Source organism: Solanum dulcamara, chromosome 9 (assembly GCF_947179165.1).
Source record: "Solanum dulcamara chromosome 9, daSolDulc1.2, whole genome shotgun sequence".
Taxonomy (NCBI): domain Eukaryota; kingdom Viridiplantae; phylum Streptophyta; class Magnoliopsida; order Solanales; family Solanaceae; genus Solanum; species Solanum dulcamara.
This window is the reverse complement of record NC_077245.1, coordinates 72,823,631-72,967,809: the sequence shown is the minus strand read 5'-3', so window position 1 is coordinate 72,967,809 and position 144,179 is coordinate 72,823,631. Positions and strand designations below refer to the sequence as shown.

Sequence of the window (144,179 nt, the reverse complement as noted above, 5' to 3'; positions counted from 1 at the left end):
CTAAAATAAATATCTATTCATTTTAACTATATAGTTAAATGTTTTGAATTTGAGTCATTAAATGAAATAAGCTTTGATAGAAAACACATTATCTTGAGGTGCAATTTTCAAATACGAATATTTTTGAATATCCGATGAAAAAAAAAAGAGGAGGGAGAATGGATTTGTTAATGAGCACGTGGTGGCGCATTTAAGAGAGCAAAACGCACATGGTTTTGACCAAACTCACCTCGTTATACACAAATTTCATAAAAGCAGCACCATATAATAATAATAATAATAATAATAATTTGAGTAACAGTTTATTAGTCAACTATCTCAGAGGTTTAAAAAAGATAAACTATATGTAGAACAGGGGCGGAGTCATTTTAGGCTAAGGGTGATTCAGTAGCCTCCCTTTTTGCTGATAAATTATATGGTGTCCGGAAGCTAAATGCAAGATATTATGAGCGTATATTTAATTGGAAAGATTACATAAATTTTATAATGTTAAGAGCTAATTATATTTTATTTTTATTTTTTTCCATATTACAAAAATTTCTTAAATTTGATGGAATTCGGATACATCCCAAAACGTTCTGATACATCGCGTAAAATGATGTATTCGAGTGATACATTGCGTAAAGTGATGCATTCGACGTTTCGATACATCACGTAAAGTGATGTATCCGAATGATATATCGCGTAAAGTGATGTATCCGAAAATATGAGAGAGTAGAAATTTTTGTATTTTTTTCAAATGGTAGATAATTTTATAAAATATAGTAAAATAAGTTATTTATTTAAGTAATTTTTTCTATTTAATTTTGTACACTCTTCACCAAAATTCTGGGCTTCATCGCTGACACAGATCATATTACTACCTTATAAAAATAGAAAAATGATTTTCAATTCAAAAGATATGTTTAAAATAGGCTTAAATTATCGACTGTTTCTTAAAGTTATCCGTATATTTCACTTAGACACCTTTAGTAGGACTATTACCTATTTAACACTTTTAATAATTGAAATTTGTTCCTATGAGACATTTTTCAATAATCAACAAAAAAAATTAAAGAGTGTAAGGCAAGTGATATGACAAAATGACAAATTAAAAGATGATATGTGGCACTGGGCTCCAAAAATTATTAAAATGATGAATTTTATATTTTAAAAAATAAAAATTATTTCAAATATATTTTCTATCTAATTTTTTAATTAAAAATATACAAAAATGACACTACACTCTGCCTGGCCCCACCCTACCCAACCTCCTCTCTTCTTCATCTTCTACAGAAACATTTTCTTTCCCAAGACCTCAAAATCCAACTTTCTTCTCAAATTGCTTGCGTATGAAATATTTTTAAAGATTTATTTTTCATACCTAATATTTGAGAGTGAAAGATATAATAAAGAGAAATTGGTACAAGAGTGATGAAGAACGGAGTTTGATTAATCATCTCAAAATCGTAACAAAGAAAAATTAAGAAGACCCAAATTAATTTTTTCGAATTCTCTGATATCATTTTTGATGAGTTTAGTGGGTTACATTTTAATTTGAGTGGTAGTATATTTGTTCGAAGGTGCTCGAAAATGGAGATGGATGAACGTACTTTTTTCACATGTCCAAAAAGTTCTTTCTTTTTGCAAATTTCATTAATTGATTCAGGTTTTTGTTTTTTAATAAAGATTGAAAAGAAGTAGAATTTTTAAAAACAAAAAACAAAAAAATGGAGACAAGATGGTGAAGAAGACGTCTGAAAGGGGTGGGTGGGGTGTTTTTTCATTTTTAGATTAAGAATTATTAATTTAAAAATATTAGAAAATTTTCAAGTTATTTACAATTTCAAGTGTCAAAGAAAGAAGAAAAAGTGTAAGCATTTTAAAAAAAAAAACAACCTTATTTCAGATTATTTCACGCGCACAAGGAAAGTGAAAAACATTTTTTTTGCCAAGCGTTTTGTATTTAATAGGTACTCATTTTGAACAGTTTAGGTATTTAATAAATAATAATTCTAGTTAAGATATCTAAGTGAAATATACGAATAATTTTAAGGGGTCGACGATGACTTAAGCCTTTAAAATAATTATTAAGAAATGTCAGTTCATAATGTATATTTTGAAAGTTTTTTTTTTTGCATGCCCTTATATAATAATTGCATGAAGTTGTGCAAAATTTATTTATCATTTTATATGAATATAACAAAGAATAATAATGTGTGTGTTAGTGAAATATAAATTGAACTATTTAGAGATAAAAATATTCTCTTGAATATGGAGTATATTTTTATTTGATGTTCGTTAGTAACTTTGTGATCCGACCAATTAATTTAAATTCAAATTAAGAAGTCCTACTTAAAAAAATAAAATGCTCTTAAAGCTCAAACTCAGAATCCTTTTCAAATTAAGTCATTTATGAACAAATAATTTTTTAATTACTAATTATCATATAACAATTTTTTCATTATTAGTCCCTGGATAAAAATTTATAAGTTGCAAAAATAAACCTTCTTTTTCCTAATCTTTCCCATTTTGACACAAATAATTTAACTGTGCGTAGGGGTGAGAAAAAAAAAACTAATTGGAAGTTGTATTGGCTTAGTTGCAACTAAACCTACCACCCTAACCATGATTTAACTGATAAACTATATCTTTCAAAAACTTTAATTAACACTTCGAACATTTTAATTTTTAGTGTACGTTGCACGTGTGTACCGCGTTAATTAATAAAAATATATATAAAATAAATAAATTATTATATATGTAATTTATATCATTGAGTACACAATTTTGAAAATCATGTAAATATTACTAAGTAATATGTTTGAGTTACAAAATAAATATATAAAAAAAGTAGGACATAAATTGAGAACTTGCTATTTTAACTTCCCTATAACTTCTTACCCTTTTTAATTAATAGGTTTTAAAGTTCAAGATTGATATCCTAAATAATATGTAATTTTTATCATAGAAAATAGTTGATGAATTTTATTATTTAGATGAGGTTTATATGTATAATAATTAATTAATAATTTTAAAAAATAGTAAAAGACAATTTTATATATTGCGAAGTATATTTTTATAAAAGGTAAAGTTAATTGATTTAGAAGTATCCTATAAACTTAGGAGTTTTGTTAGTAGAAATTTTTTGTCTGTATTTTTGGACTTAATTATATAAAGTAATATTTAAATGGATTTAAAAGTATAAAATATTAGGACTTCTTTAAATAGAATTGTAGACTTTTTTTTTATAAAAGACAAAGATAATTGATTTAGAACTTTGATAAAATTAAAATAATTGGGTACTTGGGTCCGTATTTAAACACGGGCAAGAGTAATCTAGTGTACATATGTTTTTCTAAAGTAATTACACTCCTAATATTAAAATTAGATATATATTTTAGATTTAAAAGTTTTTATTTTATCAAGGTTCTTCCCATATATTTAGGAGAGCTTAATTTTTTAAAGTATTTTCCTGCACTTACCTAAAACCTTAGATTGAAGATGCCATTGATTAATGATTAGTACTTAAATTATAAATGTAATTTAAATGTTATACCTCTAATACGTGATTGCAATATATATATAGCCGATATATGTTGGACTAAATACTATAAGCAATTAAGGAGCAATTAATGGTTGAAGGAGAAGAATTATAAAATCCTATTATAGAGAGAAAAAGGTGTCTATATAGCAGATTTTGTATAGCAAAAAATATGACTCCTATGGCAGTGTTAGATTGTTGTTAGGAGTCCAACAACGTTGAGTTTGCCAAAAATAAGGACAATTTTTTTTTACTAAAATCTCACATTTCGAATTTAACAAATAAGTTTAATTCGAGAGTCAATTATAACACTAACGAATAATATATCAAAATGTAGTTAAATAATATAATCAAAACTAAGTCATGATTAAACAAAGAAAGACACATACATACCTTTGATTTTTTTCTACTGTACTTGATGGCAACATGCTTGTTTCGTCCAATTTCTTGTTGAGAAATTTTCAATTGAAAGAGAAAACACAACAAAAATTATCAAAAAAGGAGAATCTATTGTCAATTATTAATTATGTATGATTCATATATAATATTTAAAGCTATCAACTAAAAAGGTTAAAAGAAAGATTGAAAAAATGATAATGAATACAAAAAGACGATTTAAATCAAAATCAAAGTAAGAAGAAAATTTAGAAGTAAAAGAAGAAGCATTAAATAAGGTAAAAGTAGGTTAAATTAAAAGTTAGAAACTTGTTAAATAAGGTAATATTTTAATTGATTTAGAAGTGTAAAATATTAGGACTTTTTTGCTATTTTTTTAGTCTCTATTTTTTTTGGACGTGTCATTTTACAATGTCGTATTATATTATACTGTATTGTTTTGATTAATATTCTATTTAGATAGATTGTATCAAATCTCATACATTCATAATGTTAGGCATAAAAAATTTCAAGAATAATCTTACAATATTATTAAGAAAAAAAAGATACAAGATAAGTTTTTAGAAGTGTAAAATATTTGGACTCTTTTTCTAACTAAAATAGATTTGATAAAAAAAAATCAAAAAACTTTCAAAAAACTTATATTGTATCTTTTTTTTCTTAATAATATTGTAAGATTATTCTTGAAATTTTTGATGCCTAACATTATGAATTTATGAGATTTGATACAATCTATCTAAATAGAATATTAATTAAAACAATACAGTATAATATAATACAACATTGTAAAATGACACGGGTTTTAATAACCATCTTATAAAATAAAAAATTTAAAATTAAATTATTTTTAAATATAAAAAAGAAATTATTATTCTTTCCGGTATAAACTAAAAAAGGAATATAGTGAATCACATATTATTGGAGTTGCCTGAGTATTAATTATTAATTAAAAACTAATTTATAGATGCTCCTCCACTCCATATATGCATTCATCAGAGCTGAGAACTGTGACAACTGTTTGTTAAGATCAACCCCTTTTTCTTGAATAATAAAGAAGCAAAATACTATACTATAGTCTATAATAATAATAATAATAATAATAATAATATTATTATGTTTTTTTTTCTTTTTAAAAGGAGGAGCAATACATCACACACTCTAATGAAGATCCACCCTTTTTCTTTTTTCAACTAAAAGTGTTCTTCTACATTTGATTTCTCAAATACCCAAAAGCTTATTTTGAGTCCAATTTCACCATTCTTGAATAAAAATGCCATCTTTATGTATTTTGTGTTAATGGGTATCAAAGTCTTGAATAAAAAAGCAATCTTTATGTGTTTTGTGTTTATGGGTATCAAATTTTTCTTGTTTTCTTTGGGATTGATCTGTAAAGATTGATTTTTTAGTTGTTTTGACTGATGAAGAAAATGGTGTGACTGATTTGTTAGAATTCTTGGCATATTTATTTTTTGGATTTCTTATAAGTGTTTAAGTTTAGGATTTTAGTAATGGAGTCAAGAATGGATCATTATGAGATCATGGAACAGATTGGGCGTGGAGCATTTGGTGCTGCTATTCTAGTTAATCACAAGCAAGAAAGAAAGAAGTAATGAAAAAAGTTCTTTTTTTCTTGAATGCTTATGAGATTTGAATTTGATGTATTATTGATTTTGTTTCTTTAAACTTATTTTTGGGGTTTGTTGAATTAATAGGTATGTGCTCAAGAAGATTCGATTAGCTCGACAAACAGAACGTTGCAGGAGATCTGCTCATCAAGAGGTAGTACATTGTGTTGTTTCTTCATTTTATTTGGTTATGGTTTTTGCAATTTGTGTATTTCTTTCTTTGTGGAGTTACTAATAGCCTGTTTCGCCAAGATTTTGAGGAAGTCAAAAAGTGTTTGTTTTATAGAGTTGAGCTGTTTGGCCAAGCTTATTGAAATAAAAGTAAGTGTTTTTGAGTAGTAGCAAGAGTTTTTTTTTTTTTAATGACAAGAGAAACCCACAGCCGCTACTCTTTGGGTGCGCACAGGGTAAAATCCCCGTTCTTATGCAATAACTCGCAAACTATACAGTAGAGGTAACCCGCAATAGGTAAGCCCAGTGCGCCAAGCTCGACCCAGAAGGCAAACCCCTTGCTTTCGCTGGCAAGGGGTTTCGAACTTGAGACCTCCAACATGGAAGTCCCAAGCCCAAATTATTGCTCTAATATTAGTAGCAGTGGCTTATGGATTGATTAGCCAAATACGAACTGCGATTCTCCAAAGTAATTTTACGAAAAGCACCTCCGACAAAAACACATTTGAAAATAAGCAGATTTTGGAACCAAACAGGCCATTAAATAAGGACACAGAAATTTTGGTGCTGGAAGAAGAGAATATTTTCTTTAGCTTAAATTGTTGAATATGATGGGTTTTTTTCCTGAATGGTATATATTCAGGCAGAGTGTACTGGAAATAGAAAAGGTTTTCTTTAGCTTAATAGTTTGAATATGATGCCTTTTTTGTCCTGAATCTATTGAGTTTGAAGCAGTGTTATCAAAAGCAAAATGCGCAAAAGAGCTCTGAAGCCCGTTTGGGACTTTAAGCGCATAGTGCAAATAAAGCCTGAGCTTTAATGAAAAAATACAAACATATGTATGTTTAGTCCAAGATTAATAATTATAAGTATGAATGACAAATATATGAACAAAGAAATTGAAACAAAATTACGATAAAGTGACGTATCAATTGTTTAGTGTCGCCTCTTCAGAATAGGCTCATTGGCAAGGAAAAATATGCTTAGAACCTTGATGACTACATTGAAGTGCACATTAAGCTCAACATGTTTTGAGCCTCGCTTAGGGCTTAAGCGTGCCTTTGACTCTATTTGGCACCAGGGATGCTCTTGGTATCCATTTATCTAGTTTCTTTTGGCTTCAGAGCTTAAGTTCCTCCTTTTGCCGATTCTGATTTTACCCGATTTCTTGTCTAGCTCTTCCTGTCCATTGAGAGCATTTTCATATCACTTGATAAAGATTATACATCTGTAATCAACTCTATGTCGGGAACTTAAGTAAAATTTCAAGCAGTAAATGTGGCTAAATTCTTATGTTTTCTAGATGTGCTCCATTTTGTCTCTATCATATACATTTTTCATTTCAATATGTTCTCATCTTGGCTCTTCTTGTTTATTTGGCTCATGGGACTCTCTTCTCTATGTAAATTTACGTAAATGCAAAGCTATTCAAAATTCTTGACGTGGATTTTCTTGCAACTTGGATGTGCAGATGGCACTAATCGCTCGTCTTCAACACCCATATATTGTTGAGTTCAAGGAAGCATGGGTAGAGAAGGTGAGAGACATGATTTTGTTTTCAAATGCTGAGTTGACTATAATTTCCTTAAAATTGATTGTAATTATTTTACTTCCATGTCAATCATTCTGTAGGGATGCTATGTCTGCATTGTTACTGGCTATTGCGAAGGTGGTGATATGTAAGTCTCTGAATAACTTTTCATTTTTTCATTAATTTAACTGCTAAACTTAAATTTAACGATGCCTGTTTTGATAGGGCTGAACTGATGAAAAAAGCAAATGGGCAGTATTTTCCAGAAGAGGTATGTGGATTATATATAACTGGGACATGTTAATTATATATCTAGATTGTAGACTACAGACATGGGATAACAAGTTTATAGCTAATATACGAGTTGACTTGTTCATTTGGTTGGGGTAATGCATTATTGTTCTAGTATAAACTTCAGTTTGTTTCGATTTCAAGTGTCTCATCCTTACGAAAATGTCTACTATGCAGAAACTGCTGAAGTGGTTCACTCAAATTTTGTTGGCAGTGGAATATCTTCATTCGAATTTTGTACTGCACCGTGACCTTAAAGTGCGTATTTTATTATCAGTTGATATCGTTTTTTTAATTTTTTCTCTCCAATTCCATTTTCTGAGGTGATTTCTGCACCTTTCTGTGGCAGTGCTCAAACATCTTTTTGACCAAGGATCACAACGTTCGCCTTGGTAACTACCGATGCTTTTGTTCTTTTATTGAAGTGAAGATGAACACAGTCAATTTTTCTGATGTAGACCTGCATATATATTTTTCCCCTTATACTTTTTTCTCCAGGGGATTTTGGCCTTGCAAAAACGTTGAAGGCTGATGACTTGGCTTCTTCAGTATGTATCTGATACTCGATGCTTTTCTTTGTCATTTTCACCTAAGCTTTGTAACTCAAATTAGTTCTACATTCATAAAATGAAATGTAGGATCCAGCATCGAACGGGTGAATCAAGTTGGTGTTTCAATTCATTTGGTCAATCATTTACATTGTAAAAGTTAATCTAACAGAAAGCAGACGTAGAGAAATGCATCGGTTTATATGTCTTATATTGTTTATTACTGGCATAGACTCATTTCAGAAATCATAGTTCATTATCTTATTTCTACCTCTTTTGAATTTTCCTTAACCCCGATCCATTTTTAGAATCTTAAACTCCCAATTTGGCCATCCATTCTATAAAAGGAGAAAAAATATCTCGAAACATGCCCATTATGGAACATTCAAGATACATTCAGGATATGTGAAATCCCGATGAAACGATGAGATACTATTAGGAGATGCTCCTTGGTATTGATGTCCTCTGTGTCCAACATGTGTCACTTTGGATCAGATATGGGCAACAGTCCGAACTTGCATAATGATTTAGCACAGTCGTGCTTCATTGTGCCTAAATAAAACCTGGCATTCTGTTTCTAAATATTTTCCGATTTAGCAAAGGCATAGAGAAAATGGGAACCAAGGATGCGAACACTCGGGAGCATTACATTATGGATGGATCTAGCCTACATCTTCTCCCCCCATCCCCACCCCCTAGGCCAAAGAAAAAAATAAATAGAAATAATGGAAGATATCACTTGATGGAATCATGGAACTAATTGAGCTAAAACTTCCAGTGGAAGAGATTTTCAGTAAGCTGATGGTGTTCTATATTCCAGGTAGTTGGAACTCCCAATTACATGTGCCCGGAACTTCTTACGGATATTCCGTACGGTTTTAAATCAGATATTTGGTCCTTAGGTATGTAACTCCGTTGCTTCATTCTGGTTCAAGTGCATTTATATCTTACTTTGAATGTGGTGCCAAATTCTACTGGAGTTCTGTGTAGACATTCATTTCCAATAATTTTGGGAAGAAACGAACCTCTCACATCTGTATGTCATTTGTTACCAAACCTTTCAATTCATAAGGTTATCTTCTTTCCCAACGTTAAGGACAGTGGTTTGTTGTAGCAATAATCTCATGTTTATTTGATATAAACATGTCATTGTGGCTTCTTCTATGTCTTAAATCCGTTCATTTCTTGACCAGGCTGCTGTATGTATGAAATGGCTGCTCACCGCCCTGCATTTAAAGCATTTGTAAGACTTCTCGAGTATGTTTTTTTTATCTCCATTTCAATTCCTCGGATGCATAATAAAATGGAAACTGACCTTATATTTTATCTTTATTGATTAATTTACAAATAGAAGCTTAAATAACTGAATCTGCATATATAGAGACCTTATGATGGGTGGTGGTGGTGGTGGTGGTGGGGGAGGGGGTTCCTTTGTAAGTTAGTGAATTCAAGTGACAAATCAAATTCCAACTATATTGTTGAAGATGATGTGCTTTTTTTTTTAGTCCATCCCAAAAAGAATGTCGTCTTTCTATAATTAGAAATAACCTAACTTTAAAATCCCCCCTTTACCCTTAATGAAATGAAATGATTTATAGCTACAGAAATGTCTAAGGTTTATTTTAGACCACAAATGTCAAAAGTCTTGCTTTCTTTCTTAAACTTTGTGTCAAGTCAAATAGTGCCACATAAATTGGGATAGAGGGAGTGGATATTAAATCAAAGTACAAACTGTCCTACTTATATTGAGAACTCAGTTTAGACTCCTAATAAGTTAAACCCTTATATCTAACTAAAACATTAAGATAAAATCAAACTGAAGTGATAACAATAAAAGAATAATTCATGATGATAAATGATAAAATATTGGAGGTTTTAGCTACTTAAAGCGAGAGTGCATCCAAAAATTGGGAAGAGTGCCACTAATGTTGTGGCGAAGGAGGCCTACTATATGCATATTAATTAGTAACCGGTGGAATACCGAACTAGACAAAATTTCAGTGAACTATTGGAGCTATCAGTGTGATTGATCAATGATTTACTGTAGCATAATCTTGAAAACAGTTGGTGCTGAATGATGCGGTGAGTCTTGGTTGTGGGAGCAAATAAATGCAATTTCATCTCTCATATTCACCTTATTGTATGTTGTTTCCTCAAAATGATAAATATTTGCTACTTATACTGAATTTGACAATTTATAATACAACTTTATACTGATTCAGGACATGGCAGGACTGATAAGCAAAATAAACAGATCATGCATTGGCCCATTGCCATCTTGTTATTCTCCATCCTTGTAAGTCAGGCCTTTTTTTTGCGATCATAATTGTCTTTGTGCTAAAGCTACTGCTCATAGTGTTTAATTGATAATTTGTATGTGAATATTTAGTCATGTTTTAGGAGATAATTTTTTGTTTTTCTTTCCTTTCTTGTGACTGTTAATGTTCTGCAATGGTCCCATTATCCACCAAGTTCTGAACCGTGCTAGCCTCGTGGATTTCTTGATTATCAAAAAAAAAAGTTATTCTGCAATGGTCTATCTTCTCCTTCCTCGTGACACGCGACAATTTCTTTACATTTGAAGCAAATATAAACACTTCGAAATACTAGAATTTGAAAATATGTGTACTCATAATCCTTACGGAAGATGTTGCCTGTTCAAGTTATCTAACTTTCAACAGACAACAAATCCTAGCCTCAATCTTTACATGTGAATGCTCTTTTCTTCTGTTACATGCGTTATTTGAGATGTAACATTTGTTTGTCATTATATTTTATTTGGATATTGTTTTCACAGAAAAACAGTTATTAGAGGAATGCTTAGGAAGAGCCCCGAGCATCGGCCTACTGTAAGCTTACCAATCTTGCAATGAAATTTGTGGCAGAATGTCATTTCCATTGTCTGACCTCAATATTTTCAGGCATCGGAACTCCTGAAGCACCCATATTTGCAGCCTTATGTGGATCAGTATCGACCATCCTTTAGTCCTCCTCCATTAAGTTCTCCTGGAAAACCTCTCACTGCTGGTCGTGATTCTGGAAAGAACATGGCAGAAAGCCAAAGTAGTACCAGTTCATGCAGTGATAAAGATAGTTTGAAGTCGAGCGAGAAGAACTTGCAGGAAATGACTTGCAATGATGACCATAAAGGCACTAACACAGATGTTGTCTTTGTTGATCACGAAGACTTTGAGCAACATTATTCTAGTGAGGAACATCATAGAGCTGATGCAGAGGACTACAACTCTAGGAACATTTTACATGACGAGAAAAAATGTGATGCAGAAGCTAAGAAACCCACAACTATAAAAACTATTATGTTGGCTTTAAAAGAGGGAAAAACGAGGGAACATAGTTCTCCAATGAGAGGCGGCAAGACAAAGGTCAGTAGTACTGGTGCAAGCAAAGCTAACATTGAAGCATCACCGAAAGTCCTAAAACCGAGTTCACCTACTCCTACCTCTAAATCTAATGCACATACATTACCTTCTTTGAAGAATCAGGTATCAGGTCCCTAATCCTCTTATCTCGACTTGCGCTCAACTGTTCTTTTGATAATTGTATGTTTTAATTACCTCTTTCCTTGCAGTTGCCTACCGCTGAGTCCACCCCGAAGACTAAACCAAGAAACGGGGGAATCTCTCCCTCTGGCACTATAAGACAAGTCGCCCATGATAGGTCACCTACAAGGCCAAGACAGAGAACACCTCCTAAACTGACTAAGCAACCGTCGTTTTCTGGAAGGCTACAGCCAGTGTATCATGATGCCTTGAATACTGCGAACGATGATGTAGAGTGTGGTCCAAATGACAAGTCGCATGACCCTGAAATGATTCCTAATTCTTTTTCTGATGGTAGTCATATACATGCCACAAAGAAATGCCCCGAAAGAATCCCTAATTCTTCTCTTGATGGTTGTCACATACATGCCACAAAGAACAGCATGCTACATTCTCGAAACGTTTCATCAGGAGCTTCAAAAGGAATGCAAACAGAGAGCAGCAATTCTGCTTCTTCTTCAGTGTCGATCCAAGGATTTGAACTTTGTGATGATGCAACAAATCATTTTATGAACTTGACCGCACAAACGGTTGGAAGTCATGAACAAGCTAGTGAAACTGAAACTGTAGGGTCAAGACCTTGTTCAATTACTACATCATCACACTCAGATAATGCTTATAGTTCAAGAGGTAACCGCGAAGATAACCAGAAATCTGAAGCAGGCTCCATTAAAATTTTTGAGGAGAATCATCAAAGTTTGGACGTTGGTGCTTGCGGAAAGAGATCAAATTCATATATAGCTATGGATACTGCCTCTCAGCACTTGATAGAGATTGGTCTTTGTGAGGGCGATTCCTCAACAAGCAATCCTGATACTACAACTGATATTTTGCATCTGACAAGACCCAGTTTAACATCCTGTGTTGACGACAAGTCTTTGTCAAGGTTGTCATCCTCCACAACAAAAAGTGTCTCTCCGGCTACTCCACTCGTTTCCTCAAGCCAAAGCAATTTCCTCCACTCTAACCTTATTTCAAAAGCCAATGACGATGACAAGTTCTTGACCAGGGAACTCTTTCCCTCGACAACTGAAAGTGCCTCCCCTTTCACCCCTCCTATTTCAGCCAGCCAAAACAATTTGTTGGCAGACAAGGTAAGTGTTCCACAGAATGTGATTCTTGAAAAAGCAGCTTCTTCTCAGCTCAAACCAGCTTTTGATGATATCATACATGTCATAAGGCACAGTAGTTTCCGAGTGGGTATTGAGCAACCAGTGATTGACACTGGAGAGAGAAATGTTGATGTTGGAAAATTTATGAATGTGGTAAGAGATGAGCTTGATAGAAATCTAGCTTCTCCTATTGCTCCCAAATCGTCTACTTCTGGATCGGTGAGTGTTAAATCTAATATATCCGATAGTGTCCATAATAAGGAAATGGATGTAAGAAACCAGAGCAGTCCCACCTCTTCATGTCCAAGATTAGATTCTTCGGAACCAGCAAAGACCAACGCAACACTTGTGGAGGACGAACGACCAGTAAAGGAAATATTAGATGTCAAATCTTTTAGGCAGAGAGCAGAGGCACTTGAAGGGCTGTTGGAATTATCGGCTGACTTGCTGGAGAATAACAGATTAGAAGAGCTCTCTGTTGTTCTTAAACCATTCGGGAAGGACAAGGTGTCACCAAGGGAGACAGCTATCTGGTTGGCTAAGAGTCTGAAAGGAATGATGCTCGACGATTCTGCACGAAATTCATGATCCATTATGCAGATGGCATGTCCATTACTTTCACTAGTGTTTCTCTACACTTCAACTTCCAATTGAGTTCTCCAAGGGTAACAGTTAAAGAGGTTCTTTGACTATCCTTTTGGCTTTTAGTATTTTAGCAATTATTTCTTTCTATTAATTGTAAATAGAGAGCACACAAATTTGAATGTTTTTTTATTCCACGAAATGTAACACAATGTCTCCTAACATTACCTTTTACTTACTGTTATCGCGATTTTGATATGTTGTACTCTGCTGTTTTTTCAATGCATAAACTCTTTAAGTCACTCAATTCTAATGTATTACATATATGTACTCGTACCCTGCTCCAGCTACAATCGTTCATAATTGAGAACGATAAATAGATGACTATGCACGTTGATCAATAGTTTCACGATGCCAAACGAATTGTTGATTTTCTGCTCAGGATCTGATTGATAATGTTCTTGATTTGGTAAGAAATAGGAATATATGGTTGGCAACATTACACATTTTCCATGTCAACTTACCTTGAAGAAACTTTTGCTTCATGAAGAATTGGTTACATTGTTTCAAGGCAATGTTGTTCGGATTTTTTAAAAATACTGTTGCACCCGTGTTGGATACTCCAAAAATGCCCTACTTTTGATGAGTCCAAGCGACATAGTTTCAAGGAGATTGACAAGTTAATGACACAAGCTTTTGCTACTTGGTCTTTCTGTTTTACAATACACCAATTATTTCAATCATGTAGTTGTTGCTAATGGTGTTTTAAAGTATTTTTGCAACATTATATGTTGATGAATTAAATGATGATACTTTGGTATTTTGAATTTGTTGCATTTTAAATATGAAATTGAAAATCATGCCAAAACACTTGAGACAAACAACTCGGGGTTGTTGGGACCATTGTTATAAGTTGCACTCTCATTAAATTCATTTAGCACAACAATTTTCACATTGATGGATGAACAGTATTAGGAAGGCCAGACTTGTAACGTGACACATAAACACCTAACAAAAAGACTTCTATGTACACTATTGTGCTTGATACGACACTATTGTCAATAATGTGTGACAAAAAATATAAAGTACATTGTCCAATTGAATCATATTTAAATATCATAGACATACTACCTAAAAATATATAGATTAATTGAATCTTCAAATACATCTTGATTGATCAATACTAATGAGCTGGAGATATACTCTCCATCTCAGTAGCCAATGTATGCTATTCCACAAACCAAACCTCTGGTGAATGAGTTTTGAAGTACCTTCAAATTACAAAAGAAATAAAAATTCAATCAATTAAAAAAGTATAAATTGAGCGGAGGGCAAAAATGGATATTAGAGAGTTATAAAGTAAAAAGATAAATATATTTCCTCTATTGCACATAAATTTTGCAGGGAAAAAATTTACGGATAGACCCTTGTATAGTTAATGACAAATTGATAGCATCTTCCTCACAAAAAAGAAGAAGAAGAAGAAAGAAGACGACAAGCAGTAAAGAATTTGATGTAGTTCAAAAACGTGTTTGTAAATGGCTATTTTTACAATGACTTTTTCAAACCATACAAGCCTATAAAGGTGTGGCCCTGTGGACATAGGAAAAGCTGAAAAATAGGATAAACATTTTGATCTAATTTTCAAAATGCCTTTTTTTGGTGTTCCATCTTAATACCAATGTATTCAACTTCAGCTACTAAACTTGAATACAATCGGTAAGATAATAAATGAAGACATATAGTAGTTGGTTAATATATCAACATCAAGAGGGATCCGTACAGAAATAAAAATATAATGCATCTAATTTTCCATGCAACACTATGTGAATGGTAAACAAATTCACTTATTTGCTACCATGTTAGCCTTTCTAAGACAGTAACCTATAACAAAATATCATGAGTTAGCCTGTTCTTCTTCACTCGTGGATTACATTGAGTATGTCATCGTTGTACTCGATCTCCAATTGCCATATAAGTTTCTATATTAACACAGAGTTACATTCTACGTTAACATAGCTGTAGTGATTCTAAATGCACCGACATAAGCCTAATAATATGCCTTCATGAGGTAATTGACTTGGTGAAAACATTCTATAGCAGACATATTACTTCTTTCAAATTTAGCATTACATTTCGTCTTCAATGTTTTCCGACATATCGCAAAGGGAATGCATTCATCACCTCTTGTACAATGCTCTTAGGTATCATAAGCCATCGTTTTATAAGTCGATGTCTTACAGTAATTTCGGGTCATGTTGCTTGGAATTTCTCAAAATATTGCCGCGTTCATGCTGGATTCTCCCTATCCTACTCCTCGCTTCTCTGATGAAATGCCAGATTTTCTTGCCTCTTCTCCACAATGGGCCTGCTAAGGGATTAGTCCAAGTTAGACCGAGAAGTAAGAGTTTGTAATTGAAATGGGGGGGGGGGGGCTGAATAGAGAAATTCTCTTCCCACGTAGCCCTCCAACAAAGGACTGGGAAAGAAAAAGTCACATTCCCAAATAGTCCATAGGGACCTCGTCTCCCGCTAGATAGCCGAAATAGGTCCACCTAAATTTGAAATTTTCGTTTCAAAATTCAGCTCTACTGTTGAAAATTCTGAATCTTGATCTTGTATTGAAAATAACTGGGTATCTTTTGAGTTATCAAAAAAAAAAATTATTATACTCAACATAATTCTAGAAGTCTCTTCCACAGATGAACTCCGTTTTTTTTTTTTTTGCTTTCAAATTTAATTTCTTGTCACTTTCAAGTACAATTTTGTTTTCTTCTTCTCTTCTTCTCAGCAAGTTGTTCCAATTTCAGGTAAGCTTCTCTCTTAATTTTGCTTTAATCTTCCCCCATTTTTTTTTCGAATTTCTTAATATAGATAAAGGGATAGAGTTTCAAATTTTTTGTTATGTGTGAATGTTGCTCATCAAAAGCTATTAGAGATTTCAAGTTTAGCTTCCAAGAAAGGTATTTCTGTTGATTCAATATCTAAACAAAAAGTTGAAAAAGTAATCTTTGAAGGAGAATTCTTCTGGCAAGAAGTAATCAAACAATTTGGCATTCGGCTGCAAAGGGAGCAGAAAGGTCTGTAATTTTCTGTCCTACAGAAATGAAAGGTAAGACTGCGTACAATAGACTCTTGTAATCAAGTTTTTCTTCGGATCCTGCGCATAGCAAAAGGCCTTAATGCACCGGAGTGCCCTTGTCAATATCAATATAATATATGTGCTTCCTAAGTTTCTATTTAATATCAATCAAGCAATTTGGCATTCAACACTCTTCAAGTTCATTGTTTGAGATATTGTTGTAACTTGTGATCTTTCAACATATATGAGAGCCTGTCGAAAATCAACAATCTACCTCACAAGTAAGAATAAGGCTGCCCACACATCATCCATCTATTTCTAACTAGATATGATAAGGCTCGTAGTCTTAATTTATATTTATACGTGATCAATTATATTTTTAAAAAATAAATTAATTTTTAATATTCAATATTTTATTTAACACGCATAACAAATATTCTGCTTAGTGATTCATACAAATTTAGTTAACAAAAAAGAAGTGATGAAAAACTAAAATAAACGGTTGAATTGAAAATTGGGAAGAATTGTAGAATATATTTTAAAATGGCGGTACTCCACTGAAAATATGAAAATAGTAGTTAAAGGTCACAATATGATGTTGTTTTTTTTTTTAGGAAGAGGATGATTCTAGATCTTTTTGTTTTCTTCTAAATTTATTAATAATTACTTCTATGAAGAGAGTCTGAAATTATAATTTGATCCTTGATTATCCCTTTCTATACTAATATATAGATATGAAAAGACCTGTTTATTTTATAATTGCTTGATTATTATTTTTGAAAAATAAACTATTCATTAATATTTATATCTAAACACGACTGAGAATAATAACGAAGATCACACTTTACGATTAATTATCTTTTTTATTTTTAAATTGTATCAACATAAACTTATTTTCTCTAAGTTATATATGAGCTAATAGTTTTAAAAGGAAAAAGGGTAAAAAATGTCCTTAAATTATTTGAAAAGAATAAAAATATCTTTCATTTATAATTTAATTCAAAAATATATTTACTGTCAATACATTAGTTCGAAAATACCCTTATTGTTATTTAATGACTTGAAAATATATTAAGTTCCATTGACCATTGTCAAGTAATGTCAAATTATTTGTCTGTATTATTAGGTGTATATATGAATGAAGGTACAATTATTGATTGTTTCCAATTTATACACATTTCAAGAATGTACTTTTATATCATCACTTCAAATTTCGGTGGATAGAATTATTCGAAATTGAAGATCTATCTAAAACAATTTTTTTAACTCCAAGCAGGGGTGGATCTACGTTGGGTCTAGAGGGTTCGGCGTTCGTTAAAAAATTACACTATATATATAAGATAATTATTTTAATTTGTATATATATATTTAACATTGAACCCCCTAAGCATAAAATAATGGACTTAGCTCAGTGGTAAAAAGGTTCAATATTTTGCCTAGTTGTGTCAATTCGCGGATTCGAACCTCGTTAATCACACTTTTTTTCTTTCTAATTTTAGGCGCATTTGTAGGCTTAGTTTTAGGTGTGCTTGATTTTTTTTGAACCCTCTTGATAAAATTTCTGCCTCTGCCACTGCCTCCAAGGTAGAGTTAGATCTGATACATTTTATCTTTTTTAATTTTATTTGTGGGATTGTACTGAATATCTTGTTTTTGTTGTAGAATTATTCGACAACAAAAAATAACAAAAACTCTATAAAATTAATAGGGAAGAATACAAATTGATCAGAATATCGCGCTATTATTAATTTTTTTTTTTTAATGCGTCAAGATTTAAGGCAATTCCCTTGTAGCTGTTATTTTAGTTTTAGTGCTATAGTAGTTTGGTACTGACAGAGAATTTGCAAAGAGACGTACATTTTATTAATTAATAATTGATAAATAAGCAAAGGTGTGATCGAATCTGAAAAAAAAATAATCAAAACCGTATCAAATTAAGAAAAGGCTTATTCTTAATCCAAAATTACAATTTTAGGTTTTTCTTTTTGAGAATTTCAAATTTTACATCAAATATTATATTTAATATAAAATTACTCCGATCCACACCAAATTTGGTGTATGAATAGTGCTACACCAAATTTGGTGTTACACTATTCATCACACCAATTATATTTTTTAAAATATTTTATATTATTTTATTATACAATACTTTTAATTAAACATTATATAAATTATATGTTTTAATTAAAAAAAAATATTATTTTTACATCATATTTTTATAATATTAATTTTAGATTAAAAATTTATTTTTTTAATAAATTATTTTCCTTTACTTGAATTTCTTAAAATTAAATTTGTGTTAATTCTACTATAAATTTAAATTGGATATAAGTACAATTAGCCTTTACAAAATTAACTATGCAAAATAAAAATAAAAAATGGAAGTAGATGAAGATTGTTGATTTCAATAATTTCTTGGTCGATATAAAAATAATAAAGGACAAAAAAGCTCATTTTGAATTACGTAATGTATAAACAGAGCATTTATGAAAATACCATAGTAATCTTAAAAATTAAATATTCATGTAGAATTTAAAAATAAAATTTTTAATTATATAATATTTATTTAGTTATATTTCATTAACGATTTCACTTTTGTTTATACCGGATATAGAAAAGAAAAGAAAATTTTCCAGAAGGAATTGGATAAAATAAAAATATCAAACTCCATGTCTGAAAACACTCTCTTTGTTGTCAAAGAATCCTCCATGTCTGAAAATCCATTGCAGCTTCTGTTCAAGACATACGAGAAAGTATCAAACTCTATCCAAATCCAACTTGCTCAATTCATAGGTGTAATCCCAAAAGTTCCATCATCTCATAATAATGATCACCATTCCTTCAATGCGATCTCTTCTTCACCTTCTTCCAAGAATCAAACTGCTTCAACTATGCCTCTTCAACATATTGAATCAACCAAGAAGGTATTTTTAAGGGTCTTCAGTTTTTTAGTGTTATTGTAGAGGTATGCAGATATTGCACAACAATTGTTTGATGAAAGTTCTCATAGAGAATCTTAGTGTCTTTTTAATTGTACTGTAAAATTATGGTTGATTGCTGAAATGGGTTTTGAGTTAATTTAACCGAATTGACAATGGTGCCTTGATCTAGTATGTGTTTTATGTCTTATGGGAAGTGGCGGAGTTGGGATTTTCATTTAGGTGGCTTAAAATATGAAGAAGTGAACACACTACGTGTAATTTTGTATAAACAGCTTAATTTTGCGTTTAAGGGATGAACCCCTCAGCCCTACCTGGATCCGCCCTTATGGGTCGGTGTTGTCTCTAGTAGTATATGCTAGAGGAGGCTAAGTTTTTACCAGATAGTACTAAAGAAAAAAAATGTTTCTTTTGAATCAAAAGTAGGGGTAAGGTCTTCATACACCCTATCCCACTTGTGGGATTACACTGAGTATGTTGTTTTGAATCAAATTCATGAAGGGTTTTGAACTCTGCCTATATGGAGAGCATAGCCAGTTCCAAGGCCGGATAAAAAAGCCGTGTCGCAGTATGTAGACTGCAAGCATAAAAATAGCTAACTATGATTTATCCTCTGCTCTGGATAGTATTTGTTGTGACATGCTACTTGGATGCGTGCTACATTGTCGAAGTGGAATTGGCTTGAATATAGCGAATGGATATAGAGAATTTATATAGTTGGTCTGAACTATGTTTGGGAATTGAGGCGTAGTTGATGATATAAATGCAGGAGGATTTTGCAATTACCACCAACAAAGAAAAGACTACATAGTGATTAAATTGCTGCCTTAAGGAGTCTTGGTATAAGAGGGGGAGTGAATATATTGTCTTATTAGGTTATTTGAGCTATTAGTTCTGTGATTTGTAACAACTTCAGTGGTGCTGTAGGTGAAGTATTGCATTTAATGTTTAGCAGCGATTGTTCTTTTGTTGAGAGGTGTTGTTTTAGTCTTGGAATATATGGGTGTTGATGCATGAACTAATATTAGTCTTAGGTATTTGCTCTAGACCTTGTATACATCAAGCTCTTTGGTATGTAACTGTTCTGGAAATTGAAAATGTTAGGTGCTCTTTATTCACCAGGAGAATGTGACCCAGCATATCTTGGTTTTCAATTGTTAACCATTTGTTTCACACCACATGTTTTTTTTTTAATGCAGTAAGCTATAATACTTGTGTCACTCCTTTTAGTAAAAACGGAATATCTCAGCATATAGTTTGTGAACATAATTTTTAATCAACCAACTTTCTTTCGCAGGAGAAAAGCTCTGGCCCAGTGACTAAAGAAGAGCTTGGAAGAGCTACTTGGACTTTTCTTCACACACTTGGAGCTCAGGTCAAGTATCCATCTTTTCTATAGCAGCAGTTCTCTTTCTACTCAGATTTAAAAACCTTGAAATGAGAAATTTTAGCCCAAGTTGTTTAGGCATTCAGTTGGACAGTATTTAGATATAAGGCATGTTCATTAATTTTATTGATACCATCGTTAAGAGAGGTGAGACCACTTATTACCCCTCAAATTGTTTGATCATGATCATTAATTCTTCTATTTTGACAATTAACGGTCTGATTTATTTTATTCTACAGTGTTGTTACATGTTTAGTCTACCCGATGCATTTGGTTGTTAATAAAAGTGTCTTTTAAACTCGGACACCACGGTTATAGGAAATGTAATTAATTATACAATAATGGTCCACAGGGTAATCCTTATCTGCATGGTTCTCTTTTTCTTTTTGTCCTCGAAAGTAATACTTTTTTCTCATTGAATATTCTTACCTGTTGACCTTAATGATCATGAGCTCACTTGTTCCTTTTTCCCAGTATCCAGACAAGCCAACCAGACAACAAAGGAAGGATGTGAAAGAACTGGTATGGTGCTCAGTCACCTTAAATGACTGTTCTTTCTTTATCTCAGAATTTTGTGTTTGAAAGATGATATTACTTTAGGTCAACAGAGCTACTTAGAAGGTTGAGGTCATCTGCTAATAGTGATTATCTAGGGGTAGAATAGTTTCCCCTTATCCCTAGTTCATAATGAACAAAATTACAATTCTTTTCTGGTGCTTTTCATAACCAATGAGACAAAATTAAGGTGACTGTCAGTAGGGGAAGTGTTACGCATCGATGCGTCCATTTTATGGCAAGTTCTTCCATTATATTCTTTATGACCTTGATGTCCGTATCACATAACGACTCTGCTCGTAGGTTTGGAGAAAATTTGAGGCTTTTTAGAAACTAAAGGATTGCTTTTGTTGTTTGGCCGCAGATGGCAATATTATCTCGCATGTACCCTTGCAATGAATGTGCAGATCACTTCAAAGAAGTTCTAAGGTACCTAGTTTATGAGCTTTCTTGAGAGCGATAGCAATAGGTATATTTTCTTTTTACAGAATTATGCAGTTCATTTTCCAATTCTAAACTGTTAAACCTATATGGTATGGGATTGGCTTAACATCCACACGTGGTAGACTTTGCTAGGTGCATTTTTTTTAAAATGAAGCTGGGACGCGCCTCAAGGCGTGCTTTGGGGCGAGGTGAGGCAAAGCACCTTCGGGCACACTACAAAGTTTACTGCTTGCAAACACCGATGCACACACGTGGGTGTCTTGCGCTAACACCGAGGCGCATGCCAGTCGAACTTTATATATCTAAGTCTGTGATGGGACAATTTGCCACTTAGTTATAAAAGGTTTTTTATTTTATGATGGACCACTTGTTGATTGACTTCCATTGTATTCTTTATTGTTGTCTTCTCAAAAATCATACTATTGAACTGTCCTTTTACTCCCAAAACGCAGTTCTTTCTGACAAGTGAGAAATTTCTTTTCCGTCATTTTCTTTACCTTTCGCTATTCTACAGGTTAGGCTTGGGGTAGTTTGGCGCCCTGCACCTGTTTCTCCCTTAGCACCAGCAGTATTAGCAGTTTTCACGTAGTTCCCTATCCTGTGATTTATGTGGCTACTGATTGTATCGTGTGTTTTGGTTATTGTTACTGTTTCCTTTTTCTACGTGATATGTGATGCTTCCCCTAGTACTTGTTATATTTCTTTTCTTATGTATGTTAATTCGTATGCATTACCTGAGCCAGAGGTCTTAGGGAAACAGCCTCTCTACCTCCGTGAGGTAGGGGTCAGGTCTGCATACATTATACCCACTTCATAACCCATGTTGTGGGACTATGTGTGTGCTGATGGTGGTGGTCGTGTACGTAAATCGAAAGTGTCATGAAAAAAGAGATGAGTTGCAAGTAACCGAGTCAATGGTGGACATTAAACGGCAGAAACCAATTAGTCTGCTGCTATAAAATTCTCAAAAAGTTTAATGAGTTTCTTTGTTTCTCATGTTTTTTACAGAGCAAATCCTGTACAAGCTGGATCTCAAGCTGAATTTTCACAATGGTTATGTCACGTGCACAATGTTGTCAATAGAAGGTACTGCGGCTTAATGGTTTTTCTGTTTCCTCCTGTGCATCTTTCATGACAAGAAAGAGGACAAAAAACTCTTTTAAGTATGATATTAATGCATTGGCTCCAAACTCTTTATTTTGAATCTTGTTAGTACAATCTTATTTGAAACTCCTCCTGTTTTAATCCGACCAATCATAACCTCTACTTCTCTCTGCTGATAATGAACTTGTCAAGTCCCCTTGATGTTCAGTGTAGAATGATTTTCTGGAGTTGAGTATTCATCCAGTGACAGAACTACTTTAGTTAATTGCTTCTGTTAAATGGACCTTGCCTAACTCAACCCTAAAAGTTAGCTCAAAAGGAAGAGAATTTGGCCAAGCCATATAAGGAGTCCTGTGGGATCTTTGTCCCGGTCTGATGTGGGACATTCTCATCACCCCCCCTCACGCCAGACACTGACCGGACTGGAGTGTGCACAATCATGAACTGGGTTTATATTAGGCCTGACTCTGATACCATATTAAATGGACCTTGGGTCCAATTCAACCCCAAAAGGTAACTCGAAGGTAGGAGGATTGCCCAAGCCATAGAGGAGTCCCAAGATCTTTTCCCGGTCCGATGTGGGACCTTCTCATCAGCTTTACAATTTTTTCTTTAATGAGTCTTTAAGTTGACATTTTATCTTTATCAGATTAGTTCTTCTGTCTCTTTTAAAAACCGATACATAATCTTATTACTGTATTTCTGAAGCAAATCCCTATAATTTTATACAGTTTGAGCAAGGTTAAATTTCCATGTGACCGGGTTGATGCTCGGTGGGGCAAGCTTGACTGTGAGCAGCGTGCATGTGATTTACAAGGGACTAATAAGTTTTGGTTTTGGTCTTGACACATATTGAAGCTTATATTAGGAACATGACATACAAGAAAAGATGATCCCAGATTTTGTTGTATCATTCAAACCTCCAATCCAAGGAAACAAGATGCATATTTTGACTTTGAGAGCATTCAGTATGTATAATAATTTATAGTACCTGGTGAAGCCTCTGTTCCCAGAGAAATGTAAATTTATTTCTACAATGCAAAGTGGCATCTGTATCTGTATTGTTGAGTGCTGGTTATAAACCTTTGAAAGCCTGGAGGAGACTCAAGTAGTGTTGATGTTTTAATTTTTGCCTTTCACCACTTTAAGTGACAAAAAAGTGGCAGAAAATACCACCGACATCGAGGGGGGGAATCACGAGGCAAAAAATTATATTTTTGTATTATAATATAACACAATTTATGCCACGTAATTCTTACATAAGTTATGTTGTTAGAGGCATAAATTCAGTTCAGTTCATGACCCACAAGTTATGTCTTACAAGGCATAATCTAGTTTATACCGAATTTATGCCGATAGAGGCAGAAATTTAGTTTCAAAAAATTTTGGGTTAAGAAGTTCATAACCTACAAGTTATGCCTTACAAGTTTTAAGGCATAACTTAGCATAAGTTTAGTTTTAGAATCCACAAAGTTATGTCTTACGTTCTCGATAGAACTTTTGCTCGACGAGGCAAAAGTTGAGGGTACTTTGACTCACAAAATTTTCATTAAATGAGAAGCAAAGCAAAAATTTAAGGGCAATTGATTTAAGGGACATAAATTAAAGACCACCCCAAAATAGACAATCCTTGAAGAACATTATAAAATATTCTAAAAATCCCTTTACCATCGATCTCAATTATCTAATTATCTGTGTTTCAAATTTGAAAGTATCGCTAATTGCTGCATATCGAGGCAATTAAGGAGATCATGTCTATTTCTATATGACAAGATAAAACATATCCAAGATGTATTCTTGCAAAAGTAGTGTCAAAGAAAATTTATTTTGGTTATTCTAAAGTCAGCAACCTTTAGAATGGACAAACTCCCATTACCACAAAGTGATATCTCAAAAAGATAGAGTATACACAAACCTTATCCTTTTTAAAGAGAAAGTTTCATACTATAGAGTATGACGTGGCACATTATAGAAACTTACTCGCAAATCGTATTATTTATCATGATTAGTGCTAAATTGAGATTAAAATACATAATAAATACCATTAACACGTTGAAGAATGAACTATTAGCTTAATTAACAAGTGTCATTTGGTCTTCTATAGTGTTGATGAACCACTATAAAATCATTCAAGAAATTTTAGGAACAGTAATAGATCAAACTTCATCACCAATCCATGCCATGATCATGAATCATTCAAGAAAAGTAAAATACACATGTGACTTTTTTATCCCATCTGATAAAAGCTATAAAGACGAGAAGCGTGAACCAGCGTCTATGACACGACCACCTAGTCCAAGCAAACTAAACAATACCATTCTAAGCAGTTATTCAATAATAGCGTGGACCAGTGTCATAGACGCGACCACCTGGGTATTGAACTCTAGGTTCATACCCGTGATCCCTTCCACTGTTGCCAAGATATCGAGCATTCTCCCTATAAGAGTCATAACTATCAGCATTATAGGCTGCTTGTCGTTCTCCTGCAGGAGAGTTATAGGCAACTTGTCGTTCTCCTGCTGGAGAGTTTGCTACATATCCACGAGCATTGCTAGCGCTCATGTTGCTGTGTCGATAGTTGTCCATAGCAACTTGCTCATACTGTTGTTTTCTGGCATGAGACTCCCTTCGAAGGACTTCATCTCTGTGATTAGCTTGCCGGGCGCGAAGGGCAAGTAGCTGTTCTTGATATTGTGTGTTGATTGCATTTATCCGCTGAAATATAAGCCAAAAAATGTTAACTCTCATAGAAACAAGATTTCTATACCAATAAAAGCTTAACACACAATGTCACATACAGAAACATGGAGAACCTCTACTCTCAATAGTTAAACCATAACTGATCCAACAGCAATACTAAGATGAAAATCCTGCAAGATTTTGCACTGTATTGTCCATATATTTGTGCGACTGCCTTAATTATATTACTTATTATTTCAATATCAAGATTCTTTACAATAATTGTAACATAGTTACATAACATGAATACAAAGTAAAGAAGAAAAGCACGCGGGGTAACATCATAAACTGGAAATCTTAGCATTCTTATATAAGCCATAGATGTTGTGACTTGTGAGTGCCATGCTGATTTTAAGTTTCATGTCTGGAAGGCTTTCTGTACTTCTTCTATCTATCTACTTTTCGTAATGTTTTGGTTCTCTATTTGAGTTTTCTTTTCACAAGAAAAAATATCCTCTCATTCAGAATGTGGCTCTAGGGGAAAAAAGCATTATTAGACTACAAAAATGACTTTCGCATGCAGTTATTCCCACATCCAAGTTTGCTATCAGTTTGGAATTAATTGAATATAACACACACTTATCTCCATCCCAAGTAGAACAACGTCGCAAAACTGACAATCCATAAAGGAGTCAAATGTATGGGTAGGGTTTAGAAGGAATGACATCCATGATGGTGATGAGGAAACCTAATTTATTTATTTTTTTGAAAATGGTAATGTTGTATTCTTCAGCATTAAGGGTATGCTGTTGACCTTCAGAAAACAGGGGGGGGGGGGAGCACAAGAAAAGAAAAAAAAGCTTACAAGGATCCTAATAATTCCACAATCTGCTCTGTTTCCTCTAAACCTTTCTCTTTACACCAAAAATAAAAAGATACAATACCCATTTAACCTTTTGAATGGAATTGGACATATCTTCCAAGTTTCTACTATTTCTTTCTTTCCACACTGTCCACCAAATGCAACGTGGAATTATCCTCCACCATGCCTTCTGGCTCTAGCTCCCCCCTCTTCATATCCAACAACTCAACAAATCTGCAGTATGCTCGGGCATGGTCCATTCGGTCTTTGTGAGACTAAAGAAGATGGCCCAAATTTGTGTTGTAAAGTTGCAATGTAAGAATAGATGCTTGTTGGTCTCCTCTGCCTTCCCGCATAATGAACACCAAGATACTATAATCTTTCCTTTTCTCTTCAACACTTTCATGTGTCAGGCAAGCCCTTCTAGTAACCAACCATGTAAAGCATTTTATCTTAGTTGGTGTTAAGGTTCTCCATACCGTTCTCCTCAAACTTTGCTGAGAGTTGCCTTGCCGGGGGCTTTCCATTTTGTATGCCCTGCTAACAGTGAAAGCCCCATCTTTGCTATGTTTCCATCTCAAAGCATCAGGAGTATTGGTGGTGCCAGAGAATTTTTCTAATAGCTTTAACAATTTGGTCACTCTCTCCACTTCCCAGTCATTCAGAAACCTTCTGAAGTTCAGATTCCACCCTTGTGCTGTCCTACATTCATTGATATTTGCATCTGGATTACTACATAGTAAGAACAGATCTGGAAAGGATTCTTTTAGAGGGACCTGTTTGTACCACTCATCTGCCCAAAACTTAGTTCTCCTCCCATCTCCCACTTCAATATATATATTAGCTTCAAGTTTTTGCCATAAGTTTCTAGTAGTTCTCCAGACCCCCACCCCATAGGCATCAACACTAACATTACTGCACCAAGGATTGTACTCACTATACTTGGATCTGATGACATCCTTCCATAAGGCTTGCCCCTCTTCATTATATCTCCATAACCACTTCATCAAAAGGCTATTGTTTTGTTTCCTCAAATCTCTAATGCCCATACCCCCTTTGTCTCTGTTGTTCAAGGTTATCTCCCATTTGACTAGGTTATAACCTTTAATTTCTTTGCATCCACGCCAAAGGAAGTCCCTCCTTAATCTATTCAGTTTCTTCAAAACTTTGGGGGGTAATGGAAATAATGACATGACATAAGTATGAAGGGAGTCTAGCACTGAATTGATGAGGGTGAGTCTGCCTCCCAGAGACAAATACTGAGCCTTCAATCTGGCTAATCTCCTTTCTGTTTTCTCCACAAAGTCATCCCAAATTTCCATATCCATGTGTTTATTGTCTAAGGGCATGCCTAAGTAAACTGTTGGTATGTTCTCCACTTTGCATCCCAAAATTTTTGCTAGATTCAAAATGTTGGTCACCTCCTTGATTGGAAATAAGTTGTTTTTCCCCCAATTCACTTTCAGACCCGAGGAGGTCTCAAAAAACAACAAGATTATCTTGATGAATCTTATCTGGTCCTCCCGAGGTTCACAAAAAATGATAGTGTCATCTGCATATACCAAATGACAATTTTCTTTAACTTGTCCACTGCTACCCCCTATTTGAAAACCTTTGATCCATCTGTTTTGTATTGCTATTCTCATCAAGCTATCAAAACCTTCCATTGCCAAGATAAATAGAAAGGGGGATAAGGGATCACCCTGTCTAAGTCCCCTTTCTGAAGGGAAGAAGCCCACTGGTTCACCATTCACCAGAATAGAAAATCGGATAGTGTTGATACAAAAATTAATCCAACCCAACCATTTTTCTCCAAAGCCCATTTGTTTGAGAGTGTTCAGCAAGAACTTCCAATTTACATGATCATATGCCTTTTCAATGTCCAGTTTGCACATTACACCGGGTTCAACACCTTTCAATCTTGAGACCACACATTCACTAGCTATAAGTGCAGCATCCATTATCTGTCTCCCTTTAATGAAGGCCATCTAATGCTTGTTGACCAACTTATCCATCACATTTTTCAGTCTCTCAGCTAGTATCTTTGCTAACACTTTGTATATGCCTATGATCAGACTTATAGGTCTAAAGTCCTTCAATTCAAAAGCACCTATTTTCTTGGGGATGAAAGCCACAAAAGTTGCATTGAAACTTCTCTATGTCCTCTGATTATTACAAAACTCCTATATCACACCTTTGATATCTTCTTTCATTACTACCCAGAATATAAGATAAAAGGACATGAGAAAACCATCAGGCCCAGGAGCTTTCTCCATCGTGCAAAGCTTAATGCATTCTAGAATCTCCTCTTCGATTTGTTTCTGTAACTCTTCCTTTTCATCCTCATTAATACAAGTAACCCCCTGCAATTGTAATTCTAGCCTCCAAACTTCTATCTCCTTGAACATAAAAATTTTGATCTCGTGTATGCATTTTCATCTTTGATTCCACCCTGTTTTGGGACATACTTTTCTTTGCTTCCTTCCGACTACTAAGTTGCTTTATAGGCTAAAGCCTCCTATATACGGTAGCTGACGCAGCAAGATCCGATGAATCGGATACGGTTTTAGTCTCTTTCACTGGGGCAAAGCAAAAAGGAAGGCCTCGTCCGCTGCGTTTGCTGAGCAGACCGCTCAGGCATTTTAGAAAAGGGAAGGGAACTTCTCACCCAGAGGGAGGCGGGAAGCTACCGCTTCTAGAATGGAAGCTTCTCCTTTACTATTTTAGAGCGTGTCGCTATTTTGAAATTAAAAAAAAGTTGCCCCTCTGAAATCTGACTTTCAATTGGGAGTTTTCACGCCGATGTTGCAATTCTTCCCATCCCGATAAAGCATAAAGTACCTTGCACCTATGAATGACTGCACTCGAGTAGGACCCCTTAATTAAATGAAAGTAGTTGGCAGAATTCTAAAACTATGGAACCAACTGGTTTCACACCGGGAGAACAAGATCCGGAGCAACGACCCCAACTGTTTGGAAGATATCTTGAGAAAAGGTTTTAGCAAAGGATGGAGGGGGTATACAGCGAAAAAAGCGTTGAAGGGGTCGGATCACCCTGGGTTACTGAAGAGTCCTTCCTCCGCCTTCTCTTTCGACGTTCGCCAATCGGAGAGGACAGTCGATTGCCTGACCTCTTCCTTTCTATTTAGAAAGTGAAAGTCCTTGCCGGTGTGATAGTATGAGTAGACGGTGGACATTCTTAGCCATCCTCCAAGGGTTAACACCCCATAGATCAGATCGTGAATTCTTTCAGACCCTTAGTTTCACTTGGCTGGGGTAGAGTTTCAGCCTGCCTTCCACCGAGGTCGAGAAGGGTTGCGAGTTCAAACGAATAGAATACAAGCCGAAAGTCTTTCAAAATAGAAGTTTTCATAGAAACTCTTGATGGCCTCCTTGATGTCAGTAGGATCAGTGAGATTGCTTCTCTCCACCTTTAAGGATTCTATGGTGTTGCACCTTTTATGAGATGTTGCTATTCTATGAAAAAACTTGGTGTTCTTATCCCCATGTTTCAACCATTGTATTCTGGATCTTTGTCTCCACCTTATCTCTTCATTTTTGGCAGCTTCTTCAAAAGACATTGCCAAATTTGTTTTTTGCATTAATTCATCATTTGTGAGTAGTCTTTGCTCTTGAAGGATCTCCCATTTGGACAATTGGTCAAGGATCTCCTCCTTTTGTTGTTTCCAGTTGCTCCTATTATTCTTGCTCCATTCCTTCAATTTCCTTTTCAGGAGTTTCAGCTTTTCAGCTAAAACAATCCCTGCTGTACCAGTAACTACAAATGATGACCACCAGAAACTCACTTTCTCCTTGAAGCCTTCAACCCCCATCCACCAGTTTTCAAATTTGAAGTAAGATTTCTTTAAGTTACTGTCTCCACAAGTCAGTAGAACTGGGTTGTGATCAGATACCAACTTTGGAAGAGTTGATTGTTTAATGAGGGTTTCGCCCACTGAGAAGAATACATTACTCTGTCAATCCTTGATTATGCAGTTGTATGGTTCTCTCCTCTTCTCCAAGTGAAAGACCCTCCAAATAAAGGAGGGTCTATGAGCTCCACCTCCTTAATACAATCAGAGAATTCTAACATAGCCCCATTGATTGATGAACAGTTTGTTCTTTCTGATGGATATCTAATGACACTAAAGACACCACACACTACCCAAGGCCGTCACAAAGACTTCTCATGGCTCCCAATTCATACCAAAGATCCCTTCTTTCCATTCTTTTGCACTTTGTATAGACAGCCGTCAGGTACCATGTTAAATTCTGGTTCTGACCTGTTAATTTGCAAGTAATGCATTGCTCACCACTCTCTACTAACTCCCCTTCCCAGACCCTTTTGTCCCATAGTATTAGGATCCCTCCACTGCCTCCAAATGCAATTCCCCCACCCATCTATTATTCCAAATAGTATGCAGCAAATTACTGACGTTGCCCTCCAGTTTAGTTTCCACTAAAACATAAATATCTGCCCCCCATTGACTAACGAGATTTCTAACTAATCCCTTTTTTTCGATCGTTTAGACCCCTTACATTCCACGACACTAATTTCACCCGCATTGTTCCACAATAGATAGGCTTCTCACTCTGATTCTTGGCTCACCATCCTTGAATTTCATGTTGAAAATTAAATTCCTCAACTCCTTTAGGGTAGTGTTGTTGTTACCGCTTGATGAGCTATCATTTGATTTCTGATTCTCCCTTGACTTGTTTTGCTTTAATCTCATGATTAAAGAATAGAATTCTTTTTCGTACCCCTGTGTAGAGACTCCAAACTAACATCTAAGTTTGATTAGGTCGAGGTGAAATCTTAGCGTTGCTTGTGATTCGATACAGTCCTCTACTACGCTGTCATCCATTGCTAATGGTTTAGGGTTCTCATACTCCACCAGTTGTTCTCCGAAGAGCTCTATAACGCCTTCTTCCCCCTCATTGTCGACTCCCTCAATGCTATCCAGTTCGCTTGAAACTATATCGCTTCTTTCTATACTTCCTTTGATCTGCATATTGTCTACGGGAAGGCTCTGAATGTTCTTGGGTGTTGTTGTCATTCGCATGCAGAATTCTGTGTCCTTATCAATACTGGAATGTTCAAAGATTTTTTTAGATCTGTCCAACTCCCTTAGAATGGGTTCTGTGAAAGGTTTTGTGAATCCATTGAATTTCTTAATTAAAAAGCCCATCTCATCTTTTAATTTATGAAAAAGGAACCGGGCCTCCTCTTGATAAAACTCTTCTGACCCAATAAGCTCAATAAATGGTTCTGATATGGGCTTTGGCCGGGGAGTTAAGTGAATAGGCCCAAAAGGAATTTCTGGATGGTCCATGTCTGGTAGCAAAGTGGAATTTAAAAGACTTGGGTGAGGCTCCACATATTCTTTTAAATTCAAACATTCAGCATAGTAACAAGCAAACTGCTCTAAACCTGACACCACATGTTGCATGTCAGACCCCACAAAGTTTGTTGGGTAAAGACCTACAACCTCTTTACCTTTTTCATGAAAAAGTCTTGTCATACTTTCCACAACCCAGATCTGCTTTTGTCTCTCCTTTACAGCTATGGTCACTTGTCTACGGTTAGTAACTATCTCCTTTTTCTTGTACATCACCGGCGACTCTACCCATATCAGCATAGAGAAGATCAGATTTCCATCATCAACATCAATGGACAACGGTATTGTCTCCCTCGGACCCTTAACCCGAATGCGAGCCCATCGCAAGTGGTTCTTAGTTCTGTTGCTTCATCATTTTCCAGCCAACCTCCACATTTATCACCTATCTCTTTCATGACTTTTGTGGACCAGAGGTGTAGAGGAAGACCGTGTACTCTAATCCAAAACCAATCAAACTTGGTTTGGATTGGAAAGGAACCTTTCGTCGGAGACCACCAATCAAGCGTTAAGATGACCCCTTGTCTTCTCCAGTCGCCCATAAGAGTGTGTTCAACTGCTTTCCTTGATTGGAACTCGAAGAGAAACTGAAAACCATTCATGTCATACACTTGGATGTTCAGAGTCCCTTTCCAAGTCTGCTGAGCTCATCTTCTCACCTCATTGCGAGTCGGAACTTCATCAGCACCATTGAATCAACCAACTAGACATCTGCGCAGAAGATCTTTATCACCCTCATAAGGTTTCACGGAGAACTGGTTCTTCACAACATCAACCTCGGCTTCCTTTAAAGTCCACTTGCTCTTATTAAGAGCATCTTTGAAGCTACCCTTCTCATTGAATAGTTGTTCTGTTGTACCTCCATTCGTAATAAATGCACCAAGAGTGCTAGTTTTCTCTGTAATAAATTCCTCAATCTTTGTAGCCACCAACTTCCATCCCTCATTATAAGAACTTTCTGGAATGATGATCACAACTATGTTATGTCCCTTAACTGTAATAACGGAAAGGAACCTCCCAGACTTATTGAACTTTTGAAAACAATAAATATAAGTAGACAGATCTCTGCATCTCCGCGATTTAAAGTTCTTCCCCCTATTTTCTGATGCATCACTCATTCTTCTGCATAACCAGAGTAAGGCACCTTTACTCAGAGTTAACCTTCTAACAGAATTCCTGCCATTCTCCACCCAATCGAACCAAAGAACTGAATCTGATGAATACATGGAAATATCATAAGATTTTCCCCCAGATCTAAAATAAAGTATGTTATCCATTGAAAGAGGGTAACTGGAGTGGTGCAAAAGGGTTAAAGAAGGTGGAAAAAGTGGACTCCGATGATCGAATATCACCGGAAAAGGGTAATAGAGGCCAGAAAGGACCTTTAAGAAAGAAGCCTAGGGATATGTGCCTGAGAGAATTTTTGAATGCACAAACTCTTACTTTTTCCCGTGTGGGATTTCGTTCCCTCAGACAGAATCCTAATTCTTTTTGTTTTTCATATTATCCAAGTCAGATAGATAGTGCATACGTCGACTAATTCCATGGAATACCTGCTACCTCCCACTAGCACAGGTATACACCAATGCTTGAACAGATGGGATGAAATCAGTGTTGTTGCATCCGCTAGAATTTGAACCTGAGACCTTGTGGTTCTCAACCCACTTCACTGACCACTAGACTACACCTTTAGGTGCTCTATAACTCACCTAAATCACAACCATTTAATCTCTACTTAAGGGAAAATAAGATAAAGATCCATATTTTGTTTCTTCTTTTAAGTATTTGCTAAGTTAATGTTTCTACATCAGCTAAATCCTGTTTAACAAACTTGAAGAGAATGAAGACAACCTCAGTTGAGGTCAGATACCATCTAGTGAGGTGACTGCTTGCTCTTCAATGTGTATACGCACTAGAAAAGCAGCCAAAGAATACAGATAAAAGTTTCAGTACCTACCGTATATGCAGGAACGGGAAACATATTATAGAAGGAACATCAAAACAGTGTAACCTACCTAAATTAGACGTTCAACATATACATCTTTTTAAAACTAGGAAGTACAAGCTTAACCTTTGATCCTCTCATGTATTACAGACTACGTGGTACATTTAAATATTTGATTTGGCTTAATGAAGTCAATCCAAATTTGGAAGAGGACACAGAGACATTGTTCAAACTCATTGAGGGCAGACAACTGCAGGAACGGTGTCATAGAAAAAGTTCACTCATTTACAGGAAGAACATTTTATTGTTCACTCATCTGAAAATCTAATCACTGCATTAACGAGCTGTCTTTAAGAGTAAATAGCAACATCAAACAGTCCTAATGTAGTCTTTTGTATGCAGTTACTAGGACCAGCCTTTGCTCTGAACTGTTTACCCAGTAATATACAAAACATTTGACATTCTACATGATATATAAATCATACGAATCACAACACATGATACGATGAGATCATTAATCAAACACGACCAAAAGTTATGATATATAGTCAACACTATCAAGCAAACTTCATACAAGCTCCAACGCATATTTGTGACACTGTCAAGTTACGATGCTCCTTATTGATAAGAACTAAAATGTTAAGGGAATTTTTGTGTCTCTCAGTTGGAATCATGCAGTTGCATGGAGTTGACAGCTGTGGATATTTGTGGAAATCGAAAGCTAGGCAGAAGAACTTGGAAGGGAAGGGGGTTTCTTCCTGTATGTAAGCATTAGTATATCCAAAAAACAGATGTAGATAATGCATATTGTGGCATTACCCTTTTGATGCACCTCTTTAGAACTTGACTCATTAATGAAGAATTTATTATGTTATTGGAGCACTTAAGTAAGCTGAACTAACCTCCCTATGCCTAGAATTTTCTGCATCCTCTGCATCATTTTGCTCCTTGGTCAGTTTCATTATATCATCAAGGAATTTCTGTTCAAGACCTTCCAAAGTCTGCTGCACAGCCTTATCTTCATAACCAATATCCATGTCTTCTTCACGAGGCTGTGCTCTGGCATCCTTGCCACCTTGATTCTCTAACGCCATCCTTGGATCAGTCCTCTGGCCCTGGTAGTAGGATCTCGATGCTTCACTCCCCTGGCCTATAGGGAAGCCACTGTTGGATGAGTTGAAACATAAAACACAAACACTATTTTCAAAAAAAAAAAGGCTGAGCTCACCACCTTATAAAATTACCTATGTATCACTCAGGCAGTAGAATGCCTATAATCAGAATGAGCAAATTCAATACTTCCAAACACATTCTAACATTCATAATCACATTATTAACAAAATAGGAAGGTAAAAAAGAAGAAACCCATATATGAAAGGCAGCAAATTCTGAAACAACTATGAATATATCCGTGCCATGACTTCAATAGTAGTTACTGGGAGCGATCAAGAAGGCTGTGGACTTCATAGTACCCACATATGACAGCTCTGTGGAGCTTTTTTGCATTTAAAACTTAACCAATAATCAAGTGGGAGCTGTAGCTACGGATGCAACAGATTGTGTAATAAGAGGAATGCAAGGGTTACCTTCAGTTATAATTCAATTTGTACACTTCGACTTTTAGGCAGTAGGAGCACTTCAAATGCGTGCTCAGATTTTGTCTAATCTAATTCCTTAGAGATAAAGCTCAACTAGCACCCAAGGGTATGGCCTAGTGGTCAAAGTGGGTGCAAACCTTACAGACAGAAATTTAAATCTCAGTAGAGATAATAAACACTAGGTGGTTTCTTCCCACCTGCCTAAGCTTTTGTGGACAAAGTTACATCGGTATCGCTGATGGGAGGTAGCAGGTACCCGACTGAATAGTGGAGATTGTGCAAGATGGCCCAGACACCACCATTATTTAACATTAAAAATTATCAGCTAGTTTGAAGTAATCTTCATTTTCTAGTTGAAGATAAGAGTTTCCTTTATTTTACATGTTCTTACTGTCTTAGTGTCCCTCTATAAATTAGACCCTAGGTACTTTGTTGCAACTGTATGAATTAAAATGCTTGATGCAACTACTTCATCAAAAAAATGTTGATGCAACTGGAAAATACAGGTACCTCTGTCAAAAGGTTTTTTTTTAAGGTTTTTTTTTTGATAAGCTTACCTCTGTCAACTGTTAAACTCTTATATTCATGTTATTGGCTTGTAGTCAAATCATCTCATACGTCTGCCTAGAGTGGTCGTTACATAAGCTTTATTAGAGCTGAGCTGCCAGAAGTAATGGGTTTAAACCCCCTGCAGTCCTGTCCAACTCTTTTAATTTACAATATTAAAAGAAACTTCATTTAAGAACGAAAAAGTTCAAACTGGAAGAGGACAAATCGCTCTAAGAAATCAATCAATAAATCACCTATGCCCCTACCCTTACAAAGTTGGAGTTGGTTATATGAATCCTCTGAAACCATTATATTCTATTCAAATCCATATCATTCCAACACTACCTAAATTTGTTTTTGATAAGGTAAAGAATTTTATTGATCCACAAGTACACTGCTACAGTTACAACATTAAAAACATCAGAAACTCCTAAAACTATATGGATATTTGTCTTTTTAAGGCAAATTAGGACCTTCAAAACGAGATATTTCCAAAATCTCACACTTATGTGCAAACTAGCACATAAATCTTTAACCAAATTTAAAAAAGCTCCTACAGATTACCGACCCTAATATAAGTGTTAAAACAATAATTAAACCTTAATCTCGAATAGGTGCCACACTTTTGTGGATCTTTTGCCAAGAGGAAGCAAGGTTTCCACAAAAATGGAAGTTATAATTAAATTTATCTGCAAAACAGTCCTATGGGTGTGGCCTATCTGTCAATTAAGTGGATTGAAAACTATGAGCTCTCAGGTTCAAATTCCAAAGGATGCAAAGACACTAGTGATATCTTCCCATTTGTACGAGCCTTAGAGGACAGATTTAACAGATATTTCTGTTGATGAGAAATATACCATGTGGAATTAATTGAGGTGTGTGCAAGTTGGTCCAGACACCACGGTGGGGGGGAAGTAGCATATGTGGTCATGATTACTCTTCCTAGTTGGATACAACCAGCAGAGAATTTAGAGTGTTGGGAGGGTGTTCACCCGAACCCCCTTGGCAAAAAAATTAAACTATATATATATGGTAATTTCTTTTTTTTATTATACATAGAGAGAGATTTTTGAGTCCCGTGAACACAAGACAAGAGGTTGACTCAATAGTTTAGGAGGTTCCACATTTATCTTGAGGCTCCAAGTTTAAATCTTAGGCACTATTTTTTCATTTTTCGAACCCCTAAGTGAAAATCCTAGATCACTTGATGCAACTAATATTTCCAGAAAATTGCCTAGCAAAGAATCAGAAGGAAACTACTACCACACCACCATCAACAACAGCAACTACTATTGCTATTCTTCAATCCCAAAACATGTTTGGGACTCATCATGAATGGACAAGTTTTTTATGGCTGTCAGCCTACCACAACCCTCATCCTTCAATTGAGAAATTTTATTCAATCTTACCATTCAATAAATCATAATCAGATCTTAGTAAGTAACTATTATCCTGGCTTGGGACAGGCCATGTAAGCAAGCTCAATCAAAAGGAAACTAAAAAAAAAGAAAAGAAACTATTTTTCAGGGAACATTTGTAAAGGTTATCTGAAAAATGAAAATTGTAATTAATTTATCTACAAAACAGCTAGTAATAATTAGCAAAAACACTAGAAGATTCAACAAAAAAAGCGAAAAGGTAAAGATTTAGAGAGAAATTTACCTTCAGGAAACATGTTGGGAGACATGGAATTTGTAGGTATTTTCGGGCTCTCTCGTTCCCATCTCCATTGTTGATGATGTTCGGACTTCATCTGCTGCTGCTGTTGATGTTGTTGTTGCATCGTTTGATGGACGGAGTTATACGTAGGGTCGGCGCCGGAATCAGCACCACCGTAATGTCCACCGCCGGGACGTCTCATTTTTTTTTCTTTCAGAATTTTGTCGATAATTCTGGTGTCACCAAAGTGTAGGAGGAAAGGGTTTGAAAGATGCCAATAATAAGTGCAAATCAATGGTACCCTTGGTTGTAGTGATTGTACATCTTTTAGCAAATACAATTAATTTCCCCCCTTATTGATTTTTTTTTGGACTGCAAGTATTAGTAGCATAACAAAAAAGATTTACTCATCGTTAATATATTTATTTATGATAATAATGACCTCACGGGAGAATTGATGACTATTCTAGTATATTTGAGGTTTCTTAATTAGCTAGTTGTAAATAGTTTAGGGTTAGGGAACAAAGAATTATCTTGAATTTAGATTGATGTATTGATGATGATTTTCTAACTTCGCATAACCTAATGTGAGATAATAAGATAAAATTTAATAGAAACAAAGATAGAAAATAAGTTTAAAGTAGAACAAAGTGAGACGCTTATACTGAATTTGAATTAAAGAATTAGATAAATTTGAGTTTTTCTTTCTTTTCTTTTCCCAATAGATATTTTCAAAACATTCTTTGGTTATAACTTATATATTAGAATATTTTTTTGGCTAGTTTCTTTGTGATGAGTTTTTCAAGTGAATTTTCTTTCCCCATTCACATAAATTTAATTTTAAAAAAAAAATAAAATTGGAACACAACTTGAAAGGTTTTCTTCCTTAAACACTAATCGGGTTTCAATTGATTTGGTTACTTTCAGCTATGCAAAATTAGGTAATTTATCCAGTCGATATTTATTTTGATTACGGCCTTTATTTTCTTTTATTAAAATGATTGACTCGATCAACTTGAAATTTGATTTAATTATCTAAGGAATTAAAAATTAATTTAATTTTTTTCAAACGAAGACTCTTTTTTTAGAAAGACAACTCTCAGTCGTTTGAAGCTGATTTGAAAACAAAATATTCGTTCCAAGACGTAAGATTTCAGTGTAAAACTTTGAAACTATATCAAATCATACTCGGCAACTGAATCATGAAGGAGTGGAGGAGAAGAGCCAAAAAGGGCGAAAGCCCTTCACTTAAAAAAAAATGTCATTTTTCATCTTCAAATACCTATTTTGTATCACTTAATTCATGTGTATATGCCCACCTGATGGATTTATTTGACCATAAAGGACTTATAATTAGTCTGAAGTATAATGATTAATGAATGGTTTGGTAAATATATACACTCTGTTTTTCTAGTTTATATGGCATTATTTTATTAGAACAAAATTTATGAAAAAATAATGAACATTAAAATTTATTATTTAAAACAAGTCTTAAATATTGTTATGGTTATAAATCATCTAATTAAGAGTAAAATAGAAATTTTCAAGTCAAATTATTTTTGAAATATATAAATATAGTATTCTTTTTTTAGAAAAGGACATAAGTATCCCAACTTGTGATCGAAGTTTCAAGAACACAATTTCGGGAATTTCATTATCCCCTAGACCTTTTTTCTAAAACACTACTATTTTATGCTTGAGTCTGAGTGATGAAATCACACGCTTGACGTGTATTTTTAAATTTTTTTCTCATTTTTTCTTCAATATTTCTCAATGAAATTATTATGACATGTTGATATTTTATAAGAAAAATGTTATGTCTATTAAGCACATGTATGCTTGTTATCAACTATTTTTCAAGGGTTGAGTGCTAATTAATGTGGGTAAGAGTTATATATATCGTGGATGGGTACAACTAGTTATACAAGATTAGATTTTGCAAGAACTTGAGTTTATTAAAGGTGTTTGAGAGTACCCTTGAGTTCTTGTCTTGTAAATTTTGTATTGTATTTTTTTTTTCATTATGCTATATATATTATTTTTTTCTCGTACTTGGAATTGTGACTTTTAAGCCGAGATCTTTTGAAAATAGTCTTTTTACCTCCGTGAGATAGTGGTAAGGGAGCTGAATATGTTATTGTGGTTGAAAGTACCCTTAAATACAACATTAGAGTCATCCTAATCGAAACATCTCATAATATATTTAATTAGAAAATAAATTATACTCATGCAGAAGTATTTATTCGTTACGAATCAATAGAGTTGTGGGGAGTCTTTCGCCATGTTCATTATGCAAACAAGGTGATGAAGATATTGATTACTTATTCTTTGAATGCCTCTATGTTGCACCAAATTTGAGCCAAATTATTATCATATCAGGACTCCCAAATTGGTCATTTTTTGAAATAATAATAATAATAATAATAATAGTTGTTATTACTATTATTATTATTATTATTATTATTATTATTATTATTATTTTATTATTAGATATATCATTTATTTGTAATTCTTCCTCCAAAAAGATGGTAAGAAAAATAGATAATGTTTTAAAGGCAGAAATTTTAAAAAGCATTGATTACACAAAAAAACAAAGAAGCTAATGTCACGACCTCGATCCGATGTGACTGGCACCCACACTAACGTGGGAGAACCATTCTTATTGCCCAAGTTAACGACATTTACGAGATATATACAATTTAAATATACGGAAGTAGGTTTAAACCAAAGCAAATACTGAGTTCCCATAAACTCAGAAAATAATCTAGAAATCAAACTTAACATGCGAAAACATCCTAGGAACAGAAAGTCATCGTATCAAAACTCTAAAACTAAACAAGTCTAAAAAAGGGAATGCAATTCCCACAAGAAAGTCATTAACGAATAAAATAGTGTTTGAACATCTAAGTCCCGGACAAAGGACTAAGATAAATAAGGAAAAGTCCATGACAGCATGACAGAATAGCTCACCTTGGACTCGAACAAAATCACTACTCCTCTAGGCAAGGTCTCTCCGTAGAGGGCTGACTATGACATGTACTCAACAAATACAGAGTAAGTGTAGTATTAGTACAGAAAGTCAACAGTGTACTGGTAGGATCACACGATTAGTCAATAAGCGGATCATAGGCAATTAAACCCAATACAATAAGCATATATATACAGAATAAGCTAACCATTTCCACTCAATTCAATACTCAGCAAGATCACAATTCAACAACCTCAACTCATATAACTTCGCATAAGGATCCTCTCATGGGACCTGCAAATACTTAACTTGAGTCGGAACGTAACACTAGATCCAAGGTTTGTGTCGAAACGTGACACCCGATCCAATTTATGTGTCGAAACGTGACATCCGATCCCAACATACAAAAACAACCACAAGTACATTCATTATTCAACATTATATAACCAAGAACAGGTTCATCACAAAACAGGTCAGCAAGTGATCATTTCTCGTATAATCTAGTATGTTTCCCTATTCATATACATATATGCATATCATGAAGCAATTTAATAAGTATATGAAATACATACCGGAAACAAAACCATCATCTACCTCGAATTTGAACTTCAACCACTCTAAGATACATGAGCTTTCCCTTTTCGGATTCTTTCTGCTAGTTCTTGGTCTAAAAAGAAGTCACATATATACAAGGATCAATAAAATAGCTTAATTCACAAGAATTATAACATAATTCCATCCTAGGCCAAAATCCATGATTCTAACCCCATTTTAGGGCTATTTTCCACCATTAGTTTCAGTTCAAACTCTCTCCAATGATTACAAACCATAGTTTCTAGGTTCTAGGAATCAAATGATGAGTTTAGAGAGTAAAATCCTTACCTTAAGTGTGGAAATTCGTGAGAAATTGATGAAAATTGTCCTAGGTCGCCTCTTGTCGATCTAGAAATTATTTTTGCAAAAAAAAACCGTTTTTAGGGGTTTTCCCGACTTAAGTCGCGACCATCCCGCTCTGACGGAATCCATCCCGTTCTGGCGGGTTGCACGAAAACAGAGAGCTCGGAGTTTGAGCTTCAAGCCTCCATTTCGCAACACATTCTCTTCCAAAGACGTATTAAAATATACCCTTCACGCCAAGTTCAATTCTAGGAGTGTTACTCGTCTGAATGCGATTCTGCGAAGTTGTAAATGCTCCTATCGTCTGGGCTATCAGTTTACCCACTCAAATTAGAGATTCGATCCCCCACCATTCGCATGATCACCCTAGATCTCAACTGACTCAGAATTCGTTCAAATCTGGCCTAGGCTAAATTTTTCCGAAATTACTACCTGAAGTTTTCTGGCTCAAAATCCTCCCCATTATCATATTCATAACAACGGAGATAGATCGTTACAACTAATCGTGGTGACTTACTTCTCGAATAGTCATTGTGAAATAGGCAAAGCATAAAAGGGCAATGTTTCAAATAACAATTAGTTGTTGAAGATTAAATAAAGAATTAAACATGAAATTAGTAATCATTTGATTATATATATATCGCACACACACGCATATGAGAGAGGAGCTATATAGTCCGAAGGTTTCAAATTAAATTTTGTTCAGCAAAAAATTATTAAGGACAAAAGATGATTTTTCTTTTGTGTCTATATAACACACATTTATATAGTTGAATTCCTTTGAAAGCTAGCTCAAAAATTGCTTTAGATTGTCCACGTACATCTCAAATATGATATTATTTTTTTTTATTTTTTTTAGAATTTTTATTTTATTCTTGATGAGACAATTGACAGTATTTTTTTTAAAAAAAAGACATAAACCAAATATCGTCCAATAGCCTATTAAGGTTACCTATATAAAATTTCGTGCGTTTAATTATATTTATTTCAAATAATATTTGAAATCCAACTGAAATTTTAAAAATATTTAAACACTTAAGTTTATTGAAGCTTCCCAAAGGGAAACCTGAATTCCTATTGTCTACCTATAAAGCACTACTCTACTTGTTCATCTGTATCGATTTGGGGTACAATTAGTTAAAAGTTTTTGCCCGAAAGTAATTCAACTTTGTAAAATAATAAATTAAAAAGAGAAAAAGTCAAAATGAATAAAAATTTAGAAGAATCAAATTGATGCTGGGACAGACATGACACCATGTCAAAGTTGGCTAATATGATTTTGTCTGGCTAACTATACACTAGCTTTTCAAACGTCATCATCAACTCAAAAAGAAGAAAAGATACTTCTCATTTTATTTTATATATTTTAGTTTGTAATTTGATTGAGTACAAAATTTTAAAAATAAATAAAATTAATTATTATAATTTTAAATTAAAGGTGTGTATATTTAAAAAGAAAAAAGAGGCTAATTTCTAGCAGAAATCTCTGAGGAAACCTTGAGAAATAGGCTTGTTGGTAGTATTTCCGATGAACTTTTCATTGGAAATCTAATATTTAATTCCGATGACGTTCCAACGGGAAAGTTGGTGGAAAATTTTCATTTTTAGCAGTAGTATAATGTACTAATATGCTTTTTGAATTTTGTTTGGGTTAAACATGTCATGTGAAATGTTGAATTTAAAAAGTTACTAAATATAAAAAGGTGAGTGATATTTTCTTTTAAAATGTACTAAAAAGAAATAAAAACACATATGAAATACAAAATAGAACAGTTATTAAAGGCTCATATATAAGATGAAATGGTTGTCTTGACCTCCATTAAATCTTTGTTTTGATCTCTCTCTTCTTTTTATTTGGCTATACAAAACTCTTTCTTGACGAAAGAGTAAAAAACTAAGAGAGGAAAATCATATTTGTAATGACTAATGAGATACATACATATAGAATATATATCATATCATATAATACTATATAATCAAATAATTTGATTAATTCTTTGGATTAATAGTGATCACCATTAGGAGGTGGCGATGCAATAAGGCTCCCAAATTACTAGAGATCTCCTTGGCTCTTTGCAACTTCTCAAAAAAGGCACCAAATTGTTGTTCATAGTTGATGCCTTCTTCTCTCTAATTAGCACCAATTCTTGTGTACATGTTGCTATCTTTGTTATACTTGTGGCTTTGGTATGAGTACCATTAGCTAATGGTGCTAGACCAACTTGCTTATTATTGTAGTAGTACTTGGTAATAGTGGAATTATTCACAATATTTCCCACGGTTGGTTTCTTCCTCCAAAAGTATTCATAAGCATTTAATGAGGTTTTCGCCATCAGTGGTGGTGCGAGGATTACCTCAGCCACGTCTCGTGGTGGAGGTAGTGGTTGAGAAACCGATGAAGGATAAGTGTAACATTCTCTGATGTTACTAGTATTTTTCTCTTCTTCTGTCATCAAGTTTATTGAGTTGATGTACGTGCTGTTAAAATATAAATAATCAGATGTCATGCTGAAACTAATAGTACATTTAGACCATGTTAGTTGATTCTTTTGCTCTATGATCATCATGGAAGCTTTGTTCACATTTGTCATCTTACTTGACAATCTTGTACTTTGTTCCATCATAGTGCTCTCATCCTCCTCTTCTTGAATATCATCGAATAGTTGCTCAAACTCTTCAACTTCATCCTCACATGATTTCTCCATTTCTAGATTCGAATCGTTTTGATTGATAAAGGTGAGAAGAAGGTGACCATCAATGCGTTGAGCATGAAGACTATTCTTAGGTGGAACAAAAGCCGCTTCAAGAATCAATCTACCATTTTGTCTGCGTGATTGCATGTGAATAGAAGGAAGAGATGGAGGAAAAGATCTACAAGAAGATATCGATATCTTGCTATGATTATAAACATGAAAATCCTCTGAGGATTTTGAGACAACAGAATATTGTTGCTGGTGATGGTGATGGTGATGATTGTCTTTGTCAGCGTCTGAGTCTTCATACATAGAAGTAGGTGAAGAGGGAAAACAATCAGAGCCAGAGCCAGTCTCTGATCCAAGGCTCTCAGTGCAAATTTCAAGACTTTTTTCACTCAAAGAACTTATTGATCTTTTGTCAAGCGGATGAACATAAGGACTAGTTGGAATTAGCATATTAGATGAATCTTCATTCTTTGAAGAAGATAAAATTGAACTCCAATCAAATGTTTTGGTTGGTTGATCTTTGATCAATTGCTCATGATGATCTTCTTCTCCATTTGAAGAAGTGGAATCAACATTATCAAGAATTGACACAATTGCCTCTTCTTCTTCTTCTTTTATCTTTAAAGACAAGTTGGAGTTCTTGATCATTTTTACACAATGTGTTGACATCTTGAGAAATATCAAAGGCAAAATATTGGTTTTCTGCAAATTAAGAATAATAATAAGAAAAATCAGCCACATGTACAACAAATTTTCCAAACAATAAAATTTCAAGAAAATGAAATTAAATATTGCCTTAAGCAAAATCCACAATATCCAAAAGTGGACAGAGTTGCAAGCTAAGAACTGAAAATTAAATAAAAGGAAATATATGGAGGAAATTATGAAGATTTGATGGTATTGGTATCAAGTGTTTTGTTTTGTTTGGGATGATACTTAGATGGCAATTACAAGGAAGGTGTCAAAGGGTATTTATAGGAGCTCAAAAAAACCTTTTGGAATCTTTGTGCAAGGGCCCAAAACAATGAAGAATTTTTTGTTAAAAGAAAACATAAACGGAACCAAGCAAGACAAAGTGTTATGACCCGCCACTTGATCTTTTAGTTGAAGTCTAAGTCCGTGACAAAAGACTTGGCAAGGCGGAAAAGGTCAAAATCTTAGTATGTCAAGGATTGTCCCATTCCGCCCCGCCCTATATTTACATCCCTAAATGAAGAAATAGTACATTCATTTTATTATAAATATGAGTTTTAGAATGTTTGATTAATTGGTTCATGAATATTTAATTATGTATGAATTCTACTATCCAGTTTTGATGTATAATAAGAAGAAGTGGATAAATTATTCGTTGTAATCATTTCAAGTACATATTTACGTACCACCTCAAGATCCAAGAGAAAAATGGTAAAACAAATTAATAAATCACTATAATAACTAGTAGTATCATTCTTTTTAATTATATTGATACTCAATAATTACATTTTGTTTATTATCTATATATACATATCTAGTAACAAAAAATCGATAAAGTGGTGTGTCAAGACATGCCGCTTGCCTCTAACAGTTGTGGTGTTATTATGATAAGTACCTTTCCATCCGTAATAAAAGATATTGAATTCGAAACTTGACATGTAATCATTTTTAGTGTGAAACGCTTTACCCCCAAAATAAATTTTTCGATGTGAAACTTTATTAGTCAAGTTCAAATTTGAGTACCACTAAGCTGGAAACAAAAAAGTTCTAATCTTAACAATGTATGACAAGTCATTTTACGCCACCACCAATGGTCAACCATAGTGAGATAGGAAGTACCCTTCTATTATTAATAAGATGTTTCGAATTTGAGTCCTAAGAATAAAGTCATTTTTTGTCAAAAACGTTTAATTTGTATCGGACATTGAATGTGAATAAAACAAACTAATCCTAGTAAATCAATCCTTTTATTCCTTGTCCTCTTAGGACCAATCTTTGTACCATTTGCAAAGCTTCTTATTGGCACTAATATGGAATCAAATGTTTTGTTGGTCTCATTACATTTTCAATTACCTTCATCAAATGTCCATTTTTTCTTTGGAATAAGCACCACATTACCACTTTTTTTGTGTGTGTGTATAGGATAGGATTAAAAACTAGAGTTACTTTCATCCTCTATTTGAATGAACCTTTTGTTCCAATCTTGTTTTGGTTTAGTTTGATCCACTCCTTTTTATATATGAATACAGCTAGGTAGAAAAAGATTGTTTTGGAATGAAGGTATCATTTCTTATAAGCTTGTTAAGGTTTATCCAAACTACTAGAAGCATGCGTATGCTTCACGAAATTTCCCATGAAATCTGAAGAAAATATGCTCGTCAGAAATCTCAGATTATCAATAATATTTTGATAGGAATGTCTGAGGGAAATTAGAAGATTTCTAATTATTAATTAATCAAAATGTAAAACTCCATTTGTGGGAGCTTGATTATATTACATTATATCTCCTTTTGTGACAACTATTTTAAGTCGCCATAGAAACCCTACTTTCACTAGGTTTGTCGCCACAAAACCTTGTCATTGAAAATCATTTTTCTTGTAGTGAGGGTTATGGTAGGCTGGAAGCCAGCATAAAACTCATTAATTAATCCATGATAAATCATCATAATACAACATCGAGTATGATAATGACACGACTTGAGCTTCAATAAAGCAATGAGAATTCATATAGTCGATCTAACTTATTTGGATTAAGGTGTAATTATTGTTTTCAATCAAAATGTTAAGTGGTTTTATGATTGAAATTAGTGTAAGACATCAAACTTATTAAAAAGAAGTTTTGGCTAAGAGGACCTAAGTGATATGCTTTGGATTTCTAGTAACATTCTTAGTGTTTGGAAATTGGAATAAGGTACGTTCTTGATTATTTTTTTTCCATATCTCTTCAAATGTGTTTGGTTTTTCTTTTTAGTTTCTGTATGTCATTTCAATCAGGGGCGGATCATATCACCGGAGTATAGCACAAGATCGCCTTTTCTTGTTGTCATGGAGGCAAGCCTTCAAGACACGACTTCAAGCTGTTAGTACGACTACCAGTTTCCTGGTGGCTCGGTCGAGGTCAAAGAATCTTGTTCCTAGTGGGTGTCACGCCACCCCCCGGTCTCGATTGAAAATCTATATATACATGTATATTCGTATATATATTTATAAGGAAAGTATAAATATTAAATGTGACACTCTTAGAAATAATGAGTTGTGTGGTGCCAATGGTTAAAGATTAGGTTTACTATCGTAGGAATGCAAGTTCAAGCCCTACTTTGGGGTGTATTTTTTAAAAACCTTTTATATCATGCAAGACATAGGTAGCGATTTTATTGAAAAGAGAATTGTTAGTAAGTAGATTAGAACTCTAGACCTATTGTAAGTAAAAATCTTAACTAGACCAATAGAACAAGTCTAAATTTTGTATGCAAATTTACTAATAAATATTAAGTATTATCTTGTTTACGCTAGAGTTTTTGCCATAAGTTATTGTTCAAAGCAGTGTGGCACCCAGAGATTCAAAATTCTGGATTCGTCTCTGATTCCAATAAATATCAGCCAGATATTAATTAATTTGGCGAGACGTATCACTCAAGTAATACTATATTTAATAAAATTTTTAATACAATACAAGATCTAAACAAAAGGTATTGAATTCGTCTAAATCCATACCGTGTCGCCTCAAGCACGGGTATGAGAGCTCTATTCTAATATTGTAGCTTGAAATAACATTGATTAAATGGTTTATCATCTTAATCGTAAAGTTTTAGCTTTTGCATGAGCGTAGATGTGAAGGTGGATTTAAACTATAATGTATGTGTTTACGAGAATTTAGTAATTTTTATTTAAATATTATATATATTAAAATATTTATTAATTATTTATAAGTATAGATCCTATTATGAACTTAATTACTATTATATATCAACTTATCATTATTGAGATAACTCATAAACTTCATATTCTGAATAAACGTCATCATAATTCGAAAGAAGACTTCTTCATTAAGAAATATTTCTCCTTTTGTGATTTGTGTTTGGGCAAAATTGGGGTGGGAAAAGGGAAGGAAAAGAGAGGTGGGAAGAAAAAAAGAGAAGGCAATTATTGGATTGATTGGAAGGTCTGATAGGATATATAAAAAGTGTATTAGTATTATTATCTCCTCTAAAAATTAATTATCAAGGAAATTAAAACACAAACACATTCACATGATTTTTTTATGGGTTCTTATGTACGTGTGGGTGTAGTTCTATTTTCCATAAGTTAAATAATATGTAATTTTTTTAACAAAGAAAGACAATGACAATTGTAAAATTCAAATTCAGGTCCTCTGTCTAATCCGATATAATATTAAAATATATAATTTATTTAATTATGTCTCCAACCAAAAAAAAAGATAGTGAATCAAGAGAATGCTTGAATACGTCGATGAAGTTTTTCTTTTGCCCCTTTTATTTGTATCCTTTACTACTACGATTGAGAACAAGAGGAAAGACATGGAAATAGAGTTATCTCTGATAAAAAAATATTTTATTTTTAATGTGAAATTTCTCTTCGCATTCAAAATTAATTGAGCCCCTTTACGAGTATAAGAAACTTTATCTACACCGAACCTGAACAGAAAATCAAAAAAATAAATACGTAGGAAATCATCAATATTTTAAATAATATAAAAGTGTATATATATATATATATATATATATTAATAATCAAAAGTGTATATTTTTTGGTTTTATTTTAATGAACGGTTATAAAATATAATTATTCCTTTTTATATCATGAGATTTGAAAGTGACTATTCTCCGTTCCTACACCTCCAACATCACTCTCTAGTCCCTATATTGGTAGCCAGCCTTGCAAGAATCTTTGTATATTATCGGGTCGCAGTGGAATAATAAATAGCTTTCATTCGTAATTATAATTTTTGAATTTGTTATCCTGAAAAGTGAACCGCCTTTGATATAGAGAGTGGTTTATATATTCTCGAAGTGGGATATTCTGACCAGAGGTAGAACTAGAATTTTGTTGCGAATTTGAAAAATTTAGTAACTTCGATCAAAATTATATATTTGTGTTAAAAATCCGCTTAATATGTATAAATAATTTATTTAGAATTTAAAAAATTATATTTTTTAGAATTCAGAACGTAACCTACTATAAATTCAAAATTTTGAATTTCACCTATATATTGGACATCGAGCGAAAAAAGAAATAAAGAATCTTGTATATTCCTACAAACCTCACTAAGCACAAGTAAACTTAGCTTAGAGGCATTTTGAGTCATGAAACTTGCCATAGTCTCAACATGTGTGCATATAATATTTGCTCTCAATCATTGCCTTTTTCCAAACTTTTTCAGAATTTCATGAAAATTCCATTTTGATAGGAAGTCTAGTACCTAATGATTTTGCTATATTCATAGTGTGGTCATCAACCGTTACTTTTTTTGAAAAATTAACAATCACGTGATATTGAAAATTTGTTGGCTCGATTAATTTAGATTCGTGTCGCATATAGAGTCATTTATTTAAAGTAGAAGTGTTCTTTAGAAAAAATTCCCAATTTTCAAAACTCAAACTCGAAACCTCTGATCTCATAAATAAAACTGATTTTTCTTATCAGACCACACTATTATTGACGATAAAAGTGATGGTTCGAGGTGGACATATATATCAAGCCACATAGAGTCATTTATTTAAGTTAGAAGTGCTCTACAAAAGAATTTTTCAATTCTCAAAACTTGAATCCAGATCTCTAATTAAGAGTAGCGGAAGAATTCCACAGATAATAGAAGTGACTTTTCTTGATCAAAATGCACAAATCAACTAGTAGTAAATGTGTTGGGAGAAAAAACATTAAAATGACAGCATATAGTGTGATTGTCTCAGCAGAATAATTTCTTGTCGATTATGTGGGTGAATATAATTAAATATTTAGAATTTTATCATATGCTATATATTGATTATTTGCAATCCATGAAATTGACACTCTGTTTTATACTTAAAAGGGCCACTATAATGTGAATACCATTTGTGTACCAAGTGAAAAGCATATAACAAAAGTTATAAGGCATTTTTTTAATTGTGCGATGCCTTAATTCCCACCTATGACGAGACACATGAAACAAAAGGATAAGGGTGAAATTAGGGCTACTCATTCTTTTATCTAAGACCTAAAGAGAAGACAATAAGTTGCTTGAATACGGGTGCAGATATTTGATACATGTATTGATTTAGAAGTTGGATTTTTTTTTTTATGATTTAACTTTTAAGATTCGGAAGTACGGTTATAAATGCAAGGATATAGCTAAAAATAATTTAAATATCTAAAACTATTATATGTCTAAATTATGAGACATTATGTGAAAACTTACAAGGTATTCTAAAAAGAAAATATTGATCGAAAGGTGAATTCGGGAAGAAGAAAGAAAGGAAAAAGGCTAACACAACTTCATATATATCTAAAAGCTATTCCATTTTCTTCAATTTCACCTTAGATTTTGTTTTGATTATAGATATTATCGTATCTATCACGATTTTCTTCATTGATTTCGGTCAAAGTACTCAAAATTTTGGTTGACCAAATTCGGTATGGATCCCACACCCACACCCATCTCATGTTGACATGGGTGCAATACTGAAAGTTAAGAGTCTGAATAACTTATATTACTACTGTCAACAAGGTTAAACTGTTACAGTAAATGTGAGATTCGACAATTTATTTTTTCATTCATTTTTGCTGATATAAAATTTACTTAGGGTGTTACACACACTTTTCGAAAGAGACTCACCATAATCACCAAGATTCGCCCCACCATCATGTCAAAGATGTGGTATTCACCTAAACTCACTTGAACGGTGTGATTTAGTCCATTATCGCTTAAGGTTGAACTTACAACATTAATTCAATCCGCTTATAATATTCTTCGGTTTGTGTCCAAATTCATACTGCTTTAAAATGTGTCACTAAAATCCATTATATTTTTAATTGGATTATGTTCTCTTTTTAATTTATATTTCATTTGTGGGTATCAGAATATGTGAATCTTGCTCAATTATATTCTTGACACAATAATGAAGTCACTACCAATAAAAACAGGAGTGTCTTATATATAACAACTTTTCAAGCATAACTAGTATGTGGAAGATGATTGATATGATGATAAATGTGAAGACACTACCGCCCATGATTTGATCTATCATATGTATTCTTTTTCTGTTTCCTTTTTTGAAAGAACACAAATCTTTAAAACTTGAAAGATGCTTCATGATGCACCAAGGTGTGTGGTTTAATTTAATGGTCATGAATAAAGTGGATATAATTATAGAATTTGGAGATAAATTTTTGAATTTCAATTGAGAGAATAAAATTTTTTTAAGTGAACTAGCGTTATAAGTTATTAAGCGGTTGAAAGGATATTGCGAGTAAGTTTGGGGAACGAAGGAAGTGCTTTGTGTACTAGACAAGTAATTAACAAAATTAGTTGCGACACAGATGAGAAAACTCATGCTACAAATTTTAAATAGGGTATAATGCTCTAATACATCAATTGTCAACCCATTATAATAGAATATATGCGTCCACCACACGAGTCAGGGGACCAGGTCCCTTGACACAGTCAGTTAACAGAATGCTCAAGTTAAGTGCAGAAGGTAAAATGCACACAATATTTACGTGGAAAACCTCTTTGCTCAAGGGAGAAAAAATCACGATCTGACCCTCAAGATTTAGTTGTCAATCTTCACTAGGGTGCAAGAGAAAAGTAAACTATTACAACCTATTTTACCTAGTTACTAACCTTCTTCACCCATTTTCTTGCAACACCACTATTACAAGCCTCAAGCCTAAGCAATGTCACTATTGTTCACTATACCACTGCCTCTCAATGAAGTAGACTTTTCAAACACACTTCAAAACTAACTCTAGCAATGAAGTCACAATAAAAAATACATCTGGAAATAATCAAGATTCATTTATACACTAGGAACTAATTTTACAATATAACACATAAGACTCAAAACTACAAACAACTATAAAGAAGAATATCTTGAGCAGCTTTATCAGGTCCCGTATAGCTTTTGTGTAAGTTTTGTCTTTTTTAGAGAGAACAAAAAGAATGTTTTTAATTGTCAATTCTAGAAAAGAAAAGCCAAAGAACTTTGTTGTCCAAGGTTTGAATATTAACGTTGGAGATCCACAACCTAGGATTCATTTGATTGGCTTCAGGTCTGCTGCCTCTGCTGGTTCTACCAACCATAACAGAGGATGGCAGCTTTACAACTGGCTAGTCTGCAACTTGACTTGCTCATGGGACCAGGTCCGTGTATCAGGTCCTATAGTTTGTTGATCATCAAAACTAAAAAATATTTTCCCCCTTTTTGATGATGACAAACTATGCAAGCCAATAAATGTTCCCCCTATCAACAATTTCCCTTATCAATAATATCTTCCAATGCATTGTTTCCTTCTATTCCAACAGGTCGACCTAGCAAAAACTTCAGAAACTTCCCATCCTAAGATGATTCACATACTATCCCCTTTTAGAATCATAAAAATGGAGCATAGTAAACCAAACGAGTACAGTATACTAGCAAGCAAATTCATGGCCACTAGGGCAACACTGAACATGAGTAGGATCATTAGAAAGACAAGAAGCAGGCAGTAGAACAAACCATCAACATGTTCATATTAAAACAAACCATCATTACATTATACTGAAGAGGAACTATATAAGATTAACACATAAAATGCCAACAGGGGAGACAATAACAAGGGAATAGACTGAGGAATTAGGAGGAGGATTCGGGAGCAATGGACTGAAGAAGGAGAGTCATTTTAGTATTACTGTCAGCATGAGCCTGAAGTAACTGCTGAGTGAGAGTTTTAACTTCAGCAGTAAGAGCGGCATTTTGAGATTTAACTCAACAATTTCACTTGGACCAGGTCCCTTTGTCTGAGCTACCAATAAATGGGCATTGAGACTTGAAATCTCGGCATCTCGGGTTACTAGGGTCACTGTCATTTCTTCCAATTCCTGCTTCAATTTTTCCTGTTGCTCTAAGAGATCAGACACCTGATACTTGGCCTTGTTGCCAGTTCGACCTTCAACACACTCACACTCTAGAAAGGTGTTTAGAATATTTGCTTAATAGTACCCTTAACATCATTGCCTACAACAACTCCAAAATGCTTAAAGACCAGGTTGAGCAAATACCCATAGCCTAACCCATGCTTTCCATCTCTTGCCTCATTGTTTTATGAATATGCTCTAGCATATTGGCGGAAAGGTTGATGGGTTCCAGTTTGCTAAGTGTTTCCATCAGAAACAAGTCAATTAAAGATGCAACCGTCCTCCTTTCTGATCTGGGCAGAAGAACCTTGTTCACAAACTCAAAGTAGAGTTGATATTGGTCTTTCAAAAGCTTTTTAGGAAGACTTGCACCACTCAAACCTGGTAACTTACCAGCTTCAAGGATAAAAGCAGGTGAGGGAACTACTTTATCCACATATGCAGCTCCCTCCCTTGGAACTCCAAGAATGTTCCCCAAAATTTCTTCAGAAAGGTGGAACATGATGCTGCCCATTAGTGTTGAGACTACCATTATCAAAAAAATCTAGATTGTAGTAAAACTCTCGTACCTCTTTTTCATGGAGAGTGGGAATAGACCACTCAAATAAGGATGTACACCCTTGAATTTCAACTGCATCAATAGGTCCCTCATTCTTGGGCGATCATAGACTTTTGGATAAAAAATTCTACCGCTCAACACCTTCTGAGAGCGTAGAATTTTGACCCTCTCAGCCATGCTCAAAATATTTTCCATTTTTTTCTTTTGTTGGGCAGACCTGATTCCTTTTCAAGAGCAAATGCCTCCATACTGACAGGCTTCTTTCCTTTAACGGTTCTTGTATATTTCGTTTGCACCCCTTTAGACACAGCAACTAACACTTTACCCCTCTTCTTCTTTGTAGTAGCAACCACATCATCGGAAATGGTATCACTATCCTCGGAAATTGTAGACACATTAATTACCTGATCATCTGGAGTAGTGTCCTTGGCAGTCCCTATTTGATGTCGTAGTTCCCTTCACTGCAAATTCTTTGATTTGCTTGCCTCAATGGCATCACTAAGTAACCTTTTTCGAGTTCCCCTAGTAGCTTTTTGAGAAAGCTCAAAAATGAATTCCTTTCTTTTCTTAGATGTCTCCTTAGATTGTTTGGGGACTACAGTCTTTTTTGGAACCATGATTTTTTCGCCCAATGGATCACTCACAACAATCGCTTGATGAGTTAGGCTTTCTTTGTCCGCTAATTTTTCTTTTTGATGAGTTTTCCGTGCAAACCTGGTCAGAAGAGGCATATAGTCTTCATCTTCTACGTCAATTGGTACCCTAGGTAACTCTTGCACTTGGGTCTAATCGAAGACAGGCTCTCACCCTACAACTGTAACATCAGGTGACTTTTCTTTCTCATTAAAGAAGAGAGGTTTGATTCCATCTCATCGCATCTCAGCTAGACATATTTGAGGACACTAGACCAAGTTGAGATGAAGAAGTATAATTAACTGAAGGTTCATTCTCAAGGGAGGGAAGATTAGGTTTAACCACAGAATGAACAGAATCCATAAGCGATGACTCTTGAGATTTAGAGATTATGAGAATTGGAGAACAAATTGGAGTGATTTCATGTATAGAAGAGGATGGGGGAGATGTGTATATGCAAGAGGTGACCGAAATTTGACTAGAGGAATGAGCGTTTTCAGTTTCCGGCAGGGGTTCACTCATTGGAGTTTGATGGTGGGATTCAGGTTCAAATATTTGGGGCTTTTATGAGGGAAATGGGTCACTAGACATGCTTTGAGAGAAGAAACAAAAGTTGGAAGAGGGATTATTTATTTTGAGAAGACTAGATGAGTTTTGATCTGAGGAAGAGAAAGAGAGATATTTGAAGAAGAGTGAGCAAAAGGCAGCTGCAACATACTCAGCCTCAGCCTCTGCAGTGGATAGAGCAACTGAGTTTTGTTTCTTAGTTCCCCAAGAGATCAGTGAGGATACTAGAAATTGAGCCATTCCTAAGGTACTTTTCCTATCAACCAGGTACCCTGCATAATCAGCATTAGCATATCCCACCAGGTTAAAGGGGTCTCCAATCGGATAGTATAGGACCAGGTCCTCAGTTTCCTTTAAGTACCTTAGAATCCTTTTTGCAGCCTTCAAATGAGATTCTTTTGGACACGCCTGAAATCTTGCACATATTTCTATGCTAAGCATAATATCAGGTCTACTCGCCGTCAAATATAACAGAAATCCAATAATTCCTCTGTACATGGTTTCATTTACTCCTGGACCAGGTTCATCAACATCAAGTTTTGAGTTTGTTCCTATAGGGGTATCAATTGGCCTTGAGTCTGCCATGTGAAACTTTTTTAGGAGATCCTTGATGTACTTCTCTTGATATATGAAGGTACCATGTGATGATTTTCTTATTTGCAATCCCAAAAAGAATGTTAATTCCCCCATCATGCTCAACTAAAATTCACTTGAAATAAGGGTAGCAAAGTCCTTGCACAATGGGCTTGAAGTGGCTCCGAAAATGATATCATCCAAGTAAATTTGAATAATCAGCAAGTCTCTTTCTCTTGCCTTCAAGAAAAGTGTGTTATCAATCTTCCCTCTCTTATATCCGTTGTCAAGTAGAAATTTTGACAACCTCTCATACCAGGCCTTGGGGGCCTGTTTTAGACTATAGAGTGCTTTGTCGAGTTTGAGCACGTGATCTGGTCAATCAACATCTTCGAAACTAAGAGGTTGTTTGACATATACTTCTAATTTCAAGTATCCATTCAAAAATGCATTCTTGACATCAATTTGAAATAATTTGAATTTCATAAATGTAGCAAATACAATCAGAATTCTAATTACTTTCATTTGGGCGACTAGAGAAAATGTCTCATCGTAATCAATTCCTTCTTCTTGATTGTATCCCTGAACTACCAGCCTCGATTTGTTCTTGGTTATTACACCATTTTCATCTATTTTATTATGGTACACCCACCTGGTTCCTATAATGGTTCTATCAGAGGGGCGAGGAACCAGGTGCCATATCTTGCTTCTCTCAAATTGATAAAGTTCTTCTTGCATAGAGTTTACCTAATCAGTATTCTTCAGAGCTTCATTCACATTTTTATGCTCAATAGAGGACAAAAATACTGAAAACGCCACTAGATTTCTAGTTTTGGGCCTAGTATGTATTCCAGAATCTAACGGTGAAACAAGTTATCCAAGGGATGAGAAGATTGATGCTTCCACCCTGGGTGATCTCGTGGCTGTTGATTAGTGGAAGTATTCATCCCTTCGTCATCTGACAAAGTCTCTTCAAGTTTAACTTGACTGTTAACCATGTTGTCTGTAGGCTGAACTGGTTCTTCTTCTACTTGAGTTGAACCAGGTCTCTTTTTTGGTTACTTATCATCATTTGTTTCATCATTATTTCCATCCTCATCGGCTTGAGCTTCATCACTTGCAACAACGTTGTTTCTTTGAACCTACAGAAGCTCTTCAATCTCAAAATTATCTTTATCATTGAGATTATCTATTTTGCTAGATTTATCAAAGCTAACATGGACACTTTCTTTAATACACATCGTCCTCTTGTTGTACACTCAGTAAGCTTTAATGGAAAAGAAGTACCCAACAAATATCCCTTCATCACTCTTAGGATCAAATTTACCCAGATCATCCTTCCAATTATTCAACACAAAGCACTTACACCCAAAGGCTCTAAGATAACTCAGCTTGGGCCTTTAGTTATTCAGCAATTCATATGGAGTCTTATTTAGTATTGACCTGATCATGCCACGATTAGTTACATAGTAGGCCATATTTACTGCCTCAGGCCAGAAATTCTTTTGCAGCTCAGAGTCAATCAGCACAGTTCTTGCAATGTCAATCAGGGTTCTGTTCTTTCTTTCAACTACTTCATTTTGTTGTGGAGTCCTTGGAGCTGAGAACTTAGGATGTATTACAAATTTTGCACAAAAGCTTTCTACCCTAGCATTCTCAAACTCTGTTCTATGATCTGACCTGATCCCAACTATCTTGCACTCTAGCTTGGTTTGAATCATTTTTGCAAAGTTTATCAATACATCAGCCGTCTTATTCTTGCTTTTTAAGAACATTGTCTAGGTGAACCTTAAGAAATCATCAACAATAACAAAAATGTACTTCTTTCCTCCTCGACTTTGTATCTTGATCGGTCTGCACAAATCCATATGAATGAGTCCAAGTGGTCTGATGGTGCTTACCTCTTTCTTTATTTTGAAAGAAGTTCTAGTTTGCTTTCCTTTAACACAAACATCACAAACTTCGTTGTTAGTAAAGTTCACCTTTGGAAGTCCTCGAACCAGGTCCCTGGTTGCAAGTTTGTTCAACAAGGATGAACTAATATGTCCTAGCCTCCTATGCCACAGTTTTGCACTTTCATCTTGGACTTTGAGACATATTAAATTATTTCCTTGAACAGAGTTCAAATCCACTACTTATATATTTTTACATTATTTTGCAGCCAAGAGTATCTCCTGCGATGACAAATTTGTGACAATGCATTTCTCAAACAAGAATCTAACCTTATTTCCTTTATCACAAATTTGAGATACACTGAGTAGGTTGTACTTCAACCACTTACATAGTACATATCTTCAATTGAATGCTCTAATGACTTCTTAATTTTTCCAATGTCAAGGATATATTCTTTTTTCCATTTCCAAATGAAATACTTCCACCTTAAATAGCCTTGAAAGAGAGAGAGAAAATTTTCAGTCCTTCCAGTCATGTGCTTCGAGCAACCACTATCCATAAACCAACACTGACTACTTCCTCCGGACCTTTCTTGCATAAAAGTTATTGATTAGATTTGGGAACCCATTTAAATTTGAGCTTCCAGTATACAGAAAGTGGTGTGATCAAAGCTTTCCTAGTCCAGTAGGGCAGCATCACCTTCCTCATCAGCTTATTTGGACCAAGTGCTTTCTTCTGACTATTTTTATGTAGGAAATATTCTAAAACACCCTTTTTAGATTTTTTCCATGCGTCACAATTCCCTTTTAGATGAGCATTTCTACCACAATGAATGCATAGCAAGCTGTCAGATATAGACACATACTTACTATATGGATTAAAAGGAGGCTCTATCATTTTGCATTCTAGACCATTTACACCAGTATAACCTTATGTCATATTTTCATGTATTTTGGACGAGGTAGTCCACTTGAGAGATTTGCTTAGCTCTTTCTTGACCCGGACCAGGTCCTTCTCTAGTTGGAGATTTTTTTCTAGGGCCATGGCTAATTTTAATTCAGAGTTTTAAGACTTTCTTCAAGTTCCAGCTCAACTCTATTAGCCTTACCCTTCAGCTTTACGTCTACTTCAGGAATGCATTCTAGCATTTCCTTGACACTACTATTCTCTGCTTCCAACGACACAATTTTTTCTTCTAATTCAGACATTTAATCACCAAGGCATTTTTTTTTATCTTGAAAAGTGTCAATGCTAATATTTAGGAAATCCTTTTTAGAGGTTAATTCACATAATGAATCAATCAAGACATAAGCCAGTTTTTTGAGTTTCCTAAAGGAGTAGGCATTGATGTTTTCCTTAAGGTTAAGTAAGGTTACCTTTTCTCTACTTCATCATCAGATTTTGCCATAAAGGAAAACATGGAGTTGAACATCTCATCATCATCCTTCACACCTAGCATAGAGGCATCTTCAGGATGATCTGATTCCTCTAAGTCACTTGAAGAGTTTCCCCATATAACAAGAGCTCTCTTCACTACATAGTCAGTTGCAACTCTTCTCTGGTCCCTTCATTTATCTCTGTCACCTCCAGTCTTGCCGTAATTTCTATATTCTCCTTTCTGCATGGGATAGTCTCTGATAAAATGTCTTGGTTTTCCACATCCATGACACAGGTCGGTGCCATTGGCAGCTCTGCTTGTGTTACCCCTTTTCATGAACCCTCCATGCTTCCTCATAATTTTGTGAGACATTTTGGTCAAATATATCATATCCTGATCTTCTTCATAGTCTTCACCTTGAGGTACATTAAGAGCTAAGTATTTTTCCTTCTTTGTGTCTTTCCTGGAGTAATCTTGTTGCTTATTCAACTCATGGGTCTGAAGGTTTCCAATTAACTTATCCATGGTAAGAATCTTCAGATTCTTTGCTTATGTGATGACATCTACTTTGCTTTCCCAAGACTTAGTGAGAATCTTAAGAATTTTCCTGACCTTTTTACTGGGATGGATAGGTTCACTTAGACACCAAAGTTCATTGGTGATAGAGGTGAACCTGGTATGCATCTCCTGAATGGTCTCTCCTTCCTTCATAATGAAGTTCTCATATTGAGTAGTTAACATATCAACTTTTGACTCCTTCACTTGAGTAGTTTCTTCGTGAGCAATCCTTAAGTAGTCCCAAATTTCCTTGCCAGATTCACATACCGAAATTCAGTTGTATTCATCAGGTCCTATTCTACAGACCAACAACTTTTTTGCTTTGTAGTGTTTTTCTATCTTCTTTCTGTCAGCTTCGTCATACTCCTTTTGAGTTTTTGATATAACTCGAGTAACTTCCCCTTCTTTAATCTCTTTTACAAGAACATAGGGTCTATCCAGAACAACGTCCCATAATTCACTATCTTTTGCCATGAGAAAATCGTGCATACGAGTTTTCCACCACCCAGAGAACTGACCATTAAATCTAGTCGGACTGGTAGTAGAATGTCCCTTTTTAAGATTAGGTGGAGCAGCCATCTTTCAGTCCATAAGATCTTCTCTCGGTGTTAACCATATAGAGAACACTTGCTCTGATACCAATTGATAAAATATATGCGTCCACCACACGAGTCAGGGGACCAGGTCCCTTGACACAGCCATTTAACAGAATACTCAAGTTAAGTGCAGAAGGTAAAATGCACACAATATTTACGTGGAAAACCTCTTTGCTCAAGGGAGAAAAAATCACGATCTGACCCTCAAGATTTAGTTGTCAATCTTCACTAGGGTGCAAGAGAAAAGTAAACTATTACAACCTATTATACCTAGTTACTAATCTTCTTCACCCATTTTCTTGCAACACCACTATTACAAGCCTCAAGCCTAAGCAATGTCACTATTGTTCACTATACCACTACCTCTCAATGAAGTAGACTTTTCAAACACACTTCAAAACTAACTCTAGCAATGAAGTCACAATAAAAAATACATTTGGAAATAATCAAGATTCATTTATACACTAGGAACTAATTTTACAATATAACACATAAGACTCAAAACTACAAACAACTATAAAGAAGAATATCTTGAGCAGCTTTATCAGGTCCTGTATAGCTTTTGTGTAAGTTTTGTCTTTTTTTTAGAGAGAACAAAAGGAACATTTTTGATTGTCAATTCTAGAAGAGAAAAACCAAAGAACTTTGTTGTCCAAGGTTTGAATATTAACGTCGGAGATCCACAACCTAGGATTCATTTGATTGGCTTCAGGTCTGCTGCCTCTACTGGTTCTACCAACCATAACAGAGGATGATAGCTTTACAACTGGCTAGTCTGCAACTTGACTTGCTCATGGGACCAGGTCCGTGTATCAGGTCCTATAGTTTGTTGATCATCAAAACTAAATAACACAATGTCATTATACGAGTCTATAATAACTACTTGTATACAAGATGAACCTTGGTTTAGTAATTGAAAATGACCTTAGGTATAATAGTACTTCCCCAATTTCAGTTACTAGGCATGTTCATTCACTGAAATCTATCTTGGTTTCTTCTTTTTCCTTTTTGTATTTTCAATCACGTGTCGCTTGAATCTCGAAAGAATTAAAAAAATATTGAAGTGATGTCTAATCTTGTGATTACAAGGTGTCAGAGTTAATTGATACTTGTGCTAAAAGAAAAAGGGTTTTGTTCTAATACATAATATCTTTCACAGTAGTGTTGATAGGAATATAAAATTATAGAGAAAATGGGGAACTCGACGTATATTAATCCAAGAGAAACGGTGCATATAATTGAAAAAGGTACCACGAATGATTATGGTGGAGTGGAAAATACTTCTTCATACTTGATAAAAGGTTTCAAGTTCAAGCCCTAGGTATACAATCATCTTTGCTAGAAACAGTTTTACCTGCAAAATGTGAGACTTCCCTATGGGAATTCAAATTAATCAGGCTTCAGATCAGATATTGAACACTTAACGGAAAACCAACAAAATAAAAAGATTTGAATTTCACTTTGAAATACAAAAAGCCTTACTAATGGATGCACTGTCCATTAGTAAATTTTGTGTATTACCCCTGCGAACTTGAAAATGAATGATCTTAAATTTTTAACCTCTCGTTATCTCATAGGAAAAATTTCAAGGTACAAAAAGTTATAAGTGTTGCCGCTGGTTGTCTACTTCTCAAGGCTTCATTGTCCTGTCCTGTAATTTTCCTTCTTTCGTCCATCCACGAGGCTGAAAAAAAGAGACACCCGGCTATATAGTAGGGGTCCAAAGGGAAAAACTTATTAAACTTGAAATTTTGCGCATCAAGTAGGGAGATCAAAAGTTCAATACTATCACTTTCAATGGCCATTCTTGTAAATCACCCGTTAAAGTGGCTGCTAATGCACTTAACCCGTTAAGATTCACACAATCGGCCCAATGGACCAGTCCATAATTATCGAGCCCAATTCTGAATGCGTCAAACCGTAAAACATTTTGGGATCGGAGCGTCAAACTCAAAAGGCTCCGTTTTCAATGGGAGACAACAGCGATACAGCCACCGCACCGTCGCCGGCGAAAATTGCCGCACAGGAAGATGCGCTTCTCAAGCAATTCTTCGCTGAGGTCAGTGAAGTTGAGCGCGATAACGAAGTTAACAGGTTTCACCTCTTTATCTCTATCTCGCTCTTTACATATGGAAACTTTTATTAGGTTAATCAATTGTAATTCTAGTTCTTCATCGTTTGGTATATAGTCCGTTTTTTTGCATGTTCATATCTCCATGAAATTGTGATGAGCTAGGCTTAGTTTTGTGCTAATTTGGACGAGTAATCTTAACATGAGCTTTGGAAAAAAAGGAAGCTTTAAGGATGGTAAGACACTTATAATAAGTCTAGTAAATTAGTTATGAAACCATAATTTCATTGGCAGAGGAATCTCTGTGTCTGTGATGATTTGATATGTTAAATTAAGCAGTATGGAGGAGATATTTGACGTATTAAAAGGAGGAAGAAAATAAAGATGCATGTGTTGGCTGTAATGATTTCCATTAGAATATTTAAGCCAGCTCGCCATCGTGGTCGATGAGGCGAAGAACTCCGTAAGCCTGAATTGGGTTAGATGTATAAGTGGGGTCTGTAGGGAGTGGTGTGAATGCACCCTTAACACTGCCTTGTGAAGGTAGAGAGATTGTTTCTGATAGACCTTTGACTTAAGTAAAGCAAATAAAATTAGGCATGAAAAAGAAATACAATAGTGAGGAAGCTGTTAGACCCTCAACTTGACGGTTCGAGTAGCTCGAACTTGGCTAATGATTTACATGATGAACCTAGCCAATGCCCAATGAAATCAGTCAAGAGAAAGTTCAATTGAGGAAGACCTTGGCATTGCCGTGGCTAAGGCATGCGAGGGAAGGCGTGGCTAAGGCATGACAAAGGCTGGGCAAAGCTAAAGCAAGGCGAGGGTGTGATCGTGGCAAGGTCGTGGCTAAACAAGTTCGAGGGCTTAGTGTTGGGTAAGGACAAATGGCTCAAGAGATTGGACCACAATGGTTAGCTATTTGGGGTTGCACCTGGGCACAACACAGGCACATGCGCACGCGCTAAGCTGGGCGGCCAGATTTGAAGGCTGCCCGAGTGTGTCTCGCACATGCGTGGGTAGTTGGGCGGTTGGACAGTTTTTAGCTGTTTGTGGCTTGTCAACATTTTAGATAAGACTTGTAATTTTGAATTTGAATTTGACCTATCAGTTGGGGATGTCAATTGACTTAGTGGGCATGTGACTGGGTGCTGTGGCCTATTTATTGGCACAAGCAGACCAGTCTCAGGCAAATTGGCTTAGGTCGAATTTTCTAAGGCTAAACATTTGTATGCTTCTTTGTGGCACGAGTTTAATACAAAGTTAGGAATTGTTCCTATATGTGCTAGTGTTGTTCTGATCTCATAGCTTTGGCTAAGTGTTGAACTAGATCGGAAAGGAAAAAGAAAGGGTTGAGTCTAAGTTGCTATACTGCCTAAGTGAGTTAGATCACCTTGGGTTGACCCCCTTGTTAAAGCCATGTTGAAAATAATGGATAAAAGAATAGTAGCAATGACAAGTAGTACGACAACCCAAGCAAATGAAACAACAAGTAATAATAAAATTGAAAAATAAGATAGTAAAAGAGTAATGTAATAATACTGATTATGATAAGAGAATTAGACGATGCTCCACTACCTACTAACCTGCTACCCTAATACTAGACCTCCATATCCTCTATCTAGGGTCATGTCCTCGGTAAGCTGTAGGTGTGCCATGTCCTGTCTAATCACCTCTCTCCAATACTTTTTCGGTCATCAACCGTGAACCTATACTTATAAATTGAAGTTTGGTGGGCTATTTTCAACTTAAAAGGATTTAAATCTAAAGGGTACTCATCTCTTGTTCAGTTCCTGTGGGTTATGGAAGCACTTGATGGTAAGTGATGCAAACAAACAAAGAATGGATAAGGTGCTTTGACACTGAATAGATTTGAAAACGGCGTAAGACATCACTGCCTCCTGAACTTTGCACTGTTTGTTCCGTGCATATCTGAATTATTTTTTATCATAGCTAGCCCTGCAATTGGCTATTTGATAGCCTCAACAGTTCTAAGTGTCACTTGGCTTAGAAAAGGGATTCAAATGACATTGGACAAGTGAGTCTACCATTTCAACGGACAAATACAAACCTGAGAAGGAGAGTCTTCGGTTGCAGGGGCTTTTGAGGATTGAAAAAGTTGGAATATATATGTCTTAAAACTTGAATTTTGGTCTAAATTAGTTTTTTTTTGTCTAATTAAGTATCGGATTTAACACAGGCTAGGGTCAAGTTGCTTGTGGATATTTTCAATGGTATGACTGAGTTCTCGGATCAATCAAATGTTGGGAATTTGGGATACTTAAAGAAGTCAAAAGAATAAGCAAAAGATTTGAAGTATTGAAGAAAAATGAAGTTTTATTGTGTTTAATGCAATGTATGAATCCGTGAAGGGTTCAGGGGCAGATCCATCATCCACTGAGGTTTGAACCGTGTGGTAGCTAATTGTACTTACAAGGGGACTATTTTTCATGGTCCATAGGTGCATAGCCCAAATCGAACAAGGCATTTGTAAAGTTTCATTGCCAAATTTGTTTATATTTTTCATCAGGGAAAACATGCCTTTCTTTTTACGCATCATTTACACAAAAATACTATGAGGCTACATAACAAACTTAAACACAATGAAAGCTTCAATTTTCTTCTCTCCTCTTCTACTCTTTCACTTGTTCATTTGACTTCTTCAACAATTTCAAAATCACAATTTTTGATTGCCTTGAAACTCAGGGTCATATCACTAAAAATATCCACAGGCAACTTGACCCCCAACTCATGTTAAATAAAAAACAATTAAAGACGAAGAAAAAACCTAAATTAGATGTAAGAACAAGAAAATCCTAAATTAGACGAAGATTGAAATTTTTGGACAAATAATCTGACTGAAGAATCTGTGTCAAGCTTTGTATTTGTCCATGAAGTTTTGAAAGAAGTCGGATATCCATATGTACAAAGTATATTTATCTTCAAGGTTATGAAGAGGGGAGAAAGTAAATGTTACCTTCTCAAAAAAAAATAAGTGGGGAGGAAGAAATGTCATATAATAAAGATGGGGACCAAGAAAATTGATAGGATTTTAACATATGAGAAAAGAAGGAATAACATGAGAGAAATAGGGAGAAGAAAGACTTCTTCTGTATGGGGCGGAGTGTTGGCCAGTTAAGACTTCTCACATTCAAAAGATGAAAGTTGCTGAGATGAGAATGCTGAGATGGATGTGTGGGCACACCAGGAGCGACAGGATTAGAAATGAGGCTATTCGGGACAAGGTAGGAGTGGCCTCGGTGGAAGACAAGATGCGGGAAATACGACTGAGATGGTATGGACATGTGAAGAGGAGAGACACAGATGCCCCAGTGCGGAGGTGTGAGAGGCTGGCCATAGATGGTTACAGAAGAGGTAGGGGTAGGCCGAAGAAGTATTGGGGAGAGGTGATTAGACAGGACATGACGCAGTTACAGCTTACGGAGGACATGACCTTAGATAGGAGGGTGTGGAGGACCCACATTAGGGTAGAAGGCTAGTTCATAGTCTCGTTATTCTTCTCTATTCATAGGTGTAGTAGTGCATTACGATCTCTTGCGCTTTGACTTCTGATTTCTGTTATTTCTGTTATTATTTATTACTTTCTATGCTTTGATTACTCAATTTTACCTGTGACGCTTTCATTATTTATTTAATCGTTATTTGTTATTAGTCTTTATTTATTTGTATTTATTTGTCATCTATTCGTTATTTGTTTGTTGTTTTTCTCATAAAGCTTTTAATATTCTATTCTTATCTAACATTTTTTATGCATTTATGCTTTTACTGAGCCGAGGGTCTCCAGGAAACAGCCGTCCTACCTTGGTAGGAGTAAGGTCTGCGTACATTCTACCCTCTCCAGACCCCATGTTGTGGGATTTCACTGGGTTGTTGTTGTTGTTGTAAATAGGGAGAAGAAGGGAAATAACTGTTGGATATGGAAATAAATTCTGGGAAATAATAATTTTGATCTTTTTACTGTTGGGATGGTCTGATATGGGCCTTATGGCATTTGAATTACATTCTCGCCTACCTAGTATCATCTGAAACCACTTTTTGCGTTGGGTGGCACTTCGGGGGAGGGGCAAGGGGAGGGAGGTCTCAAGGCTATCAAGTACTCAAGTCTCGGGGGTAATAAGGACTAATATTTTTGGGTATGCACAAACTAAACAGTGGCTCAAGGAATAGTGATAAATTACGCCTAAAAAGTACTCAGGGGAGGGGTTCTCAAGGCTATCAAGTAATCAAGTCTAGGGGGTAATAAGTCCTAAAATTATTTTTGGTATGCATGAAATAAACAGTGTCAAGTTCAAGGGGGTAATGATATATTATGCCTAGAAAGTAAGGCAAAAAATATCACTACAAGTTTGGCTCTCATAATAAGAATGATAATAAAGTAAGATTAGGCAAGATTTTGGTGCCTAATTGATGCAATTCACATATGTAGGCTCAACAAGAGGACTGTATGATAACATAACTAAAATAAGCTTGGCTGAAATAGAAGAATTTTACGGGAGTGCTATGTGAAGATACATAACAAAGTAGCAAGCACCACATAAGAATTCGATAGAACAGCCGTGACTTGTGAGACAATCAAAATGGAATTTTCTTCGAAAATAGTGATGTAGTTTGAGTGGAACTTTTTCGTCAGATGATCCTCATCTTTGTCATATTCTTTAATCTTTCAAGTCAAAATTATTCTACTTAATCCATTCTTGAACATTTCATATTGGTAAATGTCGTTCTTGTTGATGGATTAAAAAGGTCAGTTATTCTATTGCCGCTGATTGTTGTTAACACCCTCGTTACTACTTGTTTGGTTGTCTCTTTATTATGATTGATGCTTAAGCTATCCTTTTTTTTAATAATATTGTGTTTGAGTGTGTATCTTGGAGTGTTTGCTTTTTGATATGGGTTGCTCGTTTGGTCAGAACAATTTAGTATTCTATATCTATTTCTTATTTCTATCATTCTAAGTTGTCGTCATCTGGTTTCAAATTTTAAAACTATGCAGGATCCTTTCATGCTTCAAGTTGAACCCGTTTGACTATCTTAACTTGCCATTTGATTCATCCATCGATGAAGTGAAAAGGCAGTATCGTAAGGTGTGAATTTGTCAATTACATTTTCCATTTGACTCAAACGATTCCCTTATTCTGCCAAATTATCTAATATGCTCACTTGAATTACCTGCAGTTATCTTTGCTTGTTCACCCTGACAAGTGCAAGCATCCACAAGCAAAGGAGGCATTTGGCGGTGAGGAAGATGCTCTTTCTGTGTGCCACTTTTGTTTTTAATTCCATTCATTTTAGGTAGTTTCTGGAGTGAAGGATTATTCTATTTGTCTGAACTCTTTTGGTTAGGATAAATCTGGCGAAGTGACAGGATTTTGCACTTCCTATAGCATTTTAACTGCAAGATATACAACTATGCATTATGAATTCTGAGTGTAGTTTCTGGAGTGAAGGATTATTCTATTTGTCTGAACTCTTTTGGTTAGAATAAATCTGGCGAAGTGACAGGATTTTGCACTTCCTATAGCATTTTAACTGCAAGATATACAACTATGCATTATGAATTCTGAGTGTAGGATAACTGAATTTGTTAACTACCTTCAAGAAACCCCCTAGTCACATGAATTGCTTACTGCTGATGAATAATATTAATTATAATGGAAGGTTTGTCTTTTTGAACTAATCCAAGAAATGTGGCTGAAGGACAACTCTCCAATCGGTTCAATGAACGTGCAGTTCATTTGTTTTCAATATTGAATGACTCATGGTTGCTTATGAAATGCAAAATTTGACAGTTTTCGTCACTTGACAACAAATGTCGGAATAGTTTTTTCTTTTCAAGAGAATTTTAAGTACTATCAAAAGAATCCACTTTCAAAGACACTGCAATACCCCACAGTTATATATACAATCTTTGTCCTGTTGGTGTTTCTTGTCGCATTAGTGCGACATCAGTCTAAGTAGCTGTTTGGAGTGAGAATTCCCTCATTTGTTGGGAGAAACATCGTGCTAGACATGTTGCGTGCAGAATCAGAAGCAGCAATGGAGTGAATCATAAAGGAGTTCAACCCTTTCCTGATTGTCAAAATTAGTCTTTTAAAGCTTAATTGTAGTTTTGCAGAGTGAAATTTTGATAAATTGACTGTGTTACTGCTTTAGTAGGTTAACACTATTCCAAAATTTGGGCAAATTTTGACCAAATTGTTGTCATTTTATATGCAGCTTTAGCAAAAGCCCAGCAGTTATTACTCGATCCACAGGAGAGGGATTATATTCTGAACCAGGTTAATGCAGCGAAAGGTCAGCTGTCCTTTTTCTTTATTTTGTCCTCTTGTTTTCCTTTTATCCTGCTTGTTACATTTTCACTGCATATAAAGGAGGTAGAAACTATGTTACCTGATTCAAAACAATAAAGGAGGTAGAAACTGGAGTCCGGAGCCTAAAGAGCCACAATTTGAAGCTAAAATTCCAAATTGAACAATGAATTATGGGATGAACCAAAAGGGACGAAGCATCCCATCCCCAGGGTCAAGTAAAAAAGCTTGACGGCCCACACCAAACCGGTTGGTGTGGGGCACTTTTTTATCAATTAGTCGTGCATCTGTACATGACTCATTTAATAGTCTTTTTAATTAAGTGTTGGCCAGCCAACGACTAGCCAATATTTTTTTAATTAGAAGTCGCTGGCAACCACATGACTAGCTAATGATTTTATTTTGGAATGGTATTCAGAATCCTGAAAAATTTCCTTATCATTTTTTTAGGATTTAGGGCCGAAAAAGTATTGGGGAGAGGTGATTACTGATTAGAGAGGACATGGAGCAGCTTCATATTACCGAGGACATGACTTTAGATAGAAAATAGTGGAGGTCACATATTAGGGTAGAAGGCTAGTAGGTGTAGAGTGTTGTCTTGCCTTGTGACGGTTTAGGGCCTGTCATAGGACTAGTTGTGCCACTATAGTTGTGTTGTTATTACTTTTCAATTATCACACTAATTTGCTGTTGTTATTGCTTTTTTATTGTAGACTTTACATTGCTTTTCTTTTTAGACGCTATGCTTATTTATTGTTTTCTTCTTCTTTTACTTGAGTTTGATATTCTTGAGGTGAGGGTCTTTCGGAAACAGTCTCTCTACCTCCATGAGGTAGTGGTAAGGTCTGCGTATACTCTACCCTCCCCAGACCCCACTTTGTGGGATTTCACTGGGTATGTTGTATTTTTTTGAGGATTTGTTTCTTGTTGATTCTTTAACATTTTTTTGACTAGTCGTTTTGAACGTACGACTAGTGATTGAATGATTCAGATTCCTGAATGTTATTTACTTTTGTTTTGGAATGGAATATATTGACAATTCTGAAATCCCGATTCATGACACAAACACCAAAAAGAAGTGACGTCCACCTTTTGAAAACAATGAGCCATTTAATTGTTCCTCACTAATGGACCCACAAAATTTGAGGTCAAACAAGGTCAATCACACATATCTTGAAAATTTCATGGACTATTACACATGGAAAATTGAGATAATTCCAAAAAAAATGACGTCCCCTTTCAAAAAATATGAGCATCATTTAATAGGTCGTCACCAATGGACCTACAAAATTTGAGCTCAAATAGAGTCGGTCACACATATTCCGGAAAATTTATGTACCAATACACAAAATATCAAGGTAATCCTGAATTCCTCTATAGCGACGCATAAACTCCAAAAAAGCGACATTTGTCTTTCGAAAACAATTAGTGTCATTTAATAGGTTGTCACCAATGGATCCATAAACTTTGAGCTCAAACAAAGTCGGTCGCACACGATGTTGTGAAAGGTGCTCACCTTAGCGCCTTTGGCGAGAGGCGAGAGGCGAGGCAAGGCAATCTCGCAAAGGCAAGAGGCCACGCTGCGAGAAAAGGCGACAAAGGCGTCGACTTTTTATTTTAATAATAAAACTAACATCAATTTAAAATAAAAGAAAATATTAGGGTCTATTTGCACAAAGCCAAACCGCGACTCTCTTCTTCAAAGTTCAGACTACAGCAAAAGGTACGTATTCTCTCTTCTTCTTTCTTCGTCTTTCTCCTCTACTTCGCGGCACCTTCTTCTTCTTTCGCGGCTCTTAACCAGTAGGCAGTGTGCACTGTGCACAACTTCGCATTCCTATGGTTTCTAGTTTCTTCTTCTTTAAATTTAGTATCTTCTATCTACTTTTAGTTCTTGAATTGAAATATTTGCTAACATGTTATTGCTATTGCTATTGCTATTGCTATTTTTGTTTTTTATATATGCAATTAAATATTTTAAGTTTTTGGTATTAATCAGCGCCCGTCGCCTTTTGCCGTCCAAAACAAACACTAGTTGCACATATTTTGAAAACCTCGTGGATTAATACACACGACAAACCAAGATAATCCTAAATTCCTATTTTGTGACACATAAACTCCAAAAAAGCGACATCGTCCTTTTGAAAGCAATGAGTATCATTTAACAGGTCGTCATGAATGGACCCACAAAATTTGAGCTCAAACGGAGTCGGTCACACATTCCGGAAAAATTCATGGACTAATACACATGAAAAATTGAGATAATCTTTAATTCCTGTTTCTTAAACAATCTATTAATGAAAATATTTCCATCATGTAACATTTTATATTTATTTTAAACATCTACCACTACATTCAGCTAATGAATTTATTAACTTATCCAAATTCATCTTAGTTATTAGGTCTACAACATACTATGCTAAGAGGCCAATAGCGTTATAGAGTGATAAAGATTGATCTTCCTGGAGAGCTCGAAGCTATAGGAAAAAATGGCAAGTAAATCAATCATTGGTCTTTATGGATGTGAGATTAATCCTCTCATACCTACTAATTAGTTGAAAGAGAATTAAGTAGGAGATAAAAGCCCAACCTCCTTTAAAGTAACAAAGAACAACAATACATAAAGTTTACCTATTATTTTTTCTTGAATTCCTGAAAGTAATCTATTATTTTGACAATAAACAAATTCATTACCTAGTCGTGTGGTTGCCAACGACTTCTAATTTTTTTTAAAAGGCTAGTCATTGGCTTGCCAACACTTAATTAAAAAATATTAGTAAATGAGTCATGTAAAGCTACACAACTAATTTATTTTAAAAAATGGCCCACATGCCAAACGGCCGTTTGGTTTGGGCCGTCAAACTTTTTGCTTGTTGCTGGGATGGGGCGCTTTGTCCCTTTTGGTTCATCCCACAATTCGTTGTTCATTTTGGAATTTAGCTTCAAATTGTGGCCCTTTAGACTCCGGACACATAGAAACTGTTTCTGTTATTATTTGGTTGTGGACATCACCATAACTTTTATTTCTTATATATTTGGCCGTACTTATGGTCAGAATAACATGGCAAATGCTTCTTTTGTTTGGTGATGCAAGTCTTGTTTTGTCACTAAATTAGTGGAAGCCATAATGTTCTTCGTTGATCTGTATCTTTTTGTGTGGCTTGTGTCTGACACTGAAATGTCTCTTTATGTTTTTTCCGATTGGGTATGATCACAGAAGAGCTGAGAGCAAAGTGGAAGAAGCAGCTTAAGAAAGATACTGCTTGTAAATTGAAATCATTAGTAACTGAGGTAATTATCTTTGATAGGCTCTTCTGCATTGTCTTCTCATCAGAATTTTCCCAACTTGAATGTGATTAGCTGGAATTGTTTTCTTCCTGATGTTATCTGTAGCTTTGGGTGGCCTCTTTTTTCTTACATTGAGAACCGTGTTAAATCATTCCGCAACCCACAACCACCTTGAACTGTGCTTGTATGGCACCTTGATTTACTCTAAGCAACTAGCTGTGTTTTGGGCTTTCTCTCACTTATCTGCTAGTTAAACTTTGTTGATTTCCTCATGTTTTCTACCCCATAAGGTTGAGATCAGGGGATGTTTGTTAGTAGTTAATTGAACATTTAGGAAAATCTATGTAACCATGAAAATTAGTTTCTTAATTTGGGATGGTTGATTTCTTGACTAAAAGGGAAAATTCGACCAAGAGCATGAGCAATCAGAAGAATTCCAGCATAAGCTGAAGTTGAAGGTTAAAGAAATCTTGACAGACCAAGAATGGAGGAGGAGAAAAATGGCAATGAGGGTACTTATACCAGTTTCTTCTCTTATCCGTCATGTTTCTTAGATCTTTATTGAGAATTTGTATCTTGATGTTGTGTAGATATCGGAAGAGGAAGGCCGCTTGAAGAAAGATGAGGAAGAAACAAAAGAGATGTGGAAAAGGAAGCGTGAGCATGAGGAGCAGTGGGAAGGAACTAGAGAAAAGAGGGTTAGTTTTCAATGCATTATACCTTTCTGTTTCGCGATACACAAACGTTGCAGACTTATATTACGAACTTCTATATATATAGTCAATTGTCCAGTGTTGGTTCACATCTTGTTTTGTCCTAGAAAAGGTTCCAATGTTATATTTTGGCATGTTTGTTTTATTCTCAGAGGTGATGCTTTTTCCCATGTGGCTTGTATATGATCTATCTGGTTTTCCATTTCAACCAGCTGACTTGAATTCTATTGTATGTTCATTTCAAGTGTGTTTTTCTTTCAAATAATTCAGCATGGTAAAAGTTTATACCAACTACTTAATAGTCTTGCTTCATGATTGCTGTTAGGATTATATGTTCAATTTTATGTACATTTTCTGGTAGAAGTATAACCTTTCGTATGTCCTCTGGTTGTATTTGATGTGGATTTAAAATGAGCAGAATTCCTTCTTGTTTTAAAACGGGGGGCGGGGTATTCTGTCTCTGTGCTGGGTCATAGGATATCTTATCTCTTAGCTAAGAGCCGAAGACACGACGCTACAGGAGCCGAGCAAATGACTAATCTGGATTCGTTTTGGGGCACCGACTAATCTGGATTTGTGCCAATTGCCATGTAAGACTCATTAAACGGGGATGCACTCTCTACCAGAATTTTTTCCATTTTCGGGGTTCAAAGTAGAGACTTCTGGTTAAGGGTGGAGGAATTCTATCCATCCTACCACAATCCCTGGTGATGAACATGATAATTGTATTTCACCCAAGGTCTTTGGAACATGATAATTGTGTTGAACCTAATATTCATGATGATATGAAATTGTACAGTGTAAGACAGCTGATGTGTTCTAAAATCTAGACTTACTGAATTGAGTTTATTTTTCTGACCCTTCTCTTCTATTTGTCATCAGGTGTCCAGTTGGAGAGATTTCATGAAGGGAGGAAAGAAGGTAAGGCTGTGATTACCTTATATATATTGCAAACACTATACTTTTGTCATCCCATGTGAAGGTTATGAGGGATTGTTTATAGGTTGAAGAAATGCGAGTGAACGAGTTTTCTCTACTTTTGCAGGTTAAGAAAGGAGAAATTCGGCCTCCAAAGTTGAAAACAGAAGATCCAAATAAATCTTACGTTCAAAGACCTGTGAAACGAGGTTAAACACATGTAACTCAATTAGTTTTGTTTCAGTGATGTTAAAAGCTTTAATTTGCTATGAAGTGTAAGCTTCACGCCTGTATCAATTTGTATCCATAGCACAATTAATTATTCTGCAGCAAAATATGCTAAGCACCCTGTGATAGTTCTTTTAACGCCATTTTGACATATACCATAGAGGTGAAATAGGAGTCACTAGTATGGAGTTTCAGTTCTGTAAGTGGAACTCTATGATATTGTCTTGAAGTTTCATCTATGGAACTTGAATCTCCATTATAGTACTGCTATTTTTCTATTACAGGAGTTGAAAAACGACTAGTTGTGATATGTTATATGCATTAGAAGTGAGTGTAGAGATGTTGAACATATGTGATTGGAAGCTTTTGTTGGTCAACCTATGTTTTTTCAAAAAGAAAACTGTACTACATTTTAATGAAGATTTTTCTTAAACAATCTGTTCCATGAAAATATTTCTATGATGTAGCATTTTATATTTATTCTAAACATCTGTAACTACATTCACCTGATGAATTTTATCAACTTTTCTAAGTTCATCTTAATTATTAGGTCTACAACATACTATGCTAAGAGGCCAATAGCATTATACAGTAATAAAGACTGATCTTCCTCAGGAATTGAAATCATGTAGGAGATACAAACCCGACCTCCGTACAGTAACAAAGAACAAAAAGATGAAAGGTATTAAACTCACGCATTCTATATGGCAATTTGTGTAAAATACACTCAAACTAATTTGTATTATGCCATATAGACACATGTGTCTACTAAAGCACACACAAAGTTGGAGGAGATAAGATGTCAGCTGAGGCAAAATGAAAGGGCATGTTTATGTATTATGCTATAAATAAACATCTATCATCTTTTCTTGAATACCTAAAGTTCTAATATGAACGAATTGCTTTGAAGGATTCACAATTTTCTGCTTCTTTCCCCATAGAATGCTACCAAACATTGGAAGATAAAGAAGCTAACAAATAGTAATTAGCCACTCCTTTATAACCACATTTCTTGTGTTACTAAAGCTTTCATATTTTCACACACAAGTCACATTCTACATGACACCAACACCACAAATTACACCAAGCAACACCCTCTATGATACATGAGAAATTTCAGCATTATGCATCTCACCAAATTTTTACCATTGACAAAAATAATACGCCTAAAACAAGGGGGAAAATTATATATAGGATTAGACGGGAGAATTATAAAATGAAAACCTAGCACTATCCATAGCATGAGAACGTAACAACACGTGTTGATCCTTCTATCTGTGTCTGTGTCTGTTGCTCAATGTACAAGGGGAAACTTCGAAGAGCCCGAACTGCTTCCACACAGATGAATAGACAATGTGCCTGCAACCTTTGAGATCTGAATCTGTCCGAAGGCCTGTTGTCCATTGTGCTGGAAGACATCGACTACCTCAAAGCCTTAGATCTTCAAGAGGATATATTTGTACGCGACACTCTCCAAATAGCATCATGCTATGTACATATCACTGGAAATCCCAGATGTTAGAGCATGAGGCTCGAAGTATATGAAAATAATCTTCACTATAAATCTAAGTCCAAGCAAGAGAACCTCGATCGTTGGCAACTTGAGGACGGCCTCTGGTTGGTGTAGGTGGTCTGTTAGCATTTAGCTCCTATAACAGACGAGTGTTGACATGATCAACATAAGATCAAAGCACAAAAGATGTGTGGGAAAAAAAGACATGAAAATAATGGAACCTGCATCCAAGTGTCTTCTATATGCCGCTCAGGTGAATTTTCAGGCGATGAAACTGGCGGAATTGGGTGGATAAGTTTCGGAACCACAACAAGATCTCTACCCAATACCAAAATGGCACCAGCATTGTTAGCAGTACCTGCAGCAGTAGATTTAACTTTTAAAAAGGAGTCCCTATGTAGATAAAACTGCTATCTAAATAGTTGAAAAACCCCCGAGCATCCAAAATCAGTACGAACATACCACAGTAATTGGTGGCTGAAAAAAGCGTGATCAAATGTCCCTGAGCAAATCTTTCAAACCCGTCCATCACGCATTCGTGGGCTCGGACGATTAGTTGAAGATCATTGTTGTTGCAAAATTCCATCACACGATCGGGCTGCATGTAAACGAAAGGTTTTACATAAGTGCAATACAGGAATTCTATAGAAAGTACATACAACCGACAGCCTGGCAACAAAAAAGAGGAATGACCTGTGATTTTCATGGACCAAAGAAACATCCAACACCAAAAGCTAGAAAAATGATATCCTAATTATCAGAACTTTTAGTATATAATAACCCAGAAAACTCAATCAGCTAAATAGTTTCAACGATTATGAATTTAGCACACTTCTTAAAGAAAAGAGCTTGGACAGACATATTAAGATTGTCCAACCATAGAAGTAAACAAAGACACAAATTATTGCAGATGAGGAGCTACAATAGCCCAACAGTAGTAAGAAAAAAACACTTAAGAAATGACAGCCTGGGCAGCAATGAAATACAAGAGATAGCGATGGGTGGACGGAGGCCGCTGATTTTTTTGGTCAAATGTCATTCCTTTATGAGTCTTTGAACTAACTTCAGTTATCCCAAATGGACAAGAATATAGCAGCTTCTTAATATTAAAAAAAAAATATCTACAAGTTGTGAAATGAAGAAATAATTGAATCAGTAATATCAAAGAAAGTAAAAGAAATTACTCACCCCAAAAGTTACCAAGCCAGGGCCTCTTGCATTTGGTCTTAGTCCTTCAACACTATCATTTTCTGTTGGGTCAGACCTAGAAGCATAAATTGATTTTAGAAAATAGGACAATGTTAAAATGAAAGAAGGAAAAGAGAAGACACGGACTAACCACAACAAATCCATCAGAACAATTGAGCCAGCTTCCATAGTGATAGGACGCTGGATACTCTCTATTTGCTCAATGTGATTAATAGACCTTCCAATCCCACCATGCATACAGATGATTTTTTTCTCAATCAGGGCAGCCAGAGGAAGCCAGTTGAACAATCTATTAATCCGATGCCATGTCCAGATTCCATCTCTCTCACCCTGCTCCCTAAAGAAGATCAGTAACCAACTAGAAGGGGGGAGGAGGACTTTCATTTGGTAAAGTAGCATACATACCAGGCGTTCGATGCACTCAATTCGAAAGCCAAAAAGCGCATTTATATCTGCAGCTTCATGGTTCCCACGTATTAAATGTATATTGTGAGGATACTCGACCTAACACAACCAGTGATGTGCCATTAAAATCAACAAGCAATTCCAACAGTGGAAGCGTACCATAAGTATACAGCAAACAGGTACCTTTAAAGCAAGGAGAAGAGTAATGGTCTCCAAGCTGTGCTGGCCCCTATCAACATAATCTCCCAAGAAGAGGTAATCAATATACCTGAAGAGTCGATTACACAAAATTACCAAATTAGCATATACTGAAAAAAGAAATAGTACCAAAAAAATAGCATTAGAATTGCACATTGACATTGGAAAAAGATCTTTTTAACTATCAACTACAAAAATCGGTAGAAGTCTAAGAAGAAGCCAGGGATAGAGAGAAACAGAAAAAGACAGATAAATTGCAACAGCCCTGCAAAGAGGTGTTATAATGGACAACGCCTGAACAGAGATATTTACTTGTCATGGTAACATGTAAATCTGAATTTGATTTACAACATTCACCAAACTCTTTTTCATTTACAATCACTATATATTATATTATTCCAACAATACAAATTAACAGCAAAGTCCTGTCTTAATCTTCTTCAAAGACTTTTTTTTCTTATCAGGATCCTCCACGAGCTTTTCAATTCCTGAAATATTCTTCAATCCTTGCACCTCAAATCATCAAAATATGCAGAGTCGTGCAACAACCTATTCCTTCTCTTCAAGTTGTCGCTCCTCCAACTTTTCAGGACTTCACTGATTTAGGGGTTACACAAGCAAAACTGAACAATGAAGCTCCACAAATATGAACCATATTCACATTGCAAAAGCAACCGATTTTTGTCTCTTCACACCCATCCAAGAAACAAAATGCATGCAAGCATACCTTGTCCCTCTTCCTTAAGTTGACTGCCATGAGAATAGCATCCCAGCATGCACCTAAATTTGAAAAAGATCTCCCCTTGCCCTTTTATTTTATTTTATTTTATTATTATTTTTTTGAGGGGGGGGGGGGGGGGGGTCAATACCATCATTGCACTCCTCATCTCACAATCCTAAAAGATCTTTTAAAAACTGTCCCATCTTATCTTGCATGAGTTTCTTTTGATAAACTTTCCACTATCCAATACCACCTTTTCCTCCACCAATGTGGGCCATTTGTAATTGTTCAATGTTAATTCCCTGCACCAAATATCAAACGCCGCATACGACTCCTTATTCCAACCATAAAACCAACATAGTTGAGGAAATTTATGGACTCCCTCCTTATTCCTTTCCAGTTTCCACACACACACCCTGTAAGATGTTGTGACCTATTTAGTAAACCATCCATATTCGCTACTTCCATATTTTGATGCAACCACTTCTGTTCAAAGGGCCTCTTCCTCATCTGTAACCTCCATAGCCACTTCTCAAGACCCATTGAAAAGGGCAATTTACAGATACCAAGTCCCCTTTCCTCCCAAGATAATCCTAAGTATTTCATAAGTTATTACACAACTTACAACCAAACATCATTGTGAAGTCCACGATAGTATACACTTCTCCATCTAGTATCAACTCTGATTTTCTCACATCAACCCAAAGACTACTCGGAACTATTCATATATCCTGAACAAGCAGCTGGTCACTCTGGTTCGAGGTTTAATAATGTAAGACGTCATATTTACTTTTTTACGACGGTGGTACCACCAGATACCTGCTACCTCCCACTTATATAGGTACAGAGTAACTTCGCTGGCCAAGGCTTGGGCAGATGGAAGGAACCGCCTACTCTCTTTTGTCCCAATTTATACGACTCACTTTCCTTTATAGCCAATCCGAAAATGAATGACACATTTCCTTATTTGGCAAACACGAAATGACACTAGCAACATTTTACCCATATTGGGTCCCACTTATTTGACAAAAAAGTATACAAAGGCGTACTTTCCTATTAAAAATTCATTTATTTTAAAGGTAGTTTTGGAACATTGCAAAGTCTTCTCATATTCTTAAATTCCGTGTCCGGTCAAACTACATATAAATTGGGACGGAGGTAGTAATATCTTTTGTATGGATGTTGAGCAATTACTGGAGAGTTCAAAGCAAGATGGTCGTTAAGCGACTTCAGGGTGAACATTCCCCCCCCCCCCCCAGCTCTGGTTCACCCTGAAGTCACTTAACAATCATCCTTACAAGAAGGAATAACTAGGGGAAAAAAAGAGTATCTCCTTATCAAATGCCTCGGCTCTCGGAAATTTGCGAAAGTATTTTCATGAATGTCTGATGTAGGATCAAAATTATTATCCTAATTCAAGGATATTGGAATGTATATTCAGCAGCAAAAGATTTAAAGGTATTAAGAATTAACTTCCAGAGGCTCCAACTCACTAGATAACTTTATAGTTATCAGTTAAGAAATCCAGTGTAGAGGTGCAAAGACCCCCCACCCACCCACCTCCCCTTCACAGAAAGGGGGATGAGGAGCTTGTCACAAAGCAACTAAATAAAAAAAGATGGCAAGAGAAGACCCCAGGAAAATTTATAGCAAAAAGTATACTGCCAATGACATAGATATAAATGTATTCACATGAATGTATGCAATGATTTGCATGTGATTCTATATAGATGAATGGATCTGTGGTTTTCCAAATGATTTTGTAATGGTATACAACCAAAACCTTAAGGGGCTTGACAAATTTTTATCTACCATGTAAATGAGGAGGTCGAATGATATCATCTTACTTTATTGTATGTTCCCTGGCCCCAACCCAAAAAAAGGGTGGAAACCTCCCAAAAGAAGGATTAAGCTTGCGTTTGGACATGTGATATGAAGTCATGATTTTAGATCATGATTTTAAATCAGCGTTTGGACATGCATTTGGGATCATGATTTCAAATCCCAAATTCTCCAAAAACAAAAACATGATTGGGGATTCCAAATCGTGATTTCAAATTTTTTAAAATGTAAAACTTGACCCCTAAATTATATGTAAAAAATAGAACATGTTCACCATGAAAGATTGTAGGTACCATGTGAAAGGATTATATTAAAGAATAACAACTTACTACTATTGTTGACTAGTGGATCTTAATAAAATAATGTGTATTTGAAAGTTTGTAATCGCGAACATCTATTTATAAAAGGAACATAAGACATGTGATTTATCAATTCAGTAGCTTTAGGATATTCCAATATCTTGTTTATGAATTATGGTTTGCTCATTTGGTAAGATTATATAAGAGTTGGGGACATTTTGATAGTTTTCACAACTTGTAGAGTATTCACGTTTATGAGAAAAGTACAACTTAAGAAATCCAAATTGCATGTCCAAACAAAAGCTTAATTTCAAATCAATCTAATTTCAAATCATGATTCTCTATCGCATGTCAAAATATTTCTCTTAGTAGATACCTAGAGTAAAAGAATTATGAAAGAGAACCTATAGTTAAACTAACACTAAAAGAAGCATAGGAACACCACCTAGAAAAGTGAGGAAGATAGATGTAGAAAGAAACATAAGGAATAACATACTGAACAGTAAAGAAGAGAAATCGACATTGTCTGAGATGAAGGGGTCTAAACAAGAACAAGATGGATCCACTCAAGAAGTTCCTTCTCCTTCACTTTTTCCCAGAAAAAAGATGTGGGATTCAAACAAAATCGGGGAAATGGAAGAGGTCTGCGTAAACGGAAAGGACAATGAAAAGGATTCCGCTCTCACCTTACAGACAGATGTGAATTAAAAAAATTGAAATATGAATCTGAAATGCACATACAGCATATGCAAGGTTTTTCATACTAAAGAATCCATGAAATCAAAACTGCACTTCAAGATGGTATAAATACGAATAAAATTGTCAAAAGCTTTGATAAGAGACATGCATGTACATTCAAAGAGGACAATGTCTAATAACTGTAGGAGTTGGGACTTCAGGAAATTTTTAAAAGGTAACTCTTCATTATAGTCAGTTGCACAGCTTGGAGAAGTGGTGCATGTAAGGAAATCCTCAGCAATTTCTTTGCCCTCTAATGTCCCTATTTTATTTACAATGCTTGGCAAGACTGGCCTCCCTTCATGGAAAAACTCGAAATGGAGCATCCCAACAATAGCATCAAAGTTAAAAAACTTAGATCACATACCAAACAGAAAAAACCGAACCACTTTGGTTCGGTATGCACCAGTGAAGAACTGAACGGAAGTTTATAAAAAATGAATGCCCACCCTAGTTGAAACTTCTATAATTTCAGTAATATCAATCACAAAAAGGTCTAGGCAACATAGTTTTGAAAGAACACTTCAGTAAAAAACTAAAATACAGAAATGCAAGATTGTCAAGGCACTTACGCAATATCCCCAGCAGTTGACGGGGAACCATACTCGTCAAAAAGACGCATGAGATCCCCAAATTGCCCATGTAAGTCACCAAATATCTTAATAGGAGCCCTTAGCTGTAAAACAGTAGGTTCACTAGCAAATATTCTTTCGGCACTATCACAAAGATCGGCGATCTCATTGCAGTCCAAAAAAAACTCTCGTCGCACAGGCGGCTTCCAACCCCGAGGCTTCAAAAGATGCGTGATCAGCTGAGACAGAAAGAAGGAGCAAAAGATTATAACAAACACAAAGTTTTCTGTTCTAATAGGAACAAGACCGCCTATGCTTATAGCAGTTATTCTGCAAAATGGATATATGTTTTTCTGTTGAGTACTGTGAATAGCTATGGGCCAATTGCCCCGAGTATTTATTGCAGTCCAAACATCTCCCATTTGGAAATCTTCTTCTCTTTCTCCCGTAACTCTCCTAACCACCTCTCCCTCTCGCTCCCCCTCCAAGGCCACAATATATACATCTGGAAAAATATAAATCTTAATTTCTTTTCTTCACTTGTCTTTCCATTTGTTCATGCCTCCATTCAATGTCTTAGAGACCTACAGGTTTCCTAAATGGAGGAATTTAGGTGGGACCGCAGCACCAAAGGGAATAGTACGGGTAAGTGCCAACAGACCCGGACATCACAGTTACTTGTTAAAAGAAAAGAAGAATCTGATTGGGACCAACTTCAATAAAATACTCCCATTTTCACTATTTCCTAGCAATGGAAAATCTCAAGTACAGAAATTCCAATTCTGTTATTCTCATTGCTAATCCTAACTAGTTAAAGAACAAAATAACTTATTGCACCTTTTTCGGAACACTGTTGATGGACATTTGTCGATCCAAAAGTTTTCGTGCTGCTGTGGCATTTTCTGGGGTTCCATAACTGACTCGCCGGCCTTCATTTTCAAATTGATCGATGGAAAGCTGTCTTACCATACCACCCAGAGCACCACCAGTCTCTGCAGCTACAACTATCTATAAATGAATTAAAGGCACATCATTAGTCTATTATTTTCCAAACTTAACCATATAGCACGACATAGCATAAAGGATCTGAATACTAACGGCACGATGATGAAGACGGACTCCAGTTGGGGCAGAATTATTTGATCCGGAAGAATCCAAATTGATTGAAGTAGATGCTGCTTTTCCACTTGGTGTAGCCTCTGCTCCACCATCCCTATCAGGAAGTTCGACTTCTCCATTACCTTGCTGTCGAGCTTTGGCAGCTGCTAGTGTAGCAGTAATAGCCTCAGCTTCTGCTGCAGAGGCCTCCACTAAATATTCAACACCTTTGCTGAGTCTCCTAAAAAACAAACCCAAAATGGTGGAACTGAGAACCAAGGCAGCAACAGAAATTTTACAGCAGGCACTGCCATTATTATGCAATTGTAGACTCACCGAGATCCTTGAAGCATGACATTCTCAGTACTTATATCAGTATACATATCGCCATTTACAGGGGGAGCAACAGCATTTCCCAGTACAACAGAACCATCATTAACTGCATCAGGAACTGTTTGCCTCGTTCTTTCATCACCAAAACCATACCTCCCAGCAAGCCTGCCTTCTTGTAGATTGGCTGCAGCAGCTGCGGCATGTGAAGCTGCACTTGTTGTTTCTGCAGCAGCCAAATCCTCAGCAACAAGCAAGTCATCCAGCAGTACACCTGTGAAATTGGTGACAAGTAAATAATGGCATTGCATAAAAGGATTCCAAAACATCAGCAACTTCTTTAACAGCTTAAGTACACTCGCAGCAGAAACCAGCAAGTGATCCAAATAACTGCTCCAGAGGTTCTCATGAGATGTACTTTACATGGAAAATACTAAAAGAACAGGAAGGAGAGAAGCATTCATTGCAGCAATTTGAATAGTTAACAAACACTTCATTTGCAAACATAACTGCAACATACCTACATATAAATTTAATATGAGATCGGCTATATAATTTATTGCCTTGATATCCACGAATACCTCTTTTCTTGAATATCAATGCCTTAAGTTTCAAAGACAGGTATTTGACAGAAAGACACAACTAATTGTTCTCATGTATCTCATCATCACCATGTGTCATGTGGACAAGGTAGACATTTCACTATTTTCAACCAGAGAGACCATTATCCACTTGCATACTGAGTAATCAGTTCTCAGAGAATTATGAGGTGCTTGTGAATTCAAAAGGTTAAGTTTCACTTTTTGCTCTTTCTTTAGCCACCTAGCTCCTAGCACGGCTTAGGTTATGATTTTATCCAATAGAGTCGGAACACCTTTTGATCTAAAAGAAATGGTACCCGATGAAAGGATCCAGATTCCACACTATGCCCCCAAGGAGGGAAAATATTCATATTAAATAAATATAATCTTTAGAATTCCCAGCTTAACTTCCAATTCGCCTCTGACCATCAAATGGAATGTGAATAACCCGTCCTTTCTTTGAATTCATTTTCTTTGATTAATAAAACCTAGGTTTCTTTTTATTGTAAAAAGCACAAATTATGGCTTATACGACTTTTAGCATAGTTTTAAACTATTTAAAGAAACTAGGCATCATTTCTGAACTAAGATCAAGCATTCAATAGTTTGACCCTAATACTTCAGATCCCACCATTTCTCCTTTTTTTTTCCTAATAAGCAATTCAGCAATTACTTAAAAATTATTTTTTCAAGCGAAGAGAATAATTGTTAATTCCAAATCCCCAACATGTCATGTCTCGTAACAATTAACATCTGTCTTTTTTTATGAGCGAGAAATCCGTCAACTGAAGACTCTGTAAGCTGGGGATGATGAGCCCTCCTCTCTACCGTCCTCCACTTAGATATTGGACTTATTTCGCTTGGGGCAGGATTCAAACTTGTGACCTAAGACACAAGTCCCTCCATATTTGCCAATTGAGCCAACCTTGAGGGCTAATAAACATCTAAAATAACCAATTACACTTATCGTTAAGTACTACCCTGATCATCTATAGGCGATAAGGCACCGTCCTAGCAACGCTAAGCATTTAGACTGCTTTGTACCTAGCTTCAACACTTGAGAAAGCCTCAAGCAAGTCTTCAATAGCACTGACGCAAACATAGCAAGAAAAAGCACAACAAAAACAAAAATCCAAGTAAGAGATACCAACTGGATAGGATTAGGATTTAGATGATGTTGTTACACTTGCACTCCATCCAGTTTTTTATCAAGTCTGTTTCGACAGAAATGGACCTAATATGACATGGGAGGAAAGTTGCCTCAAAAGACCTATATATGTTTGGTATCAATGCAGACTTAGCTAAAGGTAGGGCAAAATGGAAGAAAAAAGTCCACAAGCAATAACTATTAGTTGAGGATTAGGTTTTAGACTTCTAAGTGAACTTCTATTACTATTATTATTGTTATTATATATTAAACTTATTTTTCACCTTTATTTTACTGAGTGTGATGATGATATGAGTTCGAATGAAAGTGGGAATTCATATAGCCAACCGCAGAGGCGTAGTAGTTGTTGTTGTGACAAAATGGACCTCAATAGAGGAATGACTACAGATGATTCATATAGCTAACCAATGAATTTGGGGCAGTTGTGCATAGTTGATAATGAATATTCACATTAGTGTTTAGTTTCAAGTTTATAACAAACTACTAAGTGTTGCAAATCTGTAGATGTTTAACATAGTTTAGCACTTGGTAAGTCATTATTTTATTTGGGTTATGTTGGGGTCTATTTTTTAGGATGCATCGTCAGAAAAGTTAGTTTATTGGGATTTATAGGCGAAGTAGGGATAGCTTCTATTTGAAGCTTTATCCTACATTTGGTTGAATTTAAAATGGGCTATTACAGGGAAGGTAGAGGAGGGGAAATGATTATTTGAAAAGAAAGTGGAGTATGCTGCTACCTTCCACATTAACTTTTTCCAATCTTTGCAACAATGAGAAGCAGTTATTGAACATGCATATCATATAGCCTTACCGCCACGTAGACCACCATAGATAAATATCAAGTCCCCAACAGCAGCAGCTGCATGCCTACAGCGTCTGGTCAATTCAACAGCAGCATCTCCACCAGCTGCATCTGCACTGAACCTGCCAGTCCTAGGACTAGTCACAACAGATTTTGTGTCGCACCACACTCCTGCAGCTGTATCAAGAACTGCCAAAAGAAGAGAAGAAAGAAGAAACATGGGCGTGAGAATGACATCACACCCGACCAAAGTGAAAAGTAAAATATATAACCAAATCAGAAAGTGTTTATTTTTTTTGTTAAACTATATCAGAAAGTGTTAATCTAAACAAGCAATCAATACAAACAGCATAAAGGAAATACCCGCAACACTGGATGAATCCTCCACCATGCGTCCACCACCAAGTGCCCCTCCAGATACATGCAGCCGAGCATTAACAAAAACCTGTTACCATAAACAACTGATAACTCCGTTACTCTGCCAGAAAGAAGAAATTTAAAGAAAATGAAAAAATAACACTTACTGCAGCATGTTGATATCTGGGGGAGGGTGACACACCAGGGGCAATGGCCCATTCCCAACGTCCATCTCTATGTTTGGCAAGTCCATAAGCACTTGCCAGAGGCTATGAATAACCAAGGCAATGAAAAAAAAAAAGTAAGAACAATTGACCAGTTACGAAAGTGAAGAGCACCATCGTGACATTGTGATCTAACTGCAAGGCAATTAGCAATATGATAGAACAAATAAACCAGTATAAAAAGGATATGCTTGACTCACCACGCTATTGGCATCCCTCCCTCCACAGAGGAGGAGAAGACCATCTGAACGTGCACTTGCGGTTGCATACCTAAACAAGAAGGGGGGCATATTAGGACTTCCTTAATTTCTTAATTGGTTGGGCCATTTTAGTATCACATTCAAAATAATCTGATTTCAGAAGGAGGTGGTCAGAAAAACTCTATGACGATCCAAAAAGAAAATAAAAGATTACGATGAAGAAACATAAAATGTTTTCACCAAACACCCAAGCTTTCATTAGCAAACAGAAAGAAATATTCCACTGCTTGCTCCAGAGGCATTCCAGCACTAGCGCATGAAATGCTTCAGAAAACAAAAGAAATAACATCTTCTATGAGATGTTATACAGAAAATAAGTATGACACTTGTGCGTTAGTGGTTCCAACCTTTTCTTTTTGATAAAATTATGCATTGTGCGCTAATTGACAAATGCTTCAGAAAACAGAAGAAATAACATCTTCTATGAGATGTTATACAGAAAATAAGTATGACACTTGTGCCTTAGTGGTTCCAACCTTTTCTTTCTGATAAAATTATGCATTATGCGCTAATTGACAAATGCTTCAGAAGAACACAAGAAATTAGTACTTTCTTGCTAACCGATTCTATGAGATGTTCCCAGAGAAATTAAATAGGCTCGCCTCCGGGGTATTTTGCAATAAGAATGTGTCACCAAGGCTTAAATGTAAGTCCTACAGAGTGGTGGTTAAACCAAGATTGTTCTACGGGGTAGAGTACTGGCCAGTCAAGAAGGCCATGTTCAGAAGATGAAGGCAGTAGAGATGAAAATGCTTATATGGATGTATGGGCACAATAAGAGAGATAGTATAAGGATTGAAGTTATTCAAGACGAGGTGGAAGTGGCCTTAATGGCACACAAGATGAGGGAAGCAAGGCTGAGATGCGAGGATGTGCCAGTTAGGAGGTGTGAGAGGTTGGCAGCAGCAAGAGTTAAGCATAGTTTCTTATTCTTCTATGTGTGGTACTATTTTGTTGCTTTGTTTGCTTTGTATATTGCTACTCGGTTGTTATATTTTTCTTGTGCTCCTACTTCGATAACATTCCTTTTGAGTTGAGGGTCTATCAGAAATAATCTCTCTACACCAACAAAGGTAGGGGGTAAGATCTGCGCAAATCCTACTCTTCCTAGACCCCACTTGTGGAATTACACCGGGTGTGTTGTTGTTGATGATATCCAATTCTAACTGCAGGGAAAATAAAGGCAAAGGTAATTCCATTCTAGGTTTTTTTAATGAGCAGTTCCATTCTAGGTTGTCATTTAGTAAATTTCTGTCATTTTTTAAAGGTAATTGAAAAGCTTGTAAAAAACTTCACTAGAAATATGTACAATTTGCTTCCTTAAACATCAAGTTGCAAGCCTTCACCTCACTCTTGAAAACCCCCTTGCACAGTCACACGCCTCCTCCTCCCGGGATAACAAGAGGAGACAATAAGGAAAAAGCAGATCTACTCAAGTGGGATCCGAAAAAATATAAAATTCTAGAGACAATAGCAAATTCCACCAAAAATAGATGACATGGATTAGAGACCAAGAAAGAAATAGACGAGCACCATAGAAGGAAGTAAGGAGGATATAACGCATTGACCAATCAAGTACGTGACGTTTAGTTTTCTAATACTAGTCTATGGGAACGTGTGTTGCACGTTTATCCAAAATACTTGATACTAACTTTGTATTGTAAATGATAGAATTTAAATGGTACATATATTATTTGACTTTCTCTGTACTATAAAATAAAAATCAAAACACACAGAATGTAACGACTCGTAAGTTGAAGCTAAAAAATCTTGCAATCTTGATGTTATTTTAGTTACATACTCAAACATATGTTAAACTGAGTAAAATCTGGACAACCACTGAAAGTCTTCCTCACACGGAATAATACATAATTTGACAGAATCAGATGTTGATAAGCAGCTATATCAACCAGTGATTTTTAAAAGAAAAAATAATATAGGTAAGGGATAATCAAGTGATCCAAATTTGTGGGTTATCAAGTGATAGAAAGAATATCAAAAGGCTATAGGGGTAGAAGATAAATGAGCAAAAGTTAAAAGATAAGAGAAGAAAAGACATACGTTGAACTTGTTATAAAAAATTCTTTACAATTAATCACATTCATGGGAGTTATTATTTACATTTATTAGGATGCCAATTTTTAATAGTGAAGGAAAGGCTGTTACGTCTGCCTTCTTCTAACTTATCTTCTTTTCTTTTCTTGATATATGATATATGATTAATGGCATTATTGTGGTAACTCAACTTCATAGGGTTATTTTGGTATTTCAACTTTCAACTTTTTTTGTTCCAACTTTTAGTAATATATGATGATTACTTCTTTTATCATAAGGAAATGATATGATAAAGATGGCACCAATGAGGGGCAAAATCAAGATACATTTTGATATACAAAACCAGTCATAATTACAGAACAGAGAAGGAAAAACAGAAAGAACCGCAGAATCAACTAAGGCCAAAAGAACCAGTCATCTGTACAAGGTTTTCATCCCTTCAATACAATTGTTTTGATGAGGTAAATAATTTTATCAATATGCGGAAAACCCTATAAACAAGCCATATACCAAAAAGGTACATAATATACATCAAATTATGGTTCTCCACAAAAAAAACTCAATCTTTTATCCCTTCTATACAAATTTAACTGTACCAGAAAAGGAGTTGTCTAAGGTAATGACTTTTAAGTTTCAGAACTGGCCCTGGCATATCTTCAAAACACCTTGAAGTTATCTTCTAACATCATTTTTTTACAAGGTAAATAATTTTATTTACAATTGGGGATACCCCACATACAAGCCTGCCAACAGGAAGAGAAACTACACCCGCAAAATCACAGTCAACTGCCTCCAAATACTAGTTGGGAATCTTAGTTCCTGCCATCTGAATATTTGTAACTCTAATGTACAGGCAAGTTTAAGGGATTAAACCATATGCATACACTCCTATTCAATTTTATTCATACTCCGACTAATAGTGATTGTGGTAGATTGAAATTTTTTTTGAGAAGGTTTTGTGGTAGATTGAAATTTCATTTTCTTCATAATGCCAAATCCACTTTCTTAAATGATAAACCTAGTAGATGATGGGGTGCTAAAAGTTACCACAACTAGTCTTCAAAGGATTAAACATACAATAGTTATTAAAAGATGGACTAACATATAGCATCTCTTAAGTCTTTAATCCAGTTAGTAATCAAAAGCTCACTCTCCAAGGTTCACTATGAAACAAAGAGTGCATAAATTCCTCTGATAGGTAAAATCATCTTTTCCTTTTTATGATTAAGATAAAAAGAATTCTTATCAAAGAATCTGGCAGCTGGAACTCATCAGTAGCGAGTCTTACCATATTAGCATTGCTTCTTTGCCATCTTCTTAGCTCTTTTTTCCTACAAGGATCTTCTAATCTCCTAAGAGCTATATGTTTTGAAGACAACAGCAATCTATTCCAGAAGATAAAGATGAATTGTTTAGTACTTTATTACTTTTGGTGTATTCATGAATACCCTCAAGAAGCAGAGGATATCCATAGTGTTTTAGGCTGTTTATGAGTTGATAAGTGGTTTTGCTCATTTTGACTACGAGTATTATTACTGGACTATTCTCCTGGAATAGTTCTATGTTTATAATACTTTTTTTTTAAAAAAATATTCTATGTTTATAATACATAAGTTCCCTTATCAAAAAAAAAAAAAACTCCCTTAGAGCTTCCATTTACCAAATGAACTACACAACAATTTGTAGCTTAACATTGTGAACTTATAAAAAATAAAAAAAATTACAACCACCTCCAGGATATATTTCTCAACTTTCGGGAGCTAAAACTATTTATTGCATTGATCTCCAACTAGCATGATCAAACATTGTTCTACAGAGCTCCAGGATAAACAACTTTTCATATAACAGATCAGATACACTCCCTAATCAGATCATATACACATAATTTGCAAGCTAACCAAACAGACAATGCATCATTGACACTATTAACGGCATGTAATACTTACAGATATGTACAAGTAATTCTTGAGGTTCGCTACCTTCTAAAGTATAGAATTCTGAATAAGCAAATAAATACAAATCAAGAGAAACGATAACTTGTTGGGTAACAAAGAAAATAAAGTACACATCTTCAAGGGAGAGAATATGAACTTTACATGCAAGGAGGTGGACCTTCACCCTCCGGTTCCAACTTCCGCCATTCATATGGCTTGGCAGCCGTGTCCAAAGCCCAAACATCCGCTAGAGGCCGTTTTCCTGAATACAGTAGAATGATTAAGATTTTTCTAAGCTATGTCATTGCTGAAAAGAAATAGATCTGACTCAGTCATCAGACTAACCATCATTTCCGCCAATTGCCATGAGATATCTTTGCCCTACCAAAGCCATGACGTGTCCATAACGCGGACCTGGACCAGGTCCTTGCACCACAACCCTGATAGGATCAAAATCATTTCAGTAGTACTTAACACAAGTTCGTCCTGGATTCATGTATCTTCACACACAGGCAACATTCATTATGACAACTATAGACATTACTCCAAAGGTGCTAACCTGTGCCATCGTGGTCGTTGTTGAGTAAGGTCCAGAACATGAAGATCCTCAGCTGACAAACCAGCTGGACCGATTCCACCCTGAGATGGATGGTAATAGAGCATCTTAAATGGCTGAACGAGATTATCATAGCGAAGCAAACAACAAAGCTATCAGCCAATACAAACCTGAATAACAACCATAGTTCCCACAGCTGTCGCAACATGTGCAGCCCTTGGTGTGGGTGGCTCTCCGATGGGAGTGATCCTGTGGAGTTCATCACATATTCAGCCTTCTAACTAAGCACCAAAAACCAATATGTAGCTTGTCACTGATACAATTCAGACTTACCTAGACCATTTATTCGTTAAAACATCATAACAGTGCACATCAGCAGTAGCCCCTGCTAAGCCTGCAATCAGATACAAAACCTCAAATAAATCATTTTACATTTGAACCCCATAGGTTCGGTTCTACTACCACATCTGAGGGTGTGCCCTAACATGGATGAAACTAGAATGAAGACCATAGGAAACCACAGTTCAAATCCGAGCATGTTAAACATAAAATCTATGTCAATTCTCCCAACAAACTAGGCGCTGAAGGCAAAGCTACCCAATACCTGCAAAGGTAGAAAGATGCAGGTACCGGTAGAATAATGGAGATGCTCACAAGTTGGCCCGACAGCACCCCGATGCACTAAGATCCCTCTATGCGCGAGGTGGTCTAGGAAAGGCCCTAACCACAGGGCCTATTGTAAGCGGCCTTACCGGTAATTTCTGCAACAGGTTGTTTACACAACTCGAACACGTGACCTCTTGGTCCCGCAGCAACTTTACGCTCCACTCCCCATTATAGGAAAAGGAAATTGTAAAAGAAAAGTTTCAGTTCTGCTAATCAATTAAGTTAGATAACCTACGAATTCCAGCACTTCCAGCAGATGAAGGAGTTCCAGAAGCAGCCGAATTTCCCTCAAGAGCAGTAGCACCACCAAAAAGAATAAGCCTAGGACCAATATAATTAGGAGAACCTTCTTCACCAACAGCTGGTACAGCCGTTAATGTATGTCCACACCTCGGCCCTGGACCATCCTCCTTTTTCTCTATCACTTCGTGCACCACCGAATACGTCGGTGCACACCTTGGTCCCACAACAGGAGGACTACTACTACTACTACTTTGCTGCTGCTGCGGCTGCTGCTGTTGCTGAGTTTGTGAAGATTCATCATTAAGCTGTTGTTCCGACGTCGAACTATCATTCTGAACCGTTGGATCGTGATCGGATTCCGATACCATCGTTGAATCCACGTCCATATCAATACTCTAATATTCCCAATTCCCCAAATTGAACTTCAAATTCTCAACATTTCAAAACCCTAATCCAGCACAAAAACAGACAATCCCTTAGATCCTTCGATTCAATACAAATACATCCAAGATTTTCAAAACCCTTCAAATATTTTCCAAGAAAATCACAACCCAAATGAGAAAGAGAGAGAAAATTCAAAAAAAAAACTTCTTTTTTTCTTCTTTCTCTCTCTTTCTCCTCCCCGACCGAACCAGGAAAAAAATTTATAATACTGTAGCTTCGTTTTTTCTTCTTCTTCTCTAAAAGGCGGCTAATATCTCTTCTCTCTTTCTCTCTCTAGGCCTAATCATCCGTCATTTCTGCTTCTCTCTCTACCTATATATATATATATTATTTATTTATTCATATGTACGGCTGAGAAAGTGACGGCGCTGAAGAGTTGAATTTTACTATACATTACAGTGTACAAGTTATGTAGAGTAGAGTACAACTACCTGAAGCTGTTTATGGTAGATTCTTTTGTGTCCTTTTTTTTACCGGATAAACCGGGAGAAAGTAACGGTTAACGGTGATAACCGGTTTCCGATGTCAACGTGGAATTTGGAGGGGAGGTGTTGGAAATTCTTTATTTTTTTTTATTCGATGTTCGAATATTCATATTTTTTTGAAATTTATCAAAAAAACTTTTCTATCTCTACAAAGTTTGAAGTAAAATTTGTGTATATCATATCTTTTTCAGACTTTTACTTTTGAGATTACAATAGTATTTTGTTATTGTTGTTCGATATGTTATTGCTGTTTGAGTATCCATATTGGAGTACGAACTAGTTTGAAGTCGCATCAAAAACACACATTACCAAAAAAAAAATTATAGAAGAGCTTAAATCTCATACGTTTGATTAAAATGGAGGAATCATATTGTTTTACTACAATCATTAGTGTGGTTCATAAATAATTCGTACACATTATTATCAAGTCGATTTTCGTGTTGCAGTAGATAATATGTTATTTTTTTAGAGTGCAAATTATCTTTTATATAAAGGTTACTTATATATTTTTAAAATGATTTGATTGTATGAAAAGAAATTATAGCATTATTAATGTATAGAAGTTAAACTCATTATGTATATATTGTGAGGAACAAATCTTTTACTACCACTATTGCTTTTACTTTGATTAATTTTATTATTTATAGTGTCAATATTTTTCTTTTTATCGTAATTTTACTATTCTTTTAAAAATTATTTTTTGATGAAAATCGATTTTTTTGAGTCGAGGTGTTTATTGGAAATTGTTGAAAATTGTATTTAGAGATTACAGTGTATTTGACCATAAAAATACAATTGTAGTTTTGTAAGTACAAATAATTTTAGAAAAAAAGCTAGTGATTTACTGAATATATATATAAGAGACTCTAGTTAAATGTATAATTTAAATTAATATCAATATCATACCTTTATTTTTATTTTTTTTTGAATTGACTCCACCAGATAGACACTTGTAGTTTATATGGTTGTTAATTTGCCTTTTCATTAAAATTTTAGTTATTCATTTCATCATGGAGTCACTATTATTTAGGCAGTTGATTAAGGTGTCAAATGGCCCATTAAAACTTTTAGTTGGCCCTTGGATATTATTTTTAAGATTTCAAAACTAGTTGTACTAATATTAGTGATTGCTTCTAATCTAAAGTATTTTATTTTTATCTTGTGTTTGATACGTTGAAAAATATTTTGTTGTGTTTGGTTAATGAGTAAAACATATAATAATAACAACATATTCAGTGAAATTTCACTGAATGACGTTTGGAGAGGATATAGTGTACACAGACAGTAGAGAGATTGTTTCCGAAAGACCTCGATTTAAGTTCATCAAACCCAAATAATAGAAAAAGATCAAAACGATGAAGAAAGTGGTGGAGCGGGATAAGAAAAATATTTTATATTTTATTTTATAATTAGTTTTTTTGGGCATGGGGGGGAGGGGGTTAGTAATACTTTAATTTTTAATTTTAACTTCTAATAATTTATTTAATTTATGTTAAGGTGGAATGTTTTGTCCATACAGAGTGTGATGTAACAAATTTTTTTAAATGAAAGTGAACTATAGTACACACACCATGATGAAAGTGGAATAAACGAGAGGGGTGCGTTTCTCAAACTAATAAGTGATAGTTTAAGTATGGAACTCAAAAAAAGAGAATAGTTTAAATGTGTTTTTGACACTTTATCTCTTAAAGAAACTTAAAATAAAAGAGTATATACTATAATTGTATGTTTGATAAAAACTTTCTCACACCTGATATCTACTCTAAAATATACTCATTTTCTATGTTTAAATTATAAAACAAGATGCAAAATGTGTATTATTTAATTATAATTTAATAATATAAACATATTTCAAGGCATATGTTATATTTATTATGTTAATATAATTTTTTATCTTAATGGTCATCTCGTGAGTGTTTCCTTAAAGAACCGACCAATTAATTACTCACTTTATTCTATAAAAAAGAATCTCATATAATTGCCTCAATTAATTATTTCTTTGAATATTTAGAAACATTTGCTATGATTATTAGAACTAAAAGCAAATCCCTCTAGTGAAGGTTCAAGCCAGGAGTCAACCATAGATCCAACAACCAAAAAAAAAAAGTTATAAAAGCAATTATTACTCCCCCAATCTCAAAATAAGTGTAACTTTAATAAAAATTACTTTTATTAACAAATTAATAAATATAATATGTAGTTTACTAAATTATCCCTATTTAATAAATGTTTTTTAAAAATTGAATAGTACTATTAAGAAGACGAAGTATAAGAGTATAGTTGAAAAAATATATTTTAATTATTGCCTTAAATTTTTAAAGTAATACTTATTTTGGGATTATTCTTTTTTATTAAGATGACATTTATTTTGGAAAAGAGGAAGTGCTATCTTATTTTTATTTTTTTTAGTATTGGGAATCTACCCAAACGTAGCCGCTTAATTTTCCTTTTTCTTCTTTTTTTATTCAACGAAAATGTAAAGTTTGGAATATAAAATATTTCATGTTTATGCAAGAATTCAGAAAGGGCGACACGTTAACAAGGTGTAATATAAGCATATTCTACTCTGATTAAGCATCAAGTTGATTTCACAATTCGAATATGTGAGTTATAGGCCACATAAATATATTATTTCATAAGCAAGTTTCTCCTTTTATTTAAGGTACTTCCATTTCTTAAAGTTCAAGAAAGTTTTTTTAAAAAAATGTGGTTTTCAATTAGGATAACATTGTTGAATATACTTTTAATATTTTACCTTTTCAGATAGTGAGTGATGCATGCTGTCTTGTTGGGGTGTTTGTTGGTGGGTGGGTGGGGGTGCGGGGTAAAGGGGAACATACAATGTGTCAATATACAACATTGACATTACATTAGTATATCCAAATTACAAAAAGTGATGCAAGAGTTCAATGAATTATAGTTGTCAACTATACCATTTGTTTTTATTATATAATCAAACAAATGTTCCATATTTCATGGTTTTCTCAAAAGAATACCAAAAACACTTGTGCATTATCTTCAAAGAAATGGTCAGAAAAGGAATAAAAAATATTTCACCCGGTGTTTGCTATCAGTTTTGAGAGCAGAGTAAATTCATATTCGTGTCGAAAAGTCTCACTTGAAAGTAAAGCGTCAGGTGATTTCGCACCGGAATTCAAATTTTGAGATATCTAATTAAGAGTTAAAAAGTTTTTACGATTTCACCACCTGAATTCAAACGTAAAATATCTAATTAAGAATAAAGAAGTATTTACGACTTCACCACAATCTTCGATGATATATTTGTGGAAATTTTCAAATGCATATATCTAAAAATCACATGGCTTTTCAGCAAAGTCCAAAATACAACAGTATTTGTATTGTCTCCTTCAGATAGAACAACATTAAAGTCACACAAAGAAAAGATGTGTATAGAAATTGGTAAATAAAAGCAGGACAGCTATTGGGACATTTTACTTTATTTCATGCAAGTTTTCTATAAATAAAAAAAAAGTAAAATGTCTAATTTCATAAGTATGTAACAAGTGAGGCTTGCTCTAGTAATTTAATACCTTCATCATCAATCGTTATGTTGGAGGACAAGTACGAACACTGTTGATCCTCTTGATCAGGTGAGATCAAAAAAACACTTATGTAGAGTAATGTATCTACTTCCCAACTCAGATTGATTAGCAGCAGAATAAAAGGGTCTCATGCTGCTAATAAACTTCCCAACTCAGATTGATAGCCATAATGGAAAGAAAAAAAAATTGTCAAATATTTGATGTTTTTCACTCTACCAGACAGTACTAGTGCTGCTTCAGCTAGATTTGACATTAAACTAGCAAACTTACTACTAAATTCTGTAAAGACTAATAACAACAACAACATTTCTAGTGAAATTCCACAAGTGGGGTCTAGGAAGGGTAGAGTGTACATATACCTTACCTCTACCTCATGGAGGAAGAGAGATTGTTTTCGGAAGACCCTTGGCTCAAGTAACGTATATCAAAGCAGTTTTGAAAAAGAAAATACACAAGTAAAGAAGACATAGCAAATAATAAGAAAAGCATTACATAGCATTTAGAAAGAGAGAGAAGAATAATAAAAGCAACAAAATATTGTGATGACCGAAGCACAAGAAACAACAGGTCATAACAGAGATTGAGGACAAGAAAATATGAAAATAATGCTAACACTACTAGAATGAAATAAGAAACAAGTACGGTGCACCAAACTACTACCATGAAGCCTATCCCGCTGGAAAGTGAGACAAGGTTAACTACCTACTAACCTTCTACCTTAATTCACGAACTCCATATCCTCCTATTTAAGTCTATTAGCACTTCCTTTGCACCACTGTACTGGAGAATAGTTTGAGCTACATTCAAACTACTACATTACTTATGACAGACAAAGAATTCTGGAGCAACGTTAAAATTGTCTCCATATAATCTATAGATAAGGACGAATTCAAAATTTAAACTCTATTGAATTCAAACTTCTAAATTTTAGCATTTAACCTAAATATATTTCTAACTATGGATTCAAACATACTATTTGAATCAATTTTAATGAATTTTTACACAGAAATATATTGTGTCTAAAGTAATGGGTTCAAATGAACTCGGTGCTATAAGGCTGCATTCACCTCTACCTTTAGATCACATGTTCGAACCATGAAATATTTACAATACTTGGCATTTTTGGTCCATTAATTATTGATAAATTCTTATTTTAGTTCCTATTAAATCTATATAAGTAGACGAAATCTTCAATTAGATGAATTGCGCATTTTTATTCCTTTTGTTTGTGAATATTTATAAATTTATCACAAAGTATTAACTATTTCACGGTTAAATTACTCGTGTGTTATTAAATTTGTAGTATTATTTTATATTTGACGATGTATGCTCTATAAGTAGTCAAGATATAACATGTTTTTCCATGTGAAGAGATCGTAACCAGGTAATTTAAGTAGGGATTACACAAATCTCATACTGTTAAGAGCTAATTAAATCATATTTTTATTTTTTTTCCAAATTACATAAATCTCTTAAATTTGTTGGAATCCGGATACATCCCAAAAAGACCTCGATACATCGCGTCTCGGTTCCGGATACATCAATCAGCGTCCGGATACATCCCTCAACATCCTGATTCATCACGTAAAGTTATGTATCTGATCGATACATCGCATAAAGTGATGTATCCGAGAATAGGAGAGAGTAGAAATTTTTGTAATTTTTTAAAATAGTAGAAAATTTTAAAGAATATAGTAAAATAAATTATGTATTTAAGCAATTTTTCCATAATTGAATTGATTTAGTAAATCATTTTAACAAAAGTTTTCACTGGATCATTTGAACTAAAACCAAATGAATCCAACTATTAAATAGGTCTAAATTTAAACTAATTAAACATATTATAGAATTAATTTCATCGTCCTAACCTCAAGTCATTTTATATTTTTGTTTCCAATAGATCGGGTACAGTGCTAGAGTTTAAGTTGGATCATGCATGTGATAATATAATTCACTAAATAATTACAAAAATACTGATCATACACTCAGAAAAATCAAATAAATTGCGGTACAAGTCTGAACTCAAACTAATAAAGTTTAAAACCTCAATCTGCCTCCAATTAGCCTAGTTGGGCTCAACACGAGTTGAAAGTGAGGAGATTCGACAAATCAACATCCACAGCAAAGTATATCACTGCCTCTCAAGTCTCCCGACTGATTCTACAGAATTTACGTATAGACAATTTCTCAATAAAAGTTCATTCACAACAGAATATCTTTATGGTACACCAATTAAAAAAGAACTCTTTTAAACTTTTTAGCCACAAAGTAAGCAACGACAACAACAATATACTCTGTAATTCCACAAATTGAGTTCAGAAATAATGAGTTCAAAGATAAGGTGGTGTACGCAAACCTTGCCCCTACCGATGCAGGGTAGAGAGGTGGTTTCCAATGTTTTGTAAGCAAAATAACATAAACAAAGAAATACATCAAACACTATGACCAATTTATACTAGCAAGCTATAAACCCCAGAGCAAGGAAAAAGCTAGACATTGACATGTTTTTCTACTACAGATGAACAACATTAATCCAGATGGTTTTAAACAAAGTAAGATAATCAATGTGCTTACATAAGACTCTCTCTTTAACTCCCTTAGTGAGAGTGCTACTTGAAAAATAAGGCATATATACCGCACCATCATCGTACAGATATGTGTGTAATATATAACGCTTTCAGTAATATATAGGCGTAGAAGCAAAAGTTGACAAGGCAGCACAGTTGGGAGCTAAGAAGCCAGCAACTTCCATTGACACCTACCGAACGTTTACAGGTCCAGTGTTTGCTGCTTTCCTGAAGACTCTTACTACTGGCATCCCATCACCTTCACCATTCTGGACCCTCCATGACCGGTCTTTCTTTCTTTGTGTTTTCTTATGTTGTTTATGGGGCGCATTTGAGGGCTTCTTTTTACGAGCGGCCTGGTTAGAAGCAAGTCCATTGGCCATATCAAACGTACTTAAATCACTCAGCACATGATCTAGATGTGCATTAACGTCTTCATCATCCTCATCTTCATCCTCCTCATCCTCAGAGGAATCAGAACCAGACATTCTAGGTCCATCAGCATCCCCTGCAGCAACTTCGTCCTCCTCTTCACTAGCTTCATCGTCTAATTCTCCTGGAGGCATTTCAAAGTGTGGCAGCTTACCATCGACATAATCCTTCAACATCTGGCGTGCTGCTCTTGTTTCATCAGGCAATCCACTCGAAGCAACATAACCACGAGAGGCACAGTATGCTCTTAAAAGTTCTGCAGCAGTAGGTGGGCGAGACTGTGGTTCATATGGCTTTGGCTTTGGCAGAGATATGTTGTAGACATCCTCGATAATTTTTCTAGGGACTCGATTTGCCACCACCTGTACAGCCTCTCGATGCTCAGTGATCCGGTCAATTGGCAAAACACCACATGCAATCATCTCATATCTCGAACTTGTGAATGATGGAAACACTAAACCAGGGCAATCACATAGAGTAAGTTTAGGAGAAATCACAAGTGTTTGGAAATGCTTCGTCTTCCCGGGAGTAGATGTCACTCCAGCTCGTTTTTCCCCTACCAAAGCATTAATGGTTGAACTTTTCCCAACATTAGGATACCCCACAAACCCCACCATCACACTTTTAGATTGAACATCTGCTGCCAAGTTCTCATCAGCATGAGAAGCTGACCTATTCCTAGACAAAACTATCTCCTCTGCTGCAGACTGTAAACGGGCCAATAGCTCCTCCCTGCCAAATATTGTTGTATCAGTATCACCTGCCTCTTGAGAGTTCGTTGGTGGTACTTGTGAAGCACTGAGAGCAGCTGAGGCAGCTTTAGCTGACCAGAACAGAAAAAGAATCCCTTGCTTGTGGAAGTATTCAGCCCATTTCTTTCTGCAGATAAAGCAAGAACCATAAAATTGCACATCCAAAAATAAGAAATTGATAGGAAACAGCAACTATATTATCAGCATACTGACCTGATAGAAATGGGTAAAAGATCTGCTTTGTTAACAAGAAGCATTGTTTTTTTGTGTTGGTCAACTTCTAGTGCATAAGCCTGCAATTTACCCCCGTCAATGCATAATCTTTTATCACAAATTGTATGATGATACAGATATAGGTAAATCAAGAGAGGCATCACTAATATCAGGGTTTTTGGTATATGCAGGAAACCATTACCAACTTTTTTTAAAAAAAATCATTTAGAGATTAAGTAAAAGAAAAGAAAATCAGAATTCAACAATAGTGCATTAGAAGAATGCACAGCCACATGTAACATTATGACAAAGATATCAACAACACATATCTGAACTGTCTTTCAACTGCGGGCACTGAAACTGTGAATAACCAAGCAAACAAATAGAAAATATATCATGGTTGTGCTAACACTCTAAGGTACTTCAATCTATGGGAAGCATTAAAATACTTACCTCAAGATCAGGACACCGATAAAAAAGTGGGTCTCGAGCATCAACAACCATTACAAGCTGAGTACGAAGAAACACTAAAATAAATCAGCAATACTAATTTTGATAAAGTAATAAATTTCGTTACTGAAGGGGAAAAAATCAGCAGTACTCTGAAGAAAGATTAAGAATACATGTCCATAGAAAGAGCGAAATCATCCTATTCAGAGAGAATAATTGAAAAGGGGAAACCATCCAATTAGCAATCAATCAAGTAGCAGACAGAAATCCAGTACTTTTTTATCAACTGAACTAGTAGATCACTGACAAAATCATACTACAAAATAAAATGGGGGATTATCATTAGTAGGAAAGATCAAAGAAGTATCAACAAATTATTGTCTAAAGAGCCCAGAAAGGACAGGTCAAAATGAAGGGGTTTGCAGTCATGTTTTTAAGTTCTTTGCCTACATATACTTCTTTTGCAAAGTCAAAATTGTTCAAACAAAGCAAACAGGCAAACCGCATATTTGATGCTGGGAGTTTTCAATAGTTATTATTGCTGATATTATCCAATAGTTGGGAAACAGTGGGCGTTTTCAAAGTTCAGAGTATCATTAAAAGGGCAACCCGGTGCACTAAAGCTCCCGCTATGCGCAGGGTCCGGGGAAGGGCCCGAACACAAGGGTCTATTGTACATTGCCTAATAAATCCAAAAGATAAAATCGATCAATAAAACTGTGGAAATCTTTGATGAAATTTTAGCTTTTCATTTTAAAAAAATGAACTATACTGTGGGAATCCAGAAATTAGTAGGAGGCAAATATATACGAGGAAACTGTGATATAAGAAATATGAAAGCAACGTATGTCTAAGAATAATTGACTATTCAGATTGAAGCACCTATAGAATTCAATACTGAGCTTGAAGGTTCTCACAGTTTTTTCAAACATTTGCAGCCCAATTACTAGGCCAAATTTAAACAATGTTGACAGAGACAATTTGTCATGAGGTAAGTATCTTTAGTACAAGGCTAGAAATGCTATTACACACCAGATTACTAACCAATCTTCATACTCTCTTACCAAGCACTTTCAGGCTTCTTTACAAGAAATCTAACTTGAGTTTGATATGTTCAATAGAAAAGCAACCTTATGTTTGGAGAGAAACAGTTACTCCCAGTGTTTTCGTCTACATAATTAGATCAAATAAACTACAAGAGAACTAAGCATAAGAAGTAACCTATTACACTGCCAACGGAACATTTTATCCTCTTAAGGAATAAGATCATAAAGGTACAAATGACCAGAACCTCACCAGATCACTGCGCTCAACAACTCTCCAAAGCTGTCTCCAGATATCCAGGTTCTTTTCAAAAGGGGTGAGAACCAGTTTCTCGTTCTCTTCAAGCCTATATAAATTTAAAATGGTTAGAGCAAAATATGTACATGAACAAAATTCACATGCAAAGCCGTAGTCCAACATAAGATGAGAGCTAATTTGAAAGGCTTTCAATGTACTACTGATGCATTTTCTCGTCATAACTCCATCACACATAAATGCACTATGAAGAGATGGAATTTGCAAGGTTTTTTTAAGTGCACATGAAAAATAATGGTTGACGAATAAAACTGGGAGGGGAGATACAAATACTCAGAATATAAACCAGGCAACTTCCTAGCTTAATATGTGCTTGCCTACATTATCCATAGTAATTAACATTTACCTCTACCATTACAAAAAGAAAATCATAGTAACCAACATTGAAGCAGTTTCCAGAAGAAAATGAATGCAAGATATCTTAAACATCCACCTTGAATTTACAATATTCATAGTCCTAAAAGAGAGCCAAGCAACAATATTTACAAACATGCATTCATTAGTGTAGCAGAAGCAGCAAAATGTCTTCTAATAGCACTGACCTTGCAAGATTGCGGCGCCAAGCTAGAAAAGCTTGTCTTTCATTGGTATCAAGCTCTTCTACTGACATTCTAGTATTCCATGGTGGCCTGGAAAAAGAGGTACTTCAGAACCTTGGACTAGGACACCAGATAGTGCACTAGATTAAGAAAGGGGAACAATTACCTGCGTGGAACACGAAGACTACAAGCATGCAAAGCCTCCTCTTTCTTCTGCTGCTTCAATCTTTCTTCAGGTCTCATATCACCAGTACTAGAGCCAGAGTCCCTATTACAACAAAGTCAGGCAACAACCACCATTAGTGTAAAGGTATGTAATCTTTCAATTATGTCAGAGAGGAGACCAACACGTCGAGCTACAATCGCAAAAAGTCAAGAAAAAATATCAGCAAAAAGGAGCCGGGTCAAAAATGAGAAGTGAAATAGCATAAAGAAACAGCTTCTCAGAGATGAAGCCACTTGTTATAGGATCTCCATGGTCAACACTACACTAGCATATTCTATGGAAATTAGAAAATTAAATTTAGCACAATAATCCAACTGTGAACTTCACGTGGTAAACCAAGAGTACTGAATCTGAAGAGAGGAGTTCATCCAAATGACCTAACTTTTACAGGGCTGACCATGAAACATAATCAGCAATTTTATCATTTACCTTAGTTTCAATTCAAATCAATGCCTCTATTACAGAGACCATATTTTTTTTGCTCAGGTAATGTTGACTGATTACACGAGTTCAAGCGAAACGAATACAACATGGCAAACGCTGCAATAAAACAAGATGTGTATACCCTGTATCACAACAATTTCTGATGGATATATGATTCAGATCTCATTCACTGAATGTGAAAGACTTGAGAGGATTTCCTTCTCTGTTCATATCGAATGTGTTACTGTTCGACTTCCTTTCAAATTCACTACTTCATCTACACCAATCAAGTCATACCCAAAGTTAACAATATTTGGATCTCTCAGTTAGAATTAGAACACAATTACCTATGTTAAAATCTTAATTTTTTTATTTTCATAAAATAACCTCATTTAAATTATATTACATATTCAAATAATATTTTATATTTTTATAAAAAATACATTTAAATTCTAAATATTAACTGCAAAAACTATGGAAAAACACAACTCCAACTCCAACTTCGGAAATTTCAAATAAAATGAATTTTTATTTAGTTTTTATGGCCAAACGCGTACTAGTTTGATTTTATATTCATCATTTAAGCACTATTATTTGATAAATGTGTGTTTTATGCCTTTGTCTATAAAATCAAAATGCGTGAAACATACTTTCCATTGATGTATCAAGTGAATTTAGTCCAAATTCTTTATGTACTTTTAAAAATTTATTCATATATTACAAATTTCTAATTTAGAATCGGTGACTCGAATGGACTAGAGTTCAAAACTCATAAATTAAAAAATTTGAATCTATAGATGGATCCATGTAAGTAGAAAAAAAATAACATGTATAATTACAAATATATAAAAGAAATACAAAAAATAGACTCCCCAAACATCCATTTCCTCACCCTAGACCATCTCCTCTTATGTTTTCTTCTTCTCCATCCCAATCAATATAGTTATTGCAGACCAAATGAGAGTTATTTTGTGAGGTTGGAAATCTTTTAACCGTAGCTTTACTTTTTTCTAGTTACTTCTCTTTTTATTTATATGAAATATTGTGGCCATTGCTCTTACATATGATATTTTATCTCCAAAATTTCAAATCCTGAGTTTGAGGCCAGTGTATGTCAATTCCTAGTTATTGTGCAAACAAATTATGTACACAATAGACACAATGTCTTTCCATTTACTTACATAATGCATCACTTCTAAAAATATTATCATTTCTAAATTACATATTACCGAGTTTCACATATAGAGAGTTTCGAACTTCAGCATGTTGTGTGGAGTTTCAGATGTAAAAGTTTTAAACTCCATCATACCGTGTCTAAATTTCACATGCATGAAGTTATTGAACTCCAACATAATATGTTGAAATTTTGTCTTTCCAAATTTTATTTTCATATTAAAATAATTTCAATTATAAGTGGATGCTCGTCAATTTCATATCACCTTGTGTTACATGCCAATTTCCAAAACGGCTTATATGATATGGAGTAGTGATAATTCTTTCTTGAAAATGTCAAAGACACTATTCTAAGATAAACATAAACTAAAAGGACAAAATATAAAACTGAAAAAGGCAACGAATTAAGATAAATTGGAAGGACAAATAACAGGAGCAGTAATTATAAAGATTTCTAAATTGCAAGGTTCATATTTACTTTTCTTTATCCACTATATTGAATTTTTTAGTGGTATAAAGTGCAACATCCCATTTTTATTAAAGAAAAAAGTCAAATAGACAGTAAAAACCTAAGAAATTAATCTCATTGAAAGCTAGAACTCGGACGATAACAATTGCCTTCAAGTTCTGATTGACATTTGAGATTGCACATGACAAAGCATATATACAAAACATGTAAGACATGACAATTGGTTCTTGTTTCGAACATGAAAAACCTATAATCTTTGAAAGTCACGTAAGGGCAATAGGCGTCGTTAAGAGTATTCATGCATTGGTGTAGGGAAACAATTCCCAGTATTCACTCTCTTGACTATAACCATACAACAATCGTTCTTGTGAGATCATCCACCAACATTCCGACCGACACCGTCGATAGTCCCTATCAGCGTCGTAGGCATTAAAATGGTGCCAAATGGAACTATCATTCTCCCATCGAACGTTGCAGTAAAATAAAGTAGTACCCCAAAAATTAACTCTAAAACTCCAATTAACTTCATCACCATCTTCCAATATTGATTGTCCTAAGTCATTGTCGTGAGAATGACAATGGAGAGTCACTGGAATTCCATCTGATAGCCTATTTATAACATGTACTTGGACTCTTTGGTGCCCTGGCAAATGTATACTAATCCCTCTTGCTAAAGAACATGATCCAAAAATAAGTATAAAAGGAAGAATAAGGAGAAAAAGAATGTAAGAATTGCACTTGGAAGTTCTCATTTTGATTTTAAAAGTTAGCTCTATGTTATATATGTAGATAAGATAGATACAAAAAAAAATCCAAAATTGAGGTTTAGGGATGGTGATTGTTAGATTGTCCAAATAAAGAATGTGATCAACTAATAAATTTTAGATCATCCATATAAAGAAGGTGATTAACTAACTACCCATCTTTGATCTTGATTTAATTTTGTCTATTTTTTGAGCAGGCATTCTTTCTTAAGCTCAAATCTCAATTGAGACAAAACACTAGGTGATATCTTCCCATTCGTTCTGGCCTTGGTCGACAGAGTTACTTGGTGGCACTATCAAGCCAAATCAAATTTCACACGAGCTGACCCAAACACCACCGTTGGCTAATATATTTAACTCATATACAATATGTGTATAACAGTTATAATACCAGCTAGAAAAAAAAAGTGAACAATTGAATCCGTAAGGATACGAAAAAAGAAAAGTTAATTGAAGGAGACTTACAGATTGACGAGAAGATTAACAGGAGGATTAAGGTCAGAGTAGAGTCGGTGAGCTTCGTCTGTCTGCTCTATTACAGCTTCTAAATCAGTAACTTCAGTTACCGATTCCAAAACCTTCTTATTATGATTCCTATAAAATCGACCCTTCTCTTTAGATTGCTGGATCATTTGATTATGGTGCTTCACCAGTGCCCTACCTAACGAAGTTTTCTCTCCTTTACCCATTACTCCTTTTCTTCTTCAAATCCAATTAGCTCAAAACAAGTAAAAAATGAATAAGAAGAAAACCCAGATGGAGAAACTAATTGGGTATATAGAGCTCGTGAATTTTTTGGCCACCAGCGGCGGTGGTTGATGGCGGCGGCGGAGCAATTTTGTTTGTAATTTTGACCCTAAATATAATAAGGTGAAATTTAGAGATAGCCCCTTAAATATAGTTATAAATTGTAAGTTAGACACTGTAGGTTTTATATTCATCATTTAAGTACTTTTATTCGGTAAATGTGTATTTTATGCCTTTTGTCTGTAAAATAAAATAAAAATGCATGAAACATATTTGATATTCGTTGACTCAATATTGATTTCGTGCTTGAGTCTGAGGGCTCTCCCTCCATTCATCGAGTCAGGTAATTTGTTATCAAAAATTTCACTGTCACCTATACATGTTTCTTCTTTCTCCGAATCGACTTCTAGTGTCAATCAATCAAAATTCGTCATCAAGAGAGGGAAGAGCCTTGACTTTAGGTTAGGCCTGTCTCATCATTCACACAATTTCTCCATTCATCGATTGATCATGAGAGTACACATCCAGTCAGCATATAACAAATGAAAAAAGCGTAATCCAAATTTTTTGTTTATCTTTAAAAAATTATTTAATGTGTTACAAATTGTTATGCTTTTAGAGTTGATGACTTAAAAGGATTAAAAGAAATACAAAAAAAATACTTTACAAATATATAAAAGAAATATAAAAAATTACTATAGTTATTCGCGATTAAATGAGAGAATTATTTTTTGAGGTTGGAAATCTTTTAATTGTTGCTTTGCCTTGTTTTAATTGTTTTTTCTTTTTTCTTTTTTCTTTTAATTTATGTGAAAATAATGTAATTATTGTTATTTGCTTACATATGAAATTTAGCTCTAAAATTTCAAGTACTGAGTTTAATGCTAATGTATGCGTTATTGGGCGAATAAATTTTATGTACGCAATACATATGATGTATGTTTCATTTACTTATATAATGCAGCAATTATAAAAATATCACTCCATTATTTATTTATTATATTATATTGGAGTAATACATACGGAGAAATTTCAAATTTCAACACATTATGCGGAGTTTCTTACATGTACAAGTTCGAAACTCCATTATATCGTGTTAGAATTTTACATGCGAGAAGTTTTTGAAGTCCAACACAATATGTTGAAATTCTATATATTTTCGCTAGGAATATGCTTATTCAAAGTTTATAATTATATTAAAATAATTTTGCAACAATGACGAAATTTCAATTAAAAGAGGCTATTTGTCAATTTCATGACCTTGTACATGTTACATGTGCCAATCACCAAACAACCTAATATGATACGAAGTAGTGATAGTTGGATCTTGTTAATCTTGAACACGAAAAATCGATAATCTTTAAAAAAACGCAAGGACAATAAACGGCGTCAAGAGAATTCATGCATTGGTGAAAGGAAACAATTCCCAGTATTCACTCTCTTGATTATAACCATATAACGTTTCTTCTTCAGAGACCATCCACCAGCATTCAGACTGACATCGTCGATAATCACGAGCAGCATCATAGGTAACAAAACGATACCACATGGAACTATTATCCCATTGAGCATCACAATAAAATATAGTAGTGCCCCAAAAATTAACACTGAAAGTCCAAGTAGCTTCATCACCTCCGGCCAATTTTAATTGTCCTAAGTCATTGTCATGAGATTGACAATGAAGAGTCATTGGCATTCCATCAGGAAGCCTATTGATAACATGAACTTGAACTCTTGCTAAACAACATGATCCAAAAATAAGGAGAAGAAAAAGAATGTAAAAATTGCACTTGAAAGTTTTCATTTTTGATGATTTTAAAAGTTATCTCTATTGTTTTTAGAGTTTTATGTTATATATAGATACCAAAAAAACTCTAAAATTGAGGTTTGGGGTGGGGGTGATTTTTAGATTGTCCAAATAAAGAATGTGATCTACTAATGAATTTTAGATCATCCATAGGAAGAATGTGATTGGTTAGCTACCCATCTTTAATCTTGATTTAAATTTATCTATTAATGAAAATTAATTCTATTTTTGGAAAAAAGATGGGAAAGTTTGTAAATTGTGGGATATTGGCAATTACGACCAAAAAATAATATTGCTATCATAACTCAAAATTGAGTCTAGACTAAAGTTGGGATTAAAAGGGCAGTCCGGTGCACTAAGGCTCCCGCTATGCGCAGGGTCCGGGGAAGGGCCTGACCACAAGGGTCTATTGTACGAAAGTTGGGATTAAACTATCAAATTTAAATAATTCAACTTTTTGAATAATCAACTAGGTTTAAATAATTCAACTTTTGGAATAATATTAGGACATTTTTTTCTTCATATTTTATCAAAGGTTAATTTACTAAACATACGAACTAGCTTTAATGAAAAACATATTTAATAATACATTTAAAACTGATAGGATGTTCAACGAGTAGAAAAAAGTGGTCATAATTTTAATTTTATAAGAATAATGGATATATTCAAAATTATATGAGATATTGTGATATTAGATTCATGAGTAAAAATAGGTCGTAGACTTAGGAAAAGATAAGAGTAAGAAAGAATCAATTTGAATTTATGACCAATAAATCTACAATTAAGGCCATATTCTTGATGAGAAGATTGATAGAAATTTCTGTCGGAAGAAAGAAAGATATATGCACTGTGTTTATAGGTCTATAAAAGCATATGATAGAATGCATCAACATGTCTTTTAATGATGACGACAAAAAGAAATTCATATAAAATTTGTGAATGACATAAACTACATTTATGAACGAGACATGTGAAATACAAATCTTATGCACGATTTTGAATGAGCAAAAAAATTAAAAATCTTCTTTTTAAATATGATTTTCCCACTCTAATAATTTTTTTCCTTTTATTTCGATTGATCAAAATTTAAAAAAACATTTTTCTAAAAAAATAAGTTCCTTAAATTTAACGAAAATAATTTCTCTAATGAAAATTGGTAAAAAAATATTAACTCGTTTAAATGTAGTTTTATCTTCCATCTGATACCTCTAATTAAAATAGTAGATTTCTAATGCTAATAACAAAATCTAACATGAATCAACTCGTACCTTTTTTTTAAAAGAAAGAAAATGGATAGAAGAAGAAAAAACGGGTTACAAGATGAAAAATTCAACCTCATTAGTAAAGTAAAAAGTCAATCAGTAAATCAATGAGCTACTAAAATTTCTCGATCAATAAATTTTTTTTTTTACTTTTCATCCGCGTTCGATATCCACAAAGCACGACTAAATCCAATTTCATGTCAAAAAATTTCAAATTAAAAAATAAATATTTTCTAACAAAAATAATTTCATATTATGAAGACTCGAACCCCATACCTCTCATCAACCAGGACTAATAATATAAGCAGGAGTGTGCAAAAATCGAAAAAAATATTATTAGATTATTGCTATTGGATTATTGGGTTAATAGAATTTTAATGATTTTATAAAAAAAAATTATCGGGTTATTGATTCGATATTGCGATGATGTCACACATCGTATTGGGGCAGGGTGGATGAAATGGAGGCTCACTTTCGATGTGCTATGTGACAAGAAGGTGCCACCACAACTTAAGGACAAGTTCTACAAAATGGTGGTTAAACTGGCTATGTTATATGGGGCGGAGTGTTAGCCAGTTAAGGTCTCTCACGTTCAAAAGATGAAAGTAGCCGAGATGAGAATGTTGAGATGGATGTGTGGGCATACCAGGAGCGACAAGATTAGAAATGAGGCTATTCGGGATAAGGAAGGAGTGGCCTCGGTGGAAGACAAGATGCGGGAAATGTGACTAAGATGGTTTGGGCATGTGAAGAAGAGAGACACAGATGCCCCAGTGCGGAGGTGTGAGAGGTTGGCCATGGATAGTTTCAGAAGAGCTAGAGGTAGGCCGAAGAAATATTGGGGAGAGGTGATTAGACAGGACATGACGCAGTTACAGCTTATCGAGGACGTGACCTTAGATAGGAGGGTGTGGAGGACTCATATTAGGGCAGAAGGCTGATATATAGTCTCAGTATTCTTCCGTATTAGTAGGCGCATTAGCGTACTATAATTTCTTGTGCTCTGACTTCTGTTATTATCTTTTTATTACTTTCTGTACTTTGTTTACTCTATTTTATCTATGTCGCTTTCATTATTTACGTTATTCGTTATTTTCTTTTCCATATCGCTTTGAACTTCTTAGCCTTATCTGGCCTCTTTTTATGCTTCTTTTGAGCCGAAGGTCTCTCGAAAACAGCCGACCTACCTTGGTAGGAGTAAAGTCTGCGTACACTTTACCTTCTCCAGACCCCACGTTATGGAATTTCACTGGGTTGTTGTTGATTCGATATTGGATTTTTAGTATTGATTATTGGGTAAACTGATAACTCATTGAAGCATATCTAACTTACTACTTTACCTCTACATAAATATTAAATATTAATATCAATACCTTATTGGTTAACCTTCAATTCACATTACTATCTTAGTTATTTTATTTGTGTTGCACTTGTATAGTTCTTTTCATGTTAGTTACTACTGAACCTATTTTATGAACATTCCGTAAAGTTACGTTGGTGTCTTGTCGTGGCAATTATCGGAGAAGTAATATAATTGTTTTATGAATATTTTTTTACTGATTAAATCAAAAACTAAACTATTAAGAATAAAAAACGATAAAAAAATATTTTATTATACTGAAAATTAATGAATTAAACCAAATCGATCCGACCAATGCATACCTAAATCATATTTGGGGGGGCGGAAGCCATCGGTGACTCCCTAAAGTTGGCATCAACTTTCAATTAGACACCTTAACTAAGCGTTGCTCATTTTAGACACCTCAAGTAAGGTCCCGATGTGTCATTTTGATACTTTTTTTACAATCACCCAAATATCTAAAGTGTGTGTAATGCACTCGTCGATAACGTGTCAAAGTGGCGAATTAAACGAAGACACGTGACATATGCATATCAAAAATATTTCTCAAATAGTCACTTTTGAGCAGAAAAAAATGGCCAATAACTTGATGACATGTGATATTTTTTATTCAAATAATATTTTTTTTTTAAAAAAAGAAAAATTAACAACTTTTATTAACCCCCACCCTCCCAGTCGTCTCTCCAGCCCCACCCAATCCTCCCGTTGCCTTCTCCAACCCTACCTACCCCAACTCCTCCCCCACCCAACCAAATCTTCATCTTCACCCCCACCCACTCCAACCCTACCCATATCATCTTCAAAAATACTTTAAAAGAGTTTAACTATTTTTAAAATTTTATTTTATAAAAGCACAATTTTTTCTTCTTTACTTCTAAAAATTAGTTATTAATAAGTAGTGGAAGAAAAAAAAATCAATTCTCATATGTGCAAAGGAATAAGAATACGTGAAGAATGATTTGTGGATCTATAAATTACTGAATCTACTAAAAAATTGATTATATGAAGATGTCTTCAAAATGATTTGGAGAATTTTAAAAATCTTTGTCGATGTTTTTCAAATTATTTCGAGGAGGAAGAAGGCAACAAAACAAGAAAAGATGTTTAAGCTTGAGAAAATCTCGTGGCATTCAAATTCACTTTATATTTGGTATCATCAAATCTATTTCACCATAGATGAAAAATGTTAGCTAGAAAATGGAGAAGAAGAAGAAGAACAAGAAAAAAATATTATTTTTTTAAAAATCATTATTCACGCGCTTAAAATAATTGCAGCGCATATAATGTGCCAAGTTAGCATAAAGTGTTAAAATGACACATCAAAATCTTAATTGAGATATTTAAAATAAATAAAACTTAATTGAAATGTCTAAGTGAAAATTATTGTCAATTTTTAAAAGCCACCCATGGGTTCGGGTGTCACAATTTCTAATTGAAAGGCGGAATTGAACACCACGTGCAAAGAGGTAGGGGGTAAGACTCAAGACTCAAAGAGTGGTAAGCCAATCTACAAAGCAAGAGATAACTTGGGAATTAGCGATTCCCAAATTTTCCCTCTTCTTATGTTCTCTTTTTATTCTATTATACAATACCCACAAAGCCTATAAACTACGAGACACTGAGAATAAGTACAAAAAAAACACTAATTACTCAATACAACAGACCTTGTAGAAAGTTTCAATCAATTTGAATGGTGGGAAACTCATTAATGGGCTAATGGGTGCTCAGAAAAGCATTCATGCTGGCAAAGGTCTCTTCTTTTTCTCTTTCATTTCTTGAATAAAACCCACAAATTTATTATCTCATAACTCTCTGTAATTTGTGTTTTTTTGGGATGTCACTAAAGGGTATCTATAGTTTTGGTTTTCTTTTTGTTGTGCCTAGGCAAATGTGGTTTTGGTTGGCTATAGTGGTGTGCTGATAGTTATTTTTTGTGTTTTGTTTTGTAAAGATTGAATTTTTAATCAATTTGAATGGTGGGAAACTCATTAATAGTCTAATGGGTGCTCAGAAAAGCATTCATGCTGGCAAAGGTCTCTTCTTTTTCTCCTTCATTTCTTGAATAAAACCCAAATTTTACTATCTCATAATTAACTTTCTGAAATTTGTGTTTTATGAAGTGTTTTTTTGAGGTGTCGATAAAGGGTATAAGTTGTTTTTTATTTTTTTTGTTGTGCCTAGGTAAATGTGGTTTTGGTTGGCTATAGTGGTGTGCTGATAGTTATTTATTGTGTTTTGCACTGTAAAGATTGAATTTTTAATCAATTTGAATGGTGGGAAACTCATTAATAGTCTAATGGGTGCTCAGAAAAGCATTCATGCTGGCTTCTTTTTCTCCTTCATTCTCAAATAAATAAAAACCCACAATTTATCTCACAACACTCTGAAATTTTGTTTTTTTGAGGGTATCAATAAAGGGTATCTATAGTTTTGGTTTTCTTTTTGTTGTGCCTATTGTAAATGTGGTTTTGGTTGGATATAGTAGGTGCTGATAATTCTTTTTTGTGCTTTATATTGTAAAGATTGAATTTTCAATCAATTTGAATGGTGGGAAACTCATTAATAGGCTAATGGCTGCTCTGAAAAGCATTCATGCTGGCAAAGGTCTCTTCTTTTTCTCTTTCATTTCTTGAATAAAACCCTAAATTATTATCTCATAGCTCTCTGAAATTTGTGTTTGATGAAGTGTTTTTTGGGTGTCAATAGAGGGTATCTATAGTTTTGGTTTTCTTTTTGTTGTGCTTAATGCAAATGTGGTTTTGGTTGGATATAAATGGTGCTGATAGTTCTTTTTTGTGCTTTATATTGTAAATAGTGAATTCTTCTTTAATTTTACTTGTTCTTTTTTGCTGCTGCTAAAATAGATTGAAAATTGGTTTGCTTCATGATTGCAAAGATTGAAAATTCTCTTTCTTATATTTTCTCTCACAAAAGATTGGAAACTTTCTTTTGAATTGCGCTTATGCAAATGTGTTTTTGATTGGCCATAGTGGCTGCTGACTGATAGTTCTTTTTTGTGCTTTATATTGTAAAGATTTTATTTTTATTTACTTTCTTGAATTTGAATTGGTCTTTGTTGCAGCTAAAATAGATGTCAATGTGGATTTCACCCATAAACTATGCGCTGCTTTGATGCTTCAGCCTTTCAGGTTATTACATATTAAAGCACTTCTTCCAATTGATATTGTATTCATCAGTTCTTCACTCTTTGTTTCTTTCTATATATTGCCGCTCTGTCTCCGTAAACAGGAATTCTGGCAGCCCCCTTGAATTGGTAATTGGCAGGTAACATAGTTCTCTCATGCCCTACTCTTGAAATTTGTAGCTTCTTTTTGTTTTGGTTATTAATTTTTGTTGGGGTTTGTAAGGATTGAGGGTTGAGGGTGTGGGTTTAAACAGTTCTTTTTCTACTCATACTTAGATTGATAATCATTTTGTTTTTATTCTGGCAGTCTTTGCATAAAACACCCAAATTTATTTGGCAAGAGCGAGAAGCTTGATGTTTTGTGGGATAAAGGACTCTATGATTCCAATATCTTGATTACTTACCGGAAGCCAAGACCAGAATGGCTTGCTCAACAGGCTTTTGTCGTTCAGGTGTGCTATACTCAAACTTTATTTTATCTAGTTTTATTTATTTCTTAGTATTTTTTTTCCAAAAGAAGAACAAACGCTCTAGGACTGAATATTTTGAATTTTGAAATAGTCTGGTTCATGAAAGGGTTGTGGAACTCATTTGATTGGAATTCACATTAAATATGTGGGTCTGAATATGTTTAAAATAAGAAATTCCACCTCCCATTGTTCTTAGAATTTCATTACCAATGTTGAATCAGTTATAAAGAGGACCATATTGTGGTGAAGAGTGTTACTCTTCTGTGTAAAATATCTGCCTTGGAGTCATTTTTATTTTTATTGAGAACTAGTTCAACCTAATTTAAGTGTCAGCTAGAGAGTTGGCTTTAAGGCAACTTATTGTTATGTATGGAAAATCTGACACATCATGGACTTTAATCCGAACTATCTTGTTGTCCAGCATTCCGTTTCTCCCGAGATTGGGGTCCATGGCTTACCAGATGACAACTTCTCTCGCTCAGGAAGTGGTGGAGTTAACTTATCTCGCTTATCTGCTGGCTTAGATTTGAGTGAGCCAGCAAGTTCCAACTGGAGCAGCAAGACAAGTATAAAATTTGAGGTAAGAGCAAATGATAGCACTTAATGGCAACTCTATACACATGTTATTTAAACTTCAAGTGTGATTCTCTAAGCCTTGATTTTTTTAAGGAAAACGTGAATGTTATTTCTCATGCAGCATATTCGTCCTCTAAGTGATGAGGGTCGGTCAATAAACAGAGATATTCACGGGTTTCCGGTGACTTGCAGGTAGCTTAAGCTATTACTGATTTTTAACTTCATTTAATTGGATTCTGACTCTGTGTATACTCACAAAATGCTTGCTTTGCAGTGGTGGCTATCATGACAGTATGGTAGTAGTTAAACAGGAGTCCCGATATGCAAAAGCAAACGACCGTAGTTTTTCTCAAGTAATTCACTTTCTAAACACAAAAAGTGGTGCAAATATTCTCAATTTCACTTTGATTTTGATATCAAGTGCATACAATGTGCTATATGCTTTCTAAAATATGTGCACACACTTGTCCAGTTTAGCCTGCAAATTGAGCAAGGGGTTCCTATTCTTTCCAAGTGGCTGATCTTCAACAGATTCAAGTTTGTTGCATCAAGGGGACTAAAACTTGGGCCGGCTTTTCTCTTGACGAGGTGAGAGACATTTATATTTAGGACAGTTGTAGATTTATCAATTTGGCATAGTTGGTTCTTACAACCAAGTTCAACCAGTACTTCATTAACTAATCAAACAAAGATATAAAAATGAAATAAAGATAATTAAAGCATCCAATTGCCACAAGAACAACATATATGAAATAGTGAAAGTTAGCATTAAGTGCTTTCAAGTTTCAAGTGTCTGATGATTTATTGGTAAGTTACTCAGGAATGGCCTAATATTAATGTGAGAAGCACAAGAGGAAGCATGTAGGAAGTAATGAACTAAATTATCGAAGCACCAGGGAAACAGTGTAAGGAATTCAAGGGTGAAAGATGTTTGAAATACGACATGCATTGGAGAGGTCAAAATCTATGTGCTTTGATATTTATAGAAACAAGTAAACACGGCTGGACTTGGAATAATGAGATTTTATCTACTTTGCTTTTCGAACTAATAAAGTATTGAGAATCTGGATTCTGCTTATTTATTTGTTTGTTCTCGATAAATATATCTTCAATTGTTAGTCAGATTTATTAGCTTCTACTGCTTGAAAAATATCTTTAATTGTTTATTCAGATTTACTAGTTTTTCCCGTCTTCTTAGTGAAATGTTAATATTTAGGTCTGAGAGAGAAAAGCTCTCCGTTCTATCTGGAATAGGACTATAGAAACTAAGCAAAACATTGATTCTCCAGCAACCAGCCATCTCCAAAGAGTTTTGCTCTGGGTAGCATGGGAGTGGGGAGTATCCACTGATCTAAAAGTTGATAGAGAGGTGATGCTAGATACATTTTTACTCTTGAGTGTTGAGAGAAATTATTGAATGGGATACTATATTATTGGTCCTTCAGCACTGGATTCACATGATTGAAAAGGGAACAAGGTGACTATAGTCATGATTCTAGTCCTCCTGCCCACGCACTTCTGGTCATATGGTGCATGGGTCGTATCAACAAGAAGTTGGGAATTTTTCTCGAGGACACATTCATGTTGATATTAGTCTTGCAAAAAATCTTAAGCCTTGATGTTAAACAATGTTTTCTATCCTGTATAGTTTTATTTTCTTGTTTTCCTTTCTAATGCATCTTTCCATATCCTGAAGTCCTACCTTTTTCTCTGACAGCCTCACTGGTGGTTCCATCGTGGGGGATATAGCTCCTTATCAAGCTTTTGCAATTGGTGGGCTTGGTAGCGTCCGAGGATATGGTGATGGAGCTGTTGGTTGTGGTAGATCTTGTCTGGTTGCTAACAATGAACTGACGTTTCCTTTGGTATGGTTTGATTCGTAAATTGTTGGATTTTTGCCTTTTGGGAAAGTCGTTTGGTTCCACATTTTGCAAAAGTTTTTTCTATTATCATTCTCATCTGTGAAGTTCCTTAATGATGCAAAAATATGAACAAAATCTTGCTAATTTCAAATGGCATGCAATGATTCAGAACCAGAAAAAAAAAAGAAGCAACTGTGTAGCACAGACTTGAGAGCTCAACCTCGGAAGCTAAAAATTTCCATTTATTTATCAAAAGAAACGTCCCTTTTGAAGCCAGAATTGATTTTCCTCGCGTGTAGGCAGCGCTGTCTGTCGTACCATTGACTCTATCTACTCATGGAATTTTCTTTATTTCATTTTCGATTTTCTATAGGCTCGCTTCCTCTTTACTGTTGAGCCACATGCTTTCTATGGGAAACTCAAGACTCTTTAGAATTGTGAATTTCTACTTATCACACGCACTTGGTGCGCTTGACTAAAAATCTATTGCTCTTAGTATGAAACAGAATACAGTTATTTAAATCTGATTGTGTTAAGGTATTATAATATTATTTGTATCTATCAGCTTTTTCAATCAAGCTAGCAGCTGGAAATACCAGCAACATTTAACTCTTAAATACAAGCAAACTCATAGGATCTTCTGAGTTTGAAATTAACAATGTCATACCTTGTCAATCACTTAAATCATCAAAAATAATTTTGCACCACCCATGTTGGATCCTCCAAAAATGCATTACTTTTTAAGGATCCAACACGCACCTGCATTTTTGAAAAGTCCGAGCAACATAGCTTCTGAGAGGGACTTGCAAGGGCTTAATTCTATTAATTTTTTTTACTTTGATCCCTTTAATACCAAAATGTCTTTTCAGTCTTTCGATTAGAACTTTCTTTCATCTTTCTGGAGCATTATAATACAAACTTTTATGATTTAGTAGCAGATAGGGTGGACAGACTCTTAAGTGGTGTTAAGGGGGATGCATGACTTCTTATTGACAATGATGTCCTGTCTTAGGTGAAGAATTTGACCTTGAAGAATTGTCCTGTCGTTATGTAAGAATTGTATTGTAAGATTAATCATCATATGAGAGCTCTTTAAAGTCAAAAGTACCTTTTTTTCTAATTTGAAGAAAGAACTGTATTTCAAAAGTTAGTTATCAGAATTTATTGTTAAAAAGAAGAGAGGAAATGATTAGTTGTAAGAAATGATGTAACAGGATATCAAAAGTAAAATGCTAGTTGTGTCCTCTTATCTGCGCCTGCAAGAGAAGGAATGGAGTTCCCTTGTTTAATTTATCGCTTACTTGCTTTTACATTGTCTGTGGAATTAGTATTTCCTAGTCTAGATACTGACATGTCTGCATCCATTTGGACCTACTAAATATTATATTGTGGAGTCTCACATCCAACACTTCTTATCCAGAGCCATATGCTTGATGGTGCCGTCTTCTTGGATTGTGGATCTGATTTGGGCTCAGGTCGTCATGTGCCCGGTTAGTACCTTAGTAATTTTTACATCATGCAGAAGGTTTGCTTAATGTCACTGACTACTGTTGAAAATTAGAAAAATATATATGAGAATTTTAGAAAACATTCATGTCGATTATTCCTTTTGGAAATGTTTGAGAATGTCTATTTGTTTAGTTGTATTGTCTTTCTTTGTTTTCTTATGTTGCTTTGGTTAGGTTTTGCAGGGGGTGGGGGAGGGGCTGCCATTATATATGACTACTGCAAATGATTTGTTTGAGAAATTATTATTTTTTCTGTGTATTTTGCATTTCTTCTTTTTAAGTTGTTTGTTTTAGGACAGAAGACATCTTTGATGTGCTAGATTGTTTATAGGCCGCAGTTCAGATTAAGGCTGTATTTCTCTATAAGTTGTAACACTTTTGAAGGGGAACTACACTTCTGTTGTAGTACACCTGTGGATATATAGACTAAAGTTATCAGTTTAAAAAAAAAGTTGTTTATTTCAGGCTTTTTATCTGCCTTACTGCTGTTGGCCCTGTATTGAGTAGGCTACTTGTTGTAAGGGTTTCAAACTTTTGTTTCCCATGAAGCTGTTAATGATTTAGCTTATGACTTAAGCAGTTAAGCTTAATGATGTTCGGGTTATGGTTAACTGCTACTTTCGAGATCTAAGTCCATATTTTAGGTTTCACTGTAAAAACGTAGATCCTCATATGTTCTCATAAGATATCTAGGATAAGTGTGTGAAGACAATCCTCATCAGCATGATGATGAGCATATCTACGAAAAATGTAATGTAACACTAGTTGGTTTTGCCAAATCATTTTTAAGGGGGTGTAGAGTTTGCTAATTCAGTCGTGTATAGCTACAGAGGTAGCAGTACTCGAAGTGTCTCTTAGCAAGATATTAAAATATTCGGATTTCATAGTAAAAGCAAATGCTTTCCAAATGAGATTGGAGAAGTTCAATCATTTTCGGTATAATCTTAATATCCACCCTGACTGTTCTAGTAAGCTTTGTAGGTCAATTAAAAACATGCACGTTCGGTATCATATGGTTATACCTGAATATTAGATCTCTCTTTAGTGCTGCAAGTTTGCAACCTGGTTGAAACTAGTTCCTTTACATTATCAGATGATGAGGTCTATGGCCTTGATAGCACAAAATATAGTTTGCTATATCATATGTTGTGTTGGATAATGCAAACTATTTACTCTTTCTGAATGCCTGTCTGTAGCTTAGGTTTATATGAGACAAATTAGGGAGAATTTTCCATTTCGCGGAGTTCACAAAACAATTGTACAATTTAGTGCGTAAGCTAGCAATGGAAGATATTTTGGTTCTATTTTGAGGGGGTGTATCGAAAAGGAAGGATCTGATTCTTTTCAGCTACAAATCCTACAATTATAATTTATAACTTCATTCCAATGAGAGGGGAAAGTGTTGAAAGGGAAAGAAACTTAGTTGCGTCAGCTAACAGATTCCTAGAATTAATACTTTCAGTTTCTTGTTTCCTTTTGTGGTTTCTACATATAAAGAGGATGCATTTTTTTCTTTTTGTAGTATGATATATAAATGTTCCATTTTTCATAGATAGAAATATTGACGAGCAAGATAAAGCTCTTCTAAATAAGATAATATACAAGTTAAAAGTTTTTAGAAAATAGGAGAAAGAAAAAACAAAAAGCTCTGCCCTCTGGAGTTTAGGTAAAATGGTAAGACTTTTCACAATAGGGGTTGATATTTGAGTCCATTACAACAATGGTTACATTTTCTTAGTTTCTGGATCATAGGAACTGACTGAACTTTAGCATTCACACAGTACAAGCTCTCTGAATCTCAGAATTCTGGACTTCTATATTTAGATGATTGTCTGCTTTCATAACAAACAATGAGACATATGCTTCATCCTTTCATGCATGTGTATCCCTCAGAAATTCATACATAAACAATTTGGGCTTCTCGATGTTTGGCCTTTTTTTTTTTTGTGTGGATGAAAAGAGTACACTATCCAGATATTTTCTTCTATCAGTATACCTTTGTTTCATAAGAAGTGTTTTCCAACTTATTTTCTTCTAACATTTGAGCTATTGATGCATTTCAGGAAATCCTGCTCTTAGGCATGGCAAACCAGGAAATGGAGTTGGCTGCGGATATGGCCTTAGATTCAAGTCTCAGTTGGGACATTTCCAGGTGGACTATGCATTCAATGCATTTCAACAACGAACTGTGTACTTTGGCTTCAGTAACCTCCCTTCATGAGTCTTAACCACAACACTTGCAACCGTGACATAATTTATGATCAGCGCTGTATCCATAGAGAAAATTTATGAGGATATCTGCAAGGGATCGGATATTAGGCTCCGAGCAGTGGCCCCTCCCTTATTGGGAACAGAGACTGTTTTCTCATAGGGACAACATGATTTTTTTGAAAAGCATATTGAGCAAATTAGTGCACACAGGTGGTTCCATTTTTTCTGTACCTCTTTAAAGATCAGATAGAAATTTGTAAATTCTTACAGTGACCATCAGGAAGTTAGTCTTAATGTCAAAGTTCATAACCTGTTTACAATAGACAATATACACATTCAATTTCTTTTTTATTTTACAAATATAGAAATTTGTCAATTGATTTCATTTACTAATATTGAATACCAAAGTTACAAATGATGTGAGTTTGATTTACTAGTTTAGCACTGGATTAAGTCGATCAAATCTGTCCACAGATAAAATTGTTCATTCTACCAACTAAGTCTGCATTGATCCCAACAAATTATAGTTTTCTCGAGACAACTTTTTTCTATGTGATTTTAGGTCTACCTTGTCCTTTTCTAACACATGCACTCACCATAGTTTCACATATACGGGTCAGTGCATTTGTAGGTTGGTGCAAGACATGACCACACCATCTCAAACAACCTTCTCATATTTTATCCTCAATGTATGCTACTTGCATTTTCCGGTGAATGTGATCATTTTTTATCTTATCTATGTCATAGACTTAAATCAAGATGAGTAAAGACATTGCTACAAGCAGGAGAATATCACTCCTATAAACATGTTGAATGTCTAAATAATTCATGAGCTTATGACAAATAATAAGTACATCCTTTGTCCAAAAGTCTATCTGAAAAAAACAGTGAACTAGATTCTTGAAGAGAAAAATGATGATTTGAAACGTTTTCTGATCAGATGATAGTACTAATACTTGCAGAAACGTCGATGGACCTGTCATCCTCATCTCGTATAGTGGTAACCATGAGAGCAACTTGGTTTATACTAGGCCTAGCCTCATGAGAATGGTTCACACATTTAACAGCAACTTGTAACAAATTAACCATCCTTTCTTCACTAGCACCTTGTTGGATCAAAGTTCTGTCAAACACTTCAACTGTCCATTCTTCTCTTAGCACAGAAACAACCCAACTTGCAAGTTCTATTCCATTGTTTTGCACTTTTCCTGTTAGCAACTCCAAAAGAATGACACCAAATGCATAAACATCTCCTTTAAAGATTGCTCCTACATTTTCATCAGTTATAGGCAAGATATAATTGGAATTTCTTGCAGTAGTAGTATTGATTTCTGCAATGCTCATAAGGCCATATTCGCCGATCATTGGCTCCATGTTTTTGTTCAACAAAATGTTTGATGATTTCAAGTTTCCATGAGAAATTCTGTCATGTTGAAGCTCCTGATGCATAAAGGCTAAAGCATCGGCGACACCTGCTGCTATAGAAAGTCTGCTACTCCAATGAAATGTTTGGCCACTTTGGATTCCTGATAAGAAAATTTATACATAAGTGTAGAAGAAGATGTAATTGTTTTAACGGCTTGTTGATGATAAGGCAAAATGAAGTTTCTACAAGAAAAATTCAAGAATTGTTTGTTGCTTGCGGATTATGGAAGCTTGGTTTTATCTTCTAAGGTATTTTGCCAGTTCCCAACAACAATAGTTCACATTGGAACTTGGGAGCAATTAATATCTAAAAGAAAGCGTTCTACTCGCATCAAAGCTTAAACTTTGTCCATTTTAATAAACAAAAGTTCACACTTTTTAAAGAGGAAGTTTTTAAATGACCATGTCTCACATTTTAACATGATATTAGAGCACAATCAAATCTCAACAATCGTCTATAATCAAAAAGAATTTTCACATGCTTAAATCATGAAAAAGGATACCTCATGTTGTTTAAACTTTTCGACGTTATGTAGTGATACTTATGCCTTGTTAAAGGTTAACTGACTAAAACTTACCTCATAACAGTTAATACCTTAAAGAAAGCATTTCACACACCTGAAAGCCTAAATACTACTCATTGATCTAATTAAGTAAACAAAGTTTGCACGTTTTAACAGTTTAAGTTTTTAGATGACCACGCCTCACAATTCAATATGGTACTAAAACATATTGAAATCTCACTGTCTTGCACCCATTATTGATAAAAAAATTCACATGCTTAGCTGATGAAAAAGAATCATACTCTCAATGCAGTTTAAGTTCTTAGATGAAACGGTCACACAATTTAATACACAACACAGAAGACTGTAAGAGCAGATTGATTGAAACTTACCTTGTAGAAGTAGAAGAAGACTACCATTGTTTTGGTACTCATAGACCAAAAGCTTCTCTTGTCTAGAAGAATAAAAGGCAACAGCAGGCAACACATTTGGATGCCTGATTTTGTCTAGTTTCTGCATTCTTTTCTTGAATTCACTACCAGATATTGACCAATCTTTTATCCTCTTAACAGCCAGTGTCATTTTGGGATTGTCACACATCACTTTATACATACTACCATGTTTCCCTCTTCCAAGCAACTCTGCTGGAGCCTTAAGCAAATTCTCAAATCTCAATCCGTTATTAGCCTCAGGACTCGTAAGAACCACAAGTGATTGTGAAACCGCAGTGTTGCTCTCATCGGAAGAAATGATAGCTGATGAGATATCTGAATTGCTTTCGCCTTTCTTAGATTGATCTGTTGATGTAATAGTACTATCATGATCAACTGTAGCAACCTTTTTCATCGCCTTGATTCTTGATTCTTTCTTCTTCTGCTGCTTCTGCTTCCGTTTTTTATAGACACATAGTAGGATAAGAAGAACCAGAGCCAGGCCTATCAGGAAATAACCTGAAAACATGAGAATTTCATCCCTTGACAAGCTTCTCTTTGGCTTTTCATGATCAGCTGATTCTGAATTTTCGGACAACGATGAGCATTTTCTTGCCAATGGGGCGCCACACAACAGAGGATTGTCCATGTAGCTACTAACTGGGAAACGATCACCATCAGGCGGAATCAATCCACTGAAATTGTTGAAAGAGACATTAAATGTAACAAAGTTCAAGAAATCAAATTCAGGTATCTCCCCTGATAGTTGGTTTTTCTGAGCCTCGAATTCAATCAACCCCGAAATCCTGGATAAATCAGGCAGAACACCTGATAATCCATTGTTGGATAAGTCAAGCCTTTTCAAATTATTCAATCTTGATAATGATTGTGAAATGCTACCGGAGAACCGGTTTCCACCAAGAACAAGGTGTGTTAGATGCTTGCATTTATCTATACTGTCCAAGTTTTCCCCCTGAAGTAGACCATTTTCGAGACTCAGGAAGAAAAGTGTGTCCGCGATAGGCTCCACATTACAAATTGTGGTAGCATCAAACGTTCCAGAAGAAAAATCATAACCATCAAGAATGATTTTCTCCACAGAGAGAGTCTTCGCGTTACAAGTAACACCAAGCCACTTATCCTTGCAAGGATCAGATGTCGAGTTCCAGCCCGAATTACTACCAAGAATTGTATTATTATTGTTAGATACCTCTGCAAGAAACTGAAGCAATGCATCTCTAGTCACTGTTTCATCACATTTAGTTGTGTCAAAAATGAAAAATAATGAAATGAAGAGCAAAGCAAAAGTAAAAACTTTGTTCATTTTTGCATGATACTAGCAAATGTGGGGGCAAAAATAGGAGGATAATAAAGCTATGATGAATTATTCAGTCATGATTATTGATATCCCCAATGTTTGAATAGTCGATAATCGACTAATTTGGCGCCATTTGGCGGAAAACACAACAACTAAAATACAAAACAGGCCGGCTGCTGATTTTTTCTGTAACTTTATCCTCTACTCTTTTTTTTTTCTTTCAGACCATGTATCAAACACATAGATCACATATTTTATTTCGTACTAGGTGGCGATCAACGATCGTGACATGAACTCAGGACATCTGTGTTCTGATATCATGTTAAAGTTTATAATTATTTAAAAGTTCAAATTGTTACTTTTATTTACTTAATTATATCCTCGAAAGGTTGACCAGATGTGCTAGAATTATATGGTTCGTGAGAAAATTATGCTATATTGTCCATAATAAGTGGGACTAATATCCAGAAAAATAAGGCCTGCAATACTGATAATATAAACTTCTTTACACCATCAATGTATATCTGTTACTCCCTATGTCCCAAAATAAGTGTCACACACAAATTATGTCCATTAAAAAAATCAATAAATATAATGTACAGTTTACTAAACTACCCTTATTTACTAAATGTTTCTTAAGGATTGAACACTATAAAGAAAGTAGAGTATAAGAGTATAGTTGGAAAAACGTATAAAATTATGTTTTAAATTTTTAATATGACACTTATTTTGGAACGGAAGAAAGTAATAATTTGAATAATCTGTCACTATCTACTTTGAAACTCACTGATTGTACAATGTAATTAATTAACTGTCACGTTTGCTGGCTCTACTTCTAGAGTAGTAACCAGCTAAATAAATTAAGCACCTTGTAGACATTCCTTTATGAAAAAGTTAATAAGAAAGGACAAGTTAAACATGTTCTATTATATGATTTCAATTAAACTCGTCATTTTTGACATGGAGTATAGATATACACGTGAAAAATTAATTAAATGTCAACAGATATTGAATTCTGAAAAATTAATTTCAAAAGTGAAATGAATTCAGCGTTAAGAACTTTAAAGAACTTTAAAGATAACGAACACATCAGGTTCGAAGACATGTTTAAAACAAGAACCTGAATACTAACACATCTATTGAATGGTTACATTAACCATAAGGAGGAAAATTTCTACACAGAATGAAATTCATCACACATCTGCAGGTTATGTATGTTGTCCCTAAACTACCTTTGGCACCTAGATTTACATGAGACGACGAATCAAATATTACATGTAAGGAGAAAAATGAACTAAAACATGATCTCCATTTAGGACCTTAGTCTATTCACTCAAGGATCAGCATGTCCAACAACTTCGTCATCACTATCACTCTGTCCACTGAAATCCTCTTCACTAATCTCATCGTCACTCTCATCTTTTGGTGTGCCAACAACATTCTCCTTCTTTGCGTACCGTTCACAATACTCTGCATCATGAAACAACGTGTAAGACGATCTACGGTCACTGACTTCACATTCTAAGATAAAAGCAGAGTTACAACATAGAATATCTTCCTAAATAATCACCTTTCACTTTTTGCTCATATTGATTCTTGTCTTTCATCATCAGTGAGGCTGCATCACCATTTAATGGATCCGAAGGATTCGGATATAGCAAAAGCTGTGGCAGGAAAACCTCAAATACATTTAAGAGATCTGCACATTGACATATGCTTGGTCAGATGTGGCAAAGCTCACAGTTTACGAACGTTTATGATGTTAGCAACATATTGGGCTGAACTCTTATAAAAAGTTTCTTGAAACGAAGATATATAGTGTTGGAACAAAATGGACTTGTATCATTCATCATGCTCAAATCAGAACCACGAATGACACTTCTAGTTATTTTCATCTAAATACTAGGTATATTAACATAATTGGAAAAGTGATTTGAGATTTTTAAGATTGGGAAATGCCTACACTAGTGCCACAGCATTGGAAAAAATGTCACGTATTAGTTCATTTCTATAGCCTATGCTTAAAGATCCTTGAGCAAGAAACTTCAGTCAGATGATAAAGTGAAATGCATACGTGTGAAACAAACTACACGGAAGTATGCCATATAACTTTTTTCACCCTAAAAAATCTTAATGCTTTGTTCACTTAGCAGTACACAATTACCAAACATAGGACTCCATGACTGATTGATGACATCCAAACATACAGAGCCAGACCTACAATAACAGATGAATCTCGTGAGCAATAGTGCATTAACATTTTCCTCAGATGCACTACAAAGACTTGTGTTGCAGAGGTTCAACACAGAGACAAAAAGACGAAAGGTGTCCGACATACATATAAACATCCGACATGTGACTAATATAGTAAAAGGTAATGGCTTAAAATACGGAAAGAATGTATATATAGCTTACAGCTCATCAACATTAGGGTGGAATATTTTGTTGAGAAATCCAATAGACGGAGACTTGTAAGGATAAGCATCGGGCAACTCTACCCTTATTTTCCAGATTCCACCTTCATAAAGGCCTGTAACAATTTAGATAGTTAGCAAAATATGGAAACAAAAGCATATCCACAACCAACTAAATGTATTAGTCTGCATTATCTAACCATGTTGCTCTGACCCTTCAAAATATCCTTCGCACCGTGTCGGAAGGACATGGTCAACTTACCTTGGCTGCTTTGACTACATCTATGACTAAGAGTTATAGACTGATTAGGTATTTGGGTTGATTTTTGGTTTATATCATATATATCTATAGTTATATAAAGTATGAGACCATTTTGCTAGAACAAAAGACTTGTGAGGATCAAGACTCTCACTCGCTCAAGACGTCGACCTTGGGGCCTAGTCGCTGGCTTGATGGACTCCTCCCCGCTGGCTGTATGGGCGGGTTGTTATAAATATAAGGTGTTTATATAAGGAATTAAATTTTATTTGTTTTAAGTCAATAATTTTTATTAATCGAAATATATACTTCTATATGTCATAACGTACATTTATTGTCCGAATCCAACCTCTAGATCAACACCCGAGTCTGAGCAACATAGTTATCTAAGAAAATAGCACCTCCAATAGCAATATCATATAATATGTAATGTGCTGCTCTATGGGAAAAGCAACAAGCGCAAGATTCTGGCGGAAAAGCTACTTCTGAGACTGAGAGCATAAAGGTCTTGATCGGTTATTCTTATGCTAAAATGTAGGATGATGAGTGTTAGAAATGACATTTTGAGATAACTAAGATACATATTTGAAACAATTAAAATTGTTGTATCACCGTATATAAAACTAATCCAATTAAAACTGCTCTCTTCAAAAACCAGCTTTAAGAACGAGAAAGCCAATCTAGGGGAAGATGATCCTTCAGCAAAGTCACAAAATCAATAGAAGACAAAGTGAAACAAGTATCTTCGTGACATTACTTTCTTTTGGGCCATGAAATTCCACGTTGAACTCCGTAATTCCATCGTTAATTGTCTCCACCGTATAATCACTCATCATCCTGTGAAATGAAAATGACATAAAGTAAATTCACGGTGGTAATCAAAAGCTGCCATAACTTTCATATGTACTAAAAAATGTTGGTTGGTTAGATAAGATGAAGAAACAGCCAAACTGTTTAGAATCTACAAAAAATATATCAATGACAGCAAGAAAATCTTATCTCGGTTGTTCTTACAATTTCATAACATCCATATCTCTTCTTTTGCTTGGGGAAGACATTTTCAACTAATTATTGATCCTGAGAATCTGCGGAATGAAGGCAAGGATTCAACATATAAGTTTGTAAGTTCAGTAAAGAAGATGTAAAAAGAGAAACCAAACAATGAAATCAGAAATTACGCAGCTGTTTTTGAAAGAGCATAAGAAGAAAATGGTCAACAACAAAGACCACATGCCTTAAACCCAAGTAAGTTGGGGTCAGCTACATGGATCTTCACCATCCATGTCGCTTCATTCCATCTTAATCCAATATTATAAGAATATTAGTTTCTCTACCACTAGAAATTATCTATGTTTGCTACTGGCAAATAAGATTCTGACAAGACCAAAAGACTATAAGCAGACATTGGACCTAAAATAAATGTACTAACACGTCTAAAACTTAATTCCAACTGGTATGTATCACCTACATAGATCCTTTTTTATCCTTGTGTCCTAATTATAGCTAGGTTTGCATGGATCCCAACAGATTTTAGGTCTTTCAAGACAACTTCCTTCAATGTGATTTTAGGTCTAACTTGTCCCCTTTTAACACCTTCAATTAAGTATCACAAGTTTCAAGATGGCTGATATAAAAGAACTAAGGGAAGATATCTAGGAAACATCGGCATCTAAAGGAGCAACTGAGTTTCAAACTCATCCCACCAGTGAGCTTTAATACTTGATAAGTTGATATCTCGTCTCCATTGAGTTGCACAACCCATCATTTTACTTATTACTATAAGTTAATGTATTGAAGCACACAGTAATGTACTTCAAACACGTTAAGAGCCAAGGATTGCACAACCCATCATTTTACTTATTACTATAAGTTAATGTATTGAAGCACACAGTAATGTACTTCAAACACTTTAAGAGCCAAGGATTCGTTCGAAGTAGTCTTTCACAAAGCAATAGCCTTGATATTGAGTTGTAGCTATTGGACGATCACTGATGTTCAGCAGAATTAGAATACAAGTTGGTATCACCATATCCAGCAGTTACATGTCCATGGTCAGGTGGTGTTAAGCAAACTAGAAAATGCTCTATGGACTACCAGCTTGCTCTGCAACTTGTCATTGCCTCTTCATCAATAACCTAGTTAAGGGCCGCAAATATGCGCGTGCATAATTCACAATCGTATTAATGGGGAAGTGTGGAGTTAATGATAAGCCTTTGAAATTCTCATCTGTTCGTGATACTGGAATAGCTATATGTAATAGAGTTATGGACAGGGCTTCACAATGAAGTTACACACTAAGTACCTTACTCTCACATAATTATTAGTGTATATTTCTATCACAATATCCATTTTGATGTGAAAATGGCAAGCCATAGCTAAGACAATATTAGAACGAAATCTTCACAGCCATAACGCAGTACGAAAAGTAAAATAAAGAAAGACCACAGAAAAGGATTTTTTAGAAGAGCCTAAACGTTTTCATTGCAAAATACTCACAAGCTTGCAGCCTGGTGGTCAATGAAGTGGGTTGAGAATCATTAGGTCTCACGTTCAAATCCAACGAACAACAACAACATACTCAGTGTAATCCCACCAATTGGGGTTTGGGGAGGATGGTGTGTACATAGTCTTACCCTTACCTTGTGAAGGTAGAGGTTGTTTCTACTTGGATTAAGTAAAACATATTAAAAATCATGTAAAGCAAATAAGGTAGCAGAGAAGTCATGCTGAAACAATTAAGAAGAGAGCAAGTAGCAATCAACAAATAATATGGTAACTGAAACAAAGGAAATAATAGGTAATACTAAAGTCAAAGAATAAGATAGTTAGAGAATAATAATAACAATAGCGGATAATACAATAACTACAACAAATAAGGAAACTAGAGAACGCTTGACTACTTGCTAACTTTCTACACTAATCTTCGACTTCCGTGTGTCATTTCATATCTAATCACTTTTCTCCAAGACTTTTGCAGTCTACCTATAGCCACTATAGCCAACCTCTCACATCATCAATGGAGCATATGTGCATCTTCTCTTCAGATGCCTGAACTATCTCAATCTTACCTCCCACATCTTACACATGTAGGTCACTCTCACCTTGTCCTGAATAGCTTCGTTCTTGATTCTCTCTCTCCCAATATCCTCATTTCCGCTACAAACATTTTCTGGACATGTGACGTTCTTATCGGCCAACACTCCTCCCCATAGCTAATCTGACCACCACTTTATTAACACTACCTTGGTGGACACAGTTCCTATGCTGGTGGGCGATAACAAGTACCCGCGGAATTAGTCGTGAATGCAAGCTTAGAAAAAAAAAAGAAAAAAAAAACTCACAAACTTGACTCCCTCAAAATACACAAATCCATTCCAAGAACCACTGCACATTACAATTGATTAAAAGTGAAAGAATCATAGCATTCAAAGATGTACTCTAGTCTTAGCAATGCACAATTAGATTAGATAAACCAAATTGAAAAAAAAAAAAAAACATCAAATAAAAAGTACCCCTCCACAATCAAATCCATTTCATTGCTTCAAAACACAACAAAAAAAAACAAGAAACAACTTACAAACATCAATATCAAGATAAAAATGAAATTAAACTAACCAGGAATATTATGCAAGATCTGAATGGAGAAAAAAAAAAAAGAGGACTATATATATATAAAAGGTAAAGGTGTCGACATGTTGGCCATTAGGCGGAGTTACAGAGCTGAAAAAGGGCACGTGCAATGTACAAAAAGAATGATACTAACAGGTACGTGGCTTACCCTTTCTTTTCTTTTTCCTTCTGAAAATTGAGAAAATTTTACTTCAATTCAATTGCTTCTCCATGGCTGTAGCTGAACCGAAAATATACTACCCGCATTTGCCTCCTCTCCGCAACCTCAAATCTCTACCCTCACCCCCAATCCATTATAGGTTTCGGATTTGAGTTGTAGAGACATAAAAATTAGTTTAGATGGTAGATTTTTGAAAAAATTTTGGTATGACGGTTTATTTTTTGCTTTTCAAAAGTTGATTTAATTAAATTGAATTAGATTAATTTAATATTTTAAAAATTTAAAAGTAATACGAAAAATATTAAATTGTATTTTTGCTTATGTTAACATGATAAATATATATTTTAAAATGTTTGATATAAAATTTATATAGTTTGAATCTATTAAAAAAAAATTAAAATGGAGGGAGTGATATTTAGCTGCCATTTAAGATGAAAATACCGTTAGAATAAAATTAATCCTACCTAGAGTAGAAAACAAATTCAACATATACCATACTGAAGTCTAAATGTAGATATGAAAATTTGTTAAAATTGTGATTTTTATGAACAATTTATGAAGTTTAAATTTATTATCTCATTTTCCATACTTGTGAAATTACGTTACGTTGGATATTATGTTGTAATAAGAGTTCTTTTTGAATGTGACCTTCAAGAAGTCGCACACAATTTAATCAATTTCAACTAACATCAAAATTAAAACCATGTAAATCAGACACAAAGCAGGAAAGTCATGTCCACCCCGTTAATTAAAAAAATACATAAAGATTAGCATTATTTTCACTCTGTTATTCATTTTCCTCTCCTTTTCTTTTCTGTGTGGTGGGGGATGGTTGGGGTGGCAATGACAGCCATGCAAAGAACTGCCTCATAGCAAGATATGGAATCCTTTTTCCCTGCAGAAATCAACTCGTGACAGGCGAATGAGGAAGTCCATAGACATCATTTGGCTGTCGGTCAACCAGCACGCTTGAAATTATCTCCATAGTAATATGCTGACCCGACCATCAGCGCGACTGTACCACCTTGAACAAGAACTCTAGCTCTCATTAGTTGCTGACCTAATTGAGAATTTCCCCGCTTGAAACTAATGAGTCCAGCAGTAAGCACTCCTGCAGTGAGAAATGCACCTGAAATTGCACAACGAGAATACTGAGATAAGAGTGTTCGGTCACTATTTAGCTAAAACATTGAACCAGTGGATGATCAACAAGGATTGGGAAGTCTCACAGGAAAGTAATGCAGCAGAAAATGTGTCACTTCTCAAGAATTCATAACGGAAGACCAAATGACCTCAACTTATAAGCAGAAACATATACTACCACTCCATATAAAACCATAATGAAGGAACAAGACATGCTGAGCAACATTCTCGGTTATTTCCCTGCTCACTATTAGTAAAGACGGCATCATAAACCAGTTTCACATCATATGTAACTCAAACTAATTACTCCCCCTTCGTTTCAATGTTTCAACGGACTAAAAAGGAAAGTAAGACAAACAAAATGAAACAGAGGCAGTACTAAATAATTTGAGCATTAGGGTGTTCTGTAGGTTCAATGTCTTCACAGCTTCTGTTTCTTTCAACATGAACCAGGGTAATTTACCCTCAATGGTTGGGATATACAGTTAATCAGACATGAATTTGCAAAGTTGCAGTACTGCTGTTTCCGGAATAAGAGAAGTTGGTTATCACACTTGAGCTCAACCCCAACCTATGAAGTTATATTATATAGCTGACATAATACTATTGGTCCACTTAACAAGGCTGAATTACCATCATTGACATAATTGCCTAGAGCAATCTGTCACATCCTGTACCTTGAACAAGTCCTATATAATGTTCAAAGCATGCCTAAAGCGTAAAACTTGGAAATTGAAAGCAAAATTAGCAAGGTGGGGAGCAAATGAAAGAGGAAACTAGAAAAAGAGTTACTGGTTCAACTGTAAGCTTAATGTATTGTGGTAGAGCCATGCTACAGCATTGCGTTGGGATGCTCTTGCAGGTGAGACTGCGGGCTTACCACATCGTAGCAGCTGAGCCACCTGCATCACGTGAACCTGAGTTTCAGTAGCCCATGGTTTCAAAAAGGGCGCCAGCGTGTTGTGGACAGAAACATTGTCGCTTAAGAGAGGCCGTAAGTAGCTCAGAGTCTGAAGTGCTCTTTTGCAGCAAGTAAGATGGATTACCTCATAGCTTAAACGAGGCAGAAACTAACCCAGGAATAGTAATAATCAGCACCAAAATAGTGAAGGTAATTTCAGATTTCGATAATGTTATAACCTATGGGTATTAGAGCTCGGTTCTTACTTCATCCCTGTCATTATGGGACAGAAAACCACTAAAGAAAACATTGAGAAAGATCACTGAAGGAATACAAGCCGGAGAACCTCCTACATTTCGACAAATTAGGTACTAATACTTAAGGGACATAAAATGTCTTAATATCCTCCTATTGATCATTTGGGACATGACTCAAAAATCCATTTCATTTACAGTGTGTCATTCAACATCTGGGAAAACAAAGGAAGCATAATATTTGGCAAAAATTTTCTATTTGAAAGAAGAAGAATTTTAGCCAAAAGGCAGTGGCATTTATTCAGCAAGTACTAGAGGCAATCCCTGGTAATTGTTCCCCTTTTGAAGTGTGATTAGTTTATCCCCTGACAGTAAAAATAGATCCCACGCAGCTTCAAACTCTAGAGGAGTGTGACTAGATGTGATTGAATTACTAAATTCTAGTCGTATTAAATATATGAAATCGAACGCATTAATGACATCTGATTGCTGTCCAGAATTGATAAGATCATTAAATCCACCATCATGTGGAATTACCTTTTCCTATCGAAACTAAAGCAAGGCCAAATTACAATATATGCAGTGTGTGATTGAACGAAGTGAAAGAAAAAATGAAAGGAGCAAAAAGAATTCTCATAAAATGAAAATACTATGATGTAAAATGCAAGAGCTTCAAGCTTGAACACAAATACGCAAGTTTCCATATTAATCAGCTTAGCACCCATTTTTTATAACTGTGGAACATCGATTAGTTCCACGGGATACGTATCACCTCCAACCAACATCAGACACAAGGTAAGCCTAGGACAAATGGGAAGAAATCACCTAGAATTTGGGATTTGAACCTGATACTTCACTGACCACTAGGCCACACCCTTGGATGCAACTTAGCACCCATTTACAGAATTGCTTCAAGCACATATTGTTGAGAGTTAGACTTGAATTTAATTCATATTACACGACTTCTAAACCAAGCTTGAGTTAGTTTTTCACTTTTATTTTACTTAGTATGGTGATAATGTGAAATGAGCTTAAATAAAGAACCGAGGACTCGTAAATGAGCTTAAATGGCTTGATTTGATCTGAAAATTTTGTAAATTTGGAGATTAATCAATAGCACAGGTCAATCCGCACATATGAATCAAATTCACCAAGGAAAAATTCCAGAAAACTAAAACCTTAAAAATTAACAATTGGATACTTATAAACACAACATCACAATGAAATAAACATTTAACGATTTCAGACGACCCAATTCTGCAAAAAAAAGAAGCATAAACAAAAAACAAAAAAAATTAAATTATGGTTTTTCGAAAATTTACCGATCGGAACAAGACGATTACGATGGCGCTTGTTATCCTGAAAAATTGAATCCAATTCTGAATCAGCCGATCCCATCTTTCTCTACCTCAATCCCCTAAGAATTAGATATTCAACGATTTGGGGATTTTTTTAATCCCTTTTTCGATGCCTAATATTCTCGATTTGGTTTTCGTTCTTCGTGTCTTCTCAAGTGTGTGTGTGTATGTTTCTTTGTCGAGTCTTTGAGGTCTGAGGCGTAACTACGTGTGCCGCTCTCCTCCCCACCCCCTTTCGAAAAAGAGCCCATTTGAACGACTTAATGGTCGAAAATAAGTGTGAGAATCGGTTCGATTTTATATATTATTGATTTAATTTATTATTTTTAATTTTTAAATAGATTAAATTAATAACTAAAGTAATAAGATATTTTTTATCAGTTTTTGGTTTATTGGTTATTGATCTTTTAACGGTTCAGTTTTTGATTAATCAATTAAAAAATACTTATAACACAAATATATGATTTCTTCAATAATTTAGCGCGATAGAACAATAATATAACTTTACATAATGTTCATAAAATAAAAATAATAGTAACTAATATGAAAAGAAGTATACAAGTGAATTAAATACTAAAGGGCAAAAATAGTAACTCATAATGTACTGATAATAATATTTAATATTTATATAGGGATAGTGTAATAAACTACTATAGTTTTTATCGATTTACCCAATAACCTAATATTAAAAACTAACATCAAACCGATAACTCAATAATTTTTTTATGAAATCATTAAAAACTCATTAACCTAATAACCCAATAGTAATAAATCAATAGCATTTTTTTCAGTTTGATTTATCGATCGGTTCGATTTTTGCACACCTCTAATTGAAAACACATTTTAAATAGGGATAAATACACAAAATAGACTCTTTAAACAAACTATTTCCCACCTCATACCCCACCTTTAAATATGAAATTTTTACATAAATAAACTCTTTTACACTAATAATTACACTTTTTAGGGTATTTTTTTTTATTACGGTCTATAGCATATTTATCTTAATTAATAACTAAAATCACTCAATTACCCCTCTCTCTCTGTATCTCTCCCTGTCTCTCTCTCTCTTCCTCTCCTTCTCCCACGCCCCCTTTCTACGTGGTGCTTCTTCATTTTTTCTCATCTATTTTTTCTCTTTCTCTTTCTACCTTTTTAAAATTAAAAATTAATTATCCTAATTTAAATAATACCTAAATATTTGAAATTCACATATAATACGTATAATATATTTGTATTAAATATATTTTAATTATATATTCATCATATTTATTGAAAGATGCCTATAATATGTATCATAAATTAATTTCAAAATGTATTATAATTATTGTTTATTTTTTTCTTATTAATGGTATTAAAATATATTATTGTATTATAAATATTTTAGTTATATATTAACTACGTGCATTTAAACATTCCAATAACATATTGAATTCAAAATCTATTATAATTATTTTTTATTTTTTTTCTTATCTTATTAATGGAATATGTTATTATATTAAAAATATTTTAGCTATATATTCACAACGTGCATTGAAACATCTTTATAATATGTATAATATATTGAATTCAAAATCTATTATCATTATTTTTTTATTTCCTTTATTGTGTTAAAATTGCATTATATTTGTCTTTTTTCTCTCTCTTTCTCTTTCCCTTTCTTTCTCCATCCTTTATTTCTCCTCTTTCTTTCTCTCTCTCTTTCTCACTCTTTTAAAAATAATAATTAATTAACTCAATACATTTCTAACAACGTGAATTAATTTAAATAGAACTGGAATGTTTGAAATTCACACATAATACTTATAACACATTTGTATTAAAAATATTCACCACACTTTAATTATAATATATTGAATTCAAAATCTATTTTAATTATTTTTTATCTTTTCTCTTATAAATGAAATATATTATTGTATTAAAAACATTTTAGTTATATATTCAGCATGTGCATTGAAACATGCATATAATATGTATAATATATTGAATTCAAAATGTATTACAATTCGAATTCAATATTATATATTGTTATGAATTCGATTGTTGTTATTTCAACAAATATAATATATTTTTAAAAACGTAAAATTAATTTGAACAATACTGGAATGTTTGAAATTCACACATAATACTTATAATACATTTGTATTAAAAATATTTTAGTTATATATTCATCATGTGCATTGAAACATGCCTATAATATGTATAATATATTGAATTAAAAAAATATTATAGTTATTTTAAATTTTTTTCTCTTATTAACAGTGCTAAAATATATTATTGTATTAAAAATATTTTAGTTATATATTCACCACGTACATTAAAATATGTTTATAATATAATACATTGAATTCAAAATCTATTATGATTATTTTTTATTTTTTTCTCTTATTAACGAAATATATTATTATATTAAAAATATTTTAATTATATATATTCACCGCGTGCATTGAAACATGCCTATAATATGTATAATATATTGAATTCAAAATGTATTACAATTATTTTTTATATTCATTTCCTTTATTGTGCTAGAAATATATTATATACGTATTTATATATAAAAAATAATCTACTTTTAAAAGTAATAAAATCATTATTTCCATAATATTTAATCCAAAATTAAGTTTAAATTAAGATAATTAATTATTACTTATTTTTAAAAAAGAGAGAAAGATAAAGATAAAGAGAGAGTGAAAAATTCGACAAAAAAATAAGAAGAAGAGGAAGGGGGGAGGGGAAGAGAGAGAGAGCGGGAAAAATGAAAAAAGAAAAAAAAGGAAAGAGAAAGAGGGGGAAAGAAAGAGATTTTTTTTTTACTATTTCGAGTAAAAAATAGTATTGCCATTTTTGGTAAAGTTAAAACATGTACTAAAATTCGTAATTAATGTTATATACTAGGGCTGTACAGGGCAAACCGATAAACCGCACCAAACCGACAAATCGAACCAAACTAGAAAAAAAACCCGACTAGTGGTTTGGTTTGACTTGGTTTGGTGTTTGGAAAAAAAACCCGACCATTATAGGATTGGTTTGGTTTTAACTAAAAAAAGTCAAACCGAACTCAAACCGACCCGATTGATTATAGATATACTACTTTTAAATTATGTTATACATAAGAATATTTATTAAAATATAATTTATAAATATTTTTTAAAATTTTTTCATAATTTTTATTTTCTTTCTTACATTTAGATTTGGAGTTGAGAAGCCCATCTATATAATATACAAAAAAAACCCATCTTATAAAGTTATATTATAAAGTTAAAACTTCAAACAGTGTTCTGCCTCCATCTTATACGTTGATATTTTGTACTAGAACTCTTTTTAAGAAGCACTGCTCTGTGTTTTTCATTAGATATTATGAAAAACCCGAGTAACCCAAAAAAAATTAATATCGAAAAACCCGACTTTATTGGTTTGGTTTGGTTTATAGATTTAATAACCCAACACAAATGGTTTGGTTTGGTTTGTAAAAAATCCGAACCAACCCGATCTATGTACACCCCTATTATATACTATATTATTTATCTAAATGGCCCATTAGATATTTCCTTTTTGTACCCATTCGGCTCCAACTAATTATCCCTTATATATATATATATATATATATCCCCATTTAGTCTAGGCCCAATATTTGTGCAATTTTTCCTAAATGTTTGATTCCTTAATGATTCCATAACATATGCAATATATTGTTATGGTATCATTGAGGATTTTAAAAGTGTCTCATTAAGGATTTTCAATATCGTGATAATATACGAATATATCGTGGTAGTATCATTCATGTAATATCGAATGACTTTGAAAAACCTTTATGATTCCATTATAGTATATATATATATATATACTATGATAATATCATTCAACATTCGTGATGATATCATGTCAGTGTATGCTATATACTTGAAGGATTGCTCATTGGTGATTGATATCATGCTATTATATATGATATTATGTGATGGCATTAGTGAGAAATTATGAATTCCTCATTTGAAAGACTGCTCATTAGTCAATAATACCATGCTATTATATATATAATGGGTTTGTATTATTGAGAATTGACTTAGTTGTACATGAATGACTGTAGAAAATCTTAATAATACCATAGCAATATATGAATATATTGTTATGATATCATTAATGAATGAGTAGTTTTGTGAATGAATGAATAAAGAAAACCTTAGTGCTACCACAATAGTACATTCACATACTGTGATGGTATCATAAATGATTTGAAGAGTGTTACTAATTATATGAAACAATCCTTAATGATACCATGTCAATATATAATGGTATCATGGAGATATCGCTGAAGGATTGAAGTAGACATCAATGATACTATGACAACATATAGGTATACCGTAGTGGTATCATTGTGGACTGAAGCAAACCTCAATGATACCATGTTAGTATATTGATACTGTGATAGTATTATGGTCGCGAGTCGTATGCTTTGCGGGGTATGAATTATAAAGGGATATTTATATGTAATTATTTAATTTTTATGGGGCATGAGCTTAGTTTTCCCATTTAAATAAGGCATAATACATAAATATGTCTTTTAACTTGGTTTTAGCTGACATTATGTTCTTCAACTTTGAATATGTACAAGTAGACATTATGCTTTGTATAAAATTGAACAAGTAGATATACGCTTCCTACGTGGGATAATACATGTATGACGTCATGTAGGATGCGAAATTTCCGTATAGGACTCCATGTAAGAAGAATGTGTCTATTTGTTTAATTTTATACAAATTTAAGTGTTTGTTTATGCATACTCAAAGTTGGAGGGCACAAATGCAAGTTGAAACCAAGTTAAAATACATGTTTATGTATTATAGCTTTAAATAAACATAATAGATAAATGTGCCCTTTAACTTGACTTCAACTTGTATCAATGCTCTCCAAGTTTGGGTATACATAAATAGACACTTAAATTTATATAAAATTGAATAAGTAGACATATACATCTTATCTGGTGTCCTACGTGGCCAATTTTCTTCTTATGTGATTTGTGCTAAATTTCCTCTTTTAAAAAGATAATGTTGCACAATAAAGGCACTGTAATAAATATTGTATTTGTATTTAGAGTCATTTTTAAACTAAAAAAAATGCATCGAATACTTTTGATAGTAGATAATAATGTAGCTACGAATTGTGATTAACCAAAGTATATCTCAGGAGATCTGAATTTGACCTAATGTTAGCTATTTATAAATTTACTCAATTTGATACCTACAATTTGTTAGTTCAACCCATTTCATCCCAATAAAAATTGAGTTGATATGTAATCTAAATTGATTCATGAGAAATTTTGTCAAAGTATTTTGAAAACGTATTTTTTTATTTAATATACTATATATAACCATAATATAAAATAATAATAGTTTTATTAGCTATTTAAAATATATAAAAGAACAAATAAAATAATTTAAACTTAGTAGGAATTAAACGGGTTGGATTATGACCCATATTTTAGCCTATTTCAACCCAATTTATTTTCGTCCAACTAGCTTTTGGGCAGGTCAATTACTTGTTCATACATTAACTCAATCCAATTTGACTCATCCAAATTCAGCTCAACCTGCCCATTTGACACTTTTACTTACCAGAATTGAGTTAGGTTGAGTTATGCCAACATTAAGAGCTCATTTCATATGTTGAACAAACATAGATAGTTTTGAGATTAAAAAAATAGTATTGGCTTGTTTCTTATTTGATTATTAATCTTGAAATGAATTATATCAATATTAGTAATTAGAATTGAAATAAGTTATTTTTGTGAGAGTGTGGAATAATAGTACTCAGATTAATCATCTTGACATAAAATAATATAAAAGACAAAATGCTCAGTATAAATTAGAAATCTATATATATAATAAAGCCAGATATAGACAAAATGATGTAACACCTATTTATAGCCAAGATTTTTTTTTTGAACTTTCCTTACTCTTCTTTATCTATTAAAGCCTTGGAAACAACCTCTAACAGAAATGCAAGGTAAGGTTGTATACAATAGACCCTTGTGGTCGAACCCTTTTCCATATCATGTGCATAGCGAGAGCTTTAGTGGAACACACTTCCCCTTTTTATGTCCAAAAAACAAAAATATTTAAAGGTGAGTGATGAAAGGATTTCTTGATTAGGAAAAGTAACCACAACGCCCAAGGCCCAAACATGGTTTAGCCCAAGCTCATCATAAATTTTTGAATCATCATATAATTTTGAGTTAGGATATATACTGATCTTATTCTTATCTCGTAGATGTAAAAAAAATATTTTTCTTAAAAAAGAAACAACACACATTTGAAAACAAAATGTCTTATTGGACTTTTTTTTAAAAGAAAAAAATAATTCTTAATTATTATCATTTTTGGGGAATTTTTCAAATTCATATTGTTAAATCTTTCAAAAGCTCCAAATGAATATAATTTTTCAAACTGGATTAGTTATTATATTTAGTAGGTTAATCAGTTGTTAATGTTAGCTGAACCAAAACCATAATAAGTCGATATTTGATTTATAATTTGTCTATTATCTTCTACTTGCTATTCTCATTCATTTTGTTGTTTATTTGAACCTAAACTAGCCAAATTAAATGCTTAATAAAATAATAATTGTTGAGAGCATGTATAAATAAAGTAAACTAATTAAATCAAATACTAAATAAATTAATTGTAATTGTTGAGAGCGGGTATAAAGAACATATATTAACAATAATAAAATACTAAGTATAGTCCCACAAATGAAATCAGATAAGAATAGCATATACACAATCTTATTATAAAATAAAAAAATTATTTTTGATAAACTCTCAATTCAAGTAAAACAAAAAACCTACACTAATCAAATTAAATAATTTAATTAAAAAAAGGAGTTTGTTCATGCGTGTGTGGACCATATAATGAGGCTATTCATGATAAATATATATTTTCTTTTTTGCTACTATTTTAAAAAAATTATTATATAGATAAGATTGCTCACACATCAATATCAATCCAAGTCAATAGTTGGTGAGATTCAAAAATAGGTGGGACATTATTGGACTATAGTAAATTATAAAAATTGACATTTTTCTTCATTTCCGATTGCTCTCCATCAATTCATATTTGCATAGCATAAGATTCGTTAAAAGAAAAATTGGACTTTACTAAAAATATTTATACTCAAAATTTGAATTTGAAATTTGATAAAGATAATATAGAAAACTAGCAAGAATCCCTTTGAAAAAGCAGAAAGGCAAAATTCCCTAAAGAAAAAGAATAAAAAATATTTAAAAACTAATTGCATGTTTAATTCATTTCTTTACTCCTTTGCATTGGTGCAACTTATTCCTACGTAGACATAAACACTTTTTATTTTTCTAGAAACTAAATAGTCCCAAAGGACACCAATGACCCAACACATGAACATTTCTTCCCACACCCCAAAACCGTCTGAGTCCCCATATTCCTTTATAGATATGTATGAAGACAGATGCAATCCTAATACCTTTAAAGAAGTCTTCCTAAACAGAGGAAAGGAACTAAACCTTTCATATATGCTCAAAGAGCAAAGCCTGGATGACGATCCGTCATCAACCACTAGTCCCATTCTCCTCTATGATATAGAGAAAGTAAGAATCTACACTCCCTCGAGAAACTCCCTAATAGTAAAACTATTTGGGAGGAAAGTGGCCCATGCGTACCTCGGAAACAAACATTCTGAAATGTGGAAACCCATTGAACCCCTAATACTAATTGATCTAGCGTGCGACTTTTACATTGCCAAATTTAACCAGGAAGAAAATATAAATAAAGTCCTGAACCAAGGGCCATGGTTTGTTGCTGGGAGCTTCCTCTCAGTCAAAGAATATGAACCAAATTTTGTGCCTGAAGCCGCCACAACATCTCACACTTCAATCTGGGCACGGGTTCCTCATCTACCAACGGAATTCTATAACAAAAATATCCTAAAAAGAATTGTAGAAAATTGGGGGAGCTTCTGAAAATAGACACATGTACCTCCTCAACTTTAAGAGGCATGTATGCTCGAATCTGTATCCAAGTTCCTCTGAATTTTTCTGTCAAAAACTTCATCCAAATTGGAAGCCACACTCAGAAGGTCATCTATGAGGGGGAGGGAATCCTATATACATGTTATGGGAAACTGGGGCACACTCTAAGGCTTTGTCCGACATACACAACCCAACCTAACAGGATCAAGGAACCTTCTACATCCAATCAACCTCAAGAAGAAAGAGAATGGCAAGTTGTTTTCTTCCCTAGAAGGAAAAAATCAAATGCCAGACCCAGGGACTATCAGAAGGAAGACAATACACACAACACGGGACCACTCAGGTAAGAACCCCAGCCAGACCAGGTAAGTCTCCCTCACAAAATTTTTCTAACAATTCACACATGACACATCAACCTCAACCCCCCTTCTTCACTTCACACTGTTGCTCTGAATATTCCTAGTATTAAAGGAATAAAAGTAATAATTGAGGAAAGCACCAAAAAGTCAAAAGTTCTGGGCCCACTTCCCCAAATCCCCAACTACCACCTTTAATACCACCTTTACTCCCTTGCGCCAAATCCCACAAAGATCTGGCGTATCCCTTCCCCAAGACCACCAGGTTCATCCTTCTCTTCTCATTAATTCCACCATTAATGGCGATGGACTCATGGAGTCTATCTCTTCTCTCACTAAAACAAATCACAATCTTTCAACTCCCATAGATACTATCTTCTCTAAAGCTCTGCTAAAATCCTACTCTGAAAAGAGTAATCATCACTTTGATACCAATGAAGTGACTGATGGAGTCCCTTCAATTTACTCTCCTTCCCTCCCTCTACAAATAATGGAGAGAGACCAAACTATCTCATGCCTCCTGCTAATCCTTCTCCTAAAACTCAAGGAACTCCTCTCGAATCACTCACCCAAAGTAATGGAAAATAACCCTCTGATCTCGGTAATAAAGCCCCAACCTCCAGAGCACATACCAAAATCATGGTTAGAGCTATCTCTCTAGGGGAAATCCCTGACCCTGCATTGAAGATCGGATAGATGTCGATAACCCTTTTAGTCCAGAACCCTTCTTTCCTAGCACATGTTATGAAGGAAGGCTTGAACCAATCTATCGATAATCTGGGGCATCTAGTATGGTCTCAGACCCTACTGCATGCTCAACTCATGAGCTCCCCCCCTTTATTGACAATGTCGGATCTCAATCTCCTCATATAACAAATCTTCCAAAGCACTCCCTTTTTTCCCCTCGGCCCACCATCGAAGAAACTAATGAATCCGACCTTTGTTCCTTTGGCCCAATCAAACCCCCCCACTATGAACTCATAAATTGGCGAGAGAGATAAAAATAAGGAAATTGAGGCAGGCGTCAAAATAGTAAAGATAGGCGAGAAGGATCTGGAATGACTTCTAACCTCCTTTAGAGAACAATAAATTCAAGCCACGATATTGGAAAAGCCCATAAGCAAGGAACTAAAGGATCTATCAAGGAAAGCGTTTGTGGTATTCAGACTAAAGGTCCTGACTTTGTTTTTCTAAAATTATGGAGCGAAAGGGAAAACTTCTCGACCGCTTTCTCTATAAAACCACTGATAGATCTCCAGAGGCCTCCCAAGATGGACAAGGGGAAGAAGCCCATAACGCACTCATCACCCCCAACAACACCAATGAACTTCATCATCCGGAATGTTAGGGGTACAAGTAGTGCTAACTTTAGGAAGCACCGTGAAACTATGGTCAAAAACCATAAGCTGGACATGGTCATCCTATTGGAAACCAGGATGGCTGACCATAAAAGGCTTACTGAGGTCCTGCGCTACGATGCGTATATCTAGTCTCCGGTTGAAGGGCTTTTTGGAGGAATGATTGTCATGTGGAAAAAAGAAATCCTGCTACTTGAGGATATCTTCATCACTACCCAGAGTATCCACGCCATGGTTCAGGTAATTCCTAACTCCAACCCTTGGTTACTTACTGCCATTCATGCTAGTAATGTCTTTGAAAATAGAATTAGGCTGTGGGAAGAACTCACTGAGATGGCAAAAACCGTGAAGGGAGGTTGCTTTTTAGGGGGCAACTTTAATGAAATCCTTAGAGCCCTTGAGAAAAAAGGAGGACATTAGTTAAATAATCTCAGGGCTGGTCTGTTTAAAAATGCCTTGATTTCGGTAGTATGATTGATCTTGGGTCAAGGGCTGTAAATACACTTGGACCAAAAAAGGTATAAAAACAGGTAAGACCTTATCTTGGAGAGACTTGATAGATGTTTAGTCAATAACCACTAGGTCATTAGATTTCCCC

The 144,179-nt window shown here is 34.6% G+C and overlaps 11 protein-coding genes across 16 annotated transcripts; 4 read left to right on the top strand and 7 right to left on the bottom strand.

Annotated features, from left to right (window-relative positions):
• Positions 1-5,061: 5,061 nt before the first annotated feature.
• LOC129903229 (serine/threonine-protein kinase Nek5-like) lies at positions 5,062-13,634 on the top strand. The gene is made up of 14 exons (XM_055978734.1): positions 5,062-5,525; positions 5,632-5,698; positions 7,187-7,252; positions 7,348-7,394; positions 7,472-7,517; positions 7,715-7,795; positions 7,887-7,929; positions 8,036-8,085; positions 8,906-8,987; positions 9,279-9,328; positions 10,308-10,381; positions 10,883-10,934; positions 11,007-11,588; positions 11,675-13,634. Exons 1-14 carry the CDS (start codon positions 5,428-5,430, stop codon positions 13,343-13,345), a joined length of 3,009 nt encoding a protein of 1,002 aa, XP_055834709.1. The 5' UTR covers positions 5,062-5,427; the 3' UTR covers positions 13,346-13,634.
• Positions 13,635-19,062: 5,428 nt separating this feature from the next.
• Positions 19,063-23,944, top strand: LOC129904265 (FAD-linked sulfhydryl oxidase ERV1). Of its 2 annotated transcripts, none has more exons than XM_055979806.1 (6): positions 19,063-19,345; positions 20,658-20,735; positions 21,222-21,269; positions 21,667-21,731; positions 22,755-22,832; positions 23,582-23,944. In XM_055979806.1, exons 1-6 carry the CDS (start codon positions 19,091-19,093, stop codon positions 23,694-23,696), a joined length of 639 nt encoding a protein of 212 aa, XP_055835781.1. In that variant the 5' UTR covers positions 19,063-19,090; the 3' UTR covers positions 23,697-23,944. The 2 variants fall into 2 exon arrangements, with proteins under 2 accessions (XP_055835781.1, XP_055835780.1); XM_055979805.1 differs by having other exon boundaries at positions 19,065-19,345; positions 20,658-20,740; positions 21,200-21,269.
• A 995-nt stretch (positions 23,945-24,939) lies between these two features.
• LOC129904116 (uncharacterized) lies at positions 24,940-37,825 on the bottom strand. The gene is made up of 3 exons (XM_055979646.1): positions 37,542-37,825; positions 34,635-34,882; positions 24,940-25,565 (listed from the first exon to the last, which is right to left on the bottom strand). Exons 1-3 carry the CDS (start codon positions 37,738-37,740, stop codon positions 25,182-25,184), a joined length of 831 nt encoding a protein of 276 aa, XP_055835621.1. The 5' UTR covers positions 37,741-37,825; the 3' UTR covers positions 24,940-25,181.
• Positions 37,826-43,161: 5,336 nt separating this feature from the next.
• Positions 43,162-45,035, bottom strand: LOC129902738 (protein FAF-like, chloroplastic). The gene is made up of 2 exons (XM_055978115.1): positions 44,901-45,035; positions 43,162-44,807 (listed from the first exon to the last, which is right to left on the bottom strand). The coding sequence occupies exon 2, from the start codon at positions 44,772-44,774 to the stop codon at positions 43,422-43,424; it is 1,353 nt and encodes a 450-aa protein (XP_055834090.1). The 5' UTR covers positions 44,775-44,807; positions 44,901-45,035; the 3' UTR covers positions 43,162-43,421.
• A 16,832-nt stretch (positions 45,036-61,867) lies between these two features.
• On the top strand, positions 61,868-73,758 carry LOC129904100 (J domain-containing protein spf31-like). Its single transcript, XM_055979632.1, has 9 exons — positions 61,868-62,041; positions 67,033-67,123; positions 67,215-67,275; positions 68,256-68,333; positions 71,565-71,638; positions 72,034-72,147; positions 72,226-72,333; positions 73,231-73,269; positions 73,394-73,758. Exons 1-9 carry the CDS (start codon positions 61,917-61,919, stop codon positions 73,478-73,480), a joined length of 777 nt encoding a protein of 258 aa, XP_055835607.1. The 5' UTR covers positions 61,868-61,916; the 3' UTR covers positions 73,481-73,758.
• Positions 73,759-74,459: 701 nt separating this feature from the next.
• Positions 74,460-92,029, bottom strand: LOC129902159 (serine/threonine-protein phosphatase BSL3). Of its 2 annotated transcripts, XM_055977227.1 has the most exons (22): positions 91,258-92,029; positions 90,690-90,750; positions 90,527-90,605; positions 90,360-90,439; positions 90,146-90,240; positions 89,963-90,062; positions 85,752-85,821; positions 85,495-85,596; positions 85,334-85,415; positions 84,980-85,159; positions 82,426-82,693; positions 82,090-82,330; positions 81,829-81,999; positions 80,992-81,230; positions 76,805-76,889; positions 76,622-76,720; positions 76,347-76,546; positions 76,196-76,271; positions 75,470-75,605; positions 75,229-75,365; positions 75,080-75,143; positions 74,460-74,996 (listed from the first exon to the last, which is right to left on the bottom strand). In XM_055977227.1, the coding sequence occupies exons 1-22, from the start codon at positions 91,649-91,651 to the stop codon at positions 74,983-74,985; spliced, it is 2,973 nt and encodes a 990-aa protein (XP_055833202.1). In that variant the 5' UTR covers positions 91,652-92,029; the 3' UTR covers positions 74,460-74,982. The 2 variants fall into 2 exon arrangements, with proteins under 2 accessions (XP_055833202.1, XP_055833201.1); XM_055977226.1 differs by having other exon boundaries at positions 74,460-75,143.
• A 6,194-nt stretch (positions 92,030-98,223) lies between these two features.
• On the bottom strand, positions 98,224-105,997 carry LOC129902455 (GTPase LSG1-2). The gene is made up of 7 exons (XM_055977694.1): positions 105,590-105,997; positions 102,236-102,337; positions 102,073-102,159; positions 101,468-101,561; positions 100,175-100,231; positions 99,722-99,801; positions 98,224-99,635 (listed from the first exon to the last, which is right to left on the bottom strand). The coding sequence occupies exons 1-7, from the start codon at positions 105,811-105,813 to the stop codon at positions 98,516-98,518; spliced, it is 1,764 nt and encodes a 587-aa protein (XP_055833669.1). The 5' UTR covers positions 105,814-105,997; the 3' UTR covers positions 98,224-98,515.
• A 5,780-nt stretch (positions 105,998-111,777) lies between these two features.
• On the top strand, positions 111,778-120,437 carry LOC129904434 (outer envelope protein 39, chloroplastic). 3 transcript variants are annotated; one of them, XM_055980005.1, is made up of 11 exons: positions 111,778-112,050; positions 113,383-113,449; positions 113,550-113,585; positions 113,753-113,897; positions 114,337-114,495; positions 114,613-114,683; positions 114,766-114,844; positions 114,964-115,079; positions 116,209-116,356; positions 117,774-117,843; positions 119,925-120,437. In XM_055980005.1, exons 1-11 carry the CDS (start codon positions 112,017-112,019, stop codon positions 120,080-120,082), a joined length of 1,083 nt encoding a protein of 360 aa, XP_055835980.1. In that variant the 5' UTR covers positions 111,778-112,016; the 3' UTR covers positions 120,083-120,437. The 3 variants fall into 3 exon arrangements, with proteins under 3 accessions (XP_055835980.1, XP_055835979.1, XP_055835981.1); XM_055980004.1 differs by lacking the exon at positions 111,778-112,050 and adding an exon at positions 112,239-112,333; XM_055980006.1 differs by lacking the exon at positions 111,778-112,050 and adding an exon at positions 112,826-112,904.
• Positions 120,438-120,881: 444 nt separating this feature from the next.
• Positions 120,882-124,030, bottom strand: LOC129903928 (probable inactive receptor kinase At2g26730). The gene is made up of 2 exons (XM_055979448.1): positions 122,393-124,030; positions 120,882-121,598 (listed from the first exon to the last, which is right to left on the bottom strand). The coding sequence occupies exons 1-2, from the start codon at positions 123,753-123,755 to the stop codon at positions 121,009-121,011; spliced, it is 1,953 nt and encodes a 650-aa protein (XP_055835423.1). The 5' UTR covers positions 123,756-124,030; the 3' UTR covers positions 120,882-121,008.
• Positions 124,031-124,794: 764 nt separating this feature from the next.
• On the bottom strand, positions 124,795-130,430 carry LOC129902656 (ubiquitin-conjugating enzyme E2-23 kDa-like). 2 transcript variants are annotated; one of them, XM_055978011.1, is made up of 7 exons: positions 130,201-130,430; positions 127,437-127,507; positions 127,180-127,259; positions 126,165-126,279; positions 125,914-125,966; positions 125,320-125,448; positions 124,795-125,219 (listed from the first exon to the last, which is right to left on the bottom strand). In XM_055978011.1, the coding sequence occupies exons 2-7, from the start codon at positions 127,478-127,480 to the stop codon at positions 125,083-125,085; spliced, it is 558 nt and encodes a 185-aa protein (XP_055833986.1). In that variant the 5' UTR covers positions 127,481-127,507; positions 130,201-130,430; the 3' UTR covers positions 124,795-125,082. The 2 variants fall into 2 exon arrangements, with proteins under 2 accessions (XP_055833986.1, XP_055833987.1); XM_055978012.1 differs by lacking the exon at positions 130,201-130,430 and adding an exon at positions 130,038-130,123.
• Positions 130,431-130,826: 396 nt separating this feature from the next.
• LOC129902658 (RING-H2 finger protein ATL48-like) lies at positions 130,827-134,122 on the bottom strand. The gene is made up of 2 exons (XM_055978013.1): positions 133,833-134,122; positions 130,827-131,341 (listed from the first exon to the last, which is right to left on the bottom strand). Exons 1-2 carry the CDS (start codon positions 133,906-133,908, stop codon positions 131,169-131,171), a joined length of 249 nt encoding a protein of 82 aa, XP_055833988.1. The 5' UTR covers positions 133,909-134,122; the 3' UTR covers positions 130,827-131,168.
• Between the last annotated feature and the right edge of the window lie 10,057 nt (positions 134,123-144,179).

Coding starts and splice junctions, on each gene's coding strand:
- LOC129904265 (XM_055979805.1), top strand. CDS start 19,091: ATGTCTGAAAACACTCTCTTTGTTGTCAAAGAATCCTCCATGTCTGAA. Junction 21,732..22,754: donor CACTTCAAAGAAGTTCTAAG/GTACCTAGTTTA, acceptor TGTTTTTTACAG/AGCAAATCCTGTACAAGCTG. Junction 22,833..23,581: donor CACAATGTTGTCAATAGAAG/GTACTGCGGCTT, acceptor AATTTTATACAG/TTTGAGCAAGGTTAAATTTC.
- LOC129903928 (XM_055979448.1), bottom strand. CDS start 123,755: ATGAACAAAGTTTTTACTTTTGCTTTGCTCTTCATTTCATTATTTTTC. Junction 121,599..122,392: donor TCTTCTTCTACTTCTACAAG/GTAAGTTTCAAT, acceptor TTTTCTTATCAG/GAATCCAAAGTGGCCAAACA.
- LOC129904116 (XM_055979646.1), bottom strand. CDS start 37,740: ATGAGACGTCCCGGCGGTGGACATTACGGTGGTGCTGATTCCGGCGCC. Junction 34,883..37,541: donor TCCCAACATGTTTCCTGAAG/GTAAATTTCTCT, acceptor GCTTCCCTATAG/GCCAGGGGAGTGAAGCATCG. Junction 25,566..34,634: donor AAAATTCTAGGCATAGGGAG/GTTAGTTCAGCT, acceptor CTTATATTTCAG/CGGATAAATGCAATCAACAC.
- LOC129902159 (XM_055977226.1), bottom strand. CDS start 91,651: ATGGACGTGGATTCAACGATGGTATCGGAATCCGATCACGATCCAACG. Junction 90,063..90,145: donor GGCAATTGGCGGAAATGATG/GTTAGTCTGATG, acceptor TACTGTATTCAG/GAAAACGGCCTCTAGCGGAT. Junction 75,144..75,228: donor TAGAAGACACTTGGATGCAG/GTTCCATTATTT, acceptor CGTCTGTTATAG/GAGCTAAATGCTAACAGACC.
- LOC129903229 (XM_055978734.1), top strand. CDS start 5,428: ATGGAGTCAAGAATGGATCATTATGAGATCATGGAACAGATTGGGCGT. Junction 7,518..7,714: donor GGCAGTATTTTCCAGAAGAG/GTATGTGGATTA, acceptor TCTACTATGCAG/AAACTGCTGAAGTGGTTCAC. Junction 9,329..10,307: donor GCCCTGCATTTAAAGCATTT/GTAAGACTTCTC, acceptor ATACTGATTCAG/GACATGGCAGGACTGATAAG.
- LOC129902738 (XM_055978115.1), bottom strand. CDS start 44,774: ATGTCAACACATTGTGTAAAAATGATCAAGAACTCCAACTTGTCTTTA.
- LOC129902658 (XM_055978013.1), bottom strand. CDS start 133,908: ATGGGATCGGCTGATTCAGAATTGGATTCAATTTTTCAGGATAACAAG. Junction 131,342..133,832: donor TAATCGTCTTGTTCCGATCG/GTAAATTTTCGA, acceptor GTGCAATTTCAG/GTGCATTTCTCACTGCAGGA.
- LOC129904434 (XM_055980005.1), top strand. CDS start 112,017: ATGGGTGCTCAGAAAAGCATTCATGCTGGCAAAG. Junction 114,684..114,765: donor GGGTTTCCGGTGACTTGCAG/GTAGCTTAAGCT, acceptor CTTGCTTTGCAG/TGGTGGCTATCATGACAGTA. Junction 116,357..117,773: donor ATGAACTGACGTTTCCTTTG/GTATGGTTTGAT, acceptor CTTCTTATCCAG/AGCCATATGCTTGATGGTGC.
- LOC129902455 (XM_055977694.1), bottom strand. CDS start 105,813: ATGGGTAAAGGAGAGAAAACTTCGTTAGGTAGGGCACTGGTGAAGCAC. Junction 102,160..102,235: donor AGTCTTCGTGTTCCACGCAG/GTAATTGTTCCC, acceptor CTCTTTTTCCAG/GCCACCATGGAATACTAGAA. Junction 99,802..100,174: donor ATCGGTGTCCTGATCTTGAG/GTAAGTATTTTA, acceptor GGTAAATTGCAG/GCTTATGCACTAGAAGTTGA.
- LOC129902656 (XM_055978011.1), bottom strand. CDS start 127,480: ATGTCTTCCCCAAGCAAAAGAAGAGATATGGATGTTATGAAATT. Junction 127,260..127,436: donor GATATGGATGTTATGAAATT/GTAAGAACAACC, acceptor TTCATTTCACAG/GATGATGAGTGATTATACGG. Junction 126,280..127,179: donor ATTTCATGGCCCAAAAGAAA/GTAATGTCACGA, acceptor AAATTGTTACAG/GCCTTTATGAAGGTGGAATC.
- LOC129904100 (XM_055979632.1), top strand. CDS start 61,917: ATGGGAGACAACAGCGATACAGCCACCGCACCGTCGCCGGCGAAAATT. Junction 72,148..72,225: donor GGAGAAAAATGGCAATGAGG/GTACTTATACCA, acceptor GATGTTGTGTAG/ATATCGGAAGAGGAAGGCCG. Junction 72,334..73,230: donor AAGGAACTAGAGAAAAGAGG/GTTAGTTTTCAA, acceptor ATTTGTCATCAG/GTGTCCAGTTGGAGAGATTT.